Raw genomic sequence first — 109802 nt, 5'->3', positions numbered from 1 at the left:
TGTACCTCTGGTGCAAATTACTGACCTCTGTCATCATTTTAGGTGGGGGAACTTGCACAATCGGTGGCTGACTAAATACTTTTTTGCCCCACTGTATTTCTGGGTTTAACCAGTGACTCTGTATGCAAACAGCAGGCTCTTGTAATAACACTCTGAACAGCTCCTACTCCACCATCACACATCAACAACTACAAAAAAAACATGCACTTAATTCCTTCTTTGCAATAATGTGATGAATATTTCTCATTTTCTGGGACAGTCTGAAGAGATATCTTTTCTGCTTAAAACAGTTTCAATGTTTGTTCACATTTTGCCATCAGGTTCGACATAGAAGATAAAATCTCTGTTCTAGCCATGTTTGCAGAGAGATAACTGAAACATGTCTCTAGAGATTGTGTATAAACGTCACTATATCCACTAAAGGGAATAAACATGAACTAAAAATACACCACAGGCCACAATAAGGTAATTGTACTCGAGTATCACAAGCATGTGTGACTGAACGTTTTCAGACTGCTGACCCAGAAGAGGGACCGCAGCTCTCCTTGCATCAGAAGCAAAAAATCTCTATCTCTAAATCTCTGTATTGGTTCACAGGTATTCACATACAATTTGACCCATTCCTGATTTCTTAGGTTTTTGCACATTTGTCACACGTTTCACATCATCAAAGACGTTTTAATATCAGATGGAGGTGAATTTTTAAATGTTTTTTTTAAAAGTTTATAAATGACGATTTCATGTATTAAGGGGGGACAGCGATCCAGAACTACCTTTTTCACTACCTATGTGAAAAAGTAAAATCATGAATTAACTGCGATCAGCCACATTTTTTGGAAAGCTGATTTCAACTGTACTACATTCAGACCTGATTACTGGCAGAGCTGCTGAATTAGAAATCACTAAAATAAAAGATGTCTGACAAACTGAAGTAGGCTGAAAGATCTCATAAAGCAACACACTGTGTCTCAATCTAATGAAGCTAAAGAACAGAACAGAAACAAAGCCACTGACATTCATCAAACTGGAAAGGGTTACAAAGCTATTTCTAAGGCTTTGACACTGCAGTGAACCACAGTGAGAGTTAGCATTGACAACTCATCCACGTGTTAACAAAACAACCCAGAACAACATGTGAAGAACTGCCGGCTCAGTGTTTATGATTCAACAACAAGAAAGAGAGTTTGCAAAACTTGTATTCATGCGAGAGTTCCCACGCGAAAACTACCACTGACCAAAACATTCCGTGAGCCAAAAGCTGAGCTTTCCTAAAGGTTTGAATCCCGTTACATGCGGCATCAAACTAAAAACATCATTTCATAAAAAGAACATCATACCAGCAATCAGTCATGGTAGTGTTAGTGTGATGGTCTGGGTCTGCTTAGCTGCTTCAGGACCTGAACGACTTGCTGTAAATGATGGAACCATGAACTCTGCCCCACACCAGAAAATCCTGAAGGAGAATGCTCATCAGTTCATCAATTCAGGCCCTGAAGCACAAACTCACTTGAGTTACGCAGCAGGACAAAGATATGAAACACAGCAGCAAGTTCAGCTATGGATGGGTCACAAACAAAACACATGAAACTACATGAAGGTTTTGGAGTGACCTAATCAAAGTGAAGATGTGAAAGAGTCACTGCAACAGCTTGTCTGCAGTTCTTGTGCACAACCAGCAATTAAGTTTAAGAGCAATTACTTTTTCACAAAGGCCAGGTGGGCTTGGATTGCTTTGTAAATGATCATTGGATTTGCATTATGAAATGCAAACGTGACAAATATGCAACAAACAAGACATCAGGAAGAGGCCAAATACTTTTTGATTGCACTGCCTCTTCAGCTGCCAAATGGCAGAATCACAGTTCACTGCAACTGCAGGCAACACTGCCAGCCACCGCCTCCATTGCAGTGGTGAAAACTGTGAGTATGTGAACTCATGATTGCTCTGTGGCAACACTGACATACCAGCAACATTTCAGGGGAATTATTACGAGGAACTGCACATTATCACACACACTGAGCTCAGATAAGATAAAAAATGTCATTGATCCCTATGGTTGCAATGCACACCCCGTGGTGCGGTTGTGAAATGAAAGGATTTGGTTTTTCTTCTTCCCGTGTTGCACAGTTTGACGAGGTAAAACTTTGTAAATGCCGCTGGGAAAGATACTCATTAGAGTGGCCTGTGAAAGTACAATAATTGTGGATGGCAAAAGAAATTAGTATAAAGGTTAGTTAATTAGGAAGCTGGCTGTTGCAGAATATGCTCTATGACTTAATGCATATTAGTCACCTACATGCAAATATGTCCTGCACTGTTCATAGCTGGAAGGCATGTGTGAAAAGGGCTCTGTGTATACATCATTCAACATACAAAGAAAATTAACTGGATCAAATGAGCTTGATACACCTAATACCTGAATTGAATCCTATGCTGCTTCTCTTCTATTATATGTGTACTTTTCTTCCTAGCAAAACTTAAAATAGCTCCAGTTCATTGAAGATTCAAATTCAAATTCATTCTGTGGCACACAGCCTAAAAAATATGAATAAAAAAAAATCAGTAGCCCTGTTGTGTAGAATCAAAGTCTCTGTTATCTTCTAGTCATAAAGCCACTGTGCCTGGCATTCACTACACTCATCATCATGCTGTCTCATCAATGCTCCAGTGGTTAAACCCTTTATATAACGATGCAGTATTGTCTCAAAAGGTTGGATGGACTTGTATTATACAGTGATGATGAAATAGGAGCCACCTGATTTATTTCTAAAGCTTTCCTGCCAAGGCTTTAAGAGTGCTTCACATCTCATCTCCATTTATATTATCAACAGGAACGTACAAGTCTTGGGAAAAAACACCAAGTGCACTATTCACTGCTGTTAGGATCAAACTGCTGTTAGAGGCCTACAGTTAGTATTTAGACTTGTTCTGCCTCAGTATGCTATTTGAAGAGTTTTCACATTCATTCGGGAATTTAACAAAAATATAAAGAACACTAATTCCAAAACAGATTACACAAGGGAGTTTGCATGTTCTCCCCGTGTTTGCGTGGGTTCTCTCCGGGTACTCCGGCTTCCTCCCACCGTCCAAAGACATGCAGCTTGTGGGGATAGGTTAATTGATTAATCCAAATTGTCACTAGGTGTGAATGTGCGAGTGAATGTGAGTGTGAATGGTTGTCTGTCCCTGTGTGTTAGCCCTGCGACAGACTGGCGACCTGTCCAGGGTGTACCCCGCCTTTCGCCCTATGACAGCTGGGATAGACTCCAGCGCCCCCCGCGACCCTGAAAAGGATAAGCGGAAGCGAATGGATGGATGGATTACACAATAGGGCAATAAAGTGTCCCTGCTCACTGTAGATCTCAGTGGACCTGCTAAAGGTTTTACATCTTTCTTTGATACTTTTTTAAATTTTTCAACACATTATCCATGTTTATGTGATATTGTTGAGACATTGCAAAATATATCAAAATTAAATGAAACAAATAAAAAAACAAAACAACATAATTACAAAAATAAGCGCAGCAGGGAAACAAGTTTGTTTCCCTTTCATTGAGTTCAAAAACGGGCCTTTAAAGACGGACCTCAACCACAACACAAGGTTACCTTTCAAAATAAAAGCAAAACAAAATAATCCGCACTGAAAAATGCACAACAAAGTTTACGACGCCACTTTGTGAAAACGTTAAGTTGAGCTGACAATTAGGCAGATAATAGCCTACTCCGAGAAGCTCCCTCACATTACGAATACGTTTCTTCTTTAAATCTCCGCTAACAGCGTAACTGTACGTCAGTTACGCGGGTTTGGAGCTCGCGCGTGGTCGACGCACGTACGTGGAGCTGGAACAGAAATTAAGCGAACTGTCCAAGAAACACTGAAGAAAAACGTTTTCTTTCGTTTCGTTCACTCAATTCTGACAACAGCCCCGCTTAAACACCGTCATCAGGGACAGAGAGTCCCCGTCTCCTTACATCCAGCTGCTGTTTGGTGGCCTGCGTTATTCCACAGAACAGCAGCAGGTGAGTCACATCGGGTTGTTGCTAGTTTCTGTTCTCTGAAACGGTTCCAGGCTGCTATGCCATATACAGCGTCTCTGGTGCTGTTTTTGTCCTCCACGATGAAAACAAACAAACATAAAAATGATTCGTGTTTATCGTTGAAAACGGCCAGCACTCAAACAGGTTTGGCGGCTGTGTTTACGGCAGGAACATTTCCTTGTCCCGTTGCGTCTTTGTAATATGTATACAAATCACTGCGCATGCGCGAGACACGAGCTCTTTTTTTGACGAGCTAAAGCTTAGGTCCTCGTGTACCGTTTGTGTACTAATGACGACAGTTGGTTACAGTGTGACACAAAGACATTTTGAAGACATTTCAAGCTCTTAGTCTTCTTTTAAAATAGATAAATTGTGTCCTGAGACTTCCTGTGCATATTTACGGCAGTCACAAGTTTATGAAATTTTTTATCTCATTCCTTTTTTTTCAATTAGATGAAAGAAGCAATGCCTGAAAAACATGTCTCACAAAGAAGATAACGAGGAGAAGAGGCGGTAAGGAGTACAAACAAACAGCATGACACTTTCAATAGCCCTTATTAACGCACTGGGGAAATCACTGCATGTAAATGAAGTACACACTTTTGACTTTCCTCTTTCAGCTGCCACCGCACTGATTTGTATGCCAGCATCCCTCGAACATGTCTGCCTATTGTGTACCACCCAGACTACAACATCACTTTTATGGGCCTTGAAAAGCTTCATCCGTTTGATGCGGGAAAGTGGGGAAAAGTCATCCGCTTCTTGAAAGGTAAGCGAGTGAAGAACAGAGTGGCAGATGGGGAGGATATCTCCCTGAGCTGATGAACACTGAAGCACTCAGACTGAGGTCATAAAGGCGAAAAGAGCCGGAGAACAAAGCAGAAACAGTGGAAGAGGTAGTTGTAGTTGAAGAAGAGGGAGTAGGGGAGGCAGAGCAATAGAGCACAGATAATTAGAGAAAAGTCCCTGTGGGAGTTTGTGCAGGTATAGTGGATGAAGGCCAGTGTGGTTTTGGAGGCTGAGGGAAAACAGTTGCTGGATAACTGGCATGACTTCACACCGAGCTGTTGTCAGGCTTCACGGTGGATCATCTGTGCTGTTAAACGTGTCGCACGCAGCTTAATGAATTCACAAAACTTTCAGAAGTTAAGAGTGCAAATAAAGAGCTGAGCTTGTGCTGACAGAGGAAAACCTTGGTTTTTCTAAATTTAGCCATGCAGTAATTGGAAGAAAACTGGATGATATTGCAGAATTACTCAGCATATTTAGAGAGTGATACAAAGGAACTGGTTGTGCACTGGGTTTTTAATGAGCCCTCTGTGTTACGTCCAGAGTTGGAAGCCAATTTTGGACCACCGCGTTTCAGCAGTCTAAGGGAATAACATGTAAAATGGCCCACAATTGACCGGCTGGTGCTCATCAAAAATAACCTACGCTTCTTGATATAGTGACATTAATTTATAATGAAACTAAAAATTTAAACTCCATGCTTTTAAGCAGCTACTTTGGGACTGTTTCTGCCTGATTTTACAAACCTCTCTTTAATCCTTTATCACTTCTTATGCAAACACTACAGCTCCATGGCTTCATGGTTAACGGTTTAAATTTTAGCATTAAATAAAAAGCACAAGTTGCCTAAAATATTTATCTCTAAGAATTAAATGAATCCAAAAAACATTTTTGTGGTGCACTTTCTTTGAAGCTACAGTACTTGACAAGTATTGTACTTATCAGTTCAAAATTGATTCAGAGAGGTTAGCTGGCCTGTCTGTTCAGGTCTGTGTTTTCACCAATCGCAGCTATGAATTCATAGTCACACACACAACCATACACAGTATGACATGAGGTGAAATGCTTGTAGCTGTGCAATGCAATGCCCAACCATTAAATGACAGTGGTTTTACAGTACAATTTACAGGTTATACAAAATTTACAGATTTAACTTAGAAATTTACAGTAAAAAATGTGCAAATAGCAGAAAGAGATTATAAATTATAGGAAGTGTGCATGAAGAAAAACCAGTGTATGTGGAGATGTGATGTGTGTGGGAGAGTCCAGTCCTACACCTGGTTCAGGGCCCGAATAGCCTGGGGGAAGAAGCTCCTCCTCATTCTCTCTGTTTTGGCCTTAAGGGAGCGGAAGCGCTTCCCAGACCATGACAGGTCCTGAGTGATGTGGACACGCAGGTATCGGAAACTGTCCACTCTCTCCACTGGCGTGCCACTGATGATGAGGGGCTTGTAATTCCTTGCCTGCTTTGTAGTGAAGTCCACGATCAGCTCCTTAGTCTTGCTGACTTTAAGGAGGAGGTTATTCTCCTGGCACCAGGTCTCCAGGTTCCTAATGTCCTCTAGGTAGGACGTCTTGATGTTGTCGGAGATCAGTCCCACAACAACAGTGTTGTCAGCAAACTTGACAATGGAGGTACTGGACGGTAGTCACTGTGGCAAGCGGGCTGTTGTTTCTTTGGAACAGGGACAATAATGGACTGTTTGAAGCACGTGGGAACCACTGCTTGGGCCAGGGAGAGGTTGAAGATCTCCGTGAACACCGGTGCTAGTTGATCAGCGCAGGCTCTCAGGACCCGGCCAGGGATTGCATCTGGTCCTGCTGCCTTCCTGGTGTTCACCCTCCTGAAGGTGTTCCTCACGGCACGCTCTGTGATGATGAATGCATTGTCTTCACTGGTGCACTCCGAGCGCACGCAGCCGTTTGTTGTTTTAATTCCTGCGGCGTCGAAGCGAGCGTAAAACGTGTTCAGCTTATCAGCCAGCGAAGCGTCAGCATTCATCATTGAAGAAGATGGTCGTTTATAGGCCATTATTGTCCGCTGTCTGCCTTTCTGACCGCACTGTGCACGTTGTAAGACGCAGCCTTGTATAGGTCCATATTACTGGAGACGAGCCCTTCATTGTAGGCAGCGGTGCGTGATCTCAGAGCGTCGCGGATGTTTTTATCCACCCACGGCTTCTGGTTGGGAAACGTTTGGATGATAGGTCTTTCTGCTGTGTCGTCCGCTAGTTTCCCGATAAATCCCACAACCGCTTCCGTAAACATGCTGATGTCATCAGAACTGTTGAGTTTTCAACAGTTCTTTTTTTATTGCAATTATTGAAATAAAAATTGTGGCGAACAAACCATAGACCATGTGCTTTCTCATGTAATCTCTTAAAAGAATATACATGCATTTGTATGTATAAACAATGTATATAGTGCAACACTGAGGTTCTGGATGCAAAAGTCCCATTCATATTCTCCATAGAAATTTTGATTATGAGCCATAATCTAACCATATAATGTAAACTTAACATGAAAGATTGTGAAATGATGGTATGTGCTCCTGTAGAAAACACACATCTGTATTATTTCAACCTTGCTTTACCAAAAAAGCATTTTACTTGCAATACCAAGGAAAAAACCTACTCTGCCCATAATCCTGTATTGAAACGGCAATGCCTCTGCTTGGTGGATTTTACTGTTACCATGGAGATGTTTAAACCTATGAAGATCAGGTCAGTTAGTGAGAGCAAAATTTCAGAAATGGCGAGACTGGTGACTCCACTCAGGAATGAACGACTGCACCATACAATAATGTCCAATGTCCTCATACATGGGTCTCATTTGTCTAAGAAACAAAAATTAGGTAAAAAAAAAAAATCTGGTAAATCTTTGTTTTTATATATTCTTCAGGTCCAATCAACCCAAATAGCAAAGAAAAATTTAAAATGCATGCCATGAAAGAGTTCGGGTCTTAGGAGGTTAAGGCATTATGGGATAAGTAGTTCCTTCACTTTTAAAGATAATTATGCACACACTTTAACTGTTTACACATTTGCCTAACAAGCAAACATTCATGAGTCAATGAGCCCTTCTGAATAAAAGAGCAACCAACTACAGCATCTATGTACACGGTCCTGTACCTTCAACTTTTTCTTTTTTCAGTTTTTATTTTATTTTTTTGATCCACATCAAATCTTTTTTTGCTCATGATTCACCCTGTAGCTTGTAGGTTTGGTTCAAGGCTTAAAATTTTTATCTAACGACATTCTGAAATGTCACATGAATGGGGAATTCACTTCTGAAACCAGAGCCCTTAAAGTGGGTGGTCACCGTTGCCGTCTACAATTCAGCCCACGCGCCCTGTGTTTATCTCAGTAATGAACTGATAACCCAACAGCAGTTAAGATGATGCTGTTGAGTTGTAATTAACAAGTCAGTGAGAGGGCACCCTATCATGGTACCATACTGGAATTCACTGAGATACTGAGAACAACCTATTGCTTCACAAATGTTTGTAGAAGAAATCCACATGCCTACGTGCTTGATTTTATACAGATGTAGCTCAGGTGGTAGAGCGGGTCACCTACTAACTGGAAGGTTAGAGGTTTGATCCCAGTCTGCTCCAGTCTGTATTCCAACCCCATGTTGCCCCATTGCATTGGTGAATGCATCCATCTCCAATGGATTGTATGAATGCTAGTAGTAAGCACTTGGAAACAGCATAGAGTAAAAAATAAAATGGCTTGTAAAGTGCGTAGAGTGCTCAGAGTAGAAAAACACTATATAAGAACCAGTCCATTTACCATTTGCCATCTGGCTATGAAAGCGATTGGATGAATACCTGATTGAGTGAATATCTTCGGCAATATAATGTCATAAACATAGACTTACATTTGTTTATGTAACAGAACTGATAACTCACTGGAAAACAAGGGGGTTAAACCTAAGAAAGCTGTCTAAGGTGCTTCTAAGGCCACTTTTGTACCCCTGGCTGCAGCAATGGTGTTAAGAAACCAAGGATGTACTATCCACTTTCACACTGTCTGTCTTTAAGCAGTCATTGTTTCCGGGAAAATCCACCTGTTAGCTATACTGTTTGGGTTTGTAAAGCACCTTATAAATGAGGACTGTCAGGGGTGGCCCAAAGGGTCTGGGGGAAGATGCATATTTTTGAACTTTTAACTGTATATTTATAAGTTTTACTAACTACTTTTGTGTTTTAGCCACACAAAAGTAGTTAAAAAAATAAACAATTAAATTATAGAAAAGTTCCTGTTTTTCATTGTCTGCTATATAAATTTCAGTTTAAAAAAAAAAAAAAGAATTTTAAACAAGTAACTGATACTTGTTTTTATAAATATGGGGCAGTCTGGGCAATGAGCCACCAGAACCTTTTCTGTAATTTTACACATTTGTCATGTAGAAACACTGAGGTGGACTGTTGAAATTATGCTTTTTAAAAAATGTTATATTAATATATCCCTGGAGTTAAATGTGTAGTTAAATGTCTTTATACGGACAGAAAGGGGAGTTTCACTTGTCCAGCTCACTTTGATGTAAAGTGGGCTGGGCAAGTGAAACTCTCCTTTCTGTGGCCCTCATTGTAAAATGATATTCTGAACTCTAAATGCTCAGAAAATCTTTTTCATACCAAGGGTCTTAAAATTGTGGTCCTCAACATGGTCCTCTCATACTGCATTTTATTTTCAAGAGAACTGTTTCTGTTATACAGTCCACTCTCTTTAGAATAGAAACTCCTGTTGCTATAATGCAATAAGCACCACATACTGCAGCCTCATAATTCCTGTGCAGTTCAATGACAATCGGCTTTGAAAAACTAAATATTACAGCTTTCATAAATGTAGGATTTGTTACGTTCTTCTGTTTCTGCATGCAAATTAGTCTGGTTACTGATAAGAATTTCAATGAATGCTGACATCTTGGTTCAGATATTGTATTTTAGTAAAATACACTAAATACCAAACTAATTCCTACAAATTGAGGAGCACAAAAGTTGTAGAAGCTCCCCCTCTAACATCCAGCGTTGTGTAACTGTGCTCCCTCCCTCTGTATGTGTTGCAGAGGAGCAATTTATCAATGATGGGAACCTTGTGGAAGCTCGTGAAGCTGCTGAGGAGGATCTGCTGATCGTTCACACCAAACGCTACCTCAACAGATTAAAGGTAGCCTTGCTTGCTTTATCTTACCTATAGTGCAGCATCTATCACTTTGACTGGCATCATTTTTCTTCCATCTTTCCTGCCGTAACACATGAATTTAATCAAATTCATTTGACATGGAGTGTCACCTCACTGGAGAGGATGAAGTCTGAACCTGTATGCGAGGTCAAGACATAGTGACTATGATGTAATCGGGCTCACCTCAACTCATAGCTTGGATTCTGAGACGAATCTTCTGAACATGTTTTAAACTTTATACAAAACTGGAGTTACCTGCAGTGAGAGGTTGCAGACAGGGCTGGGTACACTTGTGTTCCTATGACTCGGTGCTGGTATGTTGGGTTTTTTCCCCTTGTTGTATGAGAGCGCAGCTCCCCTATAATCAGCGCCTGCTCCCCTACTGTGCTCCATGCTGACTGTCATCTGCGGCAGTTCAGACGGCTATTCTCAAGTGCACATGGCACCAGGATGCTCTAGGTTGTAGGTTGATGGATTTTGTAATCAAATTGTCAGATTTGCAGGTGAAGGTCGGAGCAGAGCTGTCAGCTGATCACCACCTGGTGATGAGTTGGATCAGGTGGAAGTGAAGGCGTTGGGAACATTGTGATGTTCCTGGGGTTTATGGGATTTGCCCAGAGTTCCTTAAGGCTCTGGATGCTGTAGCTCCGTCTTAGATGATGTACCTCTGCAACACGTGGAAGCTGGGGACAGTGCCTCTGAATTGGCAGACTTGGGTGACGATTCCCCTCTTCAAGACAGGGAATCAAAGGGTGTGCACAAACTTTAAGGGGGATCAGTCTCCCCTTTGAGATGGTTCAGGCGTCTTAGTAGGATGTCTCCTGGAGGTCTGGGTATAGTGTTTCAGGTGTGTCCTACTGGGAAGAGGGCCTGCTTGGATAAACTGTATAGATTACGTCTTTCAGCTGGCTTGGGGATGTCTAGCTTTCCACTGCATGAGAACTAGAGGAGGTTGCCCAGGAGATGGAGGTCTAGCCTCTACTTTGACTGCTGCCCCTATAATCTTTTCACCCTAACCTGCTGTACATTAGAGCAGGGCGATATGACCAAAAATATTTATCACGATATACATTTGAAAATGTGCGATAACGATATAACTGACGATATAATTGACACTAGACAAAATACTTTACAACTCCACAACTTTATTAGTGCAAAAAAAAATAAATCAATGTATTTTCACTTAAACAAGCATCTGTTTTTTATGTGCATTAAAGTTATGTAAAAATTTAAAGTGCAAATTCCTCGCTGACAGTTTAACCAAGTGGAAACTGGCCGACATATCCTCAGCATAACCATGTTTAATATCCACAAAACTTAAAAAGAGGTTATACACACACAATACGGTAATATTATGTTGAAGCACAGTACGTATCACTCTGCAAGGCGCCTGCCTACGATAGCCGTAATGCTCCGACAATCCATCAAGCGGTGTGGGTTCGTAGCTTAGCAAAGTCGTACTGAAACATTTGACAGATTTTCGAGCGCCGTGTACATAAAATCGTTTCGAGGTCAGTAAACAACCAGAATTCATACATAAGGCACACGGGATTATAAGGGGCTCTGTCGATTTTCAGAAAAATCAAAGGATTGATTTTAAGTGTGCCGTATTTTCCAAAAAACACGGTAATAACAACGACCCGCTAACATGCGCTACCAAAAACAGTGCTTTGTTGTGTGACGGGCGAAAGCTAAACCAGTTCCACACCACTGAAGCTGCAGCATTTTCACAAACCAATTCTGGTTCATCCGTTTCATTCAACGATCCGCTTTCACCCTTTTCATTCTCTGTCGCCGTCATGCTTTTTCCGCCAAAACGAAGGCACTGCGCATGCGCGTTTTACCCATATTCTGTCGTGATATTTCATTTTCTTACCGTTGCCCAACATTACACCGGTATTACCATGAACGGTATGCTATGACCCAGCCCTACTGCACATCTTTTCCAGCTCTGTCTCTCTGCCTAACTAATCAATGCAAGCCCTTTTCCCCTTCTTTGGCAACTCTTCTGTAACACCTATTGCCTGTCTTAACTCTTTCCTGAACTCTATGCAACATTCTTTCTTCAGCTTCCACCATTTAATCCTTGGCTTCACTTGCTTCTTCCCTGCCAATACCTTGCAGTCTGCTCTCTCTTTCACCTTCTGCATAAGATGTAGTCTCCTCCACTCTTATACATTACTCCTGTTTTATCCTTTTCACAAAATCAATCACTATTTTTCTATTATACTTTTTTTGTCTCTTTAACACCATACCTTCCCAGCACCTCCTCATTACTTCTATTCATGTCCACTGAAGTCTGCTCAATTCACAACTGTCACCCAACCAGGTGGGTGACAGTCTCTATCACTTCATCTTACATCAGAATTCTTCTTTCTCTTTCTCTCCAGTCAGTTATCAGCCACCAATCAGTCCTCATCTGATTAATCCTTAGTCCTCAGGGAATATCATGTCACGCATATTAACAACATGGCAAATCTCCTTTGAGCTTTTGTAATTTTAATTTATCATCTAGAGGGACTGATTAGTGTCTACATTTATTTACCTTTCCCTGAGCGGATTTGGGAATTTTAAGCTGTCTGTGGATGTCAGGAATGCTGACGTTTCATTGTAAAGCTCTTCTAGTAGAGTGCCTGCTACAGAGGAAGCAAAGCTGATAACAGTATTTCTGTCACATTCAGAGGCTTTGTATTTATTCTGTTTTCCCTCAGCTGCCCAAGTGAGGTGCAATAGCTTTATTCTTTACTGTTGTTTTTTCATGAGAATTCAAGCTTCAGCCTGAACCCCCTGGCAACATTATTCCGTTTTTCTCCACCTTTATATCCACATCCTTTTTCACCTTTCTTTTTTTGCTTTGCTTTCCGTGCTGTTCATTCAGTTGAGGGCAACTTAGTTTTGTTTGTCTTGTGACAGATGGCAAAGAAAAAAACATCTCTATACCGCTCTAATTATGTTCTGCTTCCATTTAGTGGTCTCTGGTGGTGGCAACCATCACAGAAATTCCACCTCTCCTGTTTCTGCCTAATTTCCTGGTGCAGCGGAAGGTGCTAAGGCCTTTGCGGACCCAGACAGGGGGAACAATAATGGTAGGTATCTGACACCCTCATTTCCTCTTCATGCTTGTGGCTGATAATGACATGTTATCTAGCCTCATTTGTCAGAAGTAGAAATGGAGATAATGTCCTGTAGTGTACCACCATCACATAATGATGAGATCCACTCTTGGCTCCGTTTACTTTTATCAACTAATACGAGTGCAGCAGAAACGTTACAGTTCACACCCACGGCACTCAGCATCCAGCCAGCACAATGAGGTTCTTACACAACAAGGCCTTGAATTTTCAATGACCTTAAGTTGAACTGAAGTTGCCCACCTTAGTAGATAATCTGCATATGGTTTTAGTGTGTGTTTTACAAAAAAACATCTAGATGCATGAAATAACTGTACAGTACTCAGCAGAAAATTCCAGGAGCAGGACAACGCTGCCACATTCCAGCACACAGATCACTATTCTGCAGTAAAGTGCAACGCTCTTTAAGTTTTTAGGTGTTTTTTCTTTTGGAAGGTTCTGGCCTGTTGCCGACCATATACTGCTTTATCTGGCATGGAAGACTGTGCTTACACAGGGCTATTTTTTATGTAGCTCCAGAATCTACATTTAGTACTAACTACAGAACCTGAGATGTTCACATTGTTTTATTACCTTTAGAAACTTTACATTACCTTCATGTTCAAGCTCTGTGACAATTTTGTATTAACAAAAGGGTTTCTTGAAAAGACTTGTGCAGACTTTGCTTTAAATTGATGCTTTCTGTAAAAGTTGTGAATTTAAAGGAAATAAAGGTTCTTGTTTTGTCTTGTGAGGGTGGAGACTTCCAAGGGAAAGCAGCCTAATAGAAAACCTGTGTTAAATATATATATTTCATATATAAAAGCTAATCTCTGTGGCGACAGTTTTAGGGGGAAGATGGGGTTTTCTTTGTTGAACATATCGTGTGTTTGCACTTTTAAATGGAAATACTCTTTCATGTGTTTTGGGGAATGGTTACTCAAATTGTTTTAAGTAGGATGAACAGTCTATGTGACTTTATTTGAAACATTTGTTGTGATTTACTTCTTTAAATCTGTAATGGTTATGTAGAAGGTTTCTTCTTTAAAATCCTGTTAGAGGTGTGTGTGTGTGTGTGTGTGTGTGTGTGTGTGTGTGTGTGTGTGTATGTGTGTGTGTGTGTGTGTGTCTGTGTGTGTGTGTGTGTGTGTGTGTGTGTGTGTGTGTGTGTGTGTGTGTGTGTGTGTGTGGGGCAAATTGGTTTGAAAACATTAATATTTACATCCAAGTTTATCTGGAACGCATTCTTTCTGTCTGACAGGCGCTTAAAAGCTAAAACTCATATTGACACATTATTTCTCTTGGATTTATATCTTAATATTTTTAGCTGATCTGATTGTTAAGAAAATATTAAATTGAAAGGTGGGAGTTCAGTGGAAATCATAAATCCTATAAATTGATAGATTTTTCTCAGGTAGTTTTTAGTGGCGCATAGGGAGAAACTGGAATCTGGGATCTGCGTTTTGGAGCGTTCTTATTGAAAACGGAGAAATAGAGAATAAGAAATAAATGGAGTACAAGAAGAAGACCTAAATGAACCTGAACTATATGCCCACTATAATGCAAACAACGCATATCATATGGTTTTCTCAGCATACGCTTGACAACAAATGTATTTTCTCTCAAAGACTGCATTCTGGGCCTGGTGGTCGATGGTGCACATGAGATTCGAGGGCTGTTGTAAAATATGCCTGATACGCTCTGAAACAGAGTTCTTGTTTTCCCCAGACAGAGTGGAGTGTTACCCACACACTCTGTTCATGGCCAGACTGTGTGCATACATGCAAATTTGTATTATTACTCATCCATCAGAGAACCATACTGGCATTTACACACAATCTCCCCAGGTCACATCTCCTCTCATCAGCTCTCACACATGCTGGTCTGTAGAAGAACATGGCAGAGCAGCCACTCTTGTCTTTTCCAAGAGAAAAATCGTGACCTACCACGGCCTTATCGTTGTTTAAAAAAAAAACAAAAAAAACGTCTGACTGACGACATACTTGAGAACATTTTGAGTTTGAAGATTGAAACTACTTTCCTAAGAATGCCCTTTATTTGTGAAGCGGCTTAGATAAATAAGCCTTTAGTATGTTTTTTACTAAAGGCTAAACCAGGAGTGCAACCAGGCCCAATTAATGTCTTCCTGAGGTGTAAGCAGGCACATCAGGAAGAAACTAATGAACTTGAAACGCTGCCCGTCTCACATTTCTTAAGAAAGCTGCTCTCAGGAGTAGATCTGGATCAGTGAGGCTCTGCAATGAAATCTCCAAAAGGAATTGTAAATATTCCTTTTACGTTGGTATTCTGCTGAATAATTCTTGGCTTCAGATATATTAACTTTTAAAGATTTTAGGTTTTTGGAGGGTAGTACTCTTTAGTCCCACTTTCTTTATTTCTTTTTGTTTGACTTTTATAATATCCTGCTGTACACCACAAGCTGGTCTGTGTGGCTTCGGGTTTTTGTTCCATGACACAGTGACAGGGCTCCCATGGACAAGTTGTTTGGAAACCTGTCACCTTTTAATTGCACGTCACTGTTGAAGTCTCAGCAGAGCAGAGCGCTTCGCATGGGACAAAGAAAAGGAAAGAAAAGAGCACGAGTCCACTTTATTTTTCCGGTTAACCCATTAACTTTGGCAGTAATTAAGTCTGTTGTTGTCCATATGCATATTTAGAAATAGTACATGTTTTACATAGTTAGAAGTCAGATTCACTAGTGGTACTTACTCGTTTTTAAATCCGTGCCATGCACAGAAAACCAGCATTAGAATGCATCACTTTGCACCTTTTATTTGTTGTTGTTTATCAGTCAACATGAATCAGTTCATGGTGACTGCAGGAGCCACTTGAAGATTCCTGTTGCATTCAGTAGTTTATTTTTTAAAAGGTCATTTTCCTTTCAGGGGATTTTCTGTCTCTGTCAACCAGAAAGGATCATTTATACATTTTTATGGTCACATAAAGGCAACTGAACTGAAATATTGTCTCTTTCACAGGCAGGAAAACTTGCTGTTGAGCGAGGATGGGCCATAAACGTAGGTGAGTTTGCAATATATGCACTGATCCATGCATCAGTAATACGTCTATCTGCAATCAGCTGATATATGTTTAGCTTTGATATGGGAAACGGTTTACCCCACACTCTTCACCTCCCTATAGAGCCTAGCTATGGAGGTTTCCATGAGATAGTGGTGTCACATGCCAGGTTTCCAGTGTCTTCAGCATGCAACAAAAGCCTTCATTTCCCACAGTGGTATTTGTATGCAGTCTTTGCATATAGCTTAAGTTAGGTGGTGAATTATTATTATTTTTTATTTATTTATTTATTTTAGTAAAAAAAGAAAACTAACAGCACCAGATGCTAGAATGGGAAAAACTAAACAAAACAAACAAAAAAATGTTTGTTTTTCTTTCCCCACTTAGCACAAATATGTTTTTGAATCATTTGCAAAGGGAATGCTCCGTGTTAACGAGATGCTATAAACTCTTCAACATCAGCGTCTGTTTTTGGTAGCTGTGAGTGAAACAGTGTTCAACGTAAAGTAGAACATGCTGATCAGTTTCCTTAGCTGCTTATCGCCTAGAGGAGGAGTGGCGCAAACACAACACTCGCCAGACATGGACTGTATTTTTTGCATCATAAGGCGCGTTAAGCAAAACAAAGCAGTCAGATAAATCAAACTTTATTAAACTCATTCTTCTTGCTTCCTCCACTTCTGTACCATTGATTCATTAATGCTGAAATCTCCGGCAGCTGCTCTATTCCCATGTTGTTGCAGTATATATTAATGACTAACCTCGTATTGTGGATGGATTATCTCAGTTGTTCTCCTGACTGAAGTTTGGTCCGTTTACAGCATCCTGCCATGCGATTGCATTTGTCCCTGACCATCAGGAGCCCTCACGTTAACTTTTATCGAGTGGAAAAAAGTTAGCGTTCATCCTCCAGCTTCACTGTGTTTATGTGACGCTAACATAGCTGTGTGCTAGCAATCATGTAGCACAACATTATATACCAGCTAGTCCAACTTCAGTAACCCTGCAAAAGTCACTGCTGTTTAGTTTTCTGTCTTCTTTTATGTTGGAAGTGATAGCAGAGCTGTACATTTGAATTTTTTCAAAAATCTCTCAGTCAGAACTAGAGATGGACCGATTCGATATTACGTATCAGTATCTGTCCGATACTGACCTAAATTACTGTATCAGATATCGGAGAGAAATAAAAAACGTAATCCGATCCATTAAATATCACAAAACACCTCACAAAACTTGCGACATAACATATCCCAGCTCATAACCTTAGCACGTCGGAGCAGTATGCGTCTCGTGATAGAGCGGCTGTAGCGTGTGAGACCTGTCGGCAGTCTGGTTGAGCATTTGGAGCCTCGCTGCGTGCTTCCAAACCGGCATTTCATCTCCGAGAAAGCTATCCCAGAGAAGTAAAGCAAGTGTGTAAGTTCATCTCTGTATGTTAGTAAAGCTTAACAACCGATATATGGAGCGACTGCCTCTTCTCTCCCCCTCCCTCTCCTGCTGCTACTTCAATCATGAAACTGATCAATGATCAGCTGATCGGCTTTTCTGTCGCGACTCCCGTCTCTCTTGTTTGTTTATCGCCCACTTCGCGCCAGAAAGAGGAAACCAGCGGATAAACAACAGCCGCACGTTTAAGCTTGATAAACTGTTGTTACACCAGGATCCTTTTCTACGCAGCTGACGGCTGTAACTGTGCAGGGGCGGGTCTAGCAAAGTTTTGCCAGGGGGGCCGATAGGGCATTAACAGGGAAAGGGGGGCACAAAAACATTTTTTTCTAATTGTCATGTCTAGCTTTTAATAAATAATTATCTGAATCTTACAACCAAAGTTTTCATCTGATGTAAAATGTATAGAAGTCCATTATTGTATATAGTAACAATTAAGTCAAATTTCTAACCTAGAAAGCTACAGTACTTTTATCTTTGCAATTCTGTTGAAGAAAGATGTTGAATCTATTTAATTATTGTAAAAAAAATATTTGACTTCTGTGCATTTTTTTATTTTATTTATTTATCTATTTTTTAACACGTGCTTTAAATTAAAGTCCATTACGTCAGTTAAGCATGAGTGTGGGGGGTGGGGGGTGGTTCTCTATTTTGTTTTGTTTTTGCTGGGAGTTGGCAGCCCTATTAGTTAGGTTGTTTTATATTTCCACTAAGTACTCTTTAAAATACCAGAATAGGGAGGATGGTGCAGGTTTAAGTTTATTAGATTGATCAGTGTTGCTGAACTATGAAATATTTTGGGTGCAGTGTATTTTTGCATACAGGTATAACAGAATAGCTTTAGTGTTGCTTTGTTTAAAACTTGAGTATGAACTTATACAAAATGCAGCAAGATGCTTAAAAAAAATACATAATTCATACATACGATGCACCGCTGTCGATTTTTGAGAAAATTAAAGGAGTTTAAGCGCGCCTTATAGTGCGGAAAATATGTTAGCATTTTTACAAGTGCTACTGGTCTGGCATTTAAGCAGCAGCCAGCTAGAGTCAGGTATATGTACACATTGCTTTCCTGGATATTCTGTATCACAGCAGCTAGTGTCTCAGCTTAAATAAATGCGTTTGTTTGACTCTGTGATAAAGCGTCAAACAAATAAATTGCTCAGTTAAGCGGCCACAATGTTTTCATTTGGGATTTTTTGTTGTAAACTTTGCTGCAGGCTCACAGCAGAAACATGCAAGGTGTATCTATATAAAAGTCATTCATAAAGACAATGACATTAAAAATGCATGCCGTGGAAGATTCCGGGTCTTAGGACGTTAACATTCTCAGTGAAGCTGGATTTAAGAAATAAGTGCTTAAAATTTTTAGCGCATGTTTTTTGCCAGTACAGAGCGTGACGTCACTTTTATACTGCATGTTGAAAAACCAAAGAAACCAGCAGGTTCGAGCCTGTTTTGAGTGAGGTGACAGGTGGTTCACTGAAACAAGCTAGAGTCAGAAAAACTGGGATTTTTTTTTTCCCCTCTTCTGGCCGTGTGTACCGTGCAGCACTATTTTATGCAATAAAACAGCATTTCTTTTCCCAAGCAAACCTGAACAGTTCACAAAACAATAGGTCACCACATGTGCATCACACCACAACTATAACTAATACATAGAAGACCTGACTAAACTAGAAGTGATCATTTTAAAATCTGTTTAAAATGTATCTAATCAGAGCTGATTGTTAATTAAACCTACAAATCTGTAATATAAGCTTAAAAAATACATGTATGCAATTCTTAAATGAAATCAACTACTCTGATTTAAGCAGAAATCGTGAGACTCATCTGTATGAAGGAGCAATTTGAAAAGATAGGTTTGGAAGCATTTAGTATTGACTGTAGGACCTCTTAATAAATTCGAAAAGAAATAAAACTCGTAGGACTCTATATTAGCATTTTATTCAAGATCTTGTTATTCAAGATCTAATCTCATTTTTCAGTGGACCCTGGGGCCTTCTTTTTCTGTTTTAGGCCCACAGCCATGAGGAGTCTTTTCCACGATGTATTCTTCTTTGTTTTTCCTGGGAGATTTTCTACTGGAGCAGCAGCTTCCCCCAGGACGGCCTGTGATTCGGGGACAAGGTGTTCCTCCTGCTCTGAAACCTTCTCAGCAGTGTTGAGACTGGTTGCAATCACTTCTTTGATTTGTGATCTTAATCTCTCCACCTCTCGGATAAGTGACCGCTCCTTCTCCGAGGTATCATTTTGCTGGGCTCGGAGCTCACATATTTGCTGTTCTAGGTGTTCCCTTGTGGCCCTCGGGTCTCTGATGAGGAACCGATCTGTTAATGCGCTTTCTACGTGCAGTCTGTTCTCCTGGTTTAGATGATGTTGAATTTGCCCGAGTTCTTGTTGAAGAGCTGCGCTAGCTAGTAGCTCCCTGTTGTTATTCTTTTGCTGCTTGAATTTGTCACAGATCTTTTGCAACCTTCGTGCCTCTTTCTTTGCTTTCTTCTCTGCATTCATGTACTTGTTCTTCAGACGTTTCTCCTGTTTTAGTTTATTTGTCGCATTGTCCAGCTGTTGATGTAGCCGATCCGTCTTTTCAGTTGACTGTTTCATTGATGTATTCTGTGCCATCATGACGTTGATCTGACTGAGAAGTCTGTTACCGTGTCTCATAGCACTCTGCAAATTTGTATCCTTTTCCTTCATCTGCCTTTGGAGGTGCTCTATTTCAGTTTTCTGTTCTTCCAGCTTGGCGGCCCCTTGAGCAGCCTTTTTTTCTAGGCAAGCACACAGAGTCTCAGCACTTTGGAGTTGATTCTTCAGCTTTTCCACTTGTGAAGCGAGCTTCCTCTTCTGATTATCAGAGTCCTGTAGCAACTTGGCTAATTTATAGCCTGACAAAGAACTCCAGTGAGGTTTTAGTGACTTGTTCATTTTTGTTGTTGGATTAAATGTTGTCCTCTCTGATGAGCTGTGCTGTTTCAGACAGGGCTGCAACTGACGATAGTTTATTTATAAGTTGGCATCAGGGAAACCGTAAAGAATGGAACCGCGTCAGTTTGAAGACATAAACAAGCTCCACATTGCTGTATACACTTTTGCACCAACAGTTTTACAAAGCATGTTATGAAAAAATGTGCACTGTATTTTCTTCTAAGATTAGAAAAGACTGCCTTATTCACCCAACCATATTGTTATATTACAATGACAACACTGAGAATATAGCATAAAACACACTTTTCCCTTTTTTTCTCATTGGACACACACCATTGCTGTTTCTGAAATTATTGCATGGTCATATTTTTATTACTTTGTTATAGGGCTGCCACAAACGATTATTTTGATAGTCGACTAGTCACCGATTATTTTTCTGATTAGTCGACTAATCAGATCATCATCCATTGGACGTACAACGTACAGCTTATTGCACCAGCAGCATCTGCTCTTATATAACTATCATTACCTTACAGCTTTAAGTGTTTAAGTTAAGTGCTAACTAAAAATAAAGACAAGATGATAGTTTATTAAATTTGAATGAAATCTGCAGATTGATCTCACACTTCTGATAATCAGCTGTCTGCTTGAGGTTTATTCAGCTGTGTGTAAACTCTAACTTTAATCTCAGCCTAACCGATTTACTCAGGAACAAATAAAATACTGAAAAAGCCAAACAATAACATTTTTAAGTTATCTAAGTGACTTATATATATGTTTATCCTGAGTAGCGAAAGACGGCGGTGGGTTTGAAAACGATCTGCCGGGAGTCCGGTGTTCTCACGGCTCTAGTGAGCCTTGCCCCCGGCTCGCTATCGAGCTGGTGGGTAACAGACGTCTCTGAAAACGTCAGAGCGCTTTTGAAAATATGTGGTGTCCTGATAAACTGAGCAGATATTTGAGGTTTACACAGCTACATTCTCGCCTGAAAATATGTTAAACGTTTATTTTGTGACCCAGAAAGAATAATAACAGTAACATTAAAACTAACTAGCTGCCGCCATTGTTGGAAACAGCAGCATCCTGCACAACGATGGCGACAGGTCGGCGAGACGTGATTGTGGATGCCGCTCAGGTGCGTCCGCCTCCCCAGCAGCCGCGCCGCAGACCACGCCCTGCCACAGTACTTTTCTCTTGTCCCCTTAGCTCCTAGCCTACTCGCTAGCAGCAATCAAATCAGGAGTGACATGTTTAGCCGCATGTTCTCCTTAAATTGCTGTCTGTCTGAATAGTATCCAAAAAAAACGATGGGCAGCTTTACTGACCGAGAAGATAAAGAGTGTCATTTAGCTGTTACTGATGTTAAAGGGGCCGTACACTGTATTAGGAACTGGGGTATGTAAACCTCAGATCAGGGTCATTGGGGTAGTTTGTGTTGAGATTATGATTTAAAAAGAGTAAACACAATTGTTTGACAATAAATGTGTTTAGCCTTCCAGAAACCATGAATGAAAGTAAAGTTTTTGTGCTATCATTCATATTCTCTGAAAAATGGTTAAGAAATCATAAATTCTTCCAGGGTAAATCAACTTATGAGAGCAACTGTATGTTAATATAGCACCACCTTCAGTTAGCTTTACACAAATATAGAAACATCTTTTCTCAACACCATGAGGATGAAGAACCCTTATAAAGGACTGTTTTTGAAACAGCCACCACATATTTCTCTGTATTTTAATACTCTGTATTTTAATGAACGTGACCAAATCAGGTCAGAGGAGACTATATTTCATAACCTGAACGAAGGCTTCTCATCCCAGTTGTTAAAAAGGTCTCTTCACACAGTGCTTTTCCCTGTAGACTGCTGCTGTCCTAGCATTACAGCAGCATTAGAACAGTCCCATTTGGTGTCAGTAGTCCCACTGTTATACCACATGGGAAAAGCAGCCATTTTTATAAGGTGCAATAAACTCAATAACAGCCCATTTTAAATCGGCATTTATAGCCATTTTGAATAATGGACTTCTTAGAAACCTGCTCGGTTAGTCTAATGGCCCTGAGACAGAGCCTGTGAATTTTCTGTTTCCCAGGAGGAGGCTTCCACCACTGCTCCAGCGACAGAGGAGGTGGATTTTGTGCCTATGCTGACATCACTTTGGCCATCAAGGTAAAACTGAATCAGACACTTTTTTTTTTTTTTTTTTTTAGATTCCCCATTATTTAACACATTGACTTGACACTCATTGTTAAAACTGCCATTATTCAAAATCAAGGCATGAACCCAAACGCACAGTTGGAAAAAGGAAAGTTTTCACTAGAACACCCATAAAGTACAAACAGGAATCGCATGAAGCTCATTGTTCTTTATGGATGAGTTAAAAGATTAATTTGGGCATTGTGAACATTGTTCTGCTTGAGTTTTTCATGTAAATCCATGTGAGATGTAAAAGTTTTTCTCATGCTGGGGATGTGTGTTCAGAAAGCAAATATTTTCTGATTTATCTCTCAGTTTCTGTTTGAGAGAGTCGAAGGCATCTCCAGGGTGACCATCATCGATCTGGATGCTCATCAGGTGAGCCGATACATCACTTCTCTCCGTGTCAATTCACACCGCTGCTTAGCAGCCATCATTGATGACAAAATAGCCCCACTTTTACCGCCAGAGCCTCCCTGCAGGCAAATTTGGCCCTTACCATCAGATTCAGCAGAATGTATCTTAAAACGTCTCCGCTGACAAACAGCCGAATGAATACAGGCCTATGCAAACAGTAGGATGTCTTCAGCAATGTTAGGTACCTTGTTTGTTTGGGCTTTTTTCATATTGTGAAAAATGTGTCCTAACCATGATAAAGAATCACTTTTGATATTTTTTAAATTAAAACAATGGCTATTCTTACAACTACAGCTTGAAAATGTTTAAGGCCAATATTGATTAATTTCATTCTGATGTTTTTTCAATAATGTTGGAAAAAACAGAATGAATGCTGTTCTTGAAGGTCATTTCACCTTTGTTGTGGAGATTTGAGGAAAATGAGTGAAAAACCAGCATCCAGACATCATATTTCTGTATTCCTGCATGTTTCCAAAAACTGTTTGATATACTTTGTGAGAATTTTGATAAATGCAGGGATCTCCATCCATCATGGGATACTTCCCCACTGACCTAATCCCCGTCTCACTCACGTGTTTGTTCGTGTGTCCTTCTGGGCACATGGCGGGTGCCTCTTGCTATGTTAAGAGGTGGAGGGGTGTATTTGTTTATGAATGCAAGTAGCTGTAATTTGGCATCTTAATCAAAAATAATAATGTTCTTTATTATTTTTCTTTGTTTTTGTAAAACAGCACATTTGTAAAAAAAAATCATAAGTAACAACAATAGTTTTATTTTAGAAATTAAAAATAAATTATGACTAAAGAGGTTGTGCATACAGGTGGATTAACAATTAATTTGGTAATTACCAGTACTGTTAGTTTAAGGCAGCTTTGACATAAACTTGCATTAGGTGGTGGTGTAATACATTTAACACTGTATAATAATGCTGTGCATCATTTGTGGGCTGAACTCTCTTAAGCTGTAGAAAACAATGACTCAACCTTTTTAAGACCCTGATTAACATATATTTGCCTTAAGATATATTTTCAGCATAATGACTTGTATCCACCACCAATTAGGCTTAAGAATTATGCAAACACTGATGATGTCTTAACAACCCAGGTTCAAGGCTGCATTGTATTAATAGCCTGGCATTCATGTTTGAGACCAGTTTGCACGTACAGTGGGGCAAAAAAGTATTTAGTCAGCCACCGATTGTGCAAGTTCCCCCACCTAAAATGATGACAGAGGTCAGTAATTTGCACCAGAGGTACACTTCAACTGTGAGAGACAGAATGTGAAAAAAAAATCCATGAATCCACATGGTAGGATTTGTAAAGAATTTATTCGTAAATCAGGGTGGAAAATAAGTATTTGGTCAATAACAAAAATACAACTCAATACTTTGTAACATAACCTTTGTTGGCAATAACAGAGGTCAAACGTTTACTATAGGTCTTTACCAGGTTTGCACACACAGTAGCTGGTATTTTGGCCCATTCCTCCATGCAGATCTTCTCGAGAGCAGTGATGTTTTGGGGCTGTCGCCGAGCAACACGGACTTTCAACTCCCGCCACAGATTTTCTATGGGGTTGAGGTCTGGAGACTGGCTAGGCCACTCCAGGACTTTCAAATGCTTCTTACGGAGCCACTCCTTTGTTGCCCGGGCGGTGTGTTTTGGATCATTGTCATGTTGGAAGACCCAGCCTCGTTTCATCTTCAAAGTTCTCACTGATGGAAGGAGGTTTTGGCTCAAAATCTCACGATACATGGCCCCATTCATTCTGTCCTTAACACGGATCAGTCGTCCTGTCCCCTTGGCAGAAAAACAGCCCCATAGCATGATGTTTCCACCCCCATGCTTCACAGTAGGTATGGTGTTCTTGGGATGCAACTCGGTATTCTTCTTCCTCCAAACACGACGAGTTGAGTTTATACCAAAAAGTTCTACTTTGGTTTCATCTGACCACATGACATTCTCCCAATCCTCTGCTGTATCATCCATGTGCTCTCTGGCAAACTTCAGACGGGCCTGGACATGCACTGGCTTCAGCAGCGGAACACGTCTGGCACTGCGGGATTTGATTCCCTGCCGTTGTAGTGTGTTACTGATGGTGACCTTTGTTACTTTGGTCCCAGCTCTCTGCAGGTCATTCACCAGGTCCCCCCGTGTGGTTCTGGGATCTTTGCTCACCGTTCTCATGATCATTTTGACCCCACGGGATGAGATCTTGCGTGGAGCCCCAGATCGAGGGAGATTATCAGTGGTCTTGTATGTCTTCCATTTTCTGATGATTGCTCCCACAGTTGATTTTTTCACACCAAGCTGCTTGCCTATTGTAGATTCACTCTTCCCAGTCTGGTGCAGGTCTACAATACTTTTCCTGGTGTCCTTCGAAAGCTCTTTGGTCTTGGCCATGGCGGAGTTTGGAGTCTGACTGTTTGAGGCTGTGGACAGGTGTCTTTTATACAGATGATGAGTTCAAACAGGTGCCATTCATACAGGTAACGAGTGGGGGACAGAAAAGCTTCTTACAGAAGACGTTACAGGTCTGTGAGAGCCAGAGATTTTCCTTGTTTGAGGTGACCAAATACTTATTTTCCACCCTGATTTACGAATAAATTCTTTACAAATCCTACCATGTGGATTCATGGATTTTTTTTCACATTCTGTCTCTCACAGTTGAAGTGTACCTCTGGTGCAAATTACTGACCTCTGTCATCATTTTAAGTGGGGGAACTTGCACAATCGGTGGCTGACTAAATACTTTTTTGCCCCACCGTAATAACCTACATCTATTGACAAATGGTAGGGATCAATATAGATGCTGAGTGAATTATTCATTAAGACCAAAGAATAAACCTACACTGCCCTCTTAGCAGATAATTGGGCTGAGAGAAAAGCAGTAACCTGTGGCTCAGGTGGTAGAGCAGGTCGGTGGATTGATCCCCGGTTTCTCCTGTCCATGTGTCGGAGTTGCCCCCAGTGCAACCATCCAGTGTTAATTCAATTCAATTCAATTCAATTTTATTTATATAGCGCCAAATCACAACATAAGTCGCCTCAAGGCGCTTCATAGATACAGAGAAAAACCCAACAATCATATGACCCCCTATGAGCAAGCACTTTGGCAACAGTGGGAAGGAAAAACTCCCTTTTAACAGGAAGAAACCTCCGGCAGAACCAGGCTCAGGGAGGGGCGGCCATCTGCTGCGACCGGTTGGGGTGAGAGAAGGAAGACAGGATAAAGACATGCTGTGGAAGAGAGACAGAGGTTAATAACAGATATGATTCAATGCAGAGAGGTCTATTAACACATAGTGAGTGAGAAAGGTGACTGGAAAGGAAAAACTCAATGCATCATGGGAATCCCCCGGCAGCCTACGTCTATTGCAGCATAACTAAGGGAGGATTCAGGGTCACCTGGTCCAGCCCTAACTATATGCTTTAGCAAAAAGGAAAGTTTTGAAGCCTAATCTTGAAAGTAGAGATAGTGTCTGTCTCCTGAATCCAAACTGGAAGCTGGTTCCACAGAAGAGGGGCCTGAAAACTGAAGGCTCTGCCTCCCATTCTACTTTTAAATACTCTAGGAACAACAAGTAGGCCTGCAGAGCGAGAGCGAAGTGCTCTAATAGGGTGATATGGTACTACAAGGTCATTAAGATAAGATGGGGCCTGATTATTTAAGACCTTGTATGTGAGGAGCAGGATTTTGAATTCAATTCTGGATTTAACAGGAAGCCAATGAAGGGAAGCCAAAACAGGAGAAATCTGCTCTCTCTTTCTAGTCCCTGTCAGGACTCTTGCTGCAGCATTTTGGATTAGCTGAAGGCTTTTCAGGGAGTTTTTTGGACATCCTGATAATAATGAATTACAGTAGTCCAGCCTGGAAGTAATAAATGCATGAACTAGTTTTTCAGCGTCACTCTGAGACAGGATATTTCTAATTTTAGAGATGTTGCAAATGGAAGAAAGCAGTCTTACATATTTGTTTAATATGTGCATTGAAGGACATGTCCTGGTCAAAAATGACTCCAAGGTTCCTCACAGCGTTACTGGAGGCCAAGGTAATGCCATCCAGAGTAAGAATCTGCTTAGATACCATATTTCTAAGCTTTTCAGGTTAGCATGTGCGTGAATATTGGATAGAAGTGCTGAGGTACAGAGAAAAAGCATTGTACAAATGTGTGTGTGACTGTGAATGTGACTTGTAGTTGAAAGCACTCTGTGTGCTCAAATTGAGTAGAAAGGCACTATAGAAGTATTGGTCCATTTACTATGACATATAACGTTTTCTTGTGAGCAGTGTAATAGATTCTACAACGCTGTGATGCTTTTTCACAGCGAAGCAGTAATGATTTTTAGGTTGAGTTTATAAGATGCTTGCTTGGAGTCCAGCTCTGAGAGCATATTCTTATCTGTCTATTACGTTTATAAAGCATCACCTGTGTGTGATGCGAAACCGAAAATATGGATTTTGTGATCTCAGATACAGATATCTATTGATCATTATATAGTCTATAATACTTAATGCTTACCGTAATAAAGGGGAACAGTTAATTATTTTCTGCGATATAGAGCAACACTATGTCTGGAAGGAGAGAATCTGTTCAAACCTGACTTACCTGTACCAGGACAATCACTGATGTTTTCTAAAATCGTTTGCTATGATGGCATCTCTGCATAGCTCAGTATTGCATCACAGGTTTCGTCACTTTGAATAAATGCTTGGGTGGGCCAGCTATATTAATGAAATATTTATGTATATTTTTTACCCAACCATCGATTTGGCCTATGTCAGCTATAAAGGGCAAAAAGTGAGGTACACTCTGGAAAGGTGGCACAGGGCTAAGGCAGAGAGACAGACAATTACTCGTACTCGCATTCACAGTTAATCTAACATGCATGTCTTTGGACTGTGAGAACCTCAGGTAACCAGAGAAAGTCCACGCAGGAAGGCCCAAGCAGCGACACAAGGTCGCAGCCGCAGCATTTTACTGCATTGTATTTTGTACCAAATCATCATCAGTGGCCGACAAGTGGTGCTCGCTTTCAGACATGTCTGGGTTTGTGTTTTTGTTGTGTACACTAGTTCACAGCCCTCGTATTTAAGTAAGCATGGATGCGCCTTCTTTTTTTCATGTACACATCTTTGCCTGCTGGCGATGTACCACTACAATACTTCAAACTGTTGAAATAAGTTGAAACTTTTTCACAAAGACCCTTGGGACTGTCAACCAGCTTTTAAGTTATTACCTTCATTCTCCTAGGAGTTCATTCCAAATCATCTCAACCAGGCTTAGACTGAATGATTACTGCTTTCTCGCTCTCACAAACACACACTCACACAAACAAACATACACTATAAGCCAGTGTCAAGATTTCGCTGGCACAAAGTCCATTGCTTACATTTCTTGCCCTAAGAAGTTACCCAATTTTTATTGGCCTCTCTCAGTGCTGGTTTCTTTGCAGCAGTTTAGTCATGAAGTCTTTATCCACACAATTTCTTGTAACAGTTGATGTTGAGAAAGGTCTACTACTTAAACTCTTAAGGATTGATGCAGGCTCTAATGTGAGGTGAAGTTAGCTGGTAATTTAGGTGGCTAACACTAATGGACTCATTCTCTGCAGCAGAGGGAACTCTTGGTCTTCTGTTTCTTCAGGCAGTCCTCATTCTAGCATTTGAAGGTTTTGAAGATTGTATTCGAAACTTTTAATGTTTTAACTATACATTGGTAAAACACAACTGATGCTGATTAGTACAGTTAGAAATTCCAGGGACCGTTCACCATCACTGACATGCAACAATTTTATGATGATGGTGGGTAAAATAATCCCATTCTAGGAGATTAGGGGGTTAAGATGTTGCTCGTCAATATCTTGATAGTTTTTGTTTGCTCACTAATTTGTGTTTTTCTTTTCTTTTTTTCCTGTGTTGTTTTTATAAAATTTATAAAAGTTTTTTTCTGGAACATAGATAATAGTTAGAATATTTTAATATAGAATACAAAGAAAAGGACAAATACTCATCTTATGCTTTATGAGTAGGGATGGGAAACAAGAACCAGTAATTCCATTACTTACAGCATGCTAATGCTAAACTAGCCAAGAACCCAGAGTGATGGTAAAGCTGAGTGAACTTTGAACCCAGGCCAGCAGCCAGACTCTGAACATCTTCATTTTGTACTTGTTAATGTTTCTACAGTTGAATCACCGCAGGGATTTCTTTAAAGTCTCTCTGTGCCAGTTTCCATCTTTGCTTTGTGCTGTCGCTTTGTGTTCATACCTTTCGTATGAATACCTTTTCGAGAAAAATCGTACGTGTGTCCTCATTAGATCAGAAATTTGTCTTTGTGTCTGTAGCCTGAGGATTATATTAATTTTTATAAATCTACAGTGTATGTGTATAAACAGTCAGCAGCCTAAAAAAATATTCTCTGCATCTCTGAGATGGAAAAAATTGATTTTTCTTTAATACTCTTTGATTATGATTTGTTAAGCATTAATGGATGGTTCTTATATTAAATACAGATGTTCAAGCTAAGTTAGGGAGGATATGTTCCAAAGAACTGAGGGAAAAATCCTGTTTGAAGGCTTTCAGCTGACACTAACAAATGACAGTGAAACAGCAGTCTTTTATTGTACAGTACAGGATGTGAGGAAGAAGATAAGATGAATAAGACTGGAGGCAGCAGGAGCTCAGGCAGCATATGAGATGATTTATAGTCTCCGCATATCTTTTGGATTTAGAGGACAGGGTATTCACTTATGTAGTCATTTTCTAAAAGAAGTCAGTGTGACCCCTCAGTTCAGTATGTTGGTTTATTCATACAGTATAAAATACAACTACATGCAAAAGTTACAGTTGTCTATAACCTTCAGATCCATCCGTGTCTTGATTGTTATTATGTGATGTCTACAATGCATCTCTAAAATAACCTAAGTGCAAATAAATATGTCTTGGCTGTTCTGGAGAAGCTTCAGGTGGGTCTTTCAAATTCTTTAACCTATGTGCTACATGCAGTCCCATTTCATCTCAAGTTCTCCAAACTATTAAAAAAGAGAGGAGAAAGAAAACAATCTGTGTGTATATCATTACATGTCCATCCAAAGTTACCAATTAAAATGGGATGTATTCTGCTTTTCTGTATTTCCTGTCATATATATATACTATTATACAGAGTTTATTCAGTGAAACCTCTGGTCAGTTAGGTAGCAGAGGGTCTTGTTAATCGGTTTCAGCTGCTTTTCTGTTACTGAAATTAACAACTGATGCACTAAAGGGTCAACAATGAGACAATCCCCAAACTGGAATGGGTTTACAGTTGGACAGTTTTCCCCTCATCATTGTTTCTGACTGGATATGCAAAGAGGAACAGGATGGGCATTGTAGTGCCTACAAAATGCCCTCCAACACACCACTGGTGTGAATGTCTCTAACCAAACAATCAGAGACTGACTTCATTAGGGTGGGCTGAGGACCCAGTCTCCTCTAGTATAGGTCCTGTATATTTGGTATTTGCACCCTGTGATTTTTAGGGTCTGGAAAAGCTGTGGGGAATTTATTATAAATCAAATTGTAATATTCATTGAAGTACATTTTTTGCAAATTGAGACCAGAAAAAAATCTAAAGGCTTATTCCAAATTGACATTCAATGCTGTAGGGGACAATCAAGTAAAAGAGAAATGTGCCCTCTTTTAATTGGAGGTTTTATGCATCATCATCGTATAATAAAAAGATCATCTGGTCCTTTGCAGGTCTTAAGATTTGGTAAATACAACCTCAACAACATGTAACATGTTAAACTGTCCCATTATTTATTCATGAAAAACTAAGCCTAAACATATTCTCAAACCCTCTTGTTGAATAATAATTGCTGTAATATTCAGTTTCACTCTCACTAAATAACTAGTACATCTAGTTTCTTCAGGATTTATAAGAATGTTTGTTAATATCGTTCATCTAAAAAAGTCATGTTTTCTACTAAGTTTAGCCTTCACATAAAGTGAAGTCAGAGTTTGGTATCAGGGAGTTTCATAATATAATAATAATTAAATTAAAAGTAATTAATAATGAACAATCCAGCAGGAATACAGTTCGGGTTACAGACTCACAGTGTAGTTTTTTGCCGCTCTTTTAGAAATTGTCTGTTTGCCACTGCATGTGCGTCATGCATGTCACTCCATGACATGCATGACGGACATCATGGCATCAACCCACTGAAAGCGTTCCTTTTTTGACTGCAGCTGGGAGAGATTTACTTCTCACAAGCAAACCCACAGCGTCAGACTGAGCTGTTCACACAGTGAAGCTGTTGTTGCATCGTGGAGTCGGCGTTCTGGAGACTGGTGATTCTTTATTTAATTGTCTGCTCTTGATGCAGCATCTGCCTTCTCTGCTTTCACAGCATTTGAGCTAATGTTGGCTCCTCGGTGACACTGTGCCCACCACTTTGTTCATTTGTCATTGTTTTGGATCCATGCTATTTTTTATATAAACATTATTATATTTAGTTCTGCATTTATCTGTGACATTTGTCATAAATGTAATATTTAAGTTTAGTGATGAATTTCTATAGATTTTGCAGTCCTAAGCCCTGCTTTGCTCCACTCACTCACTTGATCTTTACTTTGGATTTGTCGTTGAACCAGACATGAGAGCCTATCAAGCAGCCATCTTTACCATTCATCATATAAAAATGCATCACACAGTCATTGAGCATGATGCTCAGCTGGTACAGAACAGTCCTTCACATCCCATACATCCATTATTCCATCCAGTACTACTAAACTTGGCACAAAGCCTAATCTCCTGACAGCAGCCAGACACTTTGAGTGACAAATGGAGGGGAGGGAATGAAAAGTGATGGAACAGCTGTGAGTTTTTTGAAAGCATTTTTAACATTTAATGCCTTCAGATGACAAGACTATTTATTCCTCATCTGCTGCTGTCAGTCAGCGCAGCATGTCTCGGGTAAACAAATGGGTCTGAGGGACACCTGTGTGGACCTCGGCACTTTCAAATGATGTACTGTAGCTGACTGTCAAAGACATCTTCAAGGGTGAAAAAGGCTTACTTGATTCAGTTTGTCAGTGCTTAATGATGTTTGGAGAAACAGCGACAGCATCAAAATGTTTTCATGGTTTTTTTTTTTTTAATGGCACGTGGTCCTGCTGTTTTACAGGGAAATGGACACGAGCGTGACTTTCTGGACGACAGGCGAGTGTTCATCATGGATATGTACAATCGCTACATTTATCCTGGAGACGAATATGCCAAAAGTGAGTGAAAAGCACCGTCGATTTTCCTCTCAAACTGCCTCTTTTGACCTTTCAATTCATAACAATTTTGAAATAATTCGTACCTTCAAACAGGTTTATGCCGTTCACATGTTCTATAGGACGGAAATGCATGAGAAAAACAAACCCAACGCTTGTCCAAATACCCCATCAAGGTTGAGGTAGTAGCAGTGGTTAGTTGCCTTCCCCCACTCCCATCCCTTAGATGTCACTGTGTTTTAATTATGCTGTGATTTCCCCGAGCACTACAACTCACTCTGTTAGCACTCAGTGGGAAATCTAGCACGCAGCAGTCCCTGCAACACCATAATCATGGCTTCTGCACAAATTAATCTGTCAATACATTGAAGCTCCTCTGACAGGGACCACATTCCACTGTGTAGCCCCGATTCTAACAATACTCTGCAGAGCAAATGTCGCAGTCTGCCTTTAAAAAAATTCTCTCCGTCCTCCATCCAGTTATCTTGCTTTGCACAATTAATTGAATTTAAGACATTTTATAATTGTCTGTCCCCTTAAGAGAGTAAAATAAATGTATATTCTGGCTTGTTTAAGATAAAAAAAACTGCCGTCGTATTCTTTTTCATATTTTTTCTCTGAGACACATTATTTCTCTGTACCTTTAGAGCCCAAGCTTATGTTTTTTTTTTTTCTTGAAAGTCTTGTAAAAACTACCAAGAACTTTTTGTTTGACTTTAATGTGCCGTTGCACTGGCTCGTCCTGCTTTTACAGCCTTATTCTGTTTAAAAACATTAAGGTTTTCCAATTAACCTTTTTCATCATTTTCAAGTTTAATTAGTATCAATGGAGTTAAAGCACTTCTGCAGAATTGTAAAATTTTAGAATGAAGAAATCCAGTTACCTACATTGATATTCTATTAAAAAAATCAGATGTTGTTTTAGTTTGATTTGTTAATCATGTTAGAAACAGAGTATTACTAAAGAAAGTCAATAAAATCTACTGTAAAATATACATGAAAAGGTCTCATAAACAAAAGTCGGAAGAGCTAAATCACACATTGGTCCGGCATCCTTACTTGATACTTGTTATAAATAATTAGCCATCTTCTCCAGTGTCCGTCATACACAAATACAGGTAAAGGGAGCAATATTGACCATATTGTTACAGTTTAATGTATTGCTGGTTAAACATGTAATTGATGTGGGTGCTGCTTTTACGTGTCACATCCACTGTGTTGAAGATCAGAAACGTAACATCCAGCATCCTTGTTATAGAAGTTTGGTTAGTTTATTTTTTTTAAACTGGGGATGCTGAAGATGTATTTTAAGTTGTTTTTACACCTAAAGCCACTTTCACCTACTGACACAGCGCTTTATTCAATCAGTGATAATTTTGTCAACTTATAATTTTCATTAGTTTTCGTTGGCGACAAGAACGAATGCTTGAGGAAAAACACTATGATAAAATGTATTGACACTTTCGTCGATGAATTAAATGCTCCCATTAAAACACAACGTAATGTGAATTCTTGGGAGGAAGAGAAGAGCAGACACATTTCGTGTTTGATGTTAAGGAAAATAATATTTTTGCAAACGGTGTGGAGAAACTCTCACCGGTAAAACATTTTAGTCAAAGGAATCTACTTCAGATTTTATCTGTGATAATCTTATATTTTATCAACTGAAACTAAACTAAAATAAATCTGATGGCTAAATTATGACTAAAACTAAATCAACATTTGCTGTAAAAATTAACACTGTATTCAGTACACTTTAAAGGTGCAATATGTAAGATTAATGTTCACAAGTTACAAGTGTAACTTTAGGTGTCTAACTCTGAAATAAGAAACAAAGAATCACAAGGAATTAGAAGCTTTTGCCATTAATGAAACGTGGTCATATGCAGTGGTACAGACCAGGCATGCAACATGAATACACAGGTGTCTAAACTGACAGCTGTTATTTTAGATTCTGCTAATAGTCTTAGCTAGCTCATAGTTTTCCAATGAACAGCAGCTCTCTGACTGAAAATGGCAACAGTAACTCAAATAAACACATTATAACCATGGGAACAAAGAGGGCATCCTTACTGAACTTTGAAGCACCAAGAACAAGAAACACAGACTCACTAAAATAGGACGGCATAAGGCTGTAAAAATGTTGCCTGATCAGTGTTGATTTCAACATTTGAAAGGTAGGGTCAGGATTTGGTGTAAAATATATTAAGATATTTTCTTGGCACATATTGGATCACTTAGTACCCAGTGAGCATGATTTAAACACAACGTATATGTAGTATTGTATGACCAGAGTGTAGCCATCTTTTTATGGATGCTTCCACAGGACGCAGCATGATTTCACAAAGCTGGCCTCAGTAGCAGATCTCAATCCAACAGAGCACTCTTGGGATTTGGTGAAATTCAAAGCTGAAAAATCTCTATGTGATGCTATGGAACAAAATCTCTAAGGATTGTTTCCAGCGCTGTGTTGAGTCTGTTTTATGAAGAATTAAAGGAGTTCTGAGAGCAGAGCAGAAAGGGCTCCGACCTGGGACCAGTAAGGTCTATAAAGTATCCATATACAAACACAAAGACTCCAAAGTAGATATGCATTGATTTGAATATCTTTTTCAATATCTTATTCATTGTCTTTTTACACCACCGTTTTTCAGGTGCAAGTGCTCTTTAGAATGAAAACTACGATTAGCATCCATGAGTAAATCGAATTAAAGTATCATTAATGCTTTATTTGCTCTGTCTGTAGCCCCACTCCTGTGTGACTTCTGTTAACCAAAAATATGGCGTGGGCCGTGTTTAAGCTTTACCCTTCCATTTCACTGATTTATACTTGGTGGTTAATGGTCTCACTCAGTGTCATACTATGTCAAACTGCTTGTACTTTTCAATAAAACTGTCTAACCTATTAATAAAAAGTTTTTCTAATATGTATTAAAACAGGGGAAGTATAGACACAAATCTGAGGTTGGAAAGATGATGGCTACTTCCTGCTTTATCTAACAGTAGAAAGATTTTCAATTTACTTGGAAAAGTATCCATTTGGAAGCACATATTACAGATACGAGTCAGAAGTTTTACAATACCATCAATGGCTTCCTTCACTATTGCCATACCAGTTTTATTACAGTCAGTCGACGATTTATTCTTACACTTTCTCATAATAGTCATTTCTTTTTTTGCTCTCAGAACTCTGCCAGTTCTAAAAGAAATCCTGTTGAAATACTGCAGCAATTCCTAGACCATGTATAAGTGATGTCTTTGGAATCAACTCCCCATAAATGCTTCTACTTTGTATTAGTTGGGTTATTGAGTTGCTATGTCCGGTAGCTTCACTGTGTCTTATATGCACCAGTCTTGTATTAATTTTTTGTTCAACAACAGGAGCAATAAAAAGGAAGGTGGAGCTGGACTGGGGCACTGAAGACTCAGAGTACCTTCAGAAGGTTGAGCTCCACATGGAGGGAACACTGAATGAGGTCTTGCCTGATATCATCGTTTATAATGCAGGGACAGACATCTTGGATGGGGACCCACTTGGGGGACTCTCAATATCACCACAGGTACTGTCACTACTGATTATTTTATACAAGGGTTTCAGAGTAGCATTCATTTGCCATTTTCGAGCTGGCAAATGACCTCTGCTAATGACGGTCCAGATGGCTGGATCATCATCAGTGGAGTTTCCACTCATGCAATAAAAGTTTAGCAGCCCAGCAAACCTATAGTCAGGTAAAAAGAACGTGCTTCTTAATTTGCTTTATGGGTCACCACAGGAGATGAACTTTCTCCATCTCACCCTATCCATATCCATAGTGTTCCATCACATCCATCCATGCTGTCCTCCTGCACTACATCCATGTATTTTTTTGTGGTCTTCCTCTTTTCCTCCTGCCTCGACGCTCCATCTTTAAAATCCTTTATCCAATGTATCCTCCGTCCCTCCTCCACACGTGTTCGAACTGCTCAACCTGAGCTGTCACTCTGATGTACTTATTTCTAGTCTTGTCCATCCTGGTCACTCTCAATGAAAATCTTAACATCTTCAACTCTGTCACCTCGAGCTCAGGCTCCTGTTTTGTTTTGTTTTGTTTGCCAGCTCCTTGCATGATAACCTTTCCAGCTGTCTCCATCTCATTCATCCACATGTATTCTGTCCTGCTTCTACTAACTTCAGTTCGTCTTTTCTCCAGAGCATACCTGCACCTGTCCAGGCTCTTTATCACCTGCTCTCTACTCTCACTACAGATCAGTGTCATCTGTCAACATAATTGTCCACTGAGACTCCTGCTTGACCTCATTAGTCAACCTGTACATCACCATCGCAAACAACATGGGGTGCAGAGCTGATCCCTGAACCCATATGTGACTCCTACCATATACCTCATCACTGTCTTGCTGTCCTCATACATGTCCTGTAACACCCTTACATGCTTCTCTGCCGCTAGACTTCCTCGTGCCGTACCACACTTCCTCTCTTGTGCCCTGTCATATGCTTTCTCTAGATCAGCAAAGAAGCAGTGAAGCTCCTTCCGACCTCTATACTTCTCCATCAACACTCTGAAAGTATACATTGCATCTGCAGTGCTCTTCTGATTGTCATTTCTCTTCTAAACCTAACTTCAACTACTCTTTCCAATAGCTTCATGGTATAGCTCATCAGCTTTATCTCTCTGTACCTTCTGCACATAACCCTTGTTCATGAAAATAGCTGCCAGTACAGTTCTTCTACTCCTCGGGCATCCTGTCAGTCTCCACAATCACGTTAAAAAGTCTGATGAAAATGTCCAGTGCCCTCTGTCCTCGACATCTGGATCCACTCTTCATATCTGCCCTCACTTCCTCCTTACTAATACTCTACACTTTGTGATTCACTAACTGTCCTCCATCTGTCCTCCTCTCTCTCATATTTTCTATTTTAATGAGTTTCACAAAGTGCTCTGTCCAACACACTCTCTTCAGTCTTTAGTACATTTTCATCTCTGTCCTTAATCACCCTAACCAACAACATAATTTCTCTGCCTAATACCTTACCTACCCAACTCCTCCTCATCACCTCTGTTCCCTTCACCTACATGTCCTGTAGGACATATGCACTGACAATGTTTAATATCAGCCCTTTGACTTGCAGCCACAAACTCCTGTCTGACACTCTCTTCACCTCCACAACACTGTTCTCATCTCTTCCTTCAAGCTTACTCCTATTTTGTTTTGCCTCTTATCTATAACATAAGCATTGTACAGTCTGATCTTGGGATGAATTTGCTAGGACAACCACTCCTGGGAAAACTGACTGCTGGACTTAGGGTTATATAACTTATATAAATCTCTAAGTCCATGTCAATCGACAGCAACTGGATAGCTGTCCATGTCTTTCTTCCTGGGAATTGTGTTAACATACATTTGGATTATCCATACCTGCATGATACTTAACCCTATTAATTCCCATGGAAGCCATAACAATGTACTTTGTTTTTCACACACTGCTTCTGTATTTTGGCTTTATTTTTGTGGTGGTATTTACCTCTTTTTAAAACCAGTTATATGCACACACACACACACACACACACACACACACACACACACACACACACACACACACACACACACACACACACACACACACACACAAACTGCTAAAAGCAACAATGGAGGACATTTAAAAACCAGAGAAATCCTATAACATATTACTGTTTTATCTGTTCTGACAATATCCATCCGTTTTTGTCAGCTAATCAAAATAAACCATTTCTTGCTGTATCTGACCGAGGATGAATATGATACGGCACACTTCCTTTGGTTATATACGCGTTACTTTTTCCATGGTGTCTCATTCTGTCCTCTCCCTCCAGAGCTGCACAGAGCGACCACACAGTTAACAATTATCAACATTTAACCAAAAATTGGGCTGCATGTGTTCAGAGAACTAATGTTAGTCTGATACCTTTGATATGTTCTGTTTTTTGTTTGTTTGTTTTTTGTGACTATCCCTACAGTGTATTTTAGGAGTAGGGCTGTGTGATATGACCAAAATCTCATATCCTGATGTAAGACATCTATCGTCCGATAACAATATAAATCACAAAAATTTTACATTTTCTGTAAATTCTGTGAATCTCGGGCAGCTTGACTTGCGTGAAGTGTTTCCAGCTGGGCCTGGTGTACCTTGAGTCAAGTGTTTTAACCGATGCATGAAACCAAGGGCTTAGAGTTGGCATGGAATTTGATAATGAATTGATAATGAATAATGAATAATTTGATCTCTTCGAGTAAAGGGAAAAAAAAAACCCGATAGAAAGAAAAAAAACGATCTGTCAGCGTCTCATTCACCCAGCGGTGCAGAAAGCGTTAAATTACTGGAGCCCTACCTCATGTGACAAATATGGGCAATGTGATTGGCTGTGCCTCTCAGGGAGCTCTGTTTAGTTTTAGCAGCGGCAAGCCTGCGCTGCGAGGACCTGCAAGGAGGAGAGGAGGATGGCAGCAAAAAGGAAGAACCTGGATATAAGAAAGTGTTTTTCAAAGAAACCTGTAAGTCACTTAAAGCCAAGTTAACTCATAAAATGTGTCCGTCACAATAACGTTACAGGCTATGCTAGGCTTTGGCCCACATCAGTCTAAAATTGTATGTAACCACGAATAACGTGTTTTGGAAACTAACTGCACAACATGCAGCACTATTAGTTATCTCAGTCTCAGAGCAGCATTTCTATTTTTGATTGAAGGTGTCAGAGAAAACAGCAGCCTCGAGCAAGCCAGTATATTAGTTTACAGAGGCTGTTAGAATTATATGTCTAACGTTAAAATGTTGGAGACACAATAATTTCATCCTAATGGTAATGATAATTTCATAGGGTTAATTTTTGAGACAAAATATCACAAAGTAGTCATGATTTTGCAAATATTCCACCTTGTAGTGCAGTTTGCACAAATTGTTTTTAAAATGCACTCACACTACAAACATTACTGATGAGTCTAGATCTGCACAAACTGACAGAAACACTGAAGCAGCTCCACATTTTATTCTTATTGTCATGTATGTCCTATTTGTCAGGTGACAGGTGAACCAACACAAAGCTCAGAGATCAATGGTGATACAAGATCACAGGTGAAATTGGATGATGACTTGTTGGTTCATGACTGTATTTGAAGCACATGTGTGACTGCATGCATTTGGAATGTCTTACTGTTATTTATCAGGTGACAGAGGCAGCTCTGCCATGTTGTAGCTCGGACAGGGGTGAAGAGGCGAGGTCACGGGTGACTGATGTTATGGTGCTATAGATTAACGAGAGGAGCAGGCATGTGTTTGGCTCTTTCACATAGTGGACATTGAGTTGTTGTGTGGGACACCAGTAGTCCATGTCTGTTGCTGTAACAGTAGTTCATGTTTAGAATAGAAAATCCCAGCTCACTCACAGTCATTTTTTTAATAGTAATTTAACATTATATAGTTCACATATAAAACTATGAATTGTAATTTTAAATGGTTTAAAAGCATGTAGAATAGCATATGTAGGCCAGTATATTTCTCCTTTTATCAAGAAGCAAAGACAAAAAGGGAAAAAAAAAAGAAACAGGCAGCGTTCGGTGGTTGAATCATCCGACCCCACCAATGCCTTAACCAAATCTACGCCCTTGCATGAAACTATACATTTTTAGACATAAGTTGTAATGGCCGCCGTTGTCTTTGTGAGTATTTATTACACGGCGTGCTGCGGGGAAAAGCCTGTTCTAACGTTTGAGTCTAAGGTTTATTTTTTTAGCACCTGGCGGCTCTTTTTTTAATTCTCATCCAGAAACACTCTGCATCTTTCACGTGATTCAGTTTATTTTGAAAAGTCTCAACAGGATCTTGAGCTTTATTGTGAAAGGTTTATGTGGAAAATAAACAAGCGGACATGCGATGGTTTTACCGTTGTTGTTGCTAGGGACAACGCATAAAAACAGGCGCTTGTCCATCTGTAGCGTGGTTATATTAAATATAAGAGAAAGAGAGAACTTTAAGACATTAATTTAGCCACTACAGTGACCATCAAAACCATGAAAAAACATTGCCGTACACAGTTTATTTTGCGACACCACGAAACAAACGATAGCGTAAAATGAAACGATAGACGTTTTTATATCGTCATCCGATATATATCGTTATATTGAACAGCCCTAGCACTGAGGTCATAACATTGAGTTTTACTGTATATGTTTTTATATTTAGCCCTGCTTCTAATACTTACCTCACATCCAGGTTTATTACTTTAGGGGTGTGGTCAATGTCCTGTACCCAATATTTATTATAATATGTAGTTTATAAACAGGAAGTATAAATACAGTGCTGTCTTGTAAGAACTTCACCACCTATGACTAGGTCAGGGGTCAGCAACCCGCGGCTGACTGAAGAGCATGCGGCTCTTTAGTCTTTATTATTAGAAGTATTTAGCTGAAGTGTATTTTATTTGTGTTTAGTTCTTTTTTTACCTTGTAGTTCTAAATTGGAAGATTATTGTGATTTTGAAATATAAAAATAAAATTATATTCTATTATTTTTTCATCGATCAAAATAAGCGTCACACTCGCGGAAGCTGGTGTACCCGCCGAAACGCCGTGCATTTATCGAGACTTTCAACCCCAGGTAGGCCAATTATGGATCTTCGGATCCACATTATGTCAGCAGCTGTTCTCCACCGTGAACTATGTTAAAAACAAACACCGCTCACGCCTCACAGATGACAGCTTACAGTCCTGCGTAAAGATGAAAGCCCCGATTTGCAGACGCTGTGCGCAGAGGTTCGGACATAAGTCTTATTGTAAACATATCACGGCAGACCCGACGATGTTTGCATGAACACGCTTTTCAGCATCTCTTTATTGACCACTTTTCACACACGGTTGCTGTACGCATACAGCCGGCTGTAGCTTTTCAGCTCACAGCCCGACCACACCAACACAACAGCAGAGACTTTAAGGCAGCGAGGCGTGATTGCGGGTGCCGCTCAGGTCGTCGCCTCCCCTGCAGCGGCGCTGCAGACCACGCCCCGCCACACACATTAACCAGGTAAAATACATATTTAGGCAGAATTTTGCAAATATCTATTTTTATTTTTTAGCAGCATAGTGCTTTTTTTCCAATTATTTTTAAAAGTCAGGTCAAGGCTCCAAAAGCCCAAAGGCGATATAAGGGTGGCGGCTCACAACAGTTTTTGTTTGCTGGATCATTTTAGTTCACGGGTCTTTCCTTTTGTTATATTTCTTTAAGAGTTCAAAATGTGTTAATTACATAAATAAAATGTAATTTTCTCTGTAGCACTTCATGGATTTCATAAGCAGCACACCTTAGTTGCTCTGTGGATTCTTTTAAAAAGCAGTTAAAAACTTTTCTGTTCAAACAAGCCTTTTGTTGATCTACGCATTTTATATTCTTTACATTATGTACATTTGACCTTTTACATTGTGTATAATGTCTATTGTTTGTATTGTTTATTTTAATCTTTGTGTACAGCACTGTGACTGCCTGTCTGTGAAAAGCGCTTAATAAATAAACTTTACTTACTTACTTTAGTTGTTCACACAAAGCATAAAGGTAAAAAACAATATATGCAGTGTTATCTTCATTTTAAATGTCAAAAAGTATTTGCAGCTCCCAGTGTTTTCTTTTGTGTGGAAACTGGGTCCAAGTGGCTCTTTGGGTGTTAAAGGTTGCTGACCCCTGGACTAGGCAGTCAGAGGATGATCAAACATTTGTCAGTGCTGGAAAAATGTATAAAGGTAAAGTTGATATGAAAGTTGAAATGTGTTATAGGTATACATGATGAATCGGGCACTGAGTAGGGATAGCTGATTCTGGAAGTGTTTTTAATTACTGTAAAAAGCTTAAATGTATGGAAGTGTGTTTATTGAAATCCCCAAAAGAGAAAACAGTGTCTGGTAATAATGTGACACATACGTTCAGCTCCTGTTGCCATGGAGAAGAGCCTAGGCAGAGAAAAATCTCTGTAGCTGTAGCAAATCTAGACCACATCATTGTTTCAGCTGGGGCCAAATCACTTCACCACAGCTGCTGAATTCATTCCTCACCTTAATCCTATAATAACATGTCTACAAAACATAATCGCTGGGCCTGCCCCAAAACTCATGTTTGTGACATTTGGAAGTTTACAAATGTTTGCTTCGGTGACAGAGTGGTTCTCTGGAGGTTTATCGGAGCTCAGTGGGAGACATTTCTTTTAATGAGGACGACCTGCAGCTCAAAAGTCAATGCAAAACAGAGAATGAATGAAGCAGTTAAAAGATGTGAGGGTTAAAGCTAATATTCATCTGGGTGCAGCGTTTCTGTGTATCCCAGTTTCTTAGAACCAGTTTATTAGGCAGGCAATTGGCAGCTGGATGCTCTATCAGATGATTTTGGGACATTGCAGGACACACAGTGTTAAAAGTCTTTAGGCTCATAATCTTACGTTGTATTATTATGTCTTATTCAGACATTGCGTCCGCTTATCAGACGAACTGTGTAGGTTGCTTTATTAAATAAATAATAATAGCTCTAAACAGCTTTCCTATTCACCACAACTAAGCAAAAGCATGGTTGGGTTTGACACAATTAGGACAACATTCATTGGATACACTACGCAACTTGGAGGTGCAAATTTTTATACAGATTTCAGCCACAAATATTTAAGTGTTACTTGCTCTCCCACCATCGGTCCTGTACACTGCCAGCCGGGATTATTAGCTGAGACAACCATGACTTGGAGGGAAAACATCAGGATGTGATTAATTTGGGAACAAAGAACAATGAAGATTCAAGTTACTAAGATTTATTAAGGTCACTGAAACCAGTATATAAATTACAAGATGCAAAAACAAAAGGAAAGAAAGAAATTAAATATCTGATGTCATAGAATTTCAACAGCTTTCGTTTGTTTGTTAGGCTGATTTTGGTTTAAAATGGGAAACATACAAACTGTCTTATATGTGAGAAAAATGCGCCACTCAGTTCCTTCTCTCAAACAGGGTTTTCATTGAGCCTGGATAGTCAGAAGTGACTCTGAGTATGCACCACATTTCACTTCTTTCCCTCTTTCTTTCTCCCCTTCTTTCCCCCAGTCAAGTCTGTCCCATATTCAGCAAGTGAAAATAAAATAAACAATAAAAGGTGAATCAAATGGACCATTACGGCAAGGCTGGGATGGTCAATTTGGTAAAGTAAATCCGTTGGGCATCTTTCTTTGCCTTTAGACAACAATTCTGATGGCAAAAGAGCCAAACGGGACAGGCAAAAAAAAAAAAAAAAAAAAAAAAAAGATTTCAGGAGATTAATATTTTTGTTTATAACCTTTCAAAATCCAACATGTTTCTCCGTAATGTACTCTAAACTTTGAGTATTAATGAAGCAAAACATCTGACCAGTAATGAATAGACTTTATGACACAAGAAGAAGCAAAACTCAGCACATTGTAGACGGGATGAGAGACGGTCAAAATTAAACAGGAAACACACAGAGTGAGACACATGGACTTTACACTGGGACCAGGGAGAAACAGACATGGCTACACGCTACTATATGCAATAATATAGAGATTTCGGACCTACCATTCATTAGCTTGAATATCAGACAACATGTATGCATCAACATCAACTCCTCTTAGCACGGTGGGTGTTTCTAAAAGTCTTCTTTAATCCATGCAAACGTACACCCACCTGACATACTACAGAACAATAATAAGATTACCTTTCCAGATTGGAGTTGTAAAAGAATTAAATACCTGGAACATATATTTGATGGAACAGACTTTATTCTGTTTGACAGATTAGTTATGCAGTATGGGATTAACAAGATTCGATTTTTAGAATATCAACAAATAAAATCTTTAGTAAAAAAGAAATGTAAGCATAATCACAGTCAAATTGCAAACCCCAGCATGTGTGGAGCAATTCTTTAATTTCAACCCCCCAAAATTACTGTTCAAAATATACAGGACACTCTCCAAAACAGATGAATCAATATCCCTTCCTATTGCAAAATGAGTCAGTTTTCATTCAAAAGATCAATGCTGTATGATAAATTACCCACAGTGGTTAATTGTAGTCAGTGGTTAAAAGTAACTGTGTCAACATTTCATAGCTCTGAGTTCATAAACAGAAAACTAAAAGCCCTGAGTAGTCTGTTTGTTGTGTCTCTAAATCTTCAATAGTGGATTCTGACCATTATTCTCCCTGCAGAAACTCTGAGCAGTGCTCATATAAGAATTTGTATTTTTTGCAATGCTTCTGACAGCATCAAGGTCAGCTGTGTTCTATGGTCACCAGGTCAGCGTATCTCTGTCCATCTGTCCAATTCAGTGAGGTGCTCACAAAGTAGTACTGATGAGTTTGGCTCGAGACAACACTAACCAATGCTCCTAAAATAATCAGTTCCATTTCAGAGGTTTTGTGGTAGGATTTCACAAAACCTTTCTGCATGAACACCCCTGTAAAGGAAGCCCTCCTGGTGTCTACCCTGTTCCTGCTGATAAAAACAAAGGGAATAGCCTCGCAAGCCTGTTGTCCTACAGCTACACCTGTTCAGGTCCTCTCTAGATTAGTGGACTTGGTAAACAGCTCGGTTAAATTTACTGGCTTGTAGATTTATACTCAATCACTTGAATTATATTTATCTAATTAACCTACCTTGAGCTGATCTTTATGACGAGAAAGGTTGGAAAGGGAATGGGAGCACCCAGGCTTGAATATGCGCTTTCTCTGTATTCTGTGTTGAGTGGAAATCAAAAACTTTGCAAAACTTTGCAGAGAAAAAGCTATAGAGAGGAAAAAATACAAGACCAATTTGTATTGTCACAATTTGGGCAGCGGCTGATCCCTCTGGTGCCTCTGCTGGAATTTCCAACAGTTACGTTTTTGGACCCAATCTTCTGGATCTGATTACACCAACTGTATACTGCAGTTTTGTAAGGAGATATTTACTGATTATTGTGATTATTTACACTTGTCAAAGTTTTCTTACATATTTACACATTTACACATGTACTTACACCAAAAAGGACAAGTCTGTCTCCTAATCAATTCTGTGTTGACTGATAATTGACTATATTATGCTTTCACAGAATTGTGCAGCATACAAATAATGAATGCTTCACTAAACCTACCCTTAAACAGCACTGAATTAAATGTCTGAAACATAAACCATTTTCCCAGATGTAGCCAGGTAGAAATGAAAGACAACTGACCTTTGAGCATGAGGATGATCAGTGCACAATCCATGAGTGAAAAGCTTAGAAAGGCACAGTGTATTAATTTATCCGGTGGAAAGTTTTTTAAACTTTATCCTTTATTGTACAGTTATTGAAGAAAAAAAAAAAGAGAAAAAAAATAGAAGAAAAAGAAGAAAAAAAATAAAGAAAAAAAAATAACAATCATGTTTTGGTAGACTGAAGCACACATCAAAGAATGAGAGCACGCTGGAGCTGCAGCTGATCACTGAGTACTATACTTCATTTTGGCAGTCAGCAATTTGAATTCATGTGCTTGATATTCGTTACATAGTGTATTAACTTTCCTAGAACCATTTCATTAGTGTATATCATTAAATGTATGTACAGAGACTTGTATAACTGTAAATCATTTGTTTTCACCACAATCAATTTTAAATGCAGATGGAAGCCTTACTAATTTCCTCTAATTACTGAAATAAAAAACACGGTGTCAAGCATGTTTATTCAGTGCTAACTGGTTCATTATTTCTCCTGTCAGACCAGTATCAAGTGGTGTTTGAATGTGCGTGGGTGTAGACAGCAAGTGATTAATCAATTAATTAAAAACACGTTTTGGATAGACTGCATGTATTTGCATTTGTTGGAGCGCTTGCATTAAGTCATATTAGAGTAAATGGGGGGCCCGAGATACAAAACCAGCTGTTAACTGCTGTGCAGCTGTGTGAAGTTGAGCCGTGTAGCCTGAATCTAAGGTTTCACTGAATTAAAGTCATTTGTATGTTTGTCACTTGCACACCATGATGTCAACAGTTGGGTTTTGAGTCCCACAATTTGAAGTTTTAGCGTTGGTGTTTTGGCTGCTAACATTAGCTAGTTAGCAGATGCATTCATAAATGGTGTGGGTGGCACCAATTAGTCAGTATCTATATAAAGAAGAATTGAATTGAATGTCCAGGTGGGAGGCCAAAACAGGGTTTTACTTTTCTTGTAACACATTGTTACAGAATTTGTTGTTTTGACATTGGAGACCCCAGCATCTGTTCGCTTCCTTGTGTTCATTTTGCCTTTATGAATTTGCTATCTAACTATTGGAAAAAAATGATATGCCCCTGATCCAGGGCCTGTTTAATAGTTTTTGATTTAAGATCTGGGTTTGCTAGTATCTTTTAAGTTAGGCCTTGTGTACTGTAAGGTATTTAATGTTATGGATGAGGTAAATCTGTTTGGTGCAATGCAGATGTTCTTTTGTGTTGAACTATAACATGCCCAGGCCTATGATTCCAGCCCATTTGTGTCTAATATTGAATGAATCTGCACTGCTTTAGTAGCAGGAAAGAAAAATGTGTAACTGGCAGGCTCAGCTGAATCAGGCCACATGGGCTCTTCATGTAACTAATTTATCAGGAAATTTCAAATTGTACTGAGAGCTGGTCAAAATGAGCCAAATTGGAATTTATTACTTACTGTGCAGAGATTTCCAGCCAGTGATCCTGTGAATCCCAGAAAGTAATTGGCGCAAATGAGGTAAATGTGCAGGATGTGTTAGTTGTGGTGGCACGCTCTTGTATGTTGCAGACTTATTTTGTTCATTTAAACTGGTAAATGTCCTTTAAAAAAAAAAGCAGCGTGCAGCTTAAATAATTATTATTTGAAGTTCTGGCTGAACATGTGTTTCTGCCATGCTTAATAATGTTCCAAATCACTCAGTGTTTTAACAGATGTTCCATAATAAATGACAGTGTTGACACAAACTATTTGAATCCCTCCACAGACATGCATGTGTGCTTCTTCCTCTAGCTGTTCCAGAGCTCAGTAACTCAGTGTAGTGGATTTCTTAGCCATGACTTTGTCCTTGGGTTCAGATCAGGACTCTGGACTAGACATGTCGATGTTATCAGCATGTTTTATCAAATCTTTTATCAATGAGATGCACTTTCTTGCATAAAAAGTGGTAGCTGTTTGTTGCTATTCTAATATCAGCTTCCGGTGTGTTACTGAAGGAAGTTCTAATAAACATTAGTGTTCTCTGTTGGGTAGCTAAACTTATAATCACAATTATCCTGGTTAGCAGTTGTAATGTTGAACATTTAGCACAACTATTTGTTAACTTGAAAACCACCAAAGCAAGAGGACCTAGTTAAAATATTTGCACAAAAGTGCATTTTTTCACATTTATTCTGTTTTCATAATTGCTGGAGGCCAAAATTTTCACTCAAGTTTGCCTTTGAGATGTAATTGCCAAGTCCTTGCATGGGCATTTTTATGAGTATTTAAGTCGAACAAATCACATTTGCCACATTAATTTATTACAGTCATATACTAGAGTTCAAGTTTGGTGTATAGGTTCATTACTCCTGGCAAATATGACACAGAAATTTAGGATTGATGAGTAAATATGAGTTGGGAGCTACAGGTGGAGGATGGGCAGCAGTGATGCAGGGCAGTGGCACAGGGAGATGTTATGGCTTATGGACACCTCCAAAGTGGGCGGGTGCTTTGGTACATGAAATAAGGAGTATGAGGCATATGTGTGACACAGTGCTTCTTGAGTTCCATGCCTGCTCCATTAGTGTGATTGTAATGCTTCAATATTCTACAAATGAGGCTCTGGGACACTCACCATCCTTTTTGACCTTCACCGTAACGTGTTGGTAGTTAAATAGCCTTTGTAAGATGCTTCCTGAAAGTGGCAACAGATGGGAGATTATCACCAATAACAAAAAACTCCACAAGTGTAGTTTTGTTTGCAGCTCTTTGTCTGTTCATGTTAGCGTGTGTTTTTGGGCCAGATCTTTCTGTTCTCTCAGGAGAAAAGAAGTCCAGAGGATCCAGAGAAGGTAGTGCTTGAAAGCATGGACAGGCTGCCTCTTCTTCTACTTCTTACTTTCTTCTCCTTCTTCTCTGCCAGGGCATTATAAAGAGAGATGAGCTCGTGTTCAGGGCTGCGAAGCGTCGGGGGATCCCCGTACTCATGATGACATCCGGAGGATATCAGAAGAAAACAGCCCGCATAATCGCAGACTCCATCCTCAACCTGCACCGGCAAGGTCTAATAGAAGGCAACGCGGCGGAAGGAGAGGGATCGACACCGCTGACGACCCACATGACGCCCACCTCTGGATCGGCAGGGTCAACATCCACAGCTGTCTGAGGAGCCTTGATCCTGGAGCTAACACTAACATACCTGACTTTAAAGCACTAAGTAACTTTATATTGTGCTGTGATCGTGTGACAGCTGTTGTAACATTCAACACTTGTCTAAACTCAGATTATGTAACAAGAAGTTGCACATGTACACTTAAATATTCATAAGCTTTGGTAACATTTTCACATTTGTTATGCGCAGGTTGACACATGCTCAAAGGGAATAATCATTCAGAGGGAAAAAGCTGTCTTTAAACAACCGTGTTTTCACAGCTACGACTTTCATATGGCACAAAAGAGCTTTTTAAATGTTTAATCAGTAGGAGAGTTATGGGTTTTATGTGTAATGTGTGATCAGGTCAGCATTTTGGCTAAAGGTAATCTTTAATCTCAGGAAATGCAAAACTAATAATAGCATATGAAGCATATACTATATTAAGGCTTGATGTACTTAAATAATATACTTCCAATGTATGTGTAAATAATGTCTCAAGTTATAAATATAAAACATATATAATATAAAAACAAACATAACCGCACATGAAAGTGTAATTATCTTAATCAGAAGTAATCGTTGGGTGAATTTTAACATTGAAAGAAGATCAAATCTATATATATAAGTGACTAGTGTCTTAATTGAGATGAGTTTTGTGCTTTGAATCCAATCTAATATGTACAGTTAATGTTTAAAGTTATTACAGGTACTAATTGTCCCTGTAATTGAAAAGATTTGAGACACTAAAACTTTTGACTGAGCACTTTAACTGCTTAAGAAACTCACGTCCCCCAACGTTTTAGACTCCTGAAATTCAGTCTGCTTCTTCCAGCATGTCTAGATTTAAGTCTAAAACCCAGAGTGTTCAGTGATTAATGAGAAAGCCTGTACAGCAGGGTTTCCAGTGGCTTTCACTTTTGATTGGTTGTTTATAGTTAGACACAGAGCTTCCCTAATGATGTTTACACATGCAGAAACTTTGTAAAGGGAGCCACAAAAACACTCAGATCAATATGATTAATGCAGCAGCTGAAACAAAATCACCGCTTCCAAACGATACTAAAGACATCGTCTGACACAGACTGAATACAAGCTGTGTACTGGGGTGTAATGATCACTACGACATTTTACTATCAATCTCTGCCTAAAACATGCACGAACTGAGGTCACAGTGCATCACAAGCCTTTCTGTGAAATACTGGCATTGTCCTTCTTTGCTAATATAAGCTGATATCATATGACAGGGCATAGTGGTGGTCCCATGTGAACCTACACTGCAAAAACCCACCTCCTTGATACTAGATAAATACACTTATTTTTGATGAAGATTTGCTTAAAACAAGTGAAATTATCTGCCAGTGGGGTAAGTGTTTTTTTCTTATTAAGATTTCTTGAAATAAGAACAGAATATCTAGATTTAAATAAAGCTAAAAAATAAGTCTTTTACACTTATTCCAGGCAACAAATCAGAACATTGAAACTTAAAATAAGCTTTAACCACTTATTCTAGGGAACAATTAGATAGTTAAATCTTAAAATAAGCCTTACACACTTATTTCAGGCAACCAATCATGGCAATTGAAACCTAAAATAAGCTTTAACCACTTATTCTAAGCAAAATGTTGAAGAAAATGGGCATAAAACACTTATTCTAAGGAAAAAATCAATAATCTAAAAACTAGTACATTAAATCATTTTAAATAAGTCTTCTCATCAGAAATTGATGCTTCTTTCCTGCGTGACAAAAAATAGGAGACAGATGTTTGTTTGTTGTTTGTTTTTTAAGTTAATTCCCAATAAAACTGTTTTATTGCTAACTACATTGCTGCCTGTATTATTGTTGACGTCCTAAACGTCACCTTTAAAGTGTTTGTGCTAATAACATCATGTACAGTCAGACTGGAGAGCAGCACTGAGAGGCTTTGAACAGATCACATAGTTCAATTCAACATATAATGCTTTAAGGATGCACAAGCATCTACTTAGAATCTATTTAATTTATCATCTGTGATATTATTATGTACAAGTCCAATGTATTTTGTTCATCTCCCTTAAATAAACAGGCAGCCTTAAAGTATGAAATATTCATATACAAATACACATATAAATGTGTGAACTATCTCAGTGGCTGATTGTGCCCCACAGGCCTCAGTGTGAGCTTGAAGACATTTATAATGTTTAAGTAGTTTAATGTGCAGGTGCTGACGATAAACACATTTTGAATGAAAGCTGGGGAACTTTGGTAGCACAGAAACAAGTGGCTATTCTTTGTGACCATATGGATCACTCATATTACCATTATTTCAAATACTCCAAAAAGCTGGGGTCCAGGGTATAATTGGCCGTTTTTGGCTACTTTTGATTTGGCCTCTATATTTCACCTTTAAAAACTGTTTATCTTGCCAATCTGTTATTTTCAGGTGAATGAAATACAGTTACACTTTCAAGCACTTTTAAGCACCACATCTGAAATTCAAGCACTTTTCAAACCTTGAAAAGACAACATCAAAATTCAAGGATTTCAAGCACCCGTACGAACCCTGAAATTTAGTGAAATAATCTGCCAGTGCAGTAAGATAATTACACTTGGTAAGAATTCTCAAAATAAGAAAAATAAAGCCAAATGAAAGCAGGCAAAGTATACAACATGTACACAGCAACAAATATTTCAGTCAATCATAGTACACAAAAATTTAAAGACACATTGTAAGTGTAACATTGTTATTTTGTGTTCCTTTTAGAACTGCTAAACCAGTTAGCTACTCAACATATAAAATGTAATAAAAAGAGCATTTGCAATTTTAAACAGAATTTGCAGAACAGATGTGTTTAAAGAAAGAAAGTACTTTGTATTACATTAATAAGAATTTAAAAAAAAAGAATTCAAGTGTAAATTGCAACTTCAAAGCTATCAGGTCCAAACCATCCAACACAGACCTAATCTTGCTCAAACAGCTCTACGTTTCAATAAAAATTTCTACAGCCTGCCATGACTTTTTTGTATGAGCCTGTGGTCCTTGTCCTTTAACACTTCAGTCTGAATGACAGACAGAAGCGTTGCCACACATTTAGGATAGGTGAGATGAAGGGTGTAGTAGTATGCCATAAGATACAGCAAACCTTCTCCAAGGTCATCTGTGGCAAATGTGGTGATGGGAGTGGTTCCAACTGCAATAAGACAACGGGACCCTTCTAAGAGCAGAACAGGGCTGACGCTGGATCTTCTGCTGGCAAAAAGAAAAACAAAGAAAATTTTACAATGTACGGAGAAACTCCAAAGCTATCAGGGTAGTTCAAATACTTAACCACAAGTATGTATTAGACTTAGACTTCACTTTATTGATCCCTTTGGGGTGCACCCTTGGGGTGATATATGAATGATGACAACCATAGATCAGATGCGCTACAGACCATATTAATGTTATTTTTCTTTAGATTGACAAATACTGTATAGAAATTTCCTAATATTCATGCCATTGAAAAATGTAATAAATTCTGCCTCATCACCGTTAGGATTATGTCTTTACACACTTTAGGAAATGACAAAGGTACTGCACCTGTGATAGTTAAATATGTAATTATTTCCATTTTGTTTTTAATTTCTTTATGATTTTCTTTATTATTTTTATTGAAATTTTTGATCTATCAGTATTCGTGCCATTTCAGATTTCTGCACACTTTTCCAAATATAAACTACATTGTTGGAGGACTTGGCATGGATAAAAAGGCCATATACCAAATAAACTGTTAAAGTGAAGGCTTTAGTGGCATTATTTGATAACAAATGTGAAGAAACCCAGACCTGAAGGACATGAATCAGTGCTTCACTGGCATGTCCCATCTTCTTGGGTGGTGCAGCTCATGATGGGAAGAGAGTTGGTAGTGCTCTGAACAGGGCTATGTTTAAACAGAAGAGGAAAGAAAGAACTAAATCAACTTTCAGTTGAATATTCAATATTATAGCCATAATTGTAATGTTTCACTTACAACTGTCGTCACCAGAACTGCTCCTTGGTGGCAAAAGCATGTTTGATCCACCACTTGAATCTGCATCATAATCTTCTCCCTGGTCGCATGGTGAGATATCCATGAGACGCCTTTTCTTTAGTTTCATCCTAAATAAGAAAACAAAAATAGTTATATTACAGGAGTCCTAAACAAAACTTGCCTCTTTGTGAACTTGAGCCCACAACTGTTTCCTCCTCATAAAATTTTCAGGCCCTGGAAGCAGGTCCCTTAAATCGCCCCTACTGAGGGTGTGGAGCAAGACCTCATCTATGTTGGCAGCTGTAAATAAAAGTCAGTAACTTTCAGAAATGTCAAAGTTGTACATCTCTTTAAATGTATACATGTCACTGTTCAAAAAAGGAAACAATTCCAAATGGTCATTTTGTCAAATACATTTAAATGTAATTTAAATATTTTATTGATTTGACAACATAAAACTGATTCTATGTAGGATCACTGTCAGTGTGTGCAACACAAAATTCATTTAGACATTAATTTGCTTAAATATGCATATGCTTGGCCTACCATTTAGAACCGAAAGGTTGCAATCATCCAAACCCTCCATGATTTTCTGGTGTAGCTTTTGTCAGAACTTTTCCCTGAGGACAGAACAACATATGTTTGGGTCAAAAGAAAAACTGAGTCAAGACACCACCTGCCATGGATCCAAAGTCTATGCAATCAGACACCTGGATAGACTAAGTAGAGCCCGTGTTAATTCCATGGTTAAGTCTTATAAAATTGCTCACATAAAATGTATGACAAGGCTATTCCAAACTAGTTTTCAAACTAAAACTAATAGTGCCCAACTGCTTGTCAAATCATTCAACAAATGATCAAAGCTCAGATTAGGCCACTTCATCCATAAGAAAAAAAGTTACCTCAGTTCAGCAAGGTTAAAGTGACCTGATTTATATTAATAGTTTACAACATAAATAATTGGAAGTAAGTTCACATCTCCAACTTACAATAGTTTATATGATTAATCATAATCTGTCGGAAATGAACTTAAAGTAAATCTATAGGTAAAGATGTCTATTCAAAAATGTGCATTTGGTTTATTCCATCCCCCGTGCATTATTTATTCATAGGCACATGTCATCCACCCAGCACACACGTGGTGATGGCAAGCTCAAGTGTAGCCAGCAGCGCGCCGGCGCGCGACTGACAGAGGCGAGGCGCCGGACACGGCGCCACCGGGCCCTCTGACCACCACCAGTAGGCAACGGGTGAAGTGTCTTGCCCAAGGACACAACGACCGAGACTGTCGGAGCCGGGGCTCAAACCGGCAACCTTCCGATTACAAGACAAACGCCCAACTCTTGAGCCACGATCGCCCCGAAATAAATGTAAAATGGTTCACTTTTAGATTTACAGACTAACTAAGAAAAAAAAAGTAATATATACTTGAAACAAGTCTAATCATCTCACACATGAGACTGGAAACTAGCTTGTCATGTTCAAAACAAGATGGACTGGCTAAATTTAAGACAATAAATCTGTTTTATTTTATTGTTTTATTTTTTGTACCTTTTAACATTTCACAAAGTAAACTTGTTTTGTATTATGAACACATGTTTTTGTTGGTTGGTTGGCTGGTTAGAGGCTGGTCACACCAAAAGTCTTAGAAAGACCAAAACCTGAGGTTGATAAAGCCGCACAACCAAATACTAAAAAGTCTCCTGTGGCACAACCACCAAAGGAAACGGTTGTGAAACCAAAGAAACAAAAAAAGCAAAAACAGAAAAGAGTGGCTGAAGAACCAAGAAGACCAATTACTGCCCGGGCTCTTCTTGAAGCTCAAAACAGCATGGGTGATGGAGCAAACCTGAAGAAGAAATGCAAAAAAACACTGAAGCCACTCCTGAAAAAGAAAAGGCTGAATCCCTCCCCATTTCAAATGCAAAGGAGGACATGGAGAGAGAGAGAAATGGGAAGAACCCCAGCAGACCAAACCCTGTGCCTAATGGAGGGACTTGGCAATATCAACCCATTCCCACATTTAGACCCCCGTTTAATCCCTGGCACGAGATTGCTGCTCTCAGACACCAACTGGAAGCCTCCCAATACCATCAGAACAACCTTTACTGGAAAATGGTAGGTGCAAACAAGAGGGCCTCTTATCACTAGTATCAGGTGAACAAGCTTCATAAACAAATTCACGAGAACGAGCGAAATCATGAGGAAATGATTAAAGACCTCTTAGAGCAGCTGGAAGAGGCTTCTAGTAATAAGCCCAATGACATCAGTGAGACAGACACTCTCGCAAATGACAATGAAGCTATTGTCATATTGGATGAGCTGATGGTTACCCTGCAGGACCAAATCAGCCACCCTACCACAGAGCAGTGTGTGGAGTCTGCCACTCCAACCACAGAGGCTTCACACACTGACTCTGTAGGACTGAAGTCCTCTAAGGAGGCTGAATTTGAGCTCAAATGTAGGATTCAGCAAGAGCAGATTGAGATGCTCCAGAAACAGCTCCTAGCAGCTCAAAATCAGCTTGAAGAGCAGGCCGTTAAACATAGGCAGGAGCAGGAGACACTCAACCTGGAAATCAGTGACCTGAAATCCCAGCTCTGCCCCAACAAGGCCCTTCATGATTTGAAGGTAGAGTCTCTTGAGCGAGAGCTGAGAGAGGCCAAAGCTTCCTCCCTTAAAATCCCACAGCAGCAAAAAGAACAAAATTCCACTGCTGCAAATGAAATGCTCAAATGTGAGCCTCTGAAAGAAAACGAGACTGGAGAACAGGAGAAGATGGAAAAAGAGGACTCACGGCCATCCACTGCAAGGTCTCTGCAGGAGCCTCAGAAAGAAAAAGACACCACAGAACAACAGAAGATAGAAAAAGAAGAGTCAGCTGCATTCTCTGTACAGGAATCTTTGCAAAGTCTACAAGACAAACAGAAAATGCTCAATGTCAAGGTGGCTGAACTCGAGGCTGAAGTTAAGAGCCTGCCAGAGACTCCGCCAAGTAAGAAGAAGAACAAGAAGAAGCGGAACTGTGCGCGTCCCCAATTTCACCTAATTGGTCTCAACATCACGTCCTAGAAATCATATTTATATACAACTAAATTGTCAGTGAACATTTGAACCCCTCTCGGTCAAGACAGAAGGCCACCCCTTCCTGAGCCCGGTTCTGTCAGAGGTTTCTCCCCATTAAGAGGGAGTTTTTCCTCTCCACTGTCGCCAAGTGCTTGCTCATAGGGGATTTGGGGGCTTTTTTTTAACACCAACCACTGATAAGTTCACTGACATCAAATTTAAGACTCAGCAAATATGGAAAAGGATCATTTGTCATCAAGTGAGGAAGCATCCATTTAAAACATGTTTGCTGAGGCATATTTAGTTGTATATAAATATGATTTCTGTCACACTAAGGCCAATCACAGACTAATTGGGACAATTGGTAAAAAAATAAACAAATTAGAAAAATTGAAAAAAAGTAGTTGTGTCATTGTTTCATGTAGATTTCAAATAACATGCCATTTTATGTCAGCATATTTCTGTTACATTTGTAGTGCTCGTGGTCTTATATTCTTATGATCCTGTTTATTTGATGAGTATATCCTTCTGCCTTACTTCACATATTTACTGCTGCTTGGCTAGCTTTAGTCATGCTAGCATCAGCACGGGTAGAAACATCAGAGACATCACATGTAGCTTGTGTTTATGTTCAGAGTGACATCTTGTTTAAAAGCAGGCAGCAAAGCACTGAGCAGCATATCAGTCAGCACAGAAAACAAGTGCCATAAATGTCATCAATTAGGCTGGAATAATTTGTTTCTAGTGGCTTCTATTGTAAGTGCTTTGCATTTCAGCATGACATCCTGTATGTGTCCTACACTGAGGACACTTGAAGCTGGTCATTTTCTTAGAATGGAGCTAAAGATAAAACCACAACAAAGCCAAACTTTCATAAGAAATCTTTATTCTGCAGTAAGGGACATTAAAAACCTAATAATGTTATCATTAAAAATATTAAAATGTGAAGTAATCATAATTTTTGCACAAAATCAAAATAATCTGTTTATGCAATACCAGGAGCTGTAAACTTTTCCACTCTGTTATGCTCAGTCGCTGCATCTTCATGTAAGACACGTTTGTTTGTGTGATCTTTAAAGCTGTTCTTCTAAAAAGTTATGCAATCTAGGATTTTGAATGCTGATTGCTTCAAGCTGCAGCAAAATGTATGTTTGATACATTCAGTCATGAGTATTTTATACTGTTATTATTCCTGTTAAGAGTATCTGGAATATGCACTTCTTACAGTGGCCATGTTACACTGTGAGACATGAGTCTCCTGGAATTAGACCTCAGTACTGTTAAAGTTGAGTTACTGACCCATTGCTGTGTCAATAAAAGTGCAAAAAATAAGAGTGCTTCTGGTGTCTTGCTTTAAGATAAAGTCCCATGTTTATTGTAGCTTTTTGAACAGATGGTGTCTTATTCTCAGCAATTTTTCTAATTATTGTTCTCAGAGTTGAGATTTAATTCTTATTCTTAACTCAATCAAGAAAGAAACAATTCAGTCTCTTTCCTTCCATCCATCCATCCATTCGCTTCCGCTTATCCTTTTCAGGGTCGCGGGGGGCGCTGGAGCCTATCCCAGCTGTCATAGGGCGAGAGGCGGGGCACACCCTGGACAGGTCGCCAGTCTGTCGCAGGGCTCTCTTTCCTTGTAATAAGTCAAATTTTCTTCATTTAAGCATAAATTTTAGACAGTTTTGTCTAGTTAAAAGGCATCGATTAATTTCTAGTTTTAACAATTCTAGTCAAGCAACTTTTGCTCAGCCCACTGGCAGATTTTTTTTCTTCTCAAAACAAGAAACTTTTGTCAGATTTAAGAATATGTATACATATTCTTAAATCTGATGTACACTGATGTATACATCAGTGTTGGCTGTGGAATCATTTAACATTCATTTTATTTTGGGTGTCTCATGTTTTTGGCATTGCAATGATGTATTTGTTCATGTACATATAGGAGAATTTAAAGTTGCTATTTTTTATATGTACAGTTTTGTGTGTGTCCATCTACCCCAAATCAAAAGACAAACATCAATGGAAAACATTTTGTGAGCACTTTATAATTGACCTTGCAGCTATAATGGCCACATTGCAAATACTGGTTACCGCTGGTGTCGGTATAGCTAAAGCTAGTTAACCAGCTACATGTATTCAAAACATCAACAGACACGTGGCCATAAATGCTGTGTGAACGTGAAATCCACCCAAGCATCCCACTATGGTAAACAACTTTTTTCACTTAGCATTACAAAAATGGCTTTCAACTTTTTACATCCACCAGGTCACTGGCAACCTATCTGAGGCTGCTTTAGTTTGGTAAATGTCCACCAAGCAGGCAGAAAGGTGAAAATGTGCTGCTCTCCCCGAAACATATTAGGATTACAGGACTGAGCCAAAGCTTGGGCACTGCAGCGACAGCTTTGACTCATCCACCCACATCAAATTATGAACTCACTCTGAACCCTCCTCTCTCATTCATACTAAATGAACACTCCTGGTTGCAACTGTCACAACCACATTAGGTACAATGCATGCTTTAAGTGTTAAATTCAGAGTAATTTGATTGATTGAATAAGTACAAAAACGTAGGTATTCGCACTTACACAGTAAATGTTGCCCTATATGTTGGGATGCCTTTTTCTGGAATATTAAATAGTTTCCTCCCACAGGCCAAAGACATGCATGTTCAGTTGAATGGTAACTAAACTGGTCGTAGGGTAGTTGTGCAGTTGTCCCTCAGTGTTAACCATGTGGTGGATTTGGGACCAATCACCTTTCACCCTATAGTGAACAGGCATTGGCTACAGCCAAGCTACAACCCTGTTTTGAATGCGTATTTAAAAAATGGATGGAAATAATTATCAAAAAAAGAAAACCTTAAACCCCTTGTACTAATTCATTTCTGCTGTTGAGGGTACAGTTTGGATTTGGCTTCAGATTATTAAGTGTGAAAATACTTTCCCCATTTGGCCCAGTAACATACAATGAAAGCATGTTTAAGTGTTTAATAACAACAGAAAAGGGTTCTGCAATATCACCGTGAAGGTGGTACGAGGGTTTTAATCCTAGTGTTTGTCATTGCATTCAGTTGTTCTTTGCTATTTTGTGGCTGATTAGACCTGAAGTGGCTGTAAGCTTCATGTTTGTTGTTTGCTATTGCTACAGCTGTACTCTGAAAGTTTATGGCTGTAATGCAGACTTGCAGTTATTTGAAAGATTCAAAGGTGCATCTTTGAACAGCGTGAAAGCCGTATTGGGGTACTTATCCTGGAAGCTGTTTGGAAACACTCAAAACCAAACTGAAAGGCGGGCCATAGTGGTGTCTGTGCTAATTAGTTAAAGCCTTTGATCTGGCATGCTGCTTTTGAATGCAGCTAAAAGGTTTAGTGCAGTCTACCTTTAATTAGGACTATGAAAGTGTTGCTTACTGTATGGAGGTTTGTTCTTAATACACAATGCCATCACAGCTCGTCAGAGCCTTTCTGTGTCAGCCAGTTTTTATTACTGAATCTTATGTGCCAAAATAGAATTTAAAAGCTGTACTGTATGTTTTTGCTGTGTGTAAACACTGAAAATTCCTTCTATGCATTTATCATGACATTGAATAAATTCTATAACAACCAATGAGGTTCTTTTCCATGTTTTAAACCTTAAATTAATTCTTCATCTATTAAAATGATCATATTCCACATGACCGTTGTGCAAAGGAGGTCATACAATTTTACATTACTGACTAAATGTCCTGGTACAGGTTTGTAAAAGTAGCTGTTTAGTTTCATGTACAGAAATCAAACTCTCAAACTTGGTCACCTGGGGGTCATTCAGTTTTGGCGTTCTTTCCTCAGTGAGAAGCCCATATATACATAGACAAGCAGACAATATAATAGCAACAGATCCTTATGACTCCTTAGCATAGCTTAGGTTCTCCCAGTCATAGGCAGCATAAAAGTGGATGTAGCTACCTCACCTAATGTCACGGCGGGGCGCGCCGGCGTGAGGAATGAGGTAGACCCAAGAGCAGACACGGTGGAGACAGAACTAGGTTTCCAAAATAAGGCAAGCCTTTATTGTGGCTGCAGACAGAGAACACTGTGTAAACTAAAAAGGCTAAGGCACTCTGTGAAGGAACTATGGAAAAAACTATAAACACAGAGTAACTAAGCAGGCTATGAAACACAGTGTCACAATAAGGGAAAATACGAGGTGAGGATAACAGACGATCTGACACTGACACAAAGACACACTGGGCTTAAATACACTGAGGCAGTCATCAAGAAATTAGAGACAGAAGGGGAACACAGCTGGGAGGAATAAGACCTGATAAGACAGAAGGAACAAAGCTAGAAACACTGACATAAGACGGGAACATGAGCCTTCAGAGTAAAACAGGAAACAAGACACCACTAAACAAACACACAGACACGACACAGAGAGATAGACTAGACACTGAACTAAACCTGCAATAAACATGAGAACACAAAAACCTACGAACTAATCCCTAAACAAGAATAACCGAAACATAGAGTCATAATCATCATTATCATCATAATAAGAAAAGAATCCAAAATGCAAAACACACCAAAAGCATAACTCAAAATACTGGGTCAAACTGACCCAGAACCGTGACACCTAAGGCATTGTGAAATCTTATTCTGAAGCCTTGAAATGAGTGTTTTTGCCACACCCGTGATGATTGCTGAGTTATCAGTCATAAGTTTGTAATCAATGAGCATATCCTGGATAATCTTCCTTTCTGAAACATGCTCCAAAAAAATTACGAAATGGCTAAATGTAGTGTTCGGGGGTGACGGAATACATGTACAAGCGTTACGTATTTAAAATACAAAATATGAGTAACTGTATCCTGTTACAGTTACTGCTTAAATCTTCACATCTGAAGAAGAAAGGGTGAAATCTAACCGTGCAACCAAGCTGCTCTCAGTGTCAAAAGACTCCACCTCCAACCTAAAGAAACATCTGGAAGTAAGTTCTTGTTTAAAAACTAACATTAGCCTACTGCAACTACCTTGTTTTGGTTGTGGTAGCTACCTGGATTACGTGCCACTTCAGCATCTTCAATGTACTATTGCTGTGTAATATATTACCATTACTGAAGGCTGCATTACAACCTGCTACCTGCAAATAATCATGTGCAGTTCTGAAAGCAGACAGAAAGAAAACATATTACTGGTACAGAAATAGTTTTCTTTATGAGATCACTGCAAAAGGTGCAGCCTTACCTTATGTCCACCCTACTGTTACTCATTTTCTATTAAGATTGAAAAATCTAGTTGGTACTGCTTTCAGAACCTGCTGCTAGCAGGTTGTTAATGTTATCCATCAAGTCTAACAGTCTGCAGTCTATGAACTAGCCTCCGCTAACACCAGCTAACAGTGTTCATTAATAGTAATAAATCACACAGCAATAGTACATTCATTTAGCATGACAATATATTAAGTAATCCAAAGTATTCAGAATACATTACTCTCATTGAGTAACGGAATACGTTACAAAATAAATTTTGAGGCATGTATTCTGTAATCTGTAGTGGAATAACCTTCCCAACACTGGCTAAATGCTGTCGACCTCTATAGGACATGAAGCCCTTTTTCAAACCACAGATTTCATCCCCTAGTGGCCATTAAAAAAATGTGGGTTTAAAACTGTGGCTATATATGGTCCAGCCTGGGTCCAGGCCAAATTCATTGTAGTTTAGTGTTTTATATGTGTTTTGTATAAGACTGTGAGCTCTCTTCTGTTGAGAGTTCTTCTTTCTGCTCTGCAGATCGGTCCAGTCCACGAGCTGGCTTGTCAACATGTCATCTATCTAACACACCACAAAGATGCTGATAATTTAAAACAGGAGGGGAAGAGATTTTTTTGTTCCTTGAAAATAATTTAGGAACCACAGTGTGCCTTCATACTTTGGTGGCTTTTACTGTGTTTATTATTTATTACTAGTATCAATGTAACATTTGTAGTATAATTAGTATAACAGAATATTTTTTTAATCTATAATTAAATTGAGATGAATATTAGTTTTGTAGCTGGATGTCACAGAAAGCTGTCCAGGTGATAAACGTAAAGTTGTAATAAGGAGCTGCAGATCTGACTTTTGTAGGAAATTCTGATGATTATCATGTATTATCATAGCAGGAATATTTGTGGGATTAGTTAGCAAGACTCCTGTAAAATAGGACAATCAGCTGCTTTGAATTCTTTTTACAGTTTTTGTTTTTTTGTTTGTTTACAGCTAGCAGTGCGTTTCACGAAACAGTGGTGACTGGTGGTTATATAATTGAAAATTAATGATTCCCACCAACAACAAGCTGTTAAATTAGCTCTTAATTCTATGCAAGTTCAGAAAATAAGCAGCCCATTTATACTATCACTTTATACAGTGAGATTTAAAAACACAATCGCAGTGTCAGTGTTTTAATTATTGCAGCCGATTATTAAAGAGGCTAAAATGACAATGGACTAAAAGTAGCGGTGACAGCACAAAGCAACATCCGAAAGACAGTCGTCCTTAAGAAAAAAATGGGTCAACAAGATTTTTGACATAGGCCTAATTCAAATTAATTGCCGGTCAAGTCACTGATCACCTAAATTTGGCTGTTTAATATTGTGCACCATTTTATTAAACAAAAACAAGAAAATGAAGAAGAAACACAAAGCTCTCCAAGCTTGCTAACTGACAGTTTACAAACCTTTTAGCTCATTAGCTAATCTGCTACAGACACATTAAGGAGGACAGCAGTTGGATGATACACTCTGAATTCCAGTACATTCAGTCTTACATAAATTATGTAATTCAAAAATGTTAAGTCAGGCCTCCTGCAGTTTCTCAAATTGTTAATTCCATTTAACAATGAGATGAACAAACTTCTGTTCCAGACACAGCTTCTGGTGACCACGTTACAGACGGACAACTTGCATTGAGTGTGATGTATGAAACAACAATGCAAATGGAAAACATCATAATCATTCAGAGGTGGATGGTGAAATTAGCATAATATATCAATAATTTATCAAACAAATTGGGATTCATGATATGTAAAGATCATATAGATATTTGCTGATTTATAGAGATAGACATCCTGAAGATGTCAGAAGAAGGTAGCATACTGCTCCAGATCATTTTCCATTAACTTCATTTGATTGTTTCAGCCACAGATGATAACTGGAGACGCATACAAAAGTCTAAATAAAGCTGCAGAAAAACTAACCAATAGAAAACAGGCCTACAGAGCCTATAGAAGCAGTATAAAAACCACGTCTACAATGAGTCTAAGTTTGATATTGAAAACACACAGTGACCACATTCGGACTATAAATAGCCTGAACACGGAGGTCCTATGGACATCACAGTAAATATAATACTTCCAGTGCACTCATTAATACTACAGCAACGTGCATTAGTAAGGAGCTGTTGTTGAAACAGGTCTGTCGTACCTCATAGTGAATATTCTAAAGTAGGTGGGCGATGTTGTTTTAAGCAGGCAGCACACCTCGAAATCCATAGTGTGGTAAACACCTGTGTGCTTACTCATTTAAAGGTATTTTTATTTTGTTTATTTTGTTAAAGGCTAAAACACATTCAAAAAACTGAATAGTTGTAATTGATATCCTAAATGCTGTGCTCTTAAAGAATGCCTTTTAACCTAGTTATACACTACAAAGTGCTCTACAATGTTTTCATTTACTCATATGCAGTCAATCATACACTGTATATTCAAGATGAATTTAGCCACTGGAATAAAATGAGCTGATTTTGGACTCTGTATTTTGAGGCTTTGCTGTGTATTGGCTCCTGAGAACCAGCCTTTTCATTTTTTTCGTCTTTAATGGATATTTGTTTTTGGGCTATATCGTTTGACTTATTTGATTTGTTTATTTATTTGCTACCCTAATAAGAGGACATCCTGGCCTTTCCAATGATCTGTCATGTGTTTGGGGGGCTCCTTCAGCTCGAAATAATCACAAACAAGTTAAACTGAAAGATACTTGTTTCCTCGGCTCTCAGGAGGATATTGTTGTTTCTTTTAAAGAGCCCTAAAAGGGTTCTCAAAGTCCTTAAAGATTTAAGATTTAAACCTATTTTAGATTCCAAAACGACCAACATGATGACTAAAATAGCTTGTGCTGTTACTTATTACTCATCATTTCTGCCCCAATCCGTCTAACAGTTGTGATGAATCAACTGACAGCCCAACTTTTCCATCCCACAGTCATGCTGCTCGAAAGGCTCACGGAAAAAATAAATAAATAAAATGTACAAAATTTAAGCACACGTGACAAAATTCATGTTTAAATTGCTCCTTTTCAAGCTGAGATACACACTGAACAGAGTGTTCTTGTTGTGGTGTTGTTTTTAGTCTAGCCTAATTCGGGGCAGCTGATTGGGCGCTGTTCATGCCTCACTTGGGTTGGATCATGTGGAGAGGTGAAAGCAGCACCGACGAGGACTGCTCAGCTGTCTCGGCGCATGTCCTGATGAACTCCTGAAGCGGTTCATCTGAGGTAAGACGCAGTCCAGGGGCCAGGCACACAGCCAGGGAATCCGGTTTAATGATGTTTCCTGCAAGGTTTCTTTGTCCTAGCACACCGGCACATGGTCTCCAGGAAATGATGTCTATCTGCCTGTGAGCAGACATATGTTACCATAACAATACCAGATAGCCACATCACACCACAGACTCTGCATGACTGTATTTCAGTTTCCTTCAGTAAGTATAATAACACTTAATGGTGCACCCATTACTGCAATAGCTTTCCTACTTTGCATCACTAATGAGCTCATTTGTTGAACTAGGTCTGTCATACATCACAAGTAAAGGTGGGTGATGTTGTTTTAAGCTGGTAACACGCTGTGTAACGCATAGTGTGGTAAACACGTGTGTGTTTAGTCATTTTCATTTTATTTTATTATTTTATTTGTTTTGTTTAAGGCTAAAGATTTGCATAAAACTGAGTAGTTGGAGTTGACATCTAGATCACAACCTGACTGAGATGCTGTGGTGGGACCTTAAGAGAGCTGTGCATAAACAAAGTTAAAAGTGCTAAAATTGGTCCTACAAACTACTGAATCCTGGCTTGCACTTGTTCTATAATAACGACACTGTGACACGCATTCATCTGTATCAAAATCTGCTGGAGGGCAGCTGATCCACAACGATGCTAAGCTAATGAATATTAGTGCAGGAGTATTATTAGATTGATTTTAACCTTTGAGTCCATAATTGTGGAAGCTGAACCCTAAATCGAATAGAGTATATCTTTTGTGTATTACATTTGACATTCTTGCTGTTTTCAGATACCCATGCAGTGCTGTCAGGAGAACCATTTCATTCTTTGAGCAAATAACTGTATTCAGTGATCCAGTACCTGCTTCACAGATTTTAAATGGTTTTATTTGTCCCGAAATAAAAGCTCACCGCCCCTCCGGTTATGGTTTATAGTGGTAAATATGACATCTCCCTACATGCCCATCAAAGCAAAATTATTAAAAAAGACCACGATTAAGAAACATCAAGGTTCACTGGCTGTGCTGTCAGAATAAATGGGCCAAGCCAACAGAACGGGAAGGAGATCTTACAGGAATGGAAATTTGATCATGCAGTTGTATTGGGGTTTTCTCAGGTGTTTACACTAAGTCATCAATTACTGGCGTGTTTTGCATAATGTCAGGTCTGCCGTTGCGTCCGATCAAAGTCTGCTGAAAACGCATTCACTGGCAAACAGGTTCAAAGCTGTATTTCTTGTGCCTATCTGTCACTGAGAAAGTTGCAAAAACATGGTCAGCCCTCACTGTTTTCTTTCGAGTCACAGAGAAACGCGATCTTTTAAAGAACACAGACTTGGTGCCTCGGCCATCTTACAACAAAGCCTTCTGCAAAGAGAGTTTCACTAAGTACTCCTAATGAGTGTTTATAACTGCAGATCAAAGTGAGTTTCTGGCATGGCCATAAAATAGCTGAGAGCAAATTTTGCATGAAAGTGCCTCATTTTCTGGGTTATTGGCCAAACATTGAGTAAATGTTGGTAGACCTTTGGCCCATTGAGCTCTGGTCAAGCTGAACGTATGAGAGGGACGTTGGAGAAGATTCAAACCGACTCTGGCTTCATCAGTCACTTAAAGTATGCATTAAACTAACCACTTGCTACATGGCGGCCTTCCAGAAGGACTGACTAATGTCAGTTTCAATTTTTCTGTTTGACAGTTTTGCCAAGGTGGATGAAGCTTGATTTGCATCCCTATATAAAGTTCAGGAAACTAGTTAGAAAAGCTAATGTGAAGTTGGCTGTGAAGGTTGAGTCCGTCTCCATAGACTGTGAGCATGTTTACAAACTGGTACATTAAAAGTTGTTGATGGTAGATAATTGACCCTTTTCACCAGAAGAATTTCATTTAAATGTGTAGCACTTTTCTACTCAAGCATTCCACACAATACGTCTCTTTCACTCATTGTCTACACCTAAGTGCTTTATATCGAACATTCATATCAGGAGCAACTCAAAGTTAAATATATATCTGGCATGCACACTGGAGCAGCCAGGAGACTGAACCACCAACCTTCCAGTTAGTAGATGACCTGCTCTACATCCTGAGCCACAGCGAGTACAGGTGCATACCACTGTTAAGGTTTAAAGTTAGAGACATGGCTACCCTGACAGGTGTGCCAATACAAAACCTGCAGTCATCAGCTGTCTGCTAGGTATCATCTCTGCCAATTTATTCACTGAGCTGCAGTGATTCACCATATATGTGCTGTTTGTGCAACACAATTATCTCATAAATAATATGGCTTACTGTATAAAACAGAAGTCTGTGCTTCAGTGTGAAAATGTCAGTTATTTTATTAGTGTTTTACTCCGCACTATTAAACACATTTCTGCTAATTAGTGCTTGTTGGTGGCCAAAACACGTGTTGTAGAAAAACCTGTGGGTGTTGTCACAGTAGCTGTAGCCATCTTTTATATACAGACTATTATTTTAACCAGAGACAAGTTTGAAGGATAATTACAGTTTATTTTAACCTGGTGAACTAATGACCCTTAACATGTGCTGTCCTGTATTAAAAAGCAGCATTTAAGTTTGGGCACACTACTTCAAAATTATTATTTATTGATAGAATTATTTATGGCTCACTTAGCGCTAGCTTCCAGAGCTCAACATCCAAAACATCTGACAAAGCAGGACGTTTGGTGATATTTGGTTCAAAAACGGCTCAAGATCTTTCAGTGGTGATTGTTGCATACGCTACTTTCAAATCGTGTTAATAAATGTAAACTTAATTATGGTTATTAAAAAATAAATCAGAATTGAAGTTTGCGTTGAGCAGCTCCTAGAGTCAGAAATCAGTCTTGCTGTTCAATCCAATCATCAGTTAAACTTTTATTATTTCTTCCTGACATTTTGCCCTGGGTGTGGTATGAAGAAAACAAGTGAATTATCCATTTTTTAAATGAAAAAATTCTGCCTGTTTAACCTGAAAATGTATTTGACGAGAGCACCGAGACTGAACCAAAGCAGGAAAAACAGACAATGAGGTGAAAGCTACTAAAACGCACATTAAAGTTCTTTTATTTGTTTGCCTGTCAAGTCCTATGAATGAACACATTTAAGAACAAGGAAACTAAATAAAAAGTAATACTTCTAACCTAGAACTACGATCAGATCTCAACATGTATGCCTTTGCCCCATGATCTTGGTCTAATCCAACTCTTCCTCATTATGTGTGAAGACATTCACCGTTTCACTTGGATGCATGCACCATGTATCACTGGGTCACTTCATGGTTGGATAGAAACATCCATCTTTTATGCCTTTTGTAAGATTTCTCCTCAAGCAGTTTGGTTTTTGCCAAATTTTAAAAAATGTTTCTGAGTTCATTTCTAATCGGTCAAAGCATCAGCCAGTGTCATTAAAAGGTAGAAACAGCAACATCCAGAAACGGTGTTGCAATTACTCAGTGGCACCAAGTTTCTCCTGGGAAATATGTCACTGAATGCAAACCTAACTGAGACCCTGAATGGGGAGAATTGGGTTCTGAGTTAACAGCTTCTGATCCCAGTGTGACACAACTGTGAGGTGCAGCTGTGACAGACTAGTTATGTTGTCACAGCTTAGGTAACATGTCTGACAACAAAACCCACAGAAATCTCAACAAATCTTGTTTTCCGTTACTCTCCTCCCTTCCTCCGGGTTAGTGTTCAGTGATTCAGTCACCTGTGAGCTCAGAGTCAGTGAGATATTTGTGGCAGACAGACTTTTTGTCATTGTTTCCCACCAGTTCATTGAATGCTTCACAATGGAACTTATTTACAACCTAATGGGTAACAAATTACTCAATTCTTCTCCTGCAATGCAGCGGGAATATTAAGTTGTTGCACTCTTCCTTGTCAGATTTGTGTTGTAAGAAGACTTCCCACACACTGGTGAGTATTATCTGTTTTTTAAACTCCCAGTGGTTCGAATGTAATCACAAGGACTTAGCAGCCATCTTCAAAGACATTAAATGGATATTTTCTTTGTATTAGAATGCAGGCAGTCCATGAGTCGGCAGTTTAAGAACAGATTTGTTGTGCACAAGCAGCGAGGCTGGTCCTCCCACATCACACTGACTTCAAGGCTGCAGTAACTGGGTTAGACTGTCTGATTTTTTCAGAGCCAAACATCAGAAGAGTTCTACAGCACCTGTCCAGAAGCAGCGATCCATCATTTTCAGCTATAAACAGGTAGATCTGAGTACATTTAATGGAGCTGTATAAATGCACGCCAGGTAACACGATCAATGTAAACAGCCAGAATTTAAGTAAGAACATGGCAGGACAACCTAATAATATTAGAATGTGCCAGAACAAAACAACATGGCACCTTGGGCTGATAAGCAATGCATTTAACACAAAGTTTTAAACATAGTGATGTCAGTATCAGTTCATTCACTATGCGCTGCAAACTCAGGTCGCTTCCTGCTGATGCTACTCAGTTTTGTTGAATTCTTCTAAACAAATCTATAAAGACAAAATAATGTCTCACCCCGTGGTTCGCCCTGCACACTCTTCACCCATCCTTTTAGCCACGGAGGAGGAATAATTACAAGCTTATTTTGAAGTGGCAATTAATTTCAAATGGAGTGTTACAAACAGCTCCACAAATGGGGGTTGGGGTTTATCAGGGAAGGTCAACTACTAATCAGAAGGTTGGTGGTTTGATCCCCGGTCTGCATGCAAAAATCCTTGAGGAAGATACTAACCCCAAGCTGCTCTCTGGTGCATCCATCGGAGTATAGGTGAATGTTAGATAGAAAGGACTTTATAGGCATAGCATAGTGTGAATGAGGCGTGTTGCATAAAGTGCTTTGAGTGCTCCGGGAGAGAAAAAGCACTATATAAGAATCAGTCCATTTACCATTTGATAGAAACAGGATCTGATCCCCAGAGACAGGAGCATTCACCTTGGTAACAGTACTGTCAGGTGTTCTGTGGCTTGCAACAGTCTTAGATTGAAGAGAAGTCTAACCCTTGGGCTAGAGCAAGTGTTGTGAGGGCCAAACATGACCCAAATGTCACCTGAATTTTAGGCCTAACCTTGGTGCCACATAGGCATTAGTGCCTACATGGCTAACTCTGAATCAGCTTCATCACTCAGGGTTAAACGTGACCCTTAGAAAACTGCAAATGTGTTTCACATATATATTAGAATAGGAACCAACCATTTACCAAATACAACCAAACTGGTGTTTTTATGCAGTTTGGATCATATTGTGTCTGCCAGTTGCTGTTTTTTCCAAGAACAAACTTGACTCTTAGAGATGCAGAAAGACACAAAAAAAGAAAAGCAGAGAAAGATGAGGAAATATTATTATATTATTATGACATTTAAGGACTGCTCAGTCGTGTTCATGTGCAGTGGACCTCTACACAATGTGCTGCAAAAGTTATCTGGTTATTTCAATTCAGTGTTGTTTATATAGCTGCAAATCTCAACCGCATTCACAGCATGGGACTTTGGATTGTAAGGTGAAGATAATACAGGGAATACTGCAACAACTGAACAACTCCCAGTGAGGAAGCATGTGGCAACAGTGGGAAACAGGAACCTCAGACAGAACCAGGCTCAGGGAGATGCAATGACCCTCGCGATTGATTCAGAGTGAGGGGACTGAGACAAAGAAACACTGTGGAAGAGAGCCAGAGTCTAAAAGCAACTAATGATTAAATGCAGAATGGTGTATAAACACAGTGAGTGACAAAAGGTGAGTGAAGAAGAAGCACTCAGTGCATCATGGGAAGTCTAGGCCTGCATAACTAAGGGAGGTTTTCATAATAACAATTAAATGTTGTTAAAAGGTTACACAATCATTGCAAGTATGTAAATGCACGAAGAGCAGTAAAGCTGAGAGCAGCAGCACAGGTCAGCTGATCATAGCCTGTCCTCAATGAAGAAAGCTCACATTATAAGTCAGGCCAGTGTTTCTTAGCGCTGCTATACCGATCATAGTGTTACCCCACCAGCCAAAGATCACTTTAACCCAGATAATAATAACAATAAAGGAACATTTCCACCGTGCCAGTTCAATAAACACAGCAGCCATTATATCACTCTAATTACACAGCTCGTCCTTTTATTTGGATGCTGGTTTTATTCAGCAACAAATTCCACGGTGCCGTTTTTTGATTTGTTAATTAAATGTAGGCGATCCCTGTACACGTTTTTCTTTGAACACTAACAAAAGGGTAACACCCACTGGGCTGCTGTATAACATTTAATGAAACGGGTAGAGTTGCTGTGCATGAAAGCCTTTGTTCACTTACTGTGAAAGACAAGGACTGTGAGTACACAGCCTTATGAGGTGATATTATTGTATTTGCTTGACACTCTGTTTTCTTTTATTATTTTCACTGAAGGCATTTTCCATTTACCTGGTGTTATTTTTATGATCCACCTCCACAACAGTTGGGAAGCTGTGTAAATAAAAACAGAACACAATGATTTGCACCTCTCATAAACCCAATTTTGTTCACAATAGAACACAGAAAACATTAAATGTTCAAAATAATTGATATGTTTACTCGATTTTTATATTTTAAGAAAACTATTATCACTTTGCGTTTGGCAGTAGCAACATGAGTCAAAAAACTTGTGATGGGAGGACAAAAAGGTGGAAAAGTAAATGTTACAAAGAGAAACGTTTTCCAACTGACAACAGGTCAGTGACACGGCTGGTGTAGTCTTAGAGAGACGTAAAGATGGTCAGAGGTTCACCAATCTGCAAAAAAAAAACCTCTACGAATGTTTGGATTTCAGAATGTTTCTCACCATGAAGACTTTCAGTATCTCACCCGCTAAAGTACAAAATATCACAAAAACACCAAAAATCAGCAGCTCTATCACGCAAAGAAGAAGCTGTATGTGAACGTAATCCAGAAAGCTGTCTTCTTTGGGCCAATGCTCGTTTAAAATGGACTGAGGCAAAGTGGAAAACTGCTTTGTGGTCACACCAATCGATTCTCGAGATTCTTTTTTTTTAAACATGAATAATGCGGCCTTTGGACTAAAGAGGAGGAGGACCATCCAGTTTGTTACAGCACTCAGTTCCATACGATCATCTGATTGTGTGGAGGTGCATTAGTGCCTATGGAACCGGCAGCCTGTACATGTGGTACCATCATGGCAGAAAGGTATAGACGAGCTTTAGAGCAGCACATGTTCCCATCCAGACAACGTCTTTTTTTCGGGAAAGGGCCTGCAAATTTCAGCAAGACAAGGCTAAACCACATGGAGGGGTCAGGGGAGGAACGCACTCTGGAAAACAACAAACTAATAACAACTCTACGGCTTCACTTTCTTACTTTTTTCAGGCTCAAACATTTATCTTTTTTAGATGTATGTCTTTTATCTTTAAACCCTGCTTCAATTTTCTGCTTCCTTTGATTGTTTGGCAGCATTTAGGGAATGATACTGGGATGTGGGGAATCAATTTTTAGTTTTCATCCAAATATCATGTCTCATTTGACCTCTGACCTCACTTTTACATTTCACATCTGCTTTCCTTTCAAGTTGGCCACAGGTTGCGTTCTATCTTTAAAGAAAGCATTGTCAAGAGAAAGAGAATGAGGTGTCTAAAAAAATACTGTAGTATAATAATTACATATTATTGATTCTCTAGTAAGCTCAAGTTATACGTGTCCAGTTATTTACAAATCAACACCCATCGTCGATGACCTACTCCTACATTATGCTTGTGTAATCAAAGTAAATACCTGTCATGCTACCCTTGTCTGATTTTTACTGCACTACAAACTTCTTAAAGTATGTTTAAAAAAATAAATAAAACAGAATGTTATTGCCTTAAAAGTAATTACTGCTGAGAGAGTGAGCTGCCTTGGCACAGTTTTGCTTCCTGTTTATTCATGTATTTGATTAACAGCATGTGTGTTGCATTTTGAGATTATTTATTAATTATTGATGTTGGCATGCCTGGCCAGATTTCTGATATGTTAAAATAAAGTTGAGTGCTGCTGAAAGAGACCAAGACTGTTACAGAGCAGTTCGTTAGGTTCTAAATAAAATAATTAAAAGGCCACTTTGAATGCAGTGGTTATGTGTTTAACTGAAATTTGTAATTATATACATTAAATTGCCCGCAACAGATTTAAGCTGCAGAGACAGGAGTGATTCACTCACTGGACATCACTTTGAAGCTTGAAGCTAGGTTAATTAGCCTAAGTAGCCCTCTATTGAAAGAGGCCTGGTAAAGGAAACTTGGTCTAAGGTACAGAGATCTGTCGCTGGGGTAATCAGCAATCTTAATCAAACGGCCAAGATGAGCAAAGGACAATCTCTGACCGTCCTTGAGTTGCCCACCCGAAGCTAAACCTTCAATCCTGCAGACTGTCTGTGGAGAAACCTCGTGATGGCAGTTCACAGACATCTCCAGCCAGTTTGTCAGAGCTTGACAGGATCAGCCAGGAAGAAGTGAATAAACTGCTCAAATCCAGCCTCACCCCAGGAGACTCAAAGCTGTAATTGCTGCCAAAGGGGTTTTACTGCAAAGTGCTGAATTAAAATTCTACATACGTCTGAAAAAATAAATGTTTGCCTTTTGGTTTTATAGACACGTTTATCTTTTTCATTATGCATTTTTGGAAATTCAATTAAAATTCAGTCTACACTGTAAAAATGTCAAAAATCTTCATCTGTGCTTGCAGAGGTGCTCAGGGATTTAAGCTAATGATCTCAGTCTAAAATATGTCCCACTACCCAAGTGTTCAATAGTAAACACTACACCTTTCCCAACTTTGTATTTCGCACTGAAGTCAAACACAACACAACTCATCACAGAAGCGTGGAACATTTTACATCTCCCCTCAGGGCAATTCACCCGGCGTCTTCTTTTATCATATCTCACTTAGTGCATATGCCTCCTGTGGCGAAGACTGTCGTTCAAACAGTTGTTGCTAGTCTGTATTGTGATATGTGATGTTGAGCCAAAAGAGCGAAGCTGGCAGCTGTGTGTGATTTGTTGATATCTTGAACGGTATGAGTCAGGCTGCCTCGCTGTTTGGCTTGCTCTGAAGTTCCTGCACCCTTACAAATGGCCATGAATTATTCAAAAGCTGAACTTGTAATTCTAGCCCCTAACCAACAGGCGGCCCCGTGATGAGAGAAGGCAGTTTGCTGGCTATAATGCTGCACTCTTTGGGGTTGGAACATGTTTTCTCACTTAAACAATGAGACTTTTTAACTTTTAGTTTGTGTGAGTGTTCTGGGCAACAGAAACCAACAATAACACGGGCAGGAAGTATGAATAATGGATTACACTCCCAAAATGCAAACACTACACAGCAATCAAGGATCCTCGCTTCTGTTAACCGTAGACCTCCATTTGTTCACAGTGATCATTAGACAGATTTTCTCTGAAAAAGAGCTCATTATGTCTGCCATGAGAATGTAAGCCTGGACTGAACAACACAAACATGCACAGCAGCACAAAGCGCTCAGCTTGTTCCGAACGGGTCTTCTTGGAGATGAATGTGACATATGATTGGACATTGGTGGTGTTTGGGGAAGGTGGTGTTGAATTGAAGCTTTAAACAGAGGAAACATTAAGAGGTTTGTGCAGGAGAGGGGTATAAAATCGCAGTAAAATTACATCAAGTTGCAGACTGAATTTCTAAGAGCACCAGCAACTGTCAGCAAGAAACAACCACAACATTTAAACAACGAGGATTTATCATCGGTGAGTCTGTCTGTTGGATTCACTCACTTGTTTTGTCTACCAGAAATAGCCCAAATGTCCCACAACCCAAGCTTTCAAAGTCTTGTTTTGTCCAGTCATGAGTTTAAATCAAACATTAGTTTGTCAGATGATAACAAAGGCCCCTTAGTCCTTGATCTAAGTGACCGTGTCAACGTTTTGTTCTGAAGTGAGGTCAGCAGCACTGACAAATCTGTCAAAGCAGCCAAACCCCGAACTTTAAGCCATAGCAGTGCCCTAACTAATTATCTGCCAAGTTTTTCCCTGGAAATATGAAAGGAGCTACCACCGACACATCTTCATTTTTCAGTTCTGGATGTTGCATCTGGACTAGCACACATTTTACATGCACTTTTAAACACAGCCACTAGATGGCCTTCTGGGTCATTAGGTGAACAGTCTCTTAAGAAAACAGCATACTTAAGAAATCCACAGTCTGCTGTGACTGTCATATTCTCAGATTTTAATTTAAATGACCATATATCTCTAATTGAAGCTTTTTATTTTAAAATTTTGCTAAATTATAGAAAAATGGCAGTATGTATAAAATGGCAATAAGATAAGTAGTGTCTGAAATAAGAGTCTAGTTCACGGTGCGGTTAAGTTTTCGTATGATCACGCTGTAAGGATCAGGAGTTACATCCAACATTCCTTGAGCCCTTGCTGTGATTGTTGGCATGGTGAGTCTCCTGCTTTCCAAGGCTACAAATCACAGCAGACAATGTACCCTGAAAAGATTTCTCAGCTGTCAGTAATTCAACCCATTCCCCCAAATTTTGCTTTTTGTCCAGTTCCTACTCATAAAAGTATGTGTTCCCCTTCCTATTATCTCATAAGATGTCTGTAGGTGTGTTCAAGGCAGGAAAATCCTGCCAAACCAGAGACCTCTGGAGCCGCTGGACCACACAGGGCTCCAGACTGAGCTTTCCTCCTTCAGTCCACTAACAGCCGCAGAGACATGGCCCTCTGCCTGGACACAAACCGAACAATAATCAATCAAGCTGTTGACGTATTGCACCAAGAATCACTGCAGTCTTCCAGTGACGGGAGTAAGTGATGAGTTTGTGTCTGCGTCTCTTTAACACTAGTGTCTGCGGTGTGTTGTTGTTCTGCTCTGGAGAGATTTAGATGGTATTTTGCTTAAATCATCTGTTACATTCTTTTTTTCATTAGAGTTTATGATTCAGGTCTGTGAGGTGTTCAATACCCAGAAATCATGTAATGTGAAAGTGATGATTTTATACCAAAGCCTGAAAAGCCACAAAGAGGCGATGCTGAGTCCAGCTTTCTTTGGCCTGAGCCTTAACTGCTGTTCAGGAAATAGTTTGTGGAAATTTGTTGACATTCTGTCTAACAGAGAAATAGAAGGGAAGTTCCACATCGAAGCCATGCCTCGGGATTAAATGTGAAAGATCCTTGAATCAGTTGGCCTGTTAACTCACTCTCTGCTCCAAAGTTAAAACAAACAACTGTAAGCGCCACCTTTAAATTTTGTCCCACTAAAGTCGACTGCAAAAAACTGGAGCTAGCTAAAGATAGCAGCTATACCTTTAACATCCACTAGTTCAGGCTTTCTAGATTGATTGGTGCAGTTGTGGTTAGTTTTTGTCATCCACAGAAAAGAGAAGATTTTTCAAATTTCAAATGTAGTTAATATGCATTTTGGCATTACGGTTTTTCTCCTACAAGCGTTTCTATTTATGTCTTTAGAAGCTTAAAAAGGTTGTTTAATAGGAAGTACAGCTTGTAATAAGTTGAAATTCTGAAAATATATAAAATAAATGAAAATATAGAGCTGCTCTTTTAATTATGCCAATAAAATCACAGAAAAACAAGACCAGGACACCATAGTCAGTCCAGCATCCACTGAGGTTTAATGACCAAGCTTTGTAAAATGTTTTGTCTACTTGCACAACCTCAGTTGAGTCATACACTCTCACAGGATGAAGTACCTTACCAATTTTCTGGTCACTGCATTGTTAGTGCAGACTATGTCATCACAACCCTGGAACCACTTATACTGGCTTTGAGTGAACTAAAGGAGGCGGCGTTATTTACTGTAACAATGTGCTCAAAATGAAAATACAAAAAAAAAACCCTGATAAAAACAAACAAAAGATAGACTAGAAACTAAGAATTTTGCAACTATGAATTTACAACTAGGATAAACCAAAGGGTCCCAAAACACACCACAAGCAGGAATGACACAACAACAAGCAGAGGGAGAGGATTTAAATACAGGTGATGGGCAACAGGTAGGAATACAGGAGGAACAAATCAGCTATAACGAGATGGGAGCGGAGCAAAACTAAACACAACACACATGAGACAGGACTACCAAAATAAAACAGGAAACACAACATAGAGACAGAGAGCGAGGGAGGCATAACAGGCTAGGGACAGGGAAGGGAACAGACTACATGACCAAGTAAATAAGGACTATAAATATAAAGAGTTAAACTGGGAAGCACAAATCAAGACTACGAAACAAAGATCACCACAATAATAAAGAACCGAGGTCTCAAAATCCAGAAAACACTACAACTCTGAAAAAAACACATGAAACTCACTGAGGTCTTTTTCTGAACACCAGTTGTCATAACTCAGAAAATACAGTTTAAATAGAAAAAGATTTTAGTTTTTTTTTTTTTAAGTTGTCTAAAGCAGCCTATTCCTTTCAAGCTGTTGCAGCATCTCCGTCTGTATAATCGTACATTTTCTGCACCCCCACAGTAATATATGCTACAACTGCTTGCGTGCATGCTGTCATGCCTTCCTTCCCTACTCAGGAGATGAAACAGGTCATTTCCAAATGAGAAGGTCAGTGGTTTGATCCCAGGCTCCTCTGGCTGAAGTGCCCGGAAGGTGACAGGATACTGAATCCTAAATTTCCCCATCAGAGTGACTGTGGGCAAGATAGTTGGAAAAGCACTCAAAATTTACTATCAGGAGGAGTGACACCAAAAGGCATCAGCTGTTAAAATGTGAATGTTGCGGTATTATTGTTGTACGTAGTGTTGAATGGTGCAGGATTTGGTATCAATACATTCATCCAATTCTATTTATTTATTTCTCAAAACAGACTCACTTTTAATGACACCTTTCTAGTCTTAGTGACCACCTTATAGACATTTGTACCTACAGGGGACATTTGCACTTGTTATACCTTTAGGAGCAGAATCTGACCCTTACTGTCTCCCTGTTTATTAGAGTGTAGAAAACTATTTTAAAAAGACGGTCTTAAAATATCCTCAAAGGAAGTCAGAAGCATATTTTCTAGTGGAATGCTACAGGTAGTGATTTTTTATTTTCTGTGTTTATCTGAATATCTGAGACAAAGTGGTAACATTTGGTGAAAGAAAGCATGGAAGAGTGGTGTTCAAGTTCAGGAGACACACCGGGGAAGATGTTTGGAGACTCAGAGGTTGATTATCTGACCCATTAAAACTGTTCCTCTGGGAAACCGGCTGCTCTTGCTGTGCAGGCAGTGAAGAAATCATATTCTAGCCTTCATTTGATCGACCTGCTGGTGGGCCTCGGATGGAAGCCAGGCATTTATTTCAGCCGTCTCACAGGAAGTCTCTCAAACCACCACAAACAAGTGGAGAAACCACTATCCACATCCAAGCTGCCACAGTCAATTACTGCAGGACCAAAGATCGCAGAACACAATAAGTCTTTCATAACAAGGGATCATTTATTAAAGTTTTTTAATTTTTTTTACAACTATTGTAGCTGACATGGCAGAGCTCCGCAGTTCTGTTTTTTAAAAAATGTGTTTGCATCATCAGGAGTATATAAGGAGCCACTTTCAGTCAGTGGAATAGCCTGAAAAGTCTATAATTATCCCAGAGTGAGAAGAGAAAAAAAGTGAATTTTATTGTAATTTACCTTTAAATATTATATTTGGGCCAGTGTGATAACTCCTCTAGCTTCTCTAAGGCAGGTAGTCCTCCTATCCTCACCTTTATCTGCATTCAGATGAAGTCAGTCTGCCTTTACACTTCCATCTCAGTTGATCCACATATTGGCACAAAATCCCAATTCAACCTTGGGATGTTAGTCTTACAGTTAGTATTATACATTTCACTGATGGCACATGAAGGAATGAGCAAAACACATGTCGCCTGGAGTCCCATCCACACTCTGCCTGCTGCAACTGATTCACGACTTCCATCTCAGGAATTCTTGGCAGGACAAAACAGAAGAAACCTGAGCAAAGAAAAGCCTGCGAAGACTTAAAGCTACATAATGTCAGGCCTCATAAATGAGGCAAAGCGGGGCTTGGGATTTGAATTTAGTTGAACATGAACCGCTCGATGCATTCTGACTAACAGAGGGATTATTTTGAAGTGTTTTAATCAAAAACAGGCGTGCATTCCAACTCAATCAAATTGGTCATGTTAAATTGGTTTACATGGATCAGGCTGGCCGCGACTCTAACTCTGCAGCGGAGAGTCGGCAAAGTCACAAAGACGGCAGCTCGCAATATGATTTTTGTTGCTGACACCAAATTCACAAAAAGCATATATATATACATATATGTATATGTATATATTTAAATATAAATTTGATTTTAAACATTTCTACTTGGGGCGATACATACAGTATAAGCAAACTTACACTTAGGGTCCACTCCACTGTTATGTTATGTACGTGTGTGTGTGTGTGTGTGTGTGTGTTGGTTTTGGTCACAGCCACAGACTGTATATAAAGATGGATGTAGATGTTCTTTGTTGGTTGGTGATGTTGTGAAGCCTCAAGCTGAGAGCTTTTAGCTGTTGCTGAAAGACATCACGAGTGAGCAGTCGCTGCACTAACAGTTCACTTGATCAGTTTGAAGTAGATTAGATAAACAGTTGTTGAGATAGACAGAAATGCTTGTCCCAACGTAAAAAGGGATCGAAATGCCAAAATAAGAGCTGCTTTAAAACGAGTTTACTGTAATGTATGTTTTATTGAAATTTCTGACCCCTGCTTATTTCAGTCATGTCAAAAGGTAAACCTCCGTGTGCAGCACCTTTAACGGATTTTAAAAATGGGCTCTGTTGTAGTTTTGCATACACATGCATCTTCATTAAATGACAGTGATGGAGGTATAAAACTGGTGTGCTCCCTTCCCAGCAGCCACACTGTCCCTGCCACGAAGCCCTTTCAAGCAGCACATGCACCCTGCAGTGTCTACCATCAAAAATCCTTTATATTGGCTGAGACAAAGAGACTGTCGGGGACTTCTACAGGGGTTATCTAAGTCTGTGCAGAGGCCTGAATACTTTAAGGGGAAGATCAAATGGAAAAGTATACCCTTTTGTTCTGAAAATCAAGTCCTTCAAGTGCTTTGAGTGCTTTTGTCATTCTGCAACACATCCTCTGTGCTGTCTGAATTTCTCTTTGTGGCACAGTTCGCCCCAGTTGTAACACAATCTTCCCCCATAAGGTAGAGCAGAGAGGATAAATAGTTATAAAGTTTTAGTTCAATAAAGACTTGCAGATGATCTGTATATTTTCATGTTATGAGCTAAAACAGATGTAATCTGTAGAAACAAAGCACCTAAAGGAGAGAAAAGCCTCTGCAGATTTCCTGCATGTCTCTGCTTCCCACTAGCTGCAGACAGAAAAGGAGAGTGCAGGAAGTTGTGAGACACTGATTAGCTGCTGAGACAGATGGTGTTAACTGTGTTCCAGTGAAATCCAGCAGACTGCCCACAGCCCCGGCTCCCACAGGCCTCAGCAGAGCTCTGGATCACATAAGATGCACCCTGAGAACATGCCACAGGGAAGTTCCCTTACTTTGGCAGCCAAAATCAGGTTTCCAGCACCAGCACAAGATTTACTTTAATATCTCTTCTTCCTTACTTGTGAAGTTCTATTTCATATTTTTGATCCACATAAAAATAACCCATGTTTTCTGGAAATAACAAATACTCCTCCCTGTACAGGAATAGCTATTTTTGATCAGGAAATGTCCCAGGGCCAGGTGGCATCAATCTCCTGCTCACACCCCAAAAATGACAGAATCTTTTTCCTAAAAACCATCCTTTCCCTTCATGAATAGAAAAAAGTTGCACTGTATAATTCCTTAAGGGTTCAGGATGATTCGAACAAATGAGCACCATACAGTTAGAAAGTCCGCTTTCTATACAGCCGGGACAGTTAGCAAGCTTGAAGTCACGGAGACAAACAATAATGAAGCGCATAAATGAGCAAAAGTTTTCATTGTGTTCGATGTAGAAAGAGAAAGATACAGCAGATGTTAAAGAATAACAAAAGGAAATTCCCAGGGAAACTTCACTGATGCCTTCTGTCTGTTGTTTGCACACCTTTACAAGTGGTGTCCATGGTTATTGGATTTGGAGGTTTACTTTGAGGACAAGACAAAATCCAATCTGTGCTCACGTTTGCTCATGATCTGGTGCTAGGTATAAATAACAGATACCCAGTACCAGAAGCTCAACTGTAGTATTTTGGCTGCTTCTGTCTGTGTTGTGTTTGTTTGTTTTTAAGTCTGCAGTGGTAAATGGTAATCGGACTCAATCAATCAATCAATCAATCAATCAATCAATCAATCAATCAATCAATCAATCAATCAATCAATCAATCAATCAATCAATCAATCAATTTGACTTATGTAGCACTTTTAAAAACAACAAATGTTGATCAAAGTACTGTACAATAAAATAATCAGATAGAATTTAAAAGGAAAGTAAAATAAAAGATAAGAAAGTAATACGAATAAAATAATGACAGACTCACAGAATTAATTCCCATTCTTATAAACTGCTTTTCTAATAACCCAGAGCACTCAAAATACTTTATACAACATGCCTCATTAAAACACTACTTTCTATCTAACATTCACACACTTTCATACTCTGGTGGATGAATCAGAGCAGAGCGTTCTCACTCCCGAGGCGTAACATGTCGACGTTTTGTCTCGTCCCGCGGCGTTCCTGAGGAACGCGAAAGGAGACCTTCGGCGTTCTTAGGTACGCGGCGGGTTATGGCTGGAATCCAGTGCAATGACGCTCCCGCGGTAATAGACGTTCCAGCCCTGTATTCCAGCCCTAAACCTAACCTTATCCCTAGCCCTGACCATAACCTTATTCCTGACCTTAACCAGGACTTTAATGATGTTAAATAGCGTGTTTCTAAGCGATTTGAAGAAAAAGAGCGAACATGTGTAGATTCAGTCCAGACGGTTCTCATATTTCCTCTTTTTCCGAGGTCGTCATTTAGGAACGTGGTGGGTAGCCGAAAACGTAATATGGTGACGATTTGTCACCTAGCGTAAAATGTTACGCTTTGGGAGTGAGAACGGGTTGATCAGAGACCATCTGGGGGTTACGTATCTTGCTTAATGATATTTGGCATGCAGACTGGAATACCTAGGGGTCAAACCACCAACCTTCCTCCTGCTCTACCTCCTGAGCTACAGCAAACCCAGTGACCATATGTGTGGGATGCCAAGTTATCAGCTAATGATGTTCAGTTGTGTTTAACTGTATCACTGAACTGGACCTCACTAGCATGTTTGTTCTGTTGGTGCCTTTTTGGAGCTGCAATCCGGTCGTTAAGTGATGACGTGACGAATCCTACTTCCGGGCCTAAAGTAGTCTGCATTTAATATGGCTTTTGTGTTGTTAACATGTTTAATGTTTTGTATTTTCTTCTATTTAATCTCAAAAAGCTCCTAAAACAGTCAGTGATCACTGTTGACCTCCCTCGGCTTTTATTACCGCTAATCATTTATTTAAGCTCAGTTTTTAAAACCTTAGGATGTAACTACAGCCCAGCCCATGCAGCAGTATATGAATGACTAACCTCGTATTGTGGATGGATTATCTCAGTTGTTCTCCTGGCTGAAGTTTGGTCCTTTTACAGCATCCTGCCATGCGATTACATTTGTTCCTGACCACCGAGAACACTCACGTTAACTTTTATCGAGTGGAAAAAAAGTTAGCTTGTTTATATTATGCTAACATAGCTGTGTCACTAGCGGTCACGTAGCACATCATTATATACCAGCTAGCCCAACTTCAGTAACCCTATAAACGTCACTGCTGTTTAGCTTTCTGTCTTCATTTATGTTGGAAGTGATAACAGAGCTGTACGTTTTAATTTGTTTCCAAAACCCCGCAGTCAGGACATGCTATATTGTATTTAGATAGAAGCTAGCGAGCTAACTTCCTGCTAACTTCTAACTCCGTTAAATATCATAAATTGTTACACCTGGCAGAGCAGAACACTGATCATTTTATTAAAGATGAAAGACTTTAGACAGTTTTTCAACTCTCAGTAATGCCATAGTGATCGTTTGATATATGGACCTGCAGCGGAGTTTAGGTCCAGACACGGCTAGTGACGTCAGACTTTACGACCGGATTACAAGTCAAGTAGTATCACCTGCTATATGGAACAAACCATCCAAGAGCACATATGGTCTTGGATGGTTTGTTTCATACAGCAGGTGATACTACTTGACTCGCAATTGCAGCTCCAAAAAGGCACCAACAGAACAAACATGCTAGTGAGGTCCAGTTCAGTGATACAGTTAAGAGGAGCTGAAGCATAGCAAAACGCTACCATCAGTGTCGGGTTCTGTTGGGGTGTATGCTAATCAAAGAAGTCATGTCCTTAAAATTAACCTTTGTTGTATCCTTAGATGAAATGACTCAGGGCACTTAAAGTTTGGTGATTCTGTATCAAAATAAGGTTCAAAAGCTTTTTTTTCCTTTTTTCTCCAGGATGTTATACCTTTACCGCCATATTTTAGCGCCCCTCCCTGAGCCTGGTTCTGAAGAGGTTTCTTCCTGTTAATAGGGAGTTTTTCTTTCCTTTTCCTTCCCACTGTCACCAAAGTGCTAGCTCATAGGGGGCCATATAATTGTTGGGTTTTCTCTGTATGTAATATTGTAGAGTCTACCTTACAATATAAAGCACCTTGAGGCAACTGTTGATGTGATTTGGCGCTGTAGAAATATGAATTAAACTTAATATTTGCTGCTACCAAATTATCCCATAGACTGAAATTCAGAGTCTGAGAGTGCTACATCTCTGTCTTAAAATACCTGTGGTCAAGTAGTCATTACACAAAACAGTTTTTTGGCATTTCTGAGTTTTCAGCCCAGAAGGCTGAAAAACAAAACCAAAGTGAGATGTACTGGTACATTTTCAGTGCTGGATCTCTTCCACTATGTCAAGCCTATTGCCCTTTTAATGGAATTTTATTCTGGGAAGCAAAGTCGCAGCAAGCCAAATAGACATTTAATTTGAAATGTGTATTAGTGTAGCCAAAGAACTCTGCAAGCCTGACCCACTTAGTATTGACAGTCTGAACCCTGGAATGGAAACCTGTTAGCATCCAGCTCACTGACCATTCATTGAGGGTGTGAGCAAAGGTTTCACAGCTTGGTTAGCTTTCACCTCTTTTTGTATTTGGAACACGGAAATGCAAAGACAGATTACTCTTATGCATTTTGGCATTACACTTCTTCTGTAATGCCAAAATGTACGAGAGTTCATTTGAACTATAAAGTCTTGTATCCATCCATCCTCTCCAACTTATCCAATTCATGGTAACAGGATTTGAAACCTATCCCAGCTCCAATACGGCAAAAGGCAGGATACACCCTGGACAGGCTGCCAGTCTGTTGCAGTGCTAACACAGAGTGTTAGACAACCATCTGCATCTCTGGGGAATTTAGAATCACCAGTTAACCTAATACCGCATATTGCATGTCTTTGGACTGTGGGAGGATGCTGAAGTAAGCACCTCAAGGCAACTGTTGTTGTGATTTGGCACAAATAAAATTTAATATAATTGAGTACCCAGAGAGAACCCAAGTAGACATCGAGAGAACACGCAAACTTCGCACAGATGGTGGGGATGAACCCAGGACCTTCTTGGTGTGGAACAACTGTGCTAACCACCACCCCACTGTGTTGCCCCCAAAAAGGTGAACTATTCTACACTAAAAAAAAAGGCCATGTTGGATTTACTTAATTCAATAGTGGACATTGGTTGCACACAACTGTTTTGCTTTGGCAGAAACTTAAGCAACTGAGTTAAATCAACACAACTTATATTCATATTCAATGAACATGTGCATTTTGTGTTGATAAAACGTGATTGAAACATGTTTAGATGAAGTAAGTTGAACTCTAGGAATATTGTAATGCTTCACAATTTTGTCATTTTATTTCAACATTATTCAATAACTTTTACCCCAGTACTACTTGGTCAGTTAAATACTACATGCTGTCTTCATATTACATAATGTTCAACAAAGTCTAGGAGTCTGGTCAACCTAAAAATTGCATGGATTTACAATGACTATCCTCATCCAGGTTGCAGGGGGGGGCTGGGGCATAATCCCGAAGTGATAGGTTAAGAGGCAGGGTACACCCTGGACAGCTCACCAGTTTATAACATAGAAACAAACAACCATTTGTCACATTCACAGGTAATTTAGAATCGCCAATTAACCTAAATCTAATAACTGCATGACTTTTAACTGAATACCCAGAGAGAAACCACTGCAAACGAGCCAGATTGTGGATTTGAACCAAGGCCCCTCTTGCTGTGAGGTAACAGCACTAATCACCACGCCACCAATCCAGGCTTAACAAAAGTAGGAAAGCTATGATTTCAAGGCTTGATGCTGAATTTTCTATACATTTTTGTCCTTGACAGGTTAAACCACAATGAATAGCGATAGCATACACGTGATGTGTGTGTAGTTGTCTGCCTCTTATAACCCTGGTGATTTCCCTGCAGTTTGAGATCTCGTGCGATCTTGTGAATTTCATGAGTCCAGCAACTTACCACTCTCACTAGATTGTATCATGACATTTAAACAAGAACAAATTGAGTTGTTGAATTTCATACAGATCCTACATGATTTTATTACGTTCAAGATAAAAACATGAAATTTCAGACTGGGAGGGTGTCGCAAGATTTAACATTGCTATATTATTGACTTACTTCACTTGAACATGATATGAACAATTTAATCTCTCTGTATATCATGTAGTTTCTACACTATATAGTTACACTTAACTTTAAAGCATGAGGCAATTATGTTAACTACACGCAAGATGCTTACATAAATCCAAGAGATGGCCAGTCCCTCCTGGTGTCAGCGGTGAAATCACAGATGGTCAGTCTGAAATATTAACAGGAGATGTGAAATAGTCTCAGCCCCTCTCAAGGAGTCGGCTTTGAAGAGGACAAATTTATTTTACATATATATATATATACATACATACATCGTGTGAGTGTCTGTGTATGTATCTTTATCTCATTAATGATACAAGTGGACTAAATATAGATGTGACCTGAGAACCTGACTGCTGGACAGCTGTGCGCCACTTCAGCAGCCCCGCCTACCAGCCTGTGGGTGACACACCTGCCTCTCAAGGTGTGAATGATGTGATATTTGAGGGAGTGGGAGGTGGTGAGGGTTACGTGACCAATAGAGAAATGTATGATGTCACTCAAAGCTTGGCTTTCTTGCTTAAGTAACCACGGTTACCCCATTGCTGTCATCAGCAGAGCCAGCAGTTTCATTAAGGCATGAGGCCAAACGCACATTAAAGTGTAGACGTTGGTTCTTTTAGTTTGGCGTTCCGGAATTTTTGCTTTCAACAAAATCACACCTTGATACTCTTAGATTTTATTAAGACACTCTTTACACACATTTGAAATGTGTAAAGTTTTACAGCCAGTCTGTAAGGTTATTAGTGTCCCACTTACTCTGCCTTGGACGGGCTAGCACTGTCAGAGTGGAATGACCCATTATGACTAATGCATAAAACTCTCCTCCTAATGTGACACTGGGCTGGCACTTTGCCTAAGGCTCTTACCTCCACCTTTGGGGATGGTGAAACAATTTAGGTGCAGCCCCGATGTCTAGACTTATTGCTTAATAATCTTATTGCTTTAACTTGCAAATTTGAATAAAAAGTAGTGCAAATGAAATCTGGAACGTTTTTCTTTGTACAGCTGTTTTCAGTTTCAAGTCATATGTTATAGACTCTGAGGACCTCAGTTAGCCTTTTGTGGCCAATAACGGTGATGGTGATTATGTGGCTATTAAACTTTTTTCTGCTGTTCAAAACATTTTGGTTACTTCAAACGAGAGATTTTCTCACCTTGTGTTTCCGTGTTCTGTTTTAAACCAGACCAGAGAGCAGGGCCAAAGCCATGTCCCATATTTTTTTGCAACAGCTTCTTGCAGCCATCAGGTGAGGCAAGCAATGTGTAAAACATCTTTTAACATGGCAACATGAATACAGTGAGACAAGATATGTAGGAAATAGAAAAATGTATAAATCCAGTTTGCATTGAGCTTGAAGAAGCATGTGTATATCCAGAGCAAAACAAATGTGCTTTTCTGTTGAGACATTGGAGATGTTCACTTAGAGACTCGAGCACATGTTGTGTGTTTTATTGCCACAGAGCCTAAGACTTCCAACACCCCGGCCCAAGGGGTGGATTATGTCACCTGAAAGCCCTTTTAATCATCATGTTGGAATGTCCTGGAGCAAATGTGTCACATCAACCTCTTTAGAATTCACATTTACTTCTAACACTCTTTTAATGTCACGGGATTAGCACCACCTGACAGATGTTTTATTCTGGTCAGTTTGTCTGTTTGAGCAGCTAAGCAACACACACACATCACTAAGCAGAACACAAATGGAGGTTTTGGCCTGTGGGACCAGTGGTGTACAGCTGATCTGGCCCATTGGGTTTTACTGTGAGACTAAAAAGTGTGCTTGGTGCATTCCTAAACAGAGACGCTAGGTGAATACCTCTTCAGGGGCTTGATGTGGTGATGCAACATGACGGTCACATTCCTCAACAACCTTTAGAAGACATTGTATTATTTTGTCCTGGCAATCCCTGAGCCCCCCCGACTCGGCCAAATCTGCTGTCCATATGGAGTAGGAGCATTTTTTTGTAGTTTCTCCAAAACCACTGCTCTTTCAAGGCTGCAGGAAACAATGGTGTACTGTTGACATTCAGCATGACTGTTGATTGGGGCGACATTTGCAGAATTCAAGGACTACTCATTTGAGTAGCTGTTGTAATAAACTGATTGGAGAAAGAACACACTGAGTACTTTTATTCTTTTATTTCCAAGTATGCAACTTTATGACTGCCCATTTGGCAGGTAGCTAAAACAAATGTTTGTTCTTATATTAATGGGTTGCCTGTAACCTGGTGGATGCTAAGAGGTCGACATAGTATTTTTAACAACTGGTCATGTGAAGGTTCCACAGCTGACTCCCGGGGAGCCCAAAAATAAGAAATAAGACTTAGTATCCTACAATGCCATCTTTTACTGTCACTATCCTTTTTCAGTTTTTCATTTTTATTCATTCTTGCTATTCATCTTTCATTTGTCTTTGTTTTTCTCATTTTCTGTTTTGCACCTTGCATTTTTAATGCCATCTAGATGTTTGAGTATTCTGCTGTTGCTTGTTTGTTGAAAGCATCAGCTATGCTTAATAAATCATAACATTTGTAATTCGACAGAATTAGCCTTTCTGCTTCTCAGTTTGTTTGTTTTTTATATACATGTACCATAAAGTGCACTGCTGACCTGATAACGATATGAACATGACCAAAATAGCTGGATGAGGATCCAGAAATCTGCAGGCAGGGATTTTCCAGAGTAAACAAGGACAATGTGTAATATTTATAAACCTTGTCTAACAGAAGCGATGTTCATTCAAGACAAAGTTCAGAGTGTTATGACATGATGAAGTTCTCAGTACCACAGCTTCACTGACTCTCCTCCAGGTGTGCCTTTGTGTTTAAAGGTAAGCTTTGAGCATTAGCTCAGTCCCAGCTTCCATCACAACAAAGGCCGATAACAGGCTGAGGCTGTGGATGTTTGCTTTACTTGAGGGCTCATTCATCAGCTCAGAACAGAAACACATCTTTCTGTCAGTGCAGGATTGAATCAGTTCTGCTGCAGCCGGTCTTTCTAACCGTACGGGTTAAGAGGATGAAGGAACATTTCAGGCAATTTGCAGTTGGTGATGTCAGAATTACACAGTTGAAACTTTTGGGCTGTAATGCCACATTTTTTTCTTCCTGTGTGAAGACATGGGGAGCCAATTTGGAGCAATGCATAATTTGGATGCCTCCTCCGTATCGAGCAACATCCCCTGGAATCCAAAGCTCCCCGCTGAGTGCCTGCTACTTGCCCATGCATATTTCATGAAATCAGAGGCTGATTAACTGAATGGGTGCGAATAGTCAGATTCATCAAAATAATCACTTAATATAAAGATCTTTTTACTTTAGTATAGGCAAAATTACCTTTTAGATAAGACATGACATTTTATAACATTGTGCATATATTTTAATTTATAATTGCAGTGCACAAAAACAGTTCATTAACTGGCAGGAACTAAAGGAAAGTACAACTAAATTCACTATAAAATAAAATAAAAAAAATACTGGATAGCTATGAAGTAACTGATTCCACTTTTTGTGTGTAATAAGAGATTAATAAGAACAGAGGTTAGCTGTCTTTTAAGTACATTACTTTATTATCTTAGTTAGCTAACTCTCAAGAAAACTTTTTTCTTCTCTGGTTTACTTGTTAGACTCTGCACCAGTTCTACACGAGCAAGACATGTCATCCCCAAATTGAGTTTCACATAAGTACCCAGTATTATTGTTATCTTATTTTCTATAGGCAGGGTAACAGATGAATGTAACTTTCAGCTCTGAAGAGTGTCTTAAACCTGCATTCTACTGAATGGCCCCACGAGGGAGCAGACCTTGCAGTTGACAAAAGAAATTGGATAAAAGTCTGATGAGTTTAAAGGCTCAGTTGCTAGTTTTGGGTTATACTTAATGTCACATTAAGTCCATAAGAACGCTAATGACCTGTCACATGTCTGCCTGGTACAGAGCCGCATTTATCACAACCAACATGGTAGTAGCTGATGTCTGTTTCTCTATGAAGGCCTTAATTTCTAATGTGTTAAATTAGATACGCTGTATTTCCTCTGCATCACCAAGGTCCTCATTAAGAGAAAACTTATCTGCTGAGATGATGAATCTTACAGTAATTTGCTCATTAACTCGTAGTTCTACCTCTGTTCCAACACACATTAAACACATTTGTCTTCTGTCTGTTTCCCATCAAAGACCACAAGTTTTCCACACTATGCAAACAGTCCAGCTCTAGCATTTGTTGAAAATGAGAAAGTTGGAAGTCAGGTTGATTCTATTCCATGGGAATCTATATATGCACTCATAGATTGTCAACCACAAGAAGTCAGTAATTTATAGGCTAGATGCAACTCACAATGCATCACAATTACTTTATTTCTTTGAATACTATTTCATTCACTTCCATATTCACACACACATGCATCTGCCCACATTTGCTAATTTTAGTCTTGACCTAAATGATTGCTTATTTGTTCCTCAGTAGTCAACATGAAGCTATTAAACTCAATCAGTGCACAGAGGAGAAAAGTGTAACATCCTGTTGACTGGCACAGGCAGCAGTCAGAGCACATGTCTGTCAGTGCTTCCTCTTTGCTTGCTCTGCTCCGTCCAAACACACAAACAAGCTGCACTGCCAAACGAGGCAGGTCAGCCACTAACACAGACAAGCTGACACAAACACAGACCTGGCATTGTGATGCTCATTTGTCCAGTTTTATTCATCAAAACTGACTGTTTGGTGACACTGTTTTAACAATATAAGTGGAAAGCTTCATTCTGTTTTGTGCAAATCGGCACCCTTTTGGGTAGAAAGGTGGTTAGACAGTGGGCTTTTGTTTCTTCCACCCAGGTGACAGTTTTTGATTTAGCTCGAGCGATAGCTCTTGTGGGTGCTCGGTACATTCATGTGCAAATCCAAACACAGATGGAGCTCAGCATGGATCCACTCTATGCAGGGATTAGAGTCTAGATTTCAGCACATATTATTCTTATGAAACAGTCCACTGACAGCATGCTTTGCACTTACTTATAAATGGCCTTTAGCTACTTTACCCAGTGTTAGAGATATGGGGCAGGGCTGCTTTGTCCCCTACAGTGCCTGGCCAAAGGAGATTCCAGAGCATGACAACACCCACTTCCCTCCTCTCTTCACAGTTCACCTTTGTCCTGCAAATCAGCCTGCAGACTGAGGCCCATGTGAAGGTCAGTCATCTCCATCTTCTGAGCCTATGTGCTGACTCTTTGTGCGCAGGCTACATATTTCTATAGTGCTGCCATGATGCTGTCAGTCACTGACTTCAGAGGATACGTGTTCTAATCCTTCGTGTTCTACAAGAATTTGCAGACTAAAAGGTTTTGGCAGAAATTCCCAAAACCTTTTAGTCTCCCCGTCAGTCAGTGATTTGGAAAAAATGTTCCCATAATATTTTATTTATACTTTGAGTACACATTACACTCTGAACATAGTTAGCCTGGAAGCAATTTAATGCATTTATTCTTTTAGCCAGAAACACGCAGACGGACTGAATCAAGAACATTCCAAAAATTAAATATCTCCATTATGTTTCACTGTATTTCCACCCATAATTAAATAATGCCATTCCAGGCAAACTAGAGTCAGTTGAGACATCAACAGAAATGCGTATAAACTATTAAGAAAGTAATGACACATGATAAAGACAGGATGTGTAGATCATTTGCATGATGATCACGTCACATGCAGCATTTTGGTGACCCATGTGTGAACTCCTGAGCAGATGCTGGTGTTTGAGGTGCACCGTGTGCCCTGTGTAATGAGGGGACTGCATGATTAGGTGGCTAATGTGAACCAGCTTGTCTTTTGGTGTGGTCTGAGATAGCTTGTGCATTTCGCAATTAAAATTTTGAAAAGGCAATAATAGGGAGTCATGTGTAGCCAAAGAAGCAAACTAAAAGACATGACAATATTATTATTATTGTTATTACTCATCATCATCGTCATCATAACATCTGGTCCTGGCCAGGTTCTAAAATGATTATTTATTCACAACCTCAGCAACACATATGTGTGCTGATATGTGTGCTGATATGTGTGCTGATATGTGTGCTGATATGTGTGCTGGTATGTGTGCGGTGTGCTTAAGCGCTTTGATTAAATTGAACTGAAATTAATTATTTATTCAATAAAAATGAGGCCAAAATGCTGAAACTGTGTAAATGTGCCCCATGCTTCAACACCTTGTACAATCACCTTTAGAAGAAATAACAATAACTTGCAGATTTGCTGGTGAGCGTTAGATTATTGTCCTCTTGCATGAGTCTGGCTGAGTCAAGCTTTGCCTCTAGAAAGATCTAGTATACAAAGGTGTTTACAGGATACGCAGGTCCTGTGACAACAAAACAAGCCCCAATCATCATCCCTCCACCACCCACCACCCACCATGCTTGATAGTTGTTATGAGGTGTTTGTGCAGATATGCTTTGTTTGCTTTTCACTAAATTTGGCTTCATGGTGATTAAACAACACAATTAGCGGGTGTAGGAACAAAATGGCACTAAATTTAATTCAATTCAGTTTTTTATATAGCACCGAATAACAACAACAGTCACCTCTAGGTGCTTTATATTGTCAAGTAAAGACTCGACAATAATACAAAGAAAACCCCAACAATCAGACGAACCCCTTTGAGCGAGAACTTGGTGACAGTGGGAAGGAAAAACATCTTTTTAACAGGAAGAAACCTCTGGCAGAACCAAGCTCAGGGAGGGGCAGCCAACTGTTGGAACCAGTTGGAGGTGATGGGAGGGAGACATGACAAAAGACACACTAACAGGAGCAACATCTTTGGTGTCTCCCACCAGACAGCGGAACAAATCTAAATTCATGTTGTAGCTGCTACACATTCCACGTCGGCCCACTAGAGAGTTCATGTGTTTCCTGTTTGAGCTGTTTATTGGCTCTTTGGTGACAGGCTGCCACTTTTAGAATGATAGAATTCTTCATTAATTTCATTTTGAGAATTCTTTGAATGTCACGTTTCTTCTTCTTTGAATGTCATATTTTCTTTGAATGTCACGTTTCTTCTTCTTTGAATTATGTTTCTTCTTAATTATTTCTTCTTCTTTGAATGTCATTCTTCTTCTTTGAATGTCATCGTTTCTTCTTCTTTGAATGTCATGTTTCTTCTTCTTTGAATGTCATGTTTCTTCTTCTTTGAATGTCATGTTTCTTCTTCTTTGAATGTCATGTTTCTTCTTCTTTGAATGTCACGTTTCTTCTTCTTTGAATGTCATGTTTCTTCTTCTTTGAATGTCATGTTTCTTCTTCTTTGAATGTCATGTTTCTTCTTCTTTGAATGTCACGTTTCTTCTTCTTTGAATGTCATGTTTCTTCTTCTTTGAATGTCACGTTTCTTCTTCTTTGAAGACAGTTTCTCATTTTCCTCTCCTCTCCTGTTTTTCTCGTGTCTTTCTAGACCTCTGAGAGTGAAGCGATCCCACGTTAACAGCAGCATTAACGTCACAACTTTATTGACTTTTTATGAGGAGAAAGACAAAAAAGGGTATTTCTGGAGTAGCACCATTAGCTAAAAGCAGTGAGAGGCTGCAGTATATGAAAAATAAGCTATTGATAATTGAAATAAACAAGTGACGTACAATCACGTCTCTGTACTTTATCGGAAATATCAATAAAAATCTACTTTTGAAAGTTATGTGAGTATCATACAGGGAAGTTCAAGGATTCAACCAGGAATTATGCATTAAACCTGCTATTCCACATCATCCTGGGTCATTTCAACCTTTGGTTCTAACAGTTTGGCCCCCATGTGATCACTAAACCATACAACAAGGACACCAGCAAACCCTGAGCCAGATGCTCACGAGTCACCCCACATGTGAAGTATGTCTGTCTGAGCCTCAGCTCCAGCCTTTCTAAAGGCTCGTCTGTGTCTGGCTGCATTGCCTGGACATCACACTGGGCTTCTACAAATCTCACTCATGTGTTTTGAAGTCCCACTCAGTGTTTTATAGCAGGCTTAGCCTGATCTTGTTATGTCCATGCAAAACCCAAGTTTGTTCTCTACACCATGGCAAGCTCTGTTTTTCATCTTGTTATCGTACACTGTGTCATCTGTACGACATCACACAAAGCTGCATTTAACTCAAAGGAGTGTCACAGACAAATCTATTTTTATATGTGGAAAAACAAGACAGCTGGGCCAGGGTACAGCAGATTTTATTTTTTTTAAAGTAGACCTACTAGCAAGTTTTGACATGTCCTTCCACTGACCCAGCTCTGAACACTCTGAATCTATTGTTTTACCTCATCTTTCATCTCCACTTGAAAGCAGGCCCACTCCCCTGGCAGCGGCCTTATCTGCGATCAGGGCCAATGTGTTTATCACACCACTTCACCTCAGGCCCTGACAGTTCCTCATTAGGACTTTTATATGAGCTGCTGGGTGTCGTCCAGACTTACGATTGTGTTACTTTGCTACAGCATGATGAGTGAGTCCATTCAAATGTCATGCATGCCACATTTCCACCCAAACACTTGGTCTCCCTGTGCTCTTTGAACCCACACTCCTAATTTATGATAAATTTAAAATGACGCCCAAGAGGGATACTTCAAATAAAAGACACAAGATAGGCCTAGCTGTAAACTTGCTTAGCTTTATCCCAGTTGCTGTTTAAGGGTCATGCTCCCTGAGAACATATGAAAATTGGCTAAAGCTAAGTTAGTTCTTTAACATGTGTGAATGCAGAGACACACTCAGATGGATTACATGTATATTTATGCCTCCAGGGAGTCGTGTACTCAGACAGGTAATCCAAAACAGACTTGTGTTTGAAGGAGATTGGTCCATTGTGTGCAGTCAAGATAGCTCATGGCCTTGTGTCATGAATGGTGTGCAACTGGCGGGAGACAGACAGCATCATGAGTTATGAAGTGAGCACACGGTTCTTGTTTAACCAAGGTTACAGCCTTCAATTTAAGAGGTACATGCGAGATCCTTCAAGATGCAGCAGTGGACAGAGGCTTAAGTTTACTCTGGGGACCAACAACATGGCTCTGAAGGAAAAATGAGGGAGTCCAGAAACACAGTTGCACTGCTCATATAATGTTTTACTGCACAAAGCAAGCTATGAGAGGAGAAAGATAGCAGAATGCATTCAGTTCAGCACCTTCCTGTCAAAGTAGATGATGACTCTGGTATATGTGGAATATTAGGAAATAATCATTTTGTACATTTGCCAAAATTCTTGATCTCCACAAAAGGGACATTTTGAGAAATTTCCAATGGGTTTCTGGAAACTTAATTAGGGCTAGGATTCGATTTACATCCACCCATATTTGGTATACCAGAAGGCAATATTACAACACAGAGTAAGGAAGTTGAACAAGTTTGATCTTTAAGTTTCTAAAACTATATTTGTTTAGCATTTTGTTAAACAACAACCCAACCCTCCCCATCCCAGTGATCTGGTAGATGTCAAGAGGTTAACATAAACACTACAATTAGCAGAAATTACAAGCCACCACTCTATATTTCTTGACAAACAACAGAAAACAGATGTGTAACAACAAGTTCTCAACACGAACCGACTATACTAAATCATCTTTGGTCACTAAACACATCAGTAGCTTTTAGCAGCGGTGCGTCCTCATTAGAAGACCACAAAACAAGATAGAAACTGCTGACAGATGCTTTTGAATAAAAAGAATATGAATATAATATCAATAAAAACGATCATCTCGTTAGAGACAATGTTATCCTGTAATACACATGCACTCCACGAAACTCTCTGACAGCAGCAGCATTCCCAAACACTGCTCAGGAACATCTTGAGGAACTCACCAAAGAGTCCAAGGCATTAATCCAACTTTTTCCCAGGAAATGTCGTGTGGAACAAGTTTTATCCACAGAATCCACACCCTAAAACCCATCCAGATGGTTTCATGTTGTACTGTGAGCCGCTTACAAACTGTTTATTGGTGAATTGAACATATATCAGCTTGAATTTGCAGCAAACCAACCATACAACTGACCTGAAGACAGTTTGCAGCAACAGTGATGTATGAACTGTGATCTACTATATGTACTCGAGTGCTTTTTTTGCCTTAGAAGAAGAAAAAGTGTGAAAATAAATTGTTGAAGAGAACGATCTAAAAGATGCCATGCAGGCAGGTAGACAGGTGGTCACTGCTGGGCTCTTTACAGCCCTTTACAGAACAACGTGAACGCATCAATCTTTTTCTCAGTGTCTTGATTATGAAGCTTTATTTGATCAGTTAAACCTCTGGAACGACCCATAACAAATCTGTGTGGGTACATATCGCCTGTCTGAATGTTAAAACACTCTTTTGTTAGGTTTAATCAGACACAAACCTGTTTCCAAAACAGTGCTTTCCTCTGCCCGGGTGCCACTGCACCTCAGTTGGTTCCGCTCACCTGATGAAATGCTGCAGGGGCCTGGGTTTGATTCATCTCTGGACCATTTCCTGTGTGTCATTCTCTTAACGCTGATGGCTTCCAGGTTGTATTTATGCCAATGCAGTCAACTGTTTTTGCCCTTTATGTTGACTGTTTACCTGCACATAACCAAATATCAAATATGATTGGTCAGCACTCAAAGCAAAAAAAAGCAAGACATTATAGACATAACATCTCTATGATATATAAAACTGTACACTGACATTATTTCAGGTCTCGTCAAACATTCGGTGATGCTACGTGCTCTATGCATGTCATCCTCGAAGAAATCAGATGCTTCATACAAGAATAAAAGCGATCATTCAGAACTGCCTTTGACTGGTTTGCTTCCCTGTAAGAGGACAAGGATCCAAACCATGGCAGCATAACCAGAACCAGAGCAGCCCTCACTATAGGCCTCAGTGGTTTAGGTTTTTACTTCACTTTGTCACCTGTCAATGTGAGACTTTTGTCAGTCTCCTCAATATAGAAATGAAAAAGGGGGCTGGAAACAAGTCCAGGGGCATTGTCCTCCTGAAAAGAGCCCTGTGTCTGCTTTATAGGCACGGTTTTAATTCACTCTTTAATTACTGTAATAACAACTTGTTATTTTTAACACCTGTCCTGCCAAATCAAATCTTTAGCAGTTGTATTGTGTGGGCCCATGCCCGCAGAGCCTGCTCTTCATTATGGATCAGGATGGGATCTCCTCCGGAGTCTCCAGCAGGGAAACTTTTTGTACCTCCCCCTCAGCCTGCCTGCTTGGTCCCAACAGCACGTCGATGGTCAAAAGGTTCACATTTGGAGGCGCACAGAGGACCGGCGGCTCTCTACAAGGTAACACAAAGCAGCGTCTCTGCCCGGCTTTATTCCTTAAACAGTATTTGCAGCTTTTCGTCGCCAGCCTGTGCGCCGTCGTTAAAATCAGGCTGAGCTTAATTCCATGGATGTTGCGCTGAGAACTTTTACGCGTCGCTCAGCACAGATGAGCTTTTCCAAACTTTCTCCGGTGTTCACGTTTGTTCCGTGTCTGAATGCGGTGTTGCAGCAACTTTTTCCCCACGGTTATCAGGTGAAGACAGGTTGCTGCTGTTTGTGCGAAAAGATGCAAAGTCTTTCGAAACCCTTCTGTTTGAATCCGCTGTAGCCGCACTCATTTATCAAGAGAAAGTTACAGATGCGATGAAGACAGATTAAAACAGCGGCGAAATTGTAGAGTTGCTTACAGTTTGTTTGCACCATATGGTCGCGAGTTTACTGAGGGGGACTTTTCTTAACGTCTAACGCTGTAAATGAATATTTCTGCCTGCTCTCCAAAGCGAGTTTGCACTGCACAGATGAAGACTGGTACTGAAAACTTTTTTTAAAGTAAACACTATTTTTTCAGGCCTTGTCAGAGCGATGCATTACTTACTTCAGCTGTGTGTGTATAGGTGTATGTGTGTGTGTATGTGTGTGTGTGTGTGTGTGTGTTTTGGCAGGCAGAAATGAAGGAATCTCCCCCCCCCTCCCTCACAGCTCTGGGAAACACCAGGCTGCTGTATTTCCATTCCTCTGCAGCCGTTCCTTGCCAGCTTTTATTGTGTCTGCTGCAGTAAAGGTGCATGACACTTTCACTGACACATTGTCATGAGCCAACTTGTAGGTGTGGTAACAGAAAGCCTCCAGAATAGCATGAAGTAAGCTGCTATTGCATTACATCGGATACATCTGTATGAAAAGGGGCAGTTAAAAGGGGCTAGCATTGTGCACCTCTTTTCCATTAGGATGCTGTGAGATGGAAAGAGTTCAGCCTTGATGCCTTTTGAGAACTTGCCTGCATTTGAGAGGCAAATGTTGCTAGCATCACATTTCAAAAGTTGGTACAATTTCCAGCAAATGGGGGAAAGTTTCTTGCGGTAGCTCCAACTACACTTGTTCACATTGGTGGTTTAAAACCAGAAATTTCAAGGACCTGTGCTGTTGCCTGCTTTTCGACACTAGCACCACTCATGTTTGCAGCTAAAACGAATGGAAATATGCTCTGGATTAGGCCCCAGTACTGTGTTGGTGAAAAGGGTTCTAAGAGAGTGTAATACACAGTTGCCACAGAGTGAATAACAGCGTTGCAATAATTGGCTCATTACAGGTCTCTACTTTATATAAATTTGGCTTCGATCTTGTGTAGTTCCCCTACTTTCTGGACCCATATAATTATGATGGAGTCAGATTTTAACCACCTAATTGTGATTCACTTTATGGCAGGCTCTGACAGGAATTTCCTCAAAACCTCCGGGAACTTTTTTGAAAAATCATAGTGATAAATGCTTCTGATAGTTTCTTGACACTGGCTTTAATGCCAACATTTTGATTTGTGTTTTTATTTATAAAGTTTTATATTGAGAATTTATGGCATGAGGTAAAACAAAGAAACAAACAAATAAACAACAAAACAAAACAAATTAAGGAAATTAGTTTTTAATTTAAAACATATAATGAGCTAAGCAGTTCAAATCTGTTAAGGCCATGAGCTGTTTTCCTCATCAGATGTATTACTCATGACTCAGGTGGGATTAACAGACGATGCGGGTCCTTGTTTGGAGCAGAATTTCTTTTTTTCCTGACAACAATGTTCATAGGAATTCTCTGTGGAATTCAGTGCTTAGAAACGTAATGTCAGTCCAAGAAGGGAGGGTGTATTTATTTGCAGAGATGACCTAAAGGTCAGGGAAAAATGTACCTAGTATCGCTGATGATGAATTAGATCAGTCCAAAAGCATTTTTACAAAAGCATAATATGTAGTTCTTGGAACGCTCTCAAAATGAGAACATGTAGTGTAAGGCAGCATGGGTTTTTGGCACATTCTGTATGGTAAAATAAGTGAAAGATTTTTTCCTTCCTGATGAAGTGAAATAATGAAGTAAATAAAATCACTTTGAGTCTGAAACTTCCAACAAGAATCATTATTTAAAGGAGGCCAAGCACTTTGGTCCCTACCCTGCTAATTACCTTAGAGAATGTGCTTTTCTTAAAGTGTAATGACTTTCCAACAAACTCAGCAGCTAAACTGTTATGAGGCATCTCATGTATGTTCAGCTATTAGACTGCTAGAGGTTGATTGCAACACAAGATTATGAGAGGAATGTTTTTATGGAGATAATCACAGATGCACTAGAAATTTAGAAGCTGGGCAGATTCCAGGTTTCATCATGAAAGCCTGCATAATGATTCATAACAGTGCACTCCAGCTGATGATAATGACAAGTATGTAGTCTTAATGTTAAAAAGATGGCAAGGCTGTAAAAATTGGACTCTTATGCGCTAAACTGGGAAGCCAGAGGTTTATTTTCTTGCATTTTGAGAAATAAACCTGTCTTTCTGTCTTTTTTCCCTGTTTCTTGCAGAGCAGAGGTGATTCGCATTAGTCATTAAAGATAATCTAAAGACTTGATCTTCATCATTACTGAACATATACCAGGTGCCATGGCTCAAGCTGAAGTAGTACTACTGCAGTGTGCGCTGTTTTTTTTCTACTCGAGTGTCTGTTTGTGCCAGCTTGATTGCACTGGCACAAACTGTCCCCTGCTGGACAACTGTATCGAAGAAGTCCTGGAGAGCGGTGCCTGTTGTGCTTCGTGCTTACAAAAAGGATGTGCGTGCGAGGGATACCAGTACTACGACTGCATCAGTGCTGGGTTCAAGAATGGCAAGGTGCCCGAGGGAGACTCCTACTTTGTTGACTATGGTAGCACCGAGTGTTCCTGTCCTGTAGGAGGGGGCCGGATCAGCTGCCACTTCATCAGCTGTCCTGATATGCCACCAAACTGCATCGAGGTTTCCGAGCCTGCAGATGGCTGCATGCAGTGCGAACGAGTTGGATGTGTTCATGCTGGACAAAAGTTTGAGGCTGGATACTCCTTCCACATTGACCCTTGCCGTGTTTGCCACTGCCCTAATGAAGGGGGGAAGCTCATGTGCTACCCGGTACCAGACTGTGATCCGCAGCAAGTTCATAAACCCATGTTAGCTGCACCCACAGAGGATAATACAGTCATCAGGCATGATAATTTCCCATACAGGTTTGATCAACAAGGCCACACAGATCAATTTGCCACTCCTTATCACCTTCCTAATGGAAATCTTCCTCTCTTTAAATTGTCACCGCTTGATAAAGAGAAACCAGAAGACTATGATTATGGTCCTACAGACTTTCCAGAGACCTACCCACAGTCTTTGCTGTTTCCCACCCCATCTTCCTCTTCCTTTAAAAAAGTTCTATCTGTGTCCCAAGGCTCTGTCAAACCTGACCGCATCTCTTCTCTTCAGAGCTTTGACAGGCAAGGCAAGCAGGCGCTGAGAGAACGATATGGAGTTCGTGACCATCCTTCAGGCAGAGAAGAAGTGACAGAAAGTCCCCTGAGACTAGAGCAGACTACTGACATGCCAAATATGCGTGCCACATCTTCTTGGCAGTTCTCGCAGGGTCTAACAAGTTTGCAAGGTGTCCTTTTTAATAATTTACGTCCACAGACAGATTTAGACGATTCATTGCATGGCCACAAGAGTTTGGGTAGTGTTGTATTTCCATTACACAGAGAATTAGAGAGTGAAAAACATACTGAATATCCACATGCGGGTTCAGAAAGTGCCATTTATCCTCAGAGAGGCACTGAAACTAAGGCACATAACAAAAATACATCAGATAGCGTGGCACCGAGGGGTTCTATCAGTCAGACCAATGTGAGTCTTCCACAGAGGGATACAGAGATCCAATCCAGTCAAGAGAGAGGATCAGATACAGTACATTTTCCACTGTACACCATGGAAAGCTCAGAGGTTCCCATCCATCCTGAGGCAAATTCAAATGGTCCAAAAGAAACGCAGAAGCTACTCACAGTTTATGAGAAGGAAAGGTTGAATGAGGAAGAGATGCAGGGGGAGAAGCAGGAAGAAATAGTAACTTTTCAGAATGTGTCTGGGCCTCAAGGAAAGGATGTGCCTTACACTATCGACACAGTGCAAGAGAGAAGCGAGGAGGACTCAGAGAGCAGCTTTCCAACCAGCATTTATGAAAAGACTACTTCTGAGCCCGTCACTCCTTCCCAAAGGCGGCCTGAATCCCTGACAACACCTGTATTCCAGTCTATCACCACCACCCAGCCACCAATGAGAGTTACACTGGAAGAAAGTCAGCCTGGTGGAGAGCCAAATCAGATGGTGATTAACCGTCACAGTGAAGGAAGACAGGAGGAAAAGGAAGGAGTGAAAGAGATTGAGGAAGATCGCCCTGTTTTACTCATCAAACCCGAGGAGGGTGAGTAAAAAAAAAAAAAGATTACACAAGCCTTGCTATGCATGTTTTCTTCTGGATCCTAATTTGTGCTTTTTTTTAGCATACAAACATAAACGGCAGCATGGATTTTTTAGTACAATTTTCATATGAAACTTGGATTAAAATTGGGGTTAAACTAACAAAAAGCTTGTACAAAATAATTTTTAGACCTGGCAAAAATGTAGATGTGTCTCATGTCACACAGCCTCGCCTCTGTCAGTGCGCCCCAGGGCAGCTGTGGCTACAATGTAGCTTGCCATCGCCAGTGTGTGAATGTAGTGTGAAGCGCTTTGGGGTCCTTAGGGACTAGAAAAGCGCTATACAAATGCAGGCCATTTGTCTATGTCTACCTCAGCCAAGTGTAAAAACGTTCTGTTTCATTCTGTTTCTAATGACAGCCTTGTAACTTAAAAAAAACATTATTATCATGAATCAAATAGTAAAAGTAAACTTCTGAAGCAGTAGGAACATTTTGAGCAACTTTATTTCTTCTCCTAAAGAGGAGGAATTTTTCATAACTTGTACTGCTTTGCTCCTTACTGGGTCGGTGTCATCTTTCTGAACTTAACATTTTCCATTACATTGTAGCAAATTGACCTTGGCAGTAGAGATATGTAAGATTAATCACTTCCCCTTTTTAATAACTTTAGTCGGTTTACACCACAGCTCTAAAACCCATTTTATTTCATGGGTAAGATATACTTGTATATACTATACTGAAAATTGTCTTTTTTAAATGTAATTAAGTACTTTGACATCCATGCAGCACTCACATTTAATAAACAATCAATTTCCAAAAATAAAAGATAAATAACCTGAAATATCTTAGCATATCGTAACATGTAAATTATATTAGTAGTACTTTGTCTCTTTATGATTCAAAGACAATGTTGATCTTTCAAGGCACTTTTGACATTCTATATGTTTCACTCCTGTGTAGCAATGCTGGTACAGTGGAACCCCGGCTTACGAAGACACCATTTAATAAAAAATTCAAGTTACGAAGGCACTTAACGGCAAAGTGCCTGTGTAACGAAATCCGTTTGAGAAATGTGTTTTGCTGTTCCACGTGAAAGACGTATTGTTGTTGCAGTGCGCTATTTCGTGTGCTTTTCGTTTGCAATTAGCCTATCGTTCATTCATAATGGGGCCGGCATAAGGCATAAATATGAAATATCATTGCACAGTGTACATACGTACATTAATTAACATAAATGTAAGTTTTAGTATGTTTAGAATTAAATTCCATAATGTTATGTACATGTACACGTACGTATGTATGCATGCATACGTATGCTTTCTTCAGCCTCCACCAAGAACTTCATCTTCAGCCAGCATCACCTCACTCAAAAGGCGATGGAAAAAGATGCTTCGAAAATTTTGACATACGAAAGACCCTCTGGAACGAGTCGGGGTTCCACTGTATTACTAAACAGCCCATAGCAAAGTATTTTATTGAAATCCATTAGAAGTAATAATCCAGTGGGCCTGTTTTACTGGATTTATGCAGAATCATCTGGGAAATGTTACCTGCAACATGTATGGGAAAAGCCGACCTATTTATGAATGCCTGCTACATGCTAACATCATGAAAACATCCTTCACAGAGATTCTTTGCGTTACATTAATGCAGAAATATATACTTTATTTCTAACATAACTGTTCTGGTTTCTTTGACATCATGCACATATTTGTTTGAGGTTTCTGCCAGTTGTATTGATGTGATACAACCTGTTGTCAAAACCTTTGACACTGTATTCACTGTAGTTTTAATGGATGACACTGACGTGTCTGCAAACACTCACCAACTGTTCTCCAAGTCGTAGTGAAACTGTGAAAGTGTGTCCTAAACTGGAAACAGGAGAAGTAACAGTAGTTTGCCTTTGAAATAAAAGTCGCACCTTTTGAAGAGTGTTGTCGAGTGTCTGCGGACACATTGGCATCTTCTTGTATTGGACGTATTGGACGTTTATTCCTGAGAGTCTAGAAACATTATGTTGACGATGTTTTTGATGTAAATTGCATATGCTTGAGCTAACATTCGTAGTACCTCATAAATAATTTTAAATACCACATTCATCTATTCATTTATTACAGTCATTTAAGACTGCCTTCCTGATGTATAGTTGTACAAAGTTGCCTGCACTTTCTCTGTCCCATTCTAAATACCAGTCATGTCACATGTGTATGGAAAAAACAGCCACATGTCCCTTGGTGTCAGAGCAGGCACAGAACTAGTGAGTCCAGGATATATCTGGAAGAGGAGTCAAACACTCCTCCCATGGCAAACATCCGCTCACAGCAGTCTCCCACCCATCACCACCATCCTCACCATCCTTCACCCTGAGCTCGCTCAGCTCCCTCGCAGGACCTTATAAATTCTTTCTGGCCACCTGTGTCAGCTGCTTTGATTTGAGATGTGTTTCTTTGTTGGTAATGTTTTTGTTTCAAAGATTTAGAAATAACATTTCTATGGTATTTATTTACATTGAAAAAAGTTATAGCATTGAAAAAGAAAGACACAAAAATGTGGCTGTAGTTTGAATGACAGTACGTGGTAGTTACACAGATGGTAGACCGCAACGTCGCTGACTCAGTTATATTTAGCTGGTCAAAGCCTTTCATATGGGACTGAGAGATAAATAATCTATTGCTGGTACACGTGAGCTGTTTTTTTTTTTTAAGGATGTGTGTAGCACGAGGCAGCAACAGAACCAGACACTGGTGGCCTGAAGGGCTTAGAGATACAGAGTTACATGTGCAGTGGCTACACTATCCGGTTGTTCAGTCTGACGTCACTAGCCGTGTCTGGGCCTAAACTCCGCTGCAGGTCCATATATCAAACGATCACTATGGCATTACTGAGAGTTGAAAAACTGTCTAAAGTCTTTCATCTTTAATAAAATGATCAGCGTTCTGCTGAACACTGTAAATCGATAAAATGATCCTGTATAAGACACGCCCTCTGTGTTTATAATGTATTGTATAGTCTGACTAAGGATTTGATTTAAAATCGACTATTTAATCAACGTTATTTCATTTGTGGTGTTCCCAGTCAAAAGTGACCACTATAGGAAATTAATGGGAATCCACCCACCCCCCACCACCTTTGACCTCTGACCCCCTGAATGGCCCAGTGAATGACCAAATAAATGAAACCAACTGAACGACCCACTGAATGACTCAGTGAACGACTCATTGAACTACCCACTGAACTGAATTTGGTGGTGAAAAATGTTTGTTATGTTAATATAAGACTTGTTAAAACTGACTGGTCCATTGTGACTGGGAACATTCGAGTAAGGGAGGTGGGGGTGCACACAACCAGTTTAAACATAATGACCAAATTCTTTAATTTCATTTTTTCCATAAATTAGCAGTTTTATAATAGGAACTTTGGGTCAATTATTCTGAAAATATGTTAGCAACCTACCCATGTTGTGGAGTTGGGGTTGGCTATTACTTTATCTAAATCTTATACGTTTGGAAAGTCTGCTTATGTCCCCTTAAATGGTGCCACATTTGTAGGGTTGAGCAGCAGAGTTTAGTATGTGGGTTTTACCCTCAAAAACAAGTAATCGACTAAACACAAAAGTCATTACTTTTTGTGCTCAGCTGAGACTAAAGAAGTCACTTGGATGAGTGATGAAACGTTTCTCCCACTGAAAACGCTGCGTCCAGATGAACAGAATCGACCTTTTGGGATGTGCTATATTTAGTTATGTCATAGGAAATTGAGTTTTATTGTTTGAACGGTTTAGAGACCCCAACAATATGGTAAATGGACTGGTTCTTATATAATGCTTTTCTACTCTATCTTGAGCACTTCACATAACTTGTGCTTTCACCCATTCACACCCATTCTTGCTCTGATGGATGCATCGAAGAGAAACTTGGGTTAGTATCTTGCAGACTGGAACAGACTAGGATTGAGCCACCAGCCTTCTGGTCAGTAGGTGACCAGCTCTACCCCCTGAGCTACAGCCACCCACAGGAAGCATAATATTATGGCTTAGAAGCCATGATAATAGCCAGGGTTATTCATTAAAAATGCTCCGAAAGGCACCAACAGCACGCACACACTCAGGAAAGAGCTCCAGTTTTAATTATTCAGAGTAGTGCATGAGGCCTACCAAACACTGGCTGTGTCACCTGCCAATCAACGTGGCCATACTCCTTACTGAGATTGGAAGCTATCCATAGAGGACAACATTATTTTCTTTTTCATTCATTTCCTGTTACTCCTCCCTGTGTTAAATACTTTTGGCCTTTTACGAATGAAGAATGTTAGCATGCTGGACTGTAGAGGGTTACTCTGTTAGTGTGTGTGTGCATTCAGCACATTTCATTTTTATTGAGCATGTGGATGATAAAATGTTCATTTGTTAGGAGGCTGGTTTTAATAAGTATTGTGATGAAAGAATGTGACTAGGTAATTTCTGTGCACCACATTTGATTTATTTTCAGGCCATTTGCAAAGTAATTCATTATAATAGGGAAGGATTTTTCTGCAGGACATTGCCATGTCCTCTGTAGCATATGTACTGTAGGATGATAAACTAAGGAGAAGTTATCTGTTGGGGTGTGAAAGTGCCCTTATTCCAGATAACATGCTATCTTCAGATAGAAACACTGCAGACTACAGACAGGTAGCTTCTGAAAACCGTAAAGCAAAGATAGAAGGAGATTCTCGCAGGGCTTCTCGACAGGCTGCTGATAATGAAGTTTATCAGCAGCCTGGCATATCATATCAGGATAGCACAAGAAAGGCATGAAAGATTTTGCAACTCTTTAACATCTGGCTCAAGATTTTTTTTTTTCTCTTTTCTTATTTCAAAAACTGGCACTGTGGTAATGTTTTTTCTTGCACATTATGTGTTACAAAATCATGTGCTTATGTTTAAGCATTTGTTGTGCTTTGTGACTTTCTCAGTCACCCTGAATTAAATGAATTTCGCTGTCCCTTAGAGCTCGCTACTATACTCATATATTAATCACAATAAAGTAATTATTTTGGAAGTGAAGGAAAATCATTAGTTTCTCATAATAAACCTGCATCCCATCTTTTCTTGCTAACTTTTACATCTTATCAAGTAGGTTACACCTATGCTTTGACCAGTGTGTCTTTGTCCTTTCTTCCTCCCTGAGTCTGGTTCTGCTGGAGGTTTCTTCCTGTTAAAATTGAGTTTTCCCTTCCCACTGTTGCCAAAGCGTATGCTCACGGGGGGCTCGTCTCAGTGATGGGATTTTCTATGTTATCTTTGTATTATTGCAGGGTGACTTTTTAATTTCTGGGGAAAAAAACATTTCTCCCTATTTCGGGGGAGCTTTAGGGTCCCTAATAATATATCAATCATAAAATTTGACACCCTGCCCCCCCACCCCCCCAAACAGATATTGGTCTTTCTCTTATATTTAGTATAACCACACTACGGACGTCCAAGCGCCTGTTTTTATGTGTTGTGGTTAGCAACAACGACGGTAACACCATCGCGTGTCCGCTTGTTTATGTTCCACATAAACCTTTCACAATAAAGCTCAAGATCCTGTTGAGACTTTTCAAAATAAACTGAATCACGTAAAAGAGCAGATTATTTACAGATAAGAAGTAAAAAGTGCCGCCAGGTGCTAAAACATAAACCTTAGACTCAAACGTTAGAACAGGCTTTTCCCCGCAGCACGCCGTGTAATAAATACAAAGAAAACTGCGGCCGTTACAACTTATTCTAAAAATGTATCGTTTCATGCATCTGTTAAAACACTCGACTCCAGCTACATGACGCCCAGCTGGAAACACTTCACGCAAGTCGAGCTGCCCGAGATTCACAGAATTTACAGAAAATGTAAAAATTTTTGTGATTTATATCGTTATCGGACGATAGAATTCTTAATTTTAATTAATACCTGATTAGGCAATTGTTAGTCCCTTACTGTCCACCGGGTCACCAGCAACTCATTTAAGGGTTTGGGTTATGCTTTAGTGACATGCCAAATAGAAGCTTTTACAGACTCTAGATGGTGTCACATATTACATATGATTATATCAATCTTCCATGCCACGGTCACACGAGTGCTGTCCTGTTTAAAATGGAATAGCATAGAGGCTCCGTTTTGAAGCACTTTAAAATTTGGCAACATACTTCCATCAAATTTTGAGAATGAACGCCCCCTCTGCTATGTGTCTGGTGCCTTTTCTCTCACTTTCATTAACTCTGAAACCCATTCAAACAACCAGCATAGAATCAATGTTAAATTTCAGAGCATGCAGAAACGATGTGTTTTATTTTGGAGCAGTGAGTGCTACTCTGATTGTGTCATATGGCCAAAAAGTAATCATAAACAAATGTTTGTTTTCTGAGATAAACAGATGGACACACTAGTTGTTCTTGTATTTTTATTGTTGCTCTTTTCAGAAAACTGATCATATAACAGATAAGTCAGGACTCCTCGACCTTCCAGCCCAAAAAAGATCATAGTTTCCTAGGAAACCTTAATCAAACAGGAAGTGAAAAGAAAGATAAATAGCTAGTGAAACTGAAAGTCAGTTTCAGTATGCAGACATGAGTGGAACTCTAGTTTGATATTTCTTTTTATACTTACCTCTACATCCTTAAGAAGCTTTACCTTTTCCCAGGATTCATCTGTAAATAAGAATATGTTCTATATTTGTCTGGTTAAATAAAGGTTAGCTGGTTTAACCATACTTGATGTTTGTCTTCAACACAGTTAATATGGACATAAAATCATATTATACAAATATGTTACAAATGTCTTTTGCTGGTTAAGCACCAGGTACTTAGGTGCAGCGATTTCTGTTGACTAAAACTAGCATCTGCAGGATTTAAGTGTGACAACAGTCCGTGAGTTTAAGTATTACGGTAAAGAAGCAATTTTGCATTATGCAGCTCCACCATCAGTTTTCTGTAAAATACGCAAAAGTTAAAATTTTTTTAAAGAAGCAAGTGTCCTCTGCAAGCAGTGAGTCGTAAAAGTTTCACTCAGCTATTCAGATATCCTAAACAGTCTGTCAGAGAGACGGAGTGGCTGATCAGTCAAAAAAGGATGATTTATTCTGTCAGCGAGCTGCTTCACACTCCCCGTCTCTGGACTCAGGTGAGTCAGTCTTGAAGTCGCTTTTTAAAGGTTACTGTCAAGATAAATCAGGCATGACGGCAACAGCTGTCTTTGTGTACAGTAATGTGGCTCAAGTCGCCATCTGTTACATCCCCACTTCCAGATGGGATTTGGGATTCCCCCGAGGTAAAAGATTCTGATTTGAAATGGAGTTCATTTTAGAAAGCCAAGAGACATTGTGTAATGTAAATGTGACAAGAAACACTAAACTTTTATAGCTGGCATAATGAAAGAACACTTGCTAATCTAGCACAGGGAAGTACAGAAGTGCTGTTTTACCAGTGAAAACTCAAGTGAAGTTTCCCCTCACTGCTGTAAAAGTCATTTTTTTGCAAGGAACGAGGAAAAGCACAGACAACAACCTGATAAAAACTGAGAGAATGGACACAGACTAAATACACTCACCACAGACAGACAAGTAATAAAGTGCAGGGGAATGCATTAAAGAGAACAAAGGAGGGAAGTAAAAACACAGAAAACCACAGAAAACAGGAAAGAATGGCAATCCACACAGGACCTGCTGAAAATGAGACTTACAATAATAAGAAAGGATCAAAAGAAAGATCTTGACAAAAATATTGTTTTTGGATGAAGTCTTTTAAATTATAAACACAGAAAAAGTTGGAAAAATGTATTTTATTCATTTTAATGAATAATAAACACATATAAATAAATATGTAGATGCCAACTGTTCACTAACCTGGTATGTAAATCCAGTGTCTACCACGTATGTCATTGTGTTAGCTGTGGTAGTCGTGATACTTTTAGTGTTCTGCAGGCTTCTCTTAGTTATGGAGAGTTGCTCTTGGGAGTATGCAGTTATAGCAGCAGGACTTAGAGACTGTTTTGCTCTTAAAGGCTCCCAGGGGTATACATTTTTGCCAACTTAGTGATGCTTTTTCTGGATTTGGTAACTTTCAAACCCCCCGTAACACTTTTAGTGTTACAAGGGTTTAACTTTTAAACTTTTTTGCCACCAAATACTCACATTTGACATTTTGCTTTATTTTTTTTGCTTTATTTTTTTTTATCTCAAATGTTTTGAAGAGAGTTGCACAGTATAAAGTGCCAGTGTACGGGTGAGCAAGAAACAACTTTATACAGACAGCTTCTCATTAGCTATAGATTTGTACACATAATAATAATGGACAGGAGTAATATCCAGATGAGCAGAGTGAGGACTAGACAGAAAAGCCAAATCATCTTTATATTCACATAGTTTTTGGTTTTTATATAGTTGTAAACGTTTGCATTGACAGACAGGTTTAAACTTAAAGGGATAAGTTGGCATTAGCTTGAACGAAAAGCTAGATTCAAGATTCAAGAAGTTTGTTATCATCTACACCGCAAAACACAAATGGTTACGCAGAGCAATGAAATTCTTACTTTGCAGGTTCCCCTCACACGACTAAAAGAAAGTAATAGTAAGTAAAACAGTACTGTGTAGATCTTGTAGTTTACATGTGGGTGCAAGTAGTTGCAACACTGTCACAGTGATAATAGCTCTCTCTCTAATACACACACACATATATATATATATTCATGTAGCCCCTTCCGCCGGGGTTACTTGTGTAGTAGCATTCCAACAACGCCCTGTTTTCGTCTCTTGCCCACCGATGCCTTCTTGTTCCAGTAGCCCACTTTTCGTCAGGATGCCCTGGTTCCTCAACACCTGACGCAGACCTTGGGCCGGACCTCAGGCCGGAATCGAACTTGCGATCCTCTGTTCCAAAGGCGTGTAGTCTAACCACTACGCTATCCAGCTGCTCAGAGAAGAGCTCGAGAGGATGTGGAGGGTGAAGGTAACGGTGGTCCCCGTGGTAATCGGAGCACTAGGTGCGGTGACTCCCAAGCTAG

The 109802-nt window shown here is 39.6% G+C and overlaps 2 protein-coding genes and 1 long non-coding RNA gene across 4 annotated transcripts in view; 2 read left to right on the top strand and 1 right to left on the bottom strand.

Moving 5' to 3' along the window:
• Window positions 1–3770: 3770 nt before the first annotated feature.
• hdac11 (histone deacetylase 11) lies at window positions 3771–52879 on the top strand. The gene is made up of 11 exons (XM_005947170.3): window positions 3771–4021; window positions 4493–4552; window positions 4660–4808; window positions 9902–10002; window positions 12987–13103; window positions 16127–16169; window positions 22634–22710; window positions 23053–23115; window positions 32325–32421; window positions 35800–35978; window positions 48529–52879. Exons 2-11 carry the CDS (start codon window positions 4518–4520, stop codon window positions 48769–48771), a joined length of 1104 nt encoding a protein of 367 aa, XP_005947232.1. The 5' UTR covers window positions 3771–4021; window positions 4493–4517; the 3' UTR covers window positions 48772–52879.
• LOC121812261 lies at window positions 52562–53375 on the bottom strand. Its single transcript, XR_006052960.1, has 3 exons — window positions 53293–53375; window positions 52747–52874; window positions 52562–52656 (listed from the first exon to the last, which is right to left on the bottom strand). It is a non-coding gene; the product is annotated as an uncharacterized LOC121812261 (long non-coding RNA).
• Window positions 53376–96210: 42835 nt separating this feature from the next.
• Window positions 96211–109802, top strand: part of LOC121812265 (fibulin-2-like) — a 43152-nt gene continuing 29560 nt past the window's right edge. Inside the window, exons 1-2 of one of the 2 annotated variants that reach the window (XM_042213912.1) lie at window positions 96211–96336; window positions 98884–100793. In XM_042213912.1, coding sequence (XP_042069846.1) covers window positions 98963–100793 — 1831 coding nt within the window. In that variant the 5' untranslated portion in view covers window positions 96211–96336; window positions 98884–98962. The remainder of the gene's footprint in view (window positions 96337–98883; window positions 100794–109802) is intronic. The other variant, XM_042213913.1, reaches the window with a different exon arrangement.

Source organism: Haplochromis burtoni, unplaced genomic scaffold (genome assembly GCF_018398535.1).
Source record: "Haplochromis burtoni strain Fernald_Lab_line unplaced genomic scaffold, NCSU_Asbu1 Contig_496, whole genome shotgun sequence".
Taxonomy (NCBI): Eukaryota; Metazoa; Chordata; class Actinopteri; order Cichliformes; family Cichlidae; genus Haplochromis; species Haplochromis burtoni.
This window is presented reverse-complemented; position numbering and strand designations above follow the sequence as displayed.

Excerpts from the sequence above, each read along its gene's own strand:
- hdac11 (XM_005947170.3), top strand. The coding sequence starts at position 4,518 with ATGTCTCACAAAGAAGATAACGAGGAGAAGAGGCG. Across the intron at positions 23,116-32,324 it reads TCGATCTGGATGCTCATCAG|GGAAATGGACACGAGCGTGA; the intron begins GTGAGCCGATAC and ends GCTGTTTTACAG. Across the intron at positions 32,422-35,799 it reads TGGAGACGAATATGCCAAAA|GAGCAATAAAAAGGAAGGTG; the intron begins GTGAGTGAAAAG and ends GTTCAACAACAG.